Raw genomic sequence first — 144,179 nt, forward strand, 5'->3', positions numbered from 1 at the left:
AAACACTGAAAGAAGTACACCAAAAGGGTAACAGCTGGAGGGCCTCTTCTGAGGCGGACTGATAGGTGTTGGTTTTCCTTTTCAAAAAGCCAAGATTCCTGGGAATTCTCTGTGGTTCAGTAGTTAGGGCTTTCACTGCCCACGGCCTGGATTCAAGCCCTGTTTGGGAAGCTAAGATCCCACAAGCCACTAGGCACTGCCGAAAAAGAGTCAGGATTCTTTGACGGATACAGAATAAGCCACTCCGACAAGATTAGGCAGAGAAAGTATTTATTACAGCAAATAATGTAGCTGACAGAATGGACAAGGGTGCTGTAAAAACAGTCCTAGAGCAATGTCCAGATATGGCTGATTCTGTGTAAGAAATGCTAGCAACAGGATTTTTCTACAGCTGCTGGCTGTCAGGAAGTCTAGAAAGCTACTGCTAAACTGTACCCCCAGAAGCTGTACATGTCTGGTGCCACACTGCCAGTAAAAATGGGAACAATGCGGAAGCAGCTCCCACGTGTTACTCATCTCCAAGTGATCAGAGGGTTGATACATAACTGACCTAAACCATAAAAGGACAATTCTGACTGCTGGAAGGAGAACATAATGCAGGGGCAGGGGAGGAAGCAAGCAGACTGCTGGGGAGATCATCACCATATTCCAGGTGAGAGGTAAAGATTGACGGGTGAGAAGTGGTTGAACTCTGGGTGTATTTCAAGGGTGACTCCTAGATCTTGACCTGAGAATTTGGGGGCCTCGGCTGTAGCATAACTGAGATAGGAAAGATCGTAGGTAGAAATCATAATCGAGCTATGTGCTGGGGTGTCCGCAGTGCAGAAAGTCAAACTCTGATGACAGGTGTTTGCGGCAAACTTCCCTGGTGGCTCAGACAGCAAAGCGTCTGCCTACAATGCGGGAGACCTGGGTTCAATCCCTGGGTCGGGAAGATTTCCTGGAGAAGGAAATGGCAATCCACTCCAGTATTCTTGCCTGGAAAATCCCATGGACGGAGGAACCTGGTGGGCTACAGTCCATGGGGTTGCAAAGAGTCGGACACGACTGAGTGACTTCACTTTCACTTTCAAGGGTTTATTGCAAGTTGACTTTGCAGAGCTGTGTGGTCTTATGTAAGGCAGTTGTGGGCAATTGACAGTGAAGTGTGAGTTACTAATCTAATTTGATATGGTTTGCTCTGCTTGAGGAAGAAAACACTGGTACCTTGGGAGGAAGCAGTCTACATTGTTGTCAGCTGCCTCTCTCCCTAATCAATTTGATCTGTTGGTCTCCAACATTTGTACCAGCTGCTGCTGCTAAGTCACTTCAGTCGTGTCCGACTCTGTGCGACCCCATAGAGGGCAGCCCACCAGGCTCCCCTGTCCCTGGGATTCTCCAGGCAAGAACAATGGAGTGGGTTGCCATTTCCTTCTCCAAAGCATGAAAGTGAAAAGTGAAAGTGAAGTCACGCAGTCGTGTCCGACTCTTTGCGAGCCCATGGACTGCAGCCTACCAGGCTCCTCCGTCCATGGGATTTTCGAGGCAACAGTACTGGAGTGGGGTGCCATTGCCTTCTCCGATTTGTATGAGAGCAGATGTCAAATGAAGTCTTTCTCTTGAAATGTGTACCCAAGGCTCAAGCCCCTGAAGTCTGGTCGCCATCTAGGTAGTGGGGGAGGGCTTGGTATGGTCCCTTTCAAGGAGATCAAGAGCAGTCTTTGTTCTTACAGGTTCCAAATCAGAAGTGTGGGGGAAAATTCAGAACCATTAGTTTGGAGAATCCAGACATCTGAGGAAATTAGAATTCAAGATTCAGTCCAGTTTACAGGTACATACAAAGTCTCAAAGACAAAATTAACAGGATTAGAATCTAATAGAAAGATACAAACATAAATTTTCTCTATACTATCATCCCCATTTTTTATCAAAAATAATCCTAGTAAAACTAATTTGTTTTCACTAAAGTTAGCCTGATAATTTATAATGACTATATAAGATCTTTTTAAGACTGCTTTGCTGAAGCAAGGTGCTGGGTTGACTTTTCCAAGAAGCTTTATTGGCTCCATAAGTGAAAGTGAAAGTGAAAGTGAAGTCATTCAGTTGTGTCCTACTCTTTGCGACACCGTGGACTGCAGCCTACCAGGCTCCTCTGTCCATGGGATTCTCCAGGCAAGAATACTGGAGTGGGTTGCCATTTCCTTCTCCAGGGGATCTTTCCAACCCAGGGATCAAACCCAGGTCTCCCTCGTTGCAGGCAGACGCTTTAACCTCTGAGTCACTTTATTGGCTCCATAAAGCTAACCTCAATTCCTTAAAGCTGTCTGGTCATATCTGAGTTTATGCTTCTCTCTCTCGAGTATGACAATCCAGTCAAACCCTTGGTAATTAAACCACTTGGGTCATTTCAGGGGCTCTGAAAAGTTCTGGTACTGTGGTCCTTTATGTCTCAGTGCAGAAAAGAAATCAGAGGGAGGCAAAGTGATAGATAAGAAGTGATTTATTAGAGCAGAATGCTTGTGAGGTTTACAACTGCCACGCCCTGAGAACTTACCAGGCTATAGTTTTAAAATCAAAGGAAAAGTGGGGAGGGGAGGAGGCCTTTGTCTTTCTTTTTTTTTTTCTTTGTCTTTCTTGAGCAGAAGTCATGCTTTCATTAACAGCTCCTCCTCCTGATTGAGCAGAGGCGTTTTCTTTTCCGCACATGTTGAAGTTAGGTCCACAAAGTATCGTTTATCATGTGTGCAGAGAGCATGTCCCAGGGATCATTAACTTCCTGAGCTCACTGGGCAGGATGTGGGTCATGCCACCATTGAGTTATTGTTTGGGGTCACGTCTCATGCTTCCTTTGCGTGGTTTCGTTGCTAAGCAAGCCCGCTTGGTTGTGTGGTAAAGCAAGCCTGCTCTCTCGAGCCATCGTTTAACTTACAGGTAAACTTTTCTACTTATAGGCCCCTGATGGGATTAACTAATCACCTACTTTGTCCCTTTACTCTGTCCTTGTCAGTAATACAGCAAATATTTCCAACTGTGTCCTGTTAGAAAAGACCAGATGCTTAATGAACTTATGCAAATAACTTAACTCTATTGCCATGAAAAGAATACTTAAGGGTTTCCAAATTCAAGAGGGATCAGGTAGAGAGAAAAAGTAAATATTTCATCTTTGTTTACTAGGGTATACTTTACCAAAATGCTGCAAGACATAGATAGCTTGAGAGAAGTTTCCTTAACTTTGGAAAAGCATAATATAAAAGAACTGGCAAAGTTTAAAACAAAATGTCATAAAAATTATAATCGTCCTCCCAGTTTGCTCAGTCTGATGTAATTAATACTTGTTCTGCTTGAATCTAGTTTTTTCATTAGTTCTGGCAAGTTTAACCCAATTTAATTTTATGATCTTAACCTTCACAGAAGCCAGTACCTGTCAAAATGCTTTCCATGAATTTCTCTGAAGATGAAATATTTTTGCAGAAACACTTTTACAAAAGCACCTGAGTAAAACAGTAACTTTCTGTAAATGACAAAAGACTTTGAGTGCATTATAATGGAATTTGGAGGGTATTTTGTTTTTTCGGTGACACATGTTTATGATAATATCTGATCAATTCTCCCTAGATGGTTGTTCACTTGCTCTCTGTACATCCCCTGCTCTATCAGTCTCTGCTTTACCTTCACCCTACTCACAGGACTGATCTTTCCTCTTGCTGCTAGATCCTAATCAGTGCATGCCTACATACTTGCCCCAGGCCCAGACTATGATAGCTCTAAAGATTAGGAATACCTTATCCAAAGGACAAAAAGAGGTGCTCCTCTGCTGGTTTCCCTGGTAACCAAAGAGCCAACCTGAGGTCAGTTCCCTTTATAACTGGTAACTTCTCCTCCTCCCACCAATCCCTCACCATCCCATAGCAAAGACTACTGCCATGTCTTGCCTTCTGTCTGTCACACAGGGTGGAGTATTGCTCCAGGATTTTGCTTCAGACATGTAAGATCCCCCTTTAAAGAATGTCTCTGTCACTGACTCTGAAATAAGGAAGAAATCTTGTTTGCTATTTCAAGTTAATCATGAAAGTAATGTTGCTTATCAGCTTGAATTATACAAAATAGCCCGCCTCTGGGAACTTTGCCTCTCAGAAAACATCATGGCCAGGCCCAGCTGTGAATGACTGCAGGTGCAAAGAAATGAACACACTCCCTCCGGAGGCTGGTGGGAACTAGGAAATGCTCGACTTCACTCCCCCGCCTTTCAGCAGAAAGAGGTCTGAATTCTAACTCAGGCAAGATGGTCCTGTGAGACAGGAGCTCACCGTTTTCTCTCTGCTGGTTCTCCAAATAAAGTCACCATTCCTTGCACTAACAGTTCCTCTTTTGATTTTTTTGCCCTGTTCTGTGACAAGCAGTACGAGCTTGGACTAGGTAACAAATGTTGGTACAGCCAGCCAGAATCCTTGCTACTCCTTGGCTAGCCAGCCTGGCTTGGGAATTTTCTGGTAAGCTCCTAGCAGATGCCAGGACCTCCTATCCTGAGGATCTCATCTTCAAAATCCCCCAAAGCAGCACTGGCTGCCCCCACATTTGGCAGCGGGAACAGGGCAGTGGTATCTCTTTAAACTTTAGTTCCCTCATTTATTAGTTTTTTGGTCATGCCATGAGGCATGCGGGATCTTAGTTCCCCAACCAGGGAACGAGCCCATGCCCTCAGCACTGGAAGCACGGAGTCTTAACCACTGCACTGCCAGGGAAGTCCCTGGCAGGTGGAATAAGGAATCAGCATACGGGAGCGGCCACAGGCTTCATACAGAAGGGCAGGTCACTCCGGTGTTTACAGATAGAGATTTTATTTCCTCTCCATTTGGGCCTTTTTCTTCAGACTGCCTTTACTTGAGTTGGGTATCCTGTTGGAGAGTGGAAAGAGTTGCTGGACTTTTACAGCTCGGTTTGTGACCTGGTTTATCTGTTTCTTTGGATGCTAGGATTTGTGTGTGCAGTTTGTGTTTTGTCTGTCTTGAATTTCTGTCTTTGAAAACACATAAATGTTTCTATGATCTCTAAAGAAAGCCTTCTAAGGCACATTTTGGATAAGTGACCTGATTACAGCTGTGAACATGGGTGAGATGAAGATGCTATATTGTATAATAACAACGTGTGACCACAGTACTTGTTAGGATCTCTACAAGTGGTTTGGGCAGGATTATGTGAGGACCCTGTGGGATGCGTACTGATCTTCTTGCTCAGTTATTTATGTTGCTTATGGTTTCCTGTGTCATTGGTATCTGTAAAACCCAAGACCAAAGTTGAGGGTTTATTTAGGATTTTCTGTTTGACTGTGCTCCTTTAGGTCCTTTTGAGGTTTTCATTTTATTTTGTTTAGTATGCTTTCTCCATGCGTTCATGTCAGTCGCTCAGTTGTGTCCGATTCTTTGTGACCCTAGGTACTGTAGCCTGCTAGCCTCCTCTGTCCATGGGGTTTTCCCAGCAAGAATACTGGAGCGGGTTGCCATTTCCTCCTCCAGGGTATCTTCCAACCCAGGAATTGAACCCACATCTCCTGCATTGCTTGCGGATTCTTTTCACTGAGCCACCCAGAAAGCATGTTTCTTCATATACACTCAATTTAGTTCTGTGATATTTAAAATATTTATTGATGTCACATGGAGGAAAAGAACAGGAAAAAAACAAAACCAAACCTGTTCTTATCCCAGAGTGAGACATTTCCAGGAAGAAAGTCTCCAGTTGGTTCCTAAAAATCAGCTAAAACTACAAATAGAAATGGACATGCCTTTCCCATGTTGCTGCTGCTGCTGCTGCTAAGTCACTTCAGTTGTGTCCGACTCTGTGCGACCCCATAGACAGCAGCCCACCAGGCTCCTCCGTCCCTGGGATTCTCCAGGCAAGAACACTGGAGTGGCTTGCCATTTCCTTCTCCAATGCGTAAAAGTGAAAAGTGAAAAGGAAGTCGTTCAGTCATGTCCGACTCTTTGCGAACCCATAGACTGCAGTCTACCAGGCTCCTCTGTCCATGGGATTTTCCAGGCAAGAGTACTGGAGTGGGGTGCCATTGCCTTCTCCGAGATTGCCTCTAGGCTAACATAGAAACAATAAAAGCCTCTCCTGTGGCAGAAACAGGAACCTGAAGGGAAGAAGCCTGGGAGCTTCCTTAGACTTGAGACACCAATTCCCCATAGAAGCCCCACTTAAAACTTACAGAGAAAGAGCCCGTTGTCCTTCCTGATGTCTTCCATCAGGACAGCTTGACATCAGAGTCTAAAAATAACCCCAGAATTGCTTTAGAACCTCCCAAGGTGGGAACTCAACACAGAGGAAACTGCCCCACCAAGGACTGGAAAATAGACTTTACTCAAATGCTTTGAGCTGCAGGAAATTTTGGACAACCTTCTAGTGTTTGTGGATTCTTGTTCAGAATGTGTGTGTGTGCTTTATGGTTGAGTTGTGTCCTACTCTTTGTGACCCCATGGACTGTAGCCTGCCAGGCTCCTCTATCCATTCTCCAGGCAAGAATACCAGAGTGGGTTGCCATGCCCTTCTCCAGGGGATCTTCCCAACCCAGGGATCGAACCCAGAACTCCTGTATTGTGGATTCTTTACGATCTGAAGCACCCTCCTCCAGGGAAGACCAAGAATACTAGAGTGGGTAGTCTGTGCCTTCCCTAGGGGATCTTCCCGACCCAGGAATCCAACCGGGGTCTTCTTCATTGCTGGTGGATTCTTTAACAGCTGAGCTACCAGGGAAACCCTTTTTTTGGATAGTGAGAAGCATATCCCACTGGACAGAAAGTCTGAAGTCATTAAAGTCCTCTGAAGAGAAATTTGGGCTTCCCTGGTGGCTCAGAGGTTAAAACGTCTGCCTGCAATGCGGGAGACCTGGGTACCATCCAAGGGGTCACAAAGAGTCAGACATGGCTGAGCAACTTCACTTTCACTTTTCAAGAGAAATTATCCCCTGATTGGGGTTAAGGCATTGAAACTACTTTCATCCCAGAGACCACAATCAACAGGAAGAGCTATGAAACTGAATTATACATTTAAAAAGGAACATCTCTAAAACATGTCCAGACTAAAGTAACTTGGGATGAGGCCTTCCCGGTTGCCTGACTACAGATCGGTGGGTCCAGGAAGCAGGCTTCAATTAAGCCGCTTTGAAATACTATATGGTAGGCCATTTCCAGGTGTCTGCCCAAGCAAGAGAATCCATAGACACTCTAAGACAGTGGTCCCAACCTTTTTGGTACCAGGGACCAGTTTTGTGAAAGATGATTTTTCCACAGATCGGGGTGGAGGGGTAGGTTTAGGTGATGATGCAATTGATGGGGAGCTGCAGACACTCACTGGCCCAGCCCTCACCCACGCTGTGCCACCTGGTTCCTAAAAGGTGGTGGACCAGTCTATAGCCCAGGGGTTGGGGACTGCTGTTGTAGGATACCCAGCAGTTGCCTATTATATTAAACTTTGGGCATAATACTAACCTCTTCATGAGTTTGCCTCCAACAGGTCTGCCTATCTACATGAAGTAGATGGTAATTTCTCTGTAGCTGGAGTAAGAGTCAATCAATTTTTTTTGTTTATGTCTAACTAAATAGCATAGGAATTTACTACATGTATTGGGAACTGGAACTCAAGCCCCAAGTTCAACTATGAATTAGACAACTAAGTGCCAAGAGGATTCATCTGCTTCAGGTAGTTGTAGCTAAAAAGGAACAGACTAAGACTAAAGAATATTCATTACTTCCATTCAGCAGCAAGTAGACAGAAAGTTTATCGCCCCTTTCCCCACAAGATGACGGAATGGGCATTGATAGTAGGAAATTGTAATAGGGACAAATGTTTTGTATTTCAAGTTAATCACCAAAGGGCTTTTGCCTATCAGCTTAAGTTATACATAAGGGTCCATCTATGAGAACTTTGCCTCCAAGTAATGAGCATTAGGGGCTTCCCAGGTGGCGCTAGTGGTAAAGAACCCAGCTGCCAATGCAGGAGACATAAGAGACTTGAATTCAATCCCAGGGTCCGGAAGATCCCTGAAGCAGGACATGGCAACCCAGTCCAGTATTCTTGCCTGGAGAATCCCATGGACACAGTCCTTTATGGAGGGCTACAGTCCATAAGATCACAAAGAGTCAGACACAACTGAAATGACTAGCACAAATGCACGCAATGAGCATTAAGCAAAAATACCTTTGTTTACCTCACAAAACTCCCTGACCAGGCCCATCTGTCAGACAGGAAGACATGAACATATCACCTCTGGAGGCTGATAGGAACCAGGAAATGCTTGGCTTTACTCCCTCCCCTTTTTGTATAAAAGAAACTTGAATTTTAACTCAGGCAAGATGGTTCTTTGAGACACAAACACACCATCTTGGTTTTCTGGCGTTCCAGATGAAGTCACTATTCCTTGCCCCAACAACTTGTCTCCCAAGGTGGCCTGCCATATGGTATACAACAAAAAAGAAACAGTGAGCAGTATAACTTAGACTGGGTACAACTCTGGGCTCTTTCTTTGGTCTTGAGGCTGCACAAGTACAGGGCTTGCAGGCCTGTGGATTGCAGCCTAATAGACAGTAACTGAAATTAGGTCTAACAGTATTCAGTTGAGCCACTCAGTCCTGTCTGGCTCTTTGTGACCCCATGGACTGCAGCATACCAGGCTTTCTTGTCCATCATCAACTCGCAGGGCTTGCTCAAACTCATGTCCATCCAGTCGGTGATGCCATCAAACCATTTCATCCTCTGTCATCTCCTTCTCCTCCCACCTTTGATCTCTCCCAGCATCAGGGACTTTTCCAATGAGTCAACCCTTTGCATCAGGTGGTCAAAGTATTGGAGCTTCAGCATCAGTCCTTCCAATGAATATTCAGGGTTGATTGCCTTTAGGATTGACTGGTTTGGTCTTCTTGCAGTCCAAGGAACTCTCAAGAGTCTTCTCCAACACCACAGTTCAAAAACATCAATTGTTTGGCATTCAGCTTTCTTTATGGTCCAATTCTTACATCCACACATGACTACTGGAAAAACAAAAGCTTTGACTAGATGGACCTTTTTTGGCAAAGTAATATCTCTGTTTTTTAATATGCTGTCTAGGTTTGCAATAGCTTTTCTTCCAAGGAGCAAGTGTCTTAATTTCATGGGTGCAGTCACCATCTGCAGTGATTTTGGAGTCCAAGAAAATAAAGTCTGTCACTGTTTCCACTGTTTCCCCATCTGTTTGCTATGAAGTGACAGGACCAGATGCCATGATCTTCATTTTTTGAATGTTGAGTTTTAAGTCAACTTTTTCACTCTCCTCTTTCATCTTCATCAAGAGACTCTTTAGTTCTTCTTCACTTTCTGCCATAAGGGTGGGGTATCTGCATATCTGAGGTTATTGATATTTTTCCCAGAAATCTTGATTACAGCTTGAGCTTCATCCAGCCCAGAATTTCACATGATGCACTCTCAGTTCAGTTGAGTTCAGTTCAGTTGCTCAGTCTTGTCCGACTCTTTGCGACCCCATGAATCGCAGCACGCCAGCCCTCCCTGTCCATCACCACATCCATCAAGTCAGTGATGCCATGCAGCCATCTCATCCTCTGTCATCCCCTTCTCCTCCTGCCCCCAATCCCTCCCAGCATCAGAGTCTTTTCCAATGAGTCAACTCTTCGCATGAGGTGGCCAAAGTACTAGAGTTTCAGCTTTAGCATCATTCCTTCCAAAGAAATCCCAGGGCTGATCTCCTTCAGAATGGACTGGTTGGATCTCCTTGCAGTCCAAGGAACTCTCAGGAGTCTTCTCCAACACCACAGTTCAAAAGCATCAATTCTTCGGCGCTCAGCCTTCTTCACAGTCCAACTCTCACATCCATACATGACCACTGGAAAAACCATAGCCTTGATTAGACGAACCTTTGTTGGCAAAGTAATGTCTCTGCTTTTGAATATGCTATCTAGGTTGGTCATAACTTTCCTTCCAAGGAGTAAGGGTCTTTTAATTTCATGGCTGCAGTCACCATCTGCAGTGATTTTGGAGCCCCAAAAAATAAAGTCTGACACTGTTTCCACTGTTTCCCCATCTATTTCCCATGAAGTAATGGGGCCAGATGCCATGATCTTCGTTTTCTGAATGTTGAGCTTTAAGCCAACTTTTTCACTCTCCTCTTTCACTTTCATCAAGACACTTCTTAGTTCCTCCTCACTTTCTGCCATAAGGGTGGTGTCATCTGCATATCTGAAGTTATTGATATTTCTCCCGGCAATCTTGATTCCAGCTTGTGCTTCTTTCAGTTCAGTGTTTCTCATGATGTACTCTGCATCCAAGTTAAATAAGCAGGGTGATAATATACAGCCTTGATGTACTCCTTTTCCTATTTGGGAAAAGGTCTGTTGTTCCGTATCCAGTTCCAACTGTTGCTTCCTGACCTGCATACAAATTTCTCAAGAGGCAGATCAGATGGTCTGGTATTCCCATCTCTTTCAGAATTTTCCACAGTTTATTGTGATCCACACAGACAAAGGCTTTGGCATAGTCAAGAAAGCAGAAATAGATGTTTTTCTGGAACTCTCTTGCTTTTTCCATGATCCAGTGGATGTTGGCAATTTGATCTCTGGTTCCTCTGCCTTTTCTAAAACCAGCTTGAACATCAGGAAGTTCATGGTTCACATATTGCTGAAGCCTGGCTTGGAGAATTTTGAGCATTACTTTACTAGCGTGTGAGATGAGTGCAATTGTGTGGTAGTTTGAGCATTCTTTGGCATTGCCTTTCTTTGGGATTGGAATGAAAACTGCCCTTTTCCAGTCCTGTGGCCACTGCTGAGTTTTCCAAATGTGCTGGCATATTGAGTGCAGCACTTTCACAGCATCATCTTTCAGGATTTGGAATAGCTCAACTGGAATTCCATCACCTCCACTAGCTTTGTTTGTAGTGATGCTTTCTAAGGCCCACTTGACTTCACATTTCAGGATGTCTGGCTCTAGGTCAGTGATCACACCATCGTGATTATCTAGGTCGTGAGGATCTTTTTTGTACAGTTCTTCTGTGTATTCTTGCCATCTCTTCTTAATATCTTCTGCTTCTGTTAGGTCCATACCATTTCTGTCCTTTACTGAGCCCATCTTTGTGTAAAGTGTTCCTTTGGTATCTCTAATTTTCTTGAAGAGATCCCTAGTCTTTCACATTCTGTTGTTTTCCTCTACTTCTTTGCATTGTTCGCTGAAGAAGGCTTTCTTATCTCTTCTTGCTATTCTTTGGAACTCTGCGTTCAGATGCTTATATCTTTCCTTTTCTCCTTTGCTTTTCGTTTCTCTTCTTTTCACAGCTATTTGTAAGGCCTCCCCATACAGCCATTTTGCTTTTTTGCATTTCTTTTCCATGGGGATGGTCTTGATCCCTGTCTCCTGTACAACATTATGAACCTCCATCCATAGTTCATCAGGCACTCTGTCTATCAGATCTAGTCCCTCAAATCTATTTCTCACTTCCACTGTATAATCATAAGGGATTTGATTTAGGTCATACCTGAATGGTCTAGTGGTTTTCCCTACTTTCTTCAATTTAAGTCTGAATTTGGCAATAAGGAGTTCATGATCTGAGCCACAGTCAGCTCCTGGTCTTGTTTTTGCTGACTGCATAGAGCTTCTCCATCTTTGGCAGCAAAGAATATAATCAATCTGATTTCGGTGTTGACCATCTGGTGATGTCCATGTATAGAGTCTTCTCTTGTGTTTTTGGAAGAGGGTTTTTGTTATGACTAGTGTATTTTCTTGGCAAAACTCTATTAGTCTTTGCCCTGCTTCATTCCGTATTCCAAGGCTAAATTTGCCTGTTACTCCAGGTGTTTCTTGACTTCCTACTTTTGCATTGCAGTCCCCTATAATGAAAAGGACATCTTTTTTGGGTGTTAGTTCTAAAAGGTATTGTAGGTCTTCATAGAACCATTCAACTTCAGCTTCTTCAGCATTACTGGTTGGGGCATAGACTTGGAGTACTGTGATATTGTATGGTTTGCCTTGGAAACGAACAGAGATCATTCTGTCGTTTTTGAGATTGCATCCAAGTACTGCATTTCGGACTCTTTTGTTGACCATGATGGCTACTCCATTTCTTCTGAGGGATTCCTGGCTGCAGTAGTAGATATAACGGTCATCTGAGTTAAATTCACCCATTCCAGTCCATTTCAGTTCGCTGATTCCTAGAATGTTGACATTCACTCTTGCCATCTCTTGTTTGACCACTTTCAATTTGCCTTGATTCATGGACCTGACATTCCAGGTTCAAGCAGATTAAGAGGACAAAATCAAGTTTAATATGTACATATGGGGAATGCACAAAGCATAAGAAACTGCAAAGATAGAAGGCAAGGTGAGGTATATAAGTCATCTTGGACCTAGGAGAAGGAGGTAGAGGTCTAAGACTTCTAGGAGAAGTAAGATAATCCACATGAAGACAAAAAGAGTTAATGCATGATCAACAAGTGTTTGCTGGGCTATCTAGAGACAGTGGGACTCAAGAGAGGACAGTGATCAAACAGACCTTGTTATGTTCTTTCCTGTCTACCATACCTAGCTTACAATATACTGTAGTTATTTATCAAGCTCCCGGAGATGGTAAAGGACAGGGAAGCCTGGCATGCTATAGCCCTTGGGGTGGCAAAGAGTCCACAATGATTGAGTGACTGAACAGCACCAAGAGTTATCTATGGTGATAACTCCTTCCTAGAATGGGACTTCTATCTGAAAGTCTCTAGGCAATTAGAAGGACAGTCAAATGTTCTTTCTGAGTCTTTTGGGCCTTGCTTGTTTTCAGTATGAATTAATCTGCATGCCAGATATGCATCTTGGGGCAGCCTTCCTGGAACCCCATCAGTTCCCTCTAATGAAACTTCCTTAATAATTTCATATGTAAAAAACTGACCTGGTGACTGTACAGAAAAAAGTAAGTAATAAATTGGTAAAATTGCAAAGAAAGAAAAGAACATAGATTAGAATGATACTGTTGTTCAGTCACTCAGTCACGTCTGACTCTTTGCAAACCCATGGACTGCAGCACGCCAGGCTTCCCTGTCCATCGCCAACTCCCAGAGTATACTCAAACTCATGTCCATCGAGTCAGTGATGCTATCTCACCATCTCATCCTCCATCATCCCCTTCTCCTCCTGCCTTCAATCTTTCCCAGCGTCAAAGTCTTTTCTAATGAGTCAACTCTTTGCATCAGGTGGCCACAGTATTGGAGCTTCAGTATCTGTCCTTCCAATGAATATTCAGGGTTGGTTGCCTTTAGGATTGACTGGCTTGATCTCCTTGCAGTTCAAGGCATGCTCAAGAGTCTTCTCCAACACCACAGTTCAAAAGTATCAATTCTTCGGTGCTCAGTTGGACCATAAAGAAGGCTGAGTGCTGAAGATTTGATGCTTTTGAACTGTGGTGCTGAAGAAAATTCTTGAGTCTCTTGGACAGCAAGGAGATCAAACCAGTCGATCCTAAAGGAAATGAACCCTGAATATTCACATCCATACATGACTACTGGGAAAACCATAGCTTTGACTAGACGGACCTTTGTTGGCAAAATAGTGTCTCTGCTTTTAAATATGCTGTCTAGGTTGGTCATAGCTTTTCTTCCAAGGAGCAAGCATCTTTTAATTTCATGGCTACAGTCACCATCTGCAGTGATTTTGGAGCCCAAGAAAATAAAGTCTGTCACTGTTTCCATTGTCTCCCCATCTATTTTCCATGAAGTGATGGGACCGGATACCATGATCTTAGTTTTTTGAATGTTGAGTTTTAAACCAACTTTTTCACTCTCCTTTTCCACTTTCATCAAGAGGCTCTTTAGTTCTTCACTTTCTGCCATAAGGGTGGTGTCATCCACCCTGGGGTGGTGCATATCTGTGGTTATTGATATTTCTCCCAGCAATCTTGATTCCAACTTGGGCTTCATTCAGCCCAGCATTTCTCATGATATACTCTGCATATAAGTCAAATAATCAAGGTGACAGTATATAACCTTGACATACTCTTTTCCCAGTTTGGAACCAGTCCTTTGTTCCATGTCTGGGTCTGTTGCTTCTTGACCTGCATAAACATTTCTCAGCAGGCAGGTAAGGTGTTCTGGTATTCCATCTCTTTAAGAATTGTCCACAGTTTCCTGCAATCCACATAGTCAAAGGAGCTTCCAGGTAGAGCTAGTGCTAAAGAACCCACTTGCCAATGCAGGAGACATAGAGATGTGGGTTCCATTCCTGGGAAGGGAAGATCCCCTAGAGGAAGTCATGGCAACTCACTCCAATATTCTTGTCTGGAGAATTTCCATGGACAGAGGAGCCTGGCAGGCTGCAATCCATAGGGTTGCACAGAGTTGGACATGACAGTAGTGACTTAGCATGCATGCATGCACACAGTCAAAGGTGTTAGCATAGTCAGTGAAGCAGAAGTAGACGTTTTTCTGAAATTCTCTTGCTTTTTCTATGATCCAGTGGATGTTGGCAATTTGATCTCTAGTTCCTCTGCTGCTGCTGCTGCTGCTGCTGCTGCTAAGTCGCTTCAGTAGTGTCTGACTCTGTGCGACCCCATAGATGGCAGCCCGCCAGGCTCCCCCGTCCCTGGGATTCTCCAGGCAAGAACACTGGAGTGGGTTGCCATTTCCTTCTCCAATGCATGAAAGTGAAAAGTGAAAGTGAAGTCGCTCAGTCATGTCCGACTCTTCGCGACCCCATGGACTGCAGCCCCACCAGGCTCCTCCGTCCATGGGATTTTCCAGGCAAGAGTACTGGAGTAGGGTGCCATTGCCTTCTCCTCTACCTTTTCTAAATCCAGCTTATACATCTGGAAGTTCTCGGTTCATATATTGTTGAAGCTTGAAGGATTTTGAGCATGATTCTGCTAGCATGTGAAATGAGTGCAATTGTATGGTAGTTTGAACATTCTTTGCCATTGTCCTTCTTTGGGATTTGAATGAAAACTGAACTTTTCCAGTCCGGTGGCCACTGCTGAGTTTTCCAAATGTGCTGGCATATTGAGTGCAGCACTTTCACAGCATCATCTTTTAGGATTTGAAATAGCTCAGCTGGAATTCCGTCACCTCCATTAGCATTGTTCATAGTAATGCCTCCTAAGGCCCACTGGACTTCATACTTTAGGATGTCTGGCTCTAGGTGAGTGATCACACCATCGTGGTTATCTGGGTCATTTAGATCTTTTTTGTATAGTTCATCTGTGTATTCTTGCCACTCCTTCTTAATATCTTCTGCTTCTGTTAGGTCCATACCATTTCTATCCTTTATTGAGCCCATCTTTGCATGAAATGTTCCCTTGGTATCTCTGATTTTCTTGAAGAGTTCTCTAGTCTTTCCCATTCTACTATTTTCCTCTATTTCTTTGCATTGTTCACTTCAGAAGACTTTTTTATCTCTTCTTGCTATTCTTTGGAACTCTGCATTAAGATGGATGTATCTTTCCTTTTCTCCTTTGCCATTTCCTTCTCTTTTCTCAGCTATTTGTAAGGTTTCCTCAGACAACCATTTTGCCTTTTTGTATTTCTTTTTCTTGGGTATGGTTTTGGTCCCCGCCTCCTGTACAGTGTTATGAATCTCTATCCATAGTTCTTCAGGCACTCTGTCTATCAGATCTAATCCCTTGAATCTATTTTGTTGCTTCCACTGTATAATAGTAAGGGATTTGATTTAGGTCATACCTGAATGACATAGCGGTTTTCCCTACTTTCTTCTATTTAAGTCTGAATTTTGCAGTAAGGAGTTCATGATCTTAGCCACAGTCAGCTCCTAGTCTTGTTTTTGTGACTGTAGCTCAGATCATGAACTCCTTATTGCAAAATTGAAGATAAACAAACAGAAAATGAAGTTGAACAAGCAGAAAAGAACCAACTGGGCAACGTTTCTCCACATCCTGTTACATAAGTTCCCCAACCCTGGGACTGAAAGGTTTTTGCTATAAGTCACGTGCAATGCCAGGATTCATGGCCTCTGGAGGACAGGAATTCGATCCAGTGCCAGAGACAAGGATTGCTTGATTGCTCTTGATTGCTCAGAGCTTACTGTGTAATAAAGTCTTTTTAAAGTATATAGGAGACAGAGAAACCTTCTGACATAGACATCAGAAGGGGACAAAAAGAGTGCCCCCTTGCTAGTTTTTAGCAAGAAGTTACATACCTTCTAGCAAGCTGCTAATTAGAGGAAGGAAACACCTCAAAATTGAGATTTACACCAGGCCCCTCCCCCACAACATGCATTTTGAGATAGCACGGGCACAGGATGAGTCATCCCTGGCCACAAAACGACTGGCACGAATCTTGAAGAAACCAGATTCCCAAGCAAATACATAGTTCATTAATATAGCTTAAGAAAACATTTCCAAGAAAAGCACAGTGGTTAACTCAAGGTTTGAGACAAAGTTCAGTTCAGGTGGAACCAGATGTCACCATGACAATGCAGGATTAGAAGAGAAAAGAAAAAGCCGTCTGCCACTTGTAGTGAATTTGCTCCTGCCACTGGAGACCTCTGACTTCCCTACTGAAGCTATTAACACTCTCAGGACTTTGTCCAGAAAAACTGTTAAACTTCTTTTAGCACATGTAAATTAGATATTATTTGCCCTGCTGGATTCACAAAAAGCGCTATTTTTCAACAGTGATTGCACAAGGTCCTCCTTGCTGAATATCAGTGCATTTAGGGCACGTTGATTTTAGAGTACCACAAAGGCTAAGCTAGTAACTTCTGAGTGTAGTATTTTCAAGGTTTGCATAGCAGTATTGAAGTCTTTTTCTATTAGTGTGAAAAGATTTTTAAGACTGCTTTTTCCAATGTACAGTCTTTAAAGCTTGGGAATAAGATCCTCGGTGCTGAAAAGACCTTGAAATTGTGATATATGGCAGATTCTCTGTGATTTCTCAGCTAGTGTGCTTATCTGGCACAAGTTTATGAGCAAAGTAACTTTTGTTTATAATTTGGCTGGCATTTGCGGTGCGGTATTTGGTCACAGAAGGACCCTGGCATCCAAACCCACATCATCCTGAACATTTAGGTGGGAACCTTTACACATGTGGTTGTCACATTAAAAAGACAAGAGTGGTTTACAAACAAGGTTAGCATGTTGTGGTTGTTATTGTTGTCGTTCAGTCAATAAGTCATGTCTGACTTCTTGCAACCCCATGGACTGCAGCACGCTAGGCTTCCCTGTCCTTCACTATCTCTGAGCGTTGGCGAAGTTGCTCAGTCATGTCTGACTCTTTGCGACCCCATGGACTCTTCACTCCATGGAATTCTCCAGGCCAGAATATTGGAGTGGGTAGCTGTTGCCTTCTCCAGGGGATCTTCCCAACCCAGGAATCAAACCCAGGTCTCCTGCATTATAGACAGATTCTTTACCAGCTGAGCCACCAGGAAACTCTGAGTTCACTTAAACTCGTATTCATTGAGTTGATGATGCCATCCAACCATCTCATCCTCTGTTGCCCCCTTCTCCTGCTGCCCTCAATCTTTACCTGCCTTAGGGTCTTTTCCAATGAGTCAGCTCTTTACATCAGGTGGCCAAAGAATTGGAGCTTCAGCATCAACATTCTAATGAGTATTCAGGACTGATTTCCTTCAGGATTGACTGGTTTGATCTTGCAGTCCAAGGGGCTCTCAAGAGTTTTCTCCAGCACCACAGTTCAAAAGCATCAGTTCTTCAGTGCTCAGCCTTTCTTATGGTCCAACTCTCACATCCATACATGATGACTGGAAAAACCAAAGTTTTGACTATATGGACCTTTGTCAGCAATGTGACGAATGGGTTTTAATACACCATCTAGGTCTATTATAGCTTTTCTTCCAAGGAGCAAACATCTTTTAATTTCATGGCTGCAATCACCATCCACAGTGATTTTGGAGTTCAAGAAAATAAAGTCGGTCACTCTTTCCATTGTTTCCCCATCTATTTGCCCTGACGTGATGGGGCCAGATGCCATGATCTTAGTTTTTTGAATGTGTCTATGAGATCTAATTCCTTGAATCTATGCATCACCTCCACTGTATCATCATAAGGAATTGATTTAGGTCATACCTGAGTGGCCTAGCTGTTTTCCCTACTTTCTTCAGGTTAAGCCTGAATTTTACATTAAGGAGCTTATGATCTGAGCCACAGTAAGCTCCAAGTCTTGTTTCACTGACTTATATAGAGTTTCTCCTATAGAGAACCTTATATAGAGGTTCTCCATCTTTGGCTGCCAAGAATATAATCAATCTGATTCTGGTACTGACCATCTGGTGATGTCTATGTATGGAGTCCTCTCTTGTGTTGTTGGAAGTGGGCGACCATTTTAAGTGGTGCTAAGGACTGACGCTAAAGCTGAAACTCCAATGCGAAGAGTTGACTCATTGGAAGAGACTCTGATTCTGGGAGGGATTGGGGGCAGGAGGAGAAGGGGATGACAGAGGATGAGATGGCTGGATGGCATCACCGACTCGATGCACATGAGTTTGGGTGAACTCCGGGAGTTGCTGATAGACAGGGAGGCCTGGCGTGCTGCGATTCATGGGGTCTCAAAGAGTCAGACACGACTGAGCGGCTGAACTGAACTGAGCTGATAGTGTCCAAACACCTCCATTCTCCATGTGCTCCTGTCAGTCTGTGAGAGAGAAAGCGAGAAAAAAATAACTGATATAAGAGGTCGATAGTTTGGTTTTGGCAGCTATAAAGCTTATTTGTCACCTAACCAAGTAAGTTTAGATTTTTGATCCACCCAAATATAGTTTATGGTTTGGGGCAGCCTTATCATGGGGACAGCTGCAGTAGCCCAAAGTATACAAGGGTCTTTATTTTTTTTTTTTGGTTGTGCTGGGTCTTAGTTGTGACATAAGAGATCTTGTATCTTCCTTGCAGAATGCAGGATCTTCTGCGGCAGGTAGGATCTAGCTCCCATCCCAGGCCACCTGCACTGACGGTGCGGTTTTAGCCCTGGACCGGGGAAGTCCGGCAGGTGACTTTTGAGACAGCCAGGACATGTGGTGATTTGACAGACATTTGTGCCCAAAAGGGAGATGCTAGAGTCCCTTACAACTTCCTTAGGAGACTCAAAGATTACACCTGTGGAATCAAACCACACAATTTGCTTTGCGATTTTGTCCTGGTAGGTTACCCAGGAAAGAGACAGTGTCATGTTCGTTTTCAAAGCAAAAGGAAAGCTTTTCACCTGTTATCTTTATCTGGATAAGGGACAGTCCTTGGGCTTCTGGAGTTTTTCTGGGGCCCAAACGACTCACTAAAGAGAGGCAGAGTGGTGGTTTTCTTGTGGATATCGTACCCGGCCATCATCCCCCTTCTGTACTTGGCCCACTTTGTGTTCACAGTAGTAGGAACAAAGACTAGTGGAGGCTATTCTGCACTCCCTGGGCGTTGACATGATCAGTAGACTGATTAGTTTACATGGCCAGGCTTCGGTAAGTTAGCATAAGGTTTACCCCCTTATGAGAGGGTTAGTAAGAGCAAGACACAAGTTGAAAATGAGCCCACAGTGGAGACTTAGTGGACAAATAGGATAGAAAGAGAAAAGCGTTCTCCAGCTAGGCTTCCAATAAATGCTTAGTACGCATGGAGAAAGGATTCATTGATACGAAAATGGGGTTTTCTGTTGTTTTTTCTCTTTAGTGGGTGTATACAGGGAGTCTTAAAAGCAGGGATGGGAAAATAAATGAAAGTGAGGTTTCTTGATGTGTGATCTTGGGAAACTGTCCGCTTCATGATGCTGGCTACTTCTGGGACCTGGGAATTGGCCCTGGAGATCCTTAAACTGATCTGGAATATCTGTCTCCTCCAGCTGTCTTGAGAGGGATGTTCTGGGCCTGTTTTGGCATGGTTTACGTGGATCCAAGAGGGTTCTCCTTTGGGGAGCAGTGTAGGTGGTTCTTAGTACCTCATAAGGTCCTTCCCATGGAGATAACACCACGTGTTCTCTTCTAAAGAGCTTGATGTACACTTGGGCTCCTGGTTGAAAGAATGGCGAGGCTTGTCAGTTGGCAGAGGTCAAGCCCTGTGACCTGTTGGCAATATGTCTCAAGTACACTCATTTTTGAACATAGCTAATCATAACTAATCAGATTGTTCACTTAAGTTCCCATCATCTTCACTTAACCCAGAAGTGGAAGGTTTAGAGATGCCAATTGACATTGGGTATCCAGAGACCATTTCAAAAGGGTTCAATCCATGTGCCCTATTCGGAGTATTCTGGCTCTTTAAAAGGGCCATCAGCACAGATTCTGGCCATTAAAGTCCAGTTTCTGGATCTTTCCTAAAGTTTTTTCTTGTCTAGATTTTCACATTCCACTCTCCTTGACAACTGAGGATGATATGGAGCATGAAATTTTAAAGAGTACCCCAGAGTTTTTGCAAGCAAGTGGTTTATGTTTGTAAAATTAGCTCCTCGATCTGATTTAATCCATAAAGGAATGCCACAGTGAGGAATAACCTCAGTTATGAACGTCTTTACCACATGTAAGTCAAATAGGATTCAGTCCATCCCTGAAACATGCAGATGGCAGCAAAATAGTGAAAATAGCCTAAAGCTGGGGGAAACCCATAAAATTCATTTGGAGTGTCCCAAAGGAGAAGTGGCATTAGAGGATTTCCTGGGATATCCCAGGAATTTCTCAGAAGTGTGGGGAGGTTTACAAGGAGTGAACAGGGAAATAATTTGGTCAGAAATTTTATGGATGCCGAGGCAAAACCAACTTTTTTGTTCCTTATCTCTCCCCCATCTGCACATTTATCTCACTTGATGGGATATCAGTCAAAAGATTAAAGGAAAAGAGGCTACAGAAAGTCCATTTGACCTGATGTATCCATCTGGTAATTTTTTGGCACCCTTTTGTGTTCATTTGTCTTCTTCAGACTGTGGGACATTTGCTTAATGGTTGATAATATCAGTCAAGAATAAAGCAAATGGGGACACTTTACACCCTCCCAGTGTCATGCTGAGAGCTTTGTACTTTTTTCTCTAAAATAAATCCTATTCGCTTGCTACTGTGAAAAAAATAAAAGAATAAAAGCAATGAACCTATGGTTGTTGTCGGGGAAGGGTCGGGGGAAGGGATAATTAGGGAGTTTGGGATGGACATGTACACGCTACTGTATTTAAAATGGATAATCAGCAAGGTCCTACTCTATAGCACAGGGAGCTCTGCTCAATATTATGTGGCAGCCTGGATGGGAGAGGGGTTTGGGGGAGAATGGATACACGGCCAGGGCTTCCCCCATGGCTCGGTGGTAAAGCATCTGCCTGCCAACATAGGAAACTTGCAGGAGACAAGGGTTCTATCACTGGGTAATAGAAGGAAGATCCCCTGGAGGAGGAAATGGCAACCCACTCCAGTATTCTTGCCTGGAAAATTCCATGGACAGAGGAACTTGGAGGTAACAATCCATGGGGTTGTGAAGAGTCGGACACAACTGAGCGCACATACCCTATATCTGAAGTAAGGACTTCAATTGTTCCGTGTGATTTAAATGGTCAAGTCCCTTTGCTGTCCACCTGAAATTATCACAACATTAATAGTTAATCAGCTATTACTCCAATATAAAATTAAAAATTTTTTTAATAAAATTTTTTTAAATTGGGTAGAGAAGGAATAAGGGTGTCCATTTGGAGCTTGATGTTTGCTGCTACTGCTGCTAAGTCACTTCAGTCATGTCCGACTCTGTGCGACCCCATAGACGGCAGCCCACCAGGCTCCCCTGTCCCTGGGATTCTCCAGGCAAGAACACTGGAGTGGGTTGCCATTGCCTTCTTCAATGCATGAAAGTGAAAAGTGAAAGTGAAGTCGTTCAGTCATGCCCGACTCTTAGCGACCCCATGGACTGCAGCCTACCAGGCTCCTCTGTCCAAGGGATTTTCCAGGCAAAAGTACTGGAGTGGGGTGCCATCGCCTTCTCCAAGCTTGATGTTTAGCAACCCCTTTAGCCTGATCATTTTCTTAAAGATATAGCACTTCCTTGGTATGAGCTGAACCATGAACAGTAGCAGTTTTAGAAGGGAGATGATATCTTGTAATAAGGAAGCCAGCATATGGCCATTACCAGTAAGAGTATAGCTACAGAGGTTAAGAATTCATATTTCCAAATGTGCCAAGAGGATGACTTGTCCAAAAGCACATCTGAAGTCTGTGAATAGTGGCCATTTTCCCTTCTGCTGGGGTACAAGCTCCAGGAAGAGCTATGAGTTCAGCAGCCTGGGCCGATTGTTACTGTGGCTAAAGAAGAAGCCTCAGGAGTCTCAGAGGAGAAACTGTGGCATCACCAATTAGTATGTTTCCCCAGAAATCTCATTGACAGTCACCACCACAAAATAGAAGTCAGTCTGGGTTATCTAAAGGGGTGTCTGGGAGAGCAACTTATGGCTTTGAGACCATTTCTGCAGCTGCAAAGCAATCACGTGGGGGTAGAGCAGGACTCCCTATCATCAGGGAGGGGTAGGGAAGTTGCTGAATTCAAAAGTATTAGCAACCATGTGAGAGGATGAAAGATCCAGCACGTGAGTAGTCTGTCATCACGGAGAGGTGTTACATCCTGTGAACTTAGAGACTAGCTGACCCCGCCTGGGGAGCGTGGAGATGAAGTGGGGAGCCTAGCATATGCGTTCTGGCTTTGTCAATCAAGGCAGCGGCTGCAGCCACCCATGTAAGCAAGAGGGCACACTTGACTCCACAGGATCTGATTGCATGAGAAACAAGCTTTAGGATGTGTCTGAGAGACAAACATTGCCCTAGCATGCCTGCAGCAGTCCCACTATTTTCATGACAATACATTGCATTAGCTAAGAAGTTTGTTTGGGTTTTTCCATAATATCTTGCAGCAAAACCCGAATGAACTTTTGGGCCAACAGTAGATGAACAAGATTGTCAAAAGCCAGGAATTCAGAGCATGGACAAAGCTAAGGTTGAAGTTTCAAAGGAGATTATTGCCTTCAAAGAGCCAGGAAATAGGCTCTGGACTGTTATCTGGGGGGAAGAGCATACAGAGGTTTAGCAAGGGCTGCAAAAGTAGGAATCCATTGGCAGTTGTAGTAGCCAGATGCCTCTAAAAATTTACATAACTTTTTTTTTTTCATTTGGTGGTGGGGGATCAACAAAATCAACTCATTCCCATCACATTCACCACTGTGAGTGAATTCTAGGTCCAGTGATGATGTTTACCAGATATTCTAACCACAGTGTGCTGATTTGACTCCAGAAAAAATGTTTTTAAGTATTTTGCAAGACATTTAATGAAATAAGAGATATGTTTTTATTTCACCACCAGAACCTCTTTAAAAATTGAGACTATTATTTCTGGAGATTCCAGAATTTCCTTTGGAAACATCCTTCAACTCAAATGAAAGTCTGGTGTAGTCTCTTAAAAAATCCATGTTGCAATAGGTGCTCTGTCACTGAGAATCACCGAAAAGACAGGGTTAAGGCCACAAAATGAGCCACAAACCATATATGGAGAAATGGTTTTCTGCAAACTTGTGGTGAACTCATGTTTTGCTTTCCGTTTTCTCAAAGCTGAAGTCTGCTGTGCTTTGCAAAGCTGACTCACACACCCTTGGAACCTACAGTGTTTCTGGATTCCAGCCCCTGGGGCACCATGTCAGACAGTCTGAGCAGGCGAGTCACATTTGCTGTGACAGCCTGGATGCTCTCCGTGGTCTCCAGTTCTTCCGCTCCAGCAAATACTTTGCCAGATATCGAAAACGAAGATTTTATCAAAGACTGTGTTCGAATGCACAACAAGTTCCGATCATCAGTAACTCCAGCAGCCAGTGATATGCTGTACATGGTAAGAAAACTTCAGTGCTTGTGGCCGAAGTCAGTCAAAAACAAGGGATGTGGATTGCTTTGGGTGGTGAATGCTTGGTAACCCTGGGATCATTTTCTTCTGTGATGAAATTGTGCAGTAGTTTCACCACCTCTGATCAAAGCAAACCCAGTTTTGCTCTGCCTTCTCAATTCTTGTTATAAGGAAGTTCAGCTAGTATGTTTTACTTCTCTTTTAGGGCACTTCCTTTCCTCGGGTCTCAGGTGGAATTTAGTTCTCTCTCTCTCTCTCTTTTTTTTTTTTTTGGTCTGTTAATTTTTGTGAAGTTTTGTTGTTTCATTGTTCAACTTCTTTTGTTATTGCTGGCAGAGTGCTGGCTTTCTCAGGAGGGCAGCAGGGGATCCAAGGGAAAGGCTAGGATTTTCATCAGGCTTGAGTTTAAATCCTGGGTCTATGGTTTTGGCCTGGTTTTTAACCTCTTGGAGCCTGTTAGTAGAGGGGCTATTTGGGGTATGAAAATTGCAGAAAATATGTGAAACCAGCATATATTATTTTGCAACATAATTGGCCTTGAGTGAGATGTTGGTCTGTGTCACTGTCTTTGATTCTAAATTCCTTGATACCAGATTATCATGTCTCCCACGAACCCTAGTGAAAACTTAAAGACTATAATACGATCCTCCACAAGTGGGGGAACTCCGTCTCTATGGTCCTTCTCCTTTCCGGACGTGGCACCTCGCCTCCCACGCAAATTCCCGCTCTGGTTGCAGTGTTGTGTGAATTGCAGGCTTGACCCTCCTACTCTTTCCTATTTATTTCTGCAGACATGGGACCCACTACTGGCTCAGATTGCAAAAGCATGGGCAAGCCATTGTGAGTTTGCACACAACAAACGGTTGAAACCACCCTACAAGCTGCACCCAAATTTCACTTCACTGGGAGAAAATCTCTGGACTGGGTCTCTATCCATTTTTTCTGTGTCTTCAGCCATCACAGACTGGTATGACGAAGTTAAATACTATGATTTCAAGACTCGGAAATGCAACAAAGTCTGTGGCCATTACACTCAGGTACGTATCTGACCTAAATTCTCTAGAAATGGTCATCTCATGGGTGAGGGGAAAACTGGAATCTGATGTGAAGAAAATAGAGTATACTAATGTCCCCATCAGAGGAGGCGATGGCACCTCACTCCAGTACTCTTGCCTGGAAAATCCCATGGACGGAGGAGCGTGGTAGGCTGCAATCCATGGGTTCTCGAAGAGTCGGACACGACTGAGCGACTTCACTTTCACTTTTCACTTTCATGCATTGGAGAAGGAAATGGCAACCCACTCCAGTGTTCTTGCCTGGAGAATCCCAGGGACAGGGGAGCCTGGTGAGCTGCCGTCTATGGGGTCGCACAGAGTCAGACACAACTGAAGCGACTTAGCAGCAGCAAGCAGTGTCCCTACAAATATGAGAGAATAGGGATGACAGGCTGTCTTCAAAAATAAATAAATGGAACAGAGTTCAATACCAGAGGAAATGGTGCTTGAAGAGTGTATGACGTGGACAGACATTAAAGGTGAGGCCCACCAATCTGGACAGCCTTTGATTAATTCTGATAACACCCTTCTGCCCATGGTACTTTGTTCCCTTGTGAACAATCAAAGGGCCTTACGAGTGAGTAGATTTATTTCCAGGCCCAGGTGTTGCAGTGGTAAAAGAACTGCTTGCCAATGCCGGAAACACAAGAGACATGGATTCGATCCTTGGGTCGGGAAGATCCCCTGGAGGAGGAAATGGCAAACGGCTCTAGTTTTCTTGCCTCAAAAATGTCCATGGATACGGGAGCCTGATGGACTGCATACAGTCCATGGGGTTTCAGAGTCAGACACGACTGAACAACTGAGCACACACGAACAAGTCCTCTAGGAAATTTGAGGTAGCTGTTCGGGGACTATAAAATTAGGAGAAGTAAGCCTCTCAGACAGAAACATCAACAAGAACTGGCTCTTCTTTATCCTCGTAGTCTTTCAAACAGGGACTAAATATCTATGATGTAAAGAGGAAGAAAAAAACCCACAGTCCCAGCCTCAATGGAAAGACCAACATGAAAACTTGTACAGACAATCCTGCAGCTATCCTGCCCACAAATCTACAGTATAAGTCTTGATAGCTACATTCAGAGTCTCTCAATGAGATTGTTTTTTTAAAAAGTCAAGCTGTTTTTGGCTTCCTAATCCTAACTCATATTTGCAGCATGATGGAAACAAATCCCTAGGAGGCATCTTCTACAGTCTTTTTAATATACTGCCTCCGTATACTGGCCACATCTTGTTCATTTACTTTTATTTTCTGTCAGTCCTTGACAAATAACTAAAGGCAGTGAACCTATGTATGACTGATTTTAATGTAGAAAAAAACTGTTGAAATGATGAAAGTGAAAGTGGCTCAGTTGTGTCCAACTCTTTGTGACTTCATGGACTATACAGTCCCTGGAATTCTCCAGGCCAGAACACTGGAGTGGGTAGCCTTTCCCTTTCCCAGGGGATCTTCCCAAACCAGGGATCGAACCCAGGTCTCCCACATTGCAGGTGGATTCTTTACCAGTTGAGCCACAAAGGGAAGCCCAAGAATACTGGAATGGGTAGCCTATCCCTTCTCTAAAGGATCTCCCTCAGACAAGAATCAAACCATGGTCTCTTGCATTGTAGGCAGATTCTTTACCAACTGAGCTATCAGGGAAATAATGTCTGAGAGCAAAAACATTTCTAACAAGCCAGTGAAGGTGCAACAGTAGATGTTTTTGTTTTTTTATTTCCATGTTTATTTGGCTGTGCTGGTCTTAGTTGCAGCGTGCAGGATCTTCTGTCTTCACTGCAGCATGCAAGCTCTTGGTTGTGGCATGTAGGATCTAGTCCTCTGACCAGAGATCAGGACCCCAACCTCCTGCGTTGGGAGCAAGGAAACTTAGCCACTAGGCCACCAGGAAAGTCTGAAGGTGTTTTTAAAGAGCCAAATATTCATAGAAAAAGTCTCAATATATTTCAGTCGTAAAAAAGATTCTGATTGCATTGGTCTCGTTATAGGTGAAACACATTTGGCACAGTTACAGGCGATTGTTATGATGAAAGGGAAAGGGCTGATTTCAGTGAAATCTTCATCTGAAGTTTACTGTAATCAAGGAGGAGCTATCAAATCATCAGTAGCCTTGGTCTCTCTCTTGGAAATATAAATAAGATCTCCTCTAGACTGAACCATTAATTTTGGCTTATGTTAACCAATGAATTTAACCAGAAAACAAGTTTCACTGGATTCCCCCAAATCCCTAAAGGACAAGAAAACTAGATCCAGATTGCCTACAGTGTCATGTGGTGCTATTATGCATCGGGGTGTTAATCTCCAGAAATCACTGTCAGTTTGAAGGTGCTGACTCTCAATATTTAAGCTTCTCACCTATACCAAGTACTTTGTAAAGTATGGGTCACATATTTTAGTTCAGACTCCTAAGAAACAGAGCCTGACATAACAGTTTATTTGCAAGATTTTATTAGACTACAATCGCAGAGAAGTGGGAGGGAGGAGAAATGGGGAGCGTGGTGGGAAATGAGGGCCACATTTGGGAATGGCCCCCAGCCCTTGTTGTTCTCATTCAGTCATTCAGTCGTGTCTGACTCTTTGCAACCCCATGAACTGCAGCACGTCAGGCTTCCCTGTCCTTCAGTATCTCTCAGAGCTTGCTCAGACTCATGTCCACTGAGTCAGTGATGCCATCCAACCATCTCATCCTCTGTCGCCTCCTTCTCCTCCTGCCCTCAGTCTTTCCCAGCATCAGAGTCTTTTCCACTGAGTCATCTCCTAGCCCTTAGGAGTTGACTTTCTTTGGGAAAAGACCTGTGTAAGTGGATGTGTTACAGCATATGGCTAGTGCAGTTCGAAGAAGCTGACAATATGCCATGTGAGCGATGCGGACAGAGCAGCTTACTTGGCCAAAGGGAAGCATGGAGACATAGGACTTGTTCACACAGCAGGAGATATATGAGTGGTTCTGAAACTGAACAAGACTGTCAAATGAAAAAGAATGCAAAGAGAATGACAGGCAAAGTTAACAAGATAAAGAAGATGTACAATGTGCACAAATGAGCTTGGTATTTCAGAAAAATGGCAAGCAACCTAGCCTGTCAAATACATAATAATCCAAAGACTGTTAAATTGACAAGACTCCTAAAGTTTGCAGATTAAGAGACAACTTCATGTCCATCATTCTAGGAAGACAATACAGGAGGAAACTTCATTATACATCACAGAGAACTAAGATTTCAGAGATGGCCCTCCCCAGATTAACTGAACTTAATTGTAAATTTTCCTCTTGTAGCTAGGAGGGGAAAGGAGGGCTAGTATTTGGGACATAAAACAGTTCCTAAATCCACTTCTGTGTAGAAAGGTAGCAGAGCCCAAACTGAGTGATCCTAACCTGCTCTTTTAAAAAGACAACTACAGTCTTTGCCCACCTCGGATGATGGAGAGGCAGTCCAGGGCCTCCCTGGGTCTGGGAAGATGCAGCACCAGCAACTACTGTTTTAAGTGAATACATAAAATATATAACCTTTTAAGGTATGTAGCTCTCTGCATTTAAGATCTCATTCAACTCTCACTATACACTTCTAAGAGATGCTGTTATCCATAGATGGATAAACAGGCTCAGACAGATCAAGAAGTCGTTATCCCAGTACCATTTAGCTAGTAAGAGGAAGAGTCGGGAGTCAGATATGATATGCTGCAAAGATTAAAAAATATAATGTGTGTAAATCACCTAGTAAAGTACTATTGTTTAGTAGTCATTGAACAAAGTTTAGATTTGTTCCATGAGTTATTTTTCCACCAATTATATTGGAAGAAGGCTCTGACAGCTTGGTCAAAGAATTCCTGTTTTTATCCTTGCAAGAAACCTTGCTAGGGTGTTCAGGATTACTCAGCTGCCATTTTAAAATCATGCTGGAAATGACCTTGAGTGGGTATTTCTAACTTCCCACTTAGCCTCGTCTGTTAGATTTTGGTTGGTGAGCAGTGGCTTACAGAGTAAAGGCAATAGATAAAGATTCGTTATTACTTCATGAAAGTGTGTTATTTCTGGACACGTTAACACTTTAGTTCTGTCTTCACTAGAGATAAATTTGAACTGTGGAAGAATTTGGCTATATTCATATGGAACATTATTCAAATTAGATATTTTGTTGCCAACAGATTTGCTCGAAGTTTCTGAATGCTGCTAAGTCACGTCAGTCGTGTCAAACTCTGTGCGACCCCATAGATGGCAGCCCACCAGGCTCCCCCGTCCCTGGGATTCTCCAGGCAACAATACGGGAGTGGGTTGCCATTTCCTTCTCCAGTGCATGAAAGTGAAAAGTGAAAGTGAAGTCACTCAGTCGAGTCCGACTCTTCACGACCCCATGGACTGTAGCCTACCAGGCTTCTCCATCCGTGGGATTTCCCAGGCAAGAGTACTGGAGTGGGGTGCCACTGCCTTCTCCTAAGTTTCTGCATAGTTAGATTTAAATAGCTGGGAAGGCAGCAGCTCAGGTTTGATAGTTCTAACAGTGTCCACTAGAAGGCACTATTGATCTCATTTCTGGTTTTATTCCCCCCACCCCACCCCTGACACACACACCTTTAAATTTTAATTTTTACACCCTTGAAGAACTGATGGAAAGTATGATGTCTCGGTTTGTGTGGCAGATTTTATATATGTTGTATATTATTGATAATAAGTCAGATGAACTGAGACTTGAAAGGAGAAGGTAAAAGGGAATTGTCAAGATGAGACATGCCTGCTCTCACTTGGCTGAGTTCCCCAGAGGCAATGTTTTTGTTAAGTGTAAATTCCTAATTCTGCTAAAAAGGAACACACTCCGGAAGCATCTTGCTTAGGGCATGGACCGTCTTTGTACTTCGTGGTCAAGTAGAATTAGGTTCCACCCTTCATCTATAAAAATCGGGGCAATGCCTATTTATTGATTTGTTATGTGATTAAATGTGCTGAACACTATCGTGGCGCTAGGGAAATTCTCCATGTGTAGCTCTTATTTTTTAATTTTTGTTTAACATATTAAAAGAAATGAAAACATGCAACCAGAATCTGCCTGATAAAAAAATTTTCAAAAGTTTTAAAGCAAAAGAAAATTAGTCAAAAGAGAATAAAACATGAACATTTGCTGAGAGCTTGCTATGTTTCAGAAGCTGTTTCAAGTGCTTTCTTCTAAGCCCATTTAAATTGTCACAATAAGCCTATTGAGCACCTTTGTTATCCTATTTAATAGACAAGGAAGCTGAGATCTAGGTCACACACTGAGTGGCTGAGCTGGAATATGAACTTGGTCTTTGTAGTCCTAGAGCCTACAAAGTTGCACCCCAAACCTGGATGCCCATGAAGCTATTAAAAAGAGACTAACATGAATGGATAAATAAACCTGATATATCCTGCAGTATTATTCAGCAATGAAAAGGACAGTGACTCTTCATGAATTGAATAACATAATGGATTTCAAATGCTTGTACTTAGTGAAAAAAGTCAGACTGAAAAGTCTACATTTAAACTGATTCCATTTATATAATATTCTGCAAAAAAGCAAAACTACAGAAAACAGATTAGTGATTGCCTGGGAGTAGGGATAAGAACTGACCACAAAGGCACACAAGGGAGCTTTGGGGGAAATGTTCTAGATCTTGAATGTGGTAGCAGATGCACAACTGCACGCTTTTGTCAAAATTCATAGAACTATGCACCTAAAAAGATGTCTTTTATGTTAACTACAACCTGACTTAGAGACCAACAGGCTTCCCAGGTGGCATTAGTGGTAAAGAACCCACCTGCCAATAATAACAAGACAAAAAAAATAGCATATAGCATTAAAGGTGTGTGGGGGAGGAATACAAAGATTAAGACTACTCAAGATACAGCACTATCAAGAGGTGTTCGAAGACAAAAGGATAAAAATATAAAACGTGAGACTCAGGTGATAGTTCATACAACATTGCCAGTTACCGTGAAATAAGAATTCCCCTGAGGAACTTGTTAAAATAAGCTTTTTAAAAAAACTTTATTTTTATTGGAGTACTGTTGCTGTTCAGTTGCTCAGTCCTGTCTGACTCTTTGCAACCCCATTGACTGCAGCATGCCGGGCTTCCCTGTCCTTCACTATCTATCTCCAGGAGTTTGCTCAGACTCATGCCCATTAAATCAGTGATGCCATCCAACCATCTTATCCTCTGTCGTTCCCTTCTCCTCCTGCCTTCACTCTTTCCCAGCATCAGGGTCTTTTCTAATGAGTCAGCTCTTCACATCAGGTGGCCAAAGTATTGGAGATTCAGCTTCAGCATCAGTCCTTCCAATGAATATTCAGGACTGATTCCTTTAGGATTGACTGATTTGATCTCCTTGAAGTCCAAGGGACTCTCAAGAGTCTTCTCCAACACCACAGTTCAAAAGCATCAATTGTTTGGTTCTCAGCCTTCTTTGTGGTCTAGCTCTCACATCCTACATCCATACATGACCACTGGAAAAACCATATCTTTGACTATATGGATCTTTATCAGCAAAGCGATGTCTCTGGTTTATAATAGCTTTTCTTCCAAGAAGCAAGCATCTTTTAATTTCATGGCTGCAGTCACCACCTGCAGTGATTTTGGAGCCCAAGAAAATCAAGTCACTGTTTTCATTATTTCCCCATCTATTTGCCATGAAGTGGTGAGACTGGATGTCATGATCTCAGTTTTCAGAATGTTGAGTTCTAAGCCAGCTTTTTCAGTCTCCTCTTTCACCTTCATCAAGAGGCTCTTTAGTTCCATTGCCATTAGGGTGGTGTCATCTGCATATCTGAGGTTGTTATGATATTTCTCCCTGCAATCTTGATTCCAGTTTGTGCTCCATCCAGCCCAACATTTCCCATGAACTGCTCTATGTAAAAGTTAAATAAGTAGGGTGACAATATTCAGCCTTGACATACTCCTTTCCCAATTTGGAACCAGTCCATTGTTCCATGTTCAGTTCTAACTGTTGCTTCTTGACCTGCATACAGGTTTCTCAGGAGGCAGGTAAGGTGATCTGGTATTCCTGTCTCTTTAAGAATTTCCCACAGTTTGTTGTGATCCACACAGTCAAAGGCTTTAGTGTAGTCAATGAAGCAGAAGTAGATGTTTTTCTGGAATTCCTTTGCTTTTTCTATGATCCAGCAGCTGTTGGCAATTTAATCTCTAGTTCCTCTGCTTTGTCTAAATCCATCTTGAACATGTGGAAGTTTTTGGTTCACATATTGTTGAAGCCTAGCTTGAAGGGTTTTAAGCATGATCTTGCTAGCATGTGAAATGAGTGCAATTTTGCTGTAGTTTGAGCATTCTTTGGCATTGCCCTTCTTTGGGATTGGAATGAAAACTGACCTTTTCCAGTCCTGTGGCCACTGCTGAGTTTTCAAAATTTGCTGGCATGTTGAGTGCAGCACTTTCACAGCATCATTAGAGTATAGCTGATTAAAAATGTTATGATAGTTTCAGGTGACAGCAAAGGGACTCAGCCAGACATAAATATGTATCCATTCTTCCCCAAACTCCCCTCCCAATAACAAGTTTTTTAGGCTGAATAATATTCCAGATTGTGTGTATATATACACCACGTTTTCCTTAAGGAAATGCTGTCATTTGCAACAACATGGACAGATCTAGAGGGTATTGTGCTAAGTAAAATAAGTCAGAGAGAGAGAAACACCATATGATCTCACTCATGTGTGGGATCTAAAAAAATAAGACTTAGAAAACAGATCGGCAGTTGCCAAAGGGGGCAGGTAGGTGAAATGGGTGAACAGGGACAAAACTTGCAGTTATAAATAAGTCCTGGGGATGTAATGCGTAGCATGGTGGCTACACTTAACAATCCTGTATTGTGTATTTGAAAGTTGCTAAAAGAATGTGAGAAACACAGTCACCAGCCCAAAACCAAGGGATGGACTCGGAGACACAAAGCACAGCAAAAGCAAAACTTCTACTGAATGTCTTGCAAGAGCCGGTGTCTGGTGGCAGGCACACCAGGGACGGTTGCAGCGAGCACTTCTACTCCCTGGAGCACGAATGCCTCCCCGGTTCCCCATTGGCTGAGTACAATGGGGTTACAATCTTCCCAGACTTCACTGCTTCTCATAGGGTATTCTTTCTTCTCCCTTCCCATCCTAAGTTCACAGTTCTCAACTAGGACTTTAGTTTGTCCCTTCCCAAGCATCCTGTTAGCTTGGAGACTCTCCAGTTGTAAGCTGTTAGGCAAGACTAGCTTGCTAGTAATTTTTCAAGACAAAATTAGCTAGCTCTGAGTGGAAAACCATTTGTTAATAATTTTCCACCCAAGGCCAGCTACTTTGTTCCGAAAATGAACCACTTCAAGTTCCATTTCTTATGGAGACTATATCTTAAAAGTTCTCATCACAAGAAAAGAAGTTGTAACCATGTGTAGTAATAGGTATTAACCAGACACTGTGGTGACCATTTTGCAATATATACAAATACTGAATCATTATGTTGTACATGGGAAATTAATATAATTTTATGTCAGTTACAGCTCAATTTTTAAAAAAATCAGATTTCAAGGACAATTCCAGAGATTCTCATGTAGTAGAACTGAGATGGGCCCAGAAATCTGCATTTTAAACAAAGCACTCAAAGAGAAGTCAATTTGAGATGCAGTGATAGAAATGAAGAAATTTTAAAAGTAAACACAAAAATAATTGAGAAATTAAAGTACAAGAATCAAACCTGAAAGTGAATGGCTAGGTGCTCTCAGGAAGAGAGAGAGGCGTAATTCACTTGGTTACCTGGAGTTCCCTGCAAGGGATTTTAGGGTGAGAGGTGGGAAGGGGAACACCCCACTTGGATCTGGGAGCAGTGAAGGGGTCATCTTTCACCAAAGGAGAGCACTGCTCCTCTGGGAGACCAGTACCTGCCTCCCTAGCTCCTCCCTAGTCGTCACACAAAGAGAAGGCGGAATGCAAAGTGCCCCCCACAGGCCTTCCACCACCTCCTACTCCGCCAATAGGGGCTTCCCTTGTGGCTCAGCTGGTAAAGAATCTGCCTGCAATGCGGGAGACCTGGGTTCGATCCCTGGGTTGGGAAGATCCCCTGGAAAAGGGAAAGGCTACCCACTCCAGTATTCTGGCCTGGAGAATTCCATGAACTGTATAGTCCATTGGGTCGCAAAGAGTTGGACACGACTGAGTGACTTTCACTTCACTTCACTCCATCAATAAGCGTTGGAAACACTCAGTCTCCATTCCAATTCTCTACCCTCATGCTATACTCTCTCCCCAGAGAGCTGTTCTTAACTGACTGTTTTCCTTTTCTTTTTTTTTTTTTTTAAAGTAAATTTGGCTTTTTCCTGGGTCAAACCGGCACACAGGCCTTGGTTCTGTGAGTCTTTCCCACCTCAGGGTTGGTTCCCCAGGGATGCCCTCTGCTGGGAGACTTCTCCTTGCTCCCAGGCCAGCTCACTTCCGCATCAGCCTCACTCACGCAGAACAGGGTCCCTGCTACAAACTCCGGAAGCACCCTCTGTTTCCTCTTCACAGACCTCAAAACCTGTGTGCAATGGTTTCTGGACTGCTGCTCTCCACATTTAGTGAAGGCACACACTGGTTCCAAGGCTTCGCCTTTCTAAACCCCCTATTTGGCAAAACTAGTCCCAGAATTTGGAGAAGGAAATGCCAACCCACTCTGGTACTCTTGACTGGAAAATCCCAAGGACCGAGAAGCCTGGTAGCCACAGTCTATGGGCTCGAAAAGAGTTGGACACGACTGAGCGACTTCACTTTTACTCTCAGTCACAGAATTTATATATATACATATATATATATATATTATAGAGAGAGAGTTGGTGTTTTATATATATGTATGTAACCAAGAAGGGTTAATTTGAAATGTGCACTGGATCTGCTTCTGTGACTCTGACCCTTTTTTGCTATTATAAACATACATCATGGCCCAACTCAGGGAGATAACCTGAGCTGCCCACCTGTGAAGGACTGTAAGGAAGGGAAACAACACATTCCCCTGCCGGAGGCCTGGCATTCCAGGGGACATTTGCAAGGATCGAACAGTCTTTTTACTTTGTTTCCGCACCTCCCCTCTATCTCTGATTTATAAAAGAACCTGGCAACCAGGCTCTGACAAGATAGTTATTTTGAGATGCTCCCCTGCCATCTTCTGGGTCAGCCAGCTCCCAGTTAAAGTCTCTTCATTGCCTCGACCCCTCAGATTCATTGGCCTGTCATGTGGCAGCAGAGCAAGCTTGGATGAGGTAAAATTTAGCTGAGCCAGCCAGGAGCCTCGCTGCTCGTAGCTAGCCGGCCCTGATCAGGGAATATTGGGGCAAGACCCAGCAGCTGCTGAGACCATTTGTCCTGAGGTTCTTTCCTTCAAGAGTCCCTGAAGTGGCACCGGCTACCTCCAACACTTGGCCATTGAGGCAAGGAACCCACAGATTTCTATAGAGTCCATGGACTCAATTTGTCTACCCAAATCCATAGCTGGTTCAGCTGGTTCGCTTGCTTTGTGTGCCCTTTTGTGTTATGAACGGACAAGCTCAGTTTTGGAGGGTAAGTTGCTCCAGTGTGCGCACCAGGAACATTTTTTCCCCCTCAATGTGGGCTCTTCCTTTACAGGACAAGCTGCTATGGTTGGGGTACCCTGTTGGAGAGGGTGAGTATTGTTGGACTCTACCCTGATCTGGTTCATTTAGAGAACTAGTTATTGTGGGGCAAGACCACCCTGGTTGGAATTAGCCCATTTGTTTTGTAGGGTACATTTATGTATCTGATTTGGGAATCAGTTCAGTTGGAACCGGTTCATTGGGGAGCTAGTTCTTGTGAAGGTGGGCAGCCTAGCTGGAATTAGTTCGTTTGTTTTGTAAGGTAAACCTATTTACCTAATTGGGGAAATCGGGTCATCTGTGCAATGATGCTGAAATTTGTGCTATTTTTCTTGGAATTCATCTGCGTCTTTTGTGTTTTGGTGTTATAAAGTTTATAAAAATGGGAAATATTTCATCTGTCCCAAAGGAAAGATTTTTAAATATTAAATATGTTAAGATCAGGACAATGGCCCCTGAATGGCTCACAATTAAGCAATCTGGTGGTCAGAAGCACTTTACAAAGGAGAGGAACACCCATATTGAATAGGCCCAGGGGCTGTCTTGGACTTGAGGCATCCAATACTAACTTCTTCTACAGGAGCCCCAGGTAACTTTGATAGTGGGGGACAAGTTGATTGACTCTCTAAAAGAAATTACTCTCTTTTGTAAGTTAAACACGCAAATTACCTTTTCCCCAGAACCGCGTGATATCAAGGTTCTACCACGGCCTTTTTGACCAATCTGGGGTACGTTGCCTCCAATTTGGGGTGTTCTCCCTGTGAAGGGAAACTGCATTTATAAGGCGCTTTGGGGAAGGTCACTGGTCTAATGGGACTGTGAGGTCATGTTAATATGACTTTCCAGCTTATTCTGGTTACTTTGGTAATGTGCAAACATCTGGTAATACGAGTTTCCTCCAAGGCTTCCTTTATGGTTTTCTCATTTCTTTCTCCTCAAGCCCACTATGAACAGCTGAGTGGCTGTGGGAACAACTGAGGAACTGTGGCCAGGCTTATTCTCTAGCTGTTGTTTAGTCGCTCGGTTGTGTCCGACTCTTTGTGACCCCATGGACTGTAGCACTCCAGGCTTCCCTGTCCTTCACCATCTGCTGTAACTTGGTGAAACACATGTCCATTGAATTGGTGATTCCATCTTGTCCTCTGTTGTCTCCTTATCCTCCTGCCTTCAATCTTTGCCCGCATAAGGATTTTTCCAGAGTCTGCTTTTCACATCAAGTGGCCAAGTACTGGAGCTATAGCTTCAGCATCATTTATGTTTTGGTGTTATAAAGTTTATAAAAATGGGACATATTTCATTTCAATTGCCCTGCTTCATTGGAAGATCTTTGGGGTCCATATTAGATATGTTAAGATCAGAAGAACAATGGCCCCTGAAAGGCTCACAATTAAGCAATCTTCCCCAAAGATCCTTCCAATGAATATTCAGGGCTGATTTCCTTTAGGATTGACTGGTTTAATCTCCTTGTAGTCCAGGGGACTCTCAAGAGTCTTCTCCAGTGCCACAGTTGATCACACCATCATGGTTATATGGGTCATTGAGATCTTTATGGTATAGTTCTTCTGTGTATTCTTGCCAGCTCTTCTTAATATCTTCTGCTTCTGTTAGGTCCATACCATTTCTGTCCTTTATTGTGCCCATCTTTGCATGACATGTTCCCTTGGTATCTCTAATTTTCTTGAATAAATCTCTCGCCTTTCCCATTCTATCATTTTCTTCTCTCTCTTTGTGTTGTTCACTTACAAAGGTTTATTTATCTCTCCTTGTATTCTTTGGAACTCTGCATTCAGATGGATATTTCCTTCCCTTTCTCCTTTGCATTTCACGTCTCTTCTTTACTCAGCTATTTGTAAGGCCTCCTCAGACAATCATTTTGCCTTTCTTTTTTCTTGGGGATGGTTTTAATCACTGCTTCCTGTACAGTGTTACAAACCTCTGTCCATAGTTCTTCAGGCACTCTGTCTATCAGATCTAACCCCTGATTCTATCTGTCACTTCTGCTGTATAATTATAAAGGATGATTTGGGTCATACTTGAATGTCCTAGTTATTTTCCCTTTCTTCAGTTGAAGTCTGAATTTTCAAAAAGGAGATATGATCTGAGCTACAGTCAGCTTCCAGTCTTGTTTTTACTGACTGTATAGAGCTTCTCCATCTTTGGCTGCAAAGAATATAATCAATCTGATTTCAGTGTTGACCAGCTGGTGATGTCTATGTGTATAGTCATGTCTTACATTGTTGGAAGAACATGTTTGCTATGACCAGTGTGTTCTCTTGGCAAAACTCTGTTAGCCTTTGCCCTGCTTCATCTTGTACTCCAAGGCCAAACTTGCCTGTTACTCCAGGTATCTCTTGATTTCCTACTTTTGCATTCCAGTCCCCTAGGATGAAAAGGACATTCTTTTTTGGTGCTAGTTCTAGAAGTTCTTGTAGGTTTTCTTAGAACCATTCAACTTTAGCTTCTTTGGCATTAGTGGTTGGGGCATAGACTTGGATTACTCTGATGGTGAATGCTTTGCCTTGGAAATGAACTGAGATCATTCTGTTGTTTTTGAGATTGCACCCAAATACTGCATTTCAGACTCTTTTTTTGATTTTGAGAGCTAACCCATTTCTTCTAAGGGATTCTTGCCCACAGTAGTAGATATAATGGTCATCTGAATTAAATTTGCCCGTTTGCATCCATTTTAGTTCACTGATTGCTAAAATGTTGATGTTCACTCTCACCATCTCCTGTTTGACCACTTCCAATTTACCTTGATTCATGGACCTGACATTCCAGGTTTCTATGCAATATTGTTCTTTGCAGCATCTGACTTTACTTGCATCGCCAGTCACAACCACAGCTGGGCATTGTTTTCACTTTGGCTCCATCTCTTCATTCTTTCTTGCGTTATTTCTGTACTCTTCTCCAGGAGCATATTTAGCACCTCCCAGCCTGGGGAGTTCATCTTTCAGTGTTACATCTTTTTGCCTTTTCATACTGTTCATGGGGTTCTCCAGGCAAGAATTCTGAAATGGTTTGCCATTGCATTATCTAGTTGACTGCATTTTGTCAGAACTCTCCACCGTGACCTGTCCGTCTTGGGTGGCCCTACATGGCATGGCTCATAGTTTCATTGAGTTAGACAAGGCTGTGGTCCGTGTGATCAGTTTGGTTAGTTTTCTGTGATTGTGGTTTTCATTCTATCTGCCCTCTGATGGATAAGGATAAGAGGCTTGTACTTTTCCTCTTGAGGATACTGGCTGTGGGGAAAACTGGGTCTTGCTCTGGTGAGTAAGGTCATGCTCAGTAAATCTTTAATCCAACTTTTGTGCTGATGGGTGTGGCTGTGTTCCCTCCCTGAATTTGGCCTGAGGTGAAAGTATGGTAGGGGTAATGGTGACCTCCTCCAAAAGGGCTTATGCCAGCATGCCATGCCTTCCAGGACTGCTGCGGTTAATGTCCCTGACCCTGAGACTAGGTCAACCCCTGACCCCGCTGGAGACTCCTGGGCACTCACAGGCAGGTCTGACGCAGTCTCTTGTGGGGTCCCTGCTCCTTTCTCCCGGGTCCTGCTGCACAAGGTCTTGTTTGTGCCCTCCAAGAGTCTCTGTTTCCCCAGTCCTGTGGAAGTTCTGGAATCAAATCCCACTGGCCTTCAAAGTCAGATTTCCTGGAGATTCTCAGTCCCTTTGCCAGATCCCCTGGTTGGGAAGTCTGCTGTGGGCCCTAGAACTTTGCAATGCTATGAGAACTTCTTTGGTGCAATTGTTCTCCAGTTTGTGGGTTGGTTGCCTGCTCAGCAGCTCTATAGTGGGGCCAATGGCAACCTCTTCCCAGAGAACTTAAGCTGCGCGCTGTGCCTCCGAAGATTGCTGCTGCCAGAGCCCCCGTCCCTGAAGGCAGGCTACCACAGGAGACGCAGGGCAGCAGCGCTTGCTCTCTGGCGTGTTCCAAAGTCCCACAGCCCCCTGTGCTATCTCGGCAGGAGAGAGCCCTCCTTGCCTCTCCTCCCTGGCTGCTTGGATCACAGGGTGGACCCCTCAGTCTGTCTTCCCTCTGTCTTCTGTTCCCTTTGCCTGTTTCCCCCTCGGTCCAGATTGATTTGCTGGAGCCCAGGTGTTGCCTCTGAGCCTTCCAGAGGGGCCTTCTCCCTCAGGCTAGAGGGAAGGGTGAAGCTTTCCAACATGGGTAGATAGATGTGTCAGTCCTGCTTGGGGAGGCCACCCAATTCTTTGGGGAAAGGATGGAAAAACAAAACTGTCTTTGGTTTACAAATGTAATCTTAACAGACCAGAAAGGTGATTCCAAAAATCCTTTCACCACCCCCAAACCTTCCCTGTTCATCTCACGAAGGAAGTGTTATTCACTCAGTCGTGTCTGACTCTTTGCAACCCCATGGACTGTGGCCTGCCAGGCTCCCCTGCCCATGGGGTTTTCCAGGCAAAAACACTGGAGTGGGTTGCCATGCCCTTCTCCAGGGGATCTTCCTGACCCAGGGATGAAACTCTGCAGGCAGATTCTTTACCAACTGAGCTACCATAGAAGCTTCATCTTATGAAGTTTGTAAATGTTAAACAAAGGGGAAACAAAATAACCCTAGAAAGAATTTGCCTGTATCTTTGAGAGGCAAATGTCCTCACAGGTCTTCTCAGAAACCTTTATTTCTGCTGTCTTTTTAATGGAAATTTTAGAAAGGGTAAAATAATTTAGAAGCTGGCTTGTCCAAGGTAATTAAAAGTTGCTTTTCCTACAGATATTAATATTTAGCCATCTATCCAAGTGAGCCTGACTTGGTTCCTCTGTGAGAACCCCAAATTTAATCCAACCTTGTTATAAACTAATGGGCTTTATATTACTGTACCTGACTCAGGATTGAAATAAGAACTGAGGCCTCACTGTATGTACATGTCTGTATGTGTCTTTTTTTTTTTTTTTAATCACATTGCCGCAGTTAATATGAGTTTCAGGTTCACGTGAACTGGGACATATTTAATATTAAATTTGTACCTAGTATTAATGTTTAAGTTTGCTTATCTAATAATAATAGTATAGAGATGTCTTGAGTCATCAACATGTTAAATACAATGTTAAGTATACTTTCATTGTGCCTAGGTTTAACAGAAATAAAATATTATATTTGTTAGAGATTTATCAGCCAAAATATACCTCAGTGTGGAAAAAACTTTAAGAAAACTAAGATACGTGTTTTCAGTAGGAGTGAAGAATAAAAAAAAAAAAACATATTGAAGACCTATGCATGATCAGGATTTCATAAGAGTAGATTGAATTTGGTTGGGTGAATGAGTCTTGGTGAATGAATCTTGTTTGGGAGTAAGCTAAGACTTGGATTTGACTTTTGTTTCTGTTCAGGGAAAACCTTTCTTGGAATGCCATTTTGATGACAGATTATATGACCTTTTTGCCTTCAAGTAATGTGTATTCACTTTTGAGGTCTCTGGTTATTTTGGTTGTTTTTGTTGTTCGGTTGTTATGTCCTGTCCGACTTTTGTGAACCCACGAACGGCAGCATGCCAGGCTTCCCTGTCCTTCACTATCTCCCAGAGCTTGCTAAAACTCATGTCCATTAAATCAGTGATGCCATCCAACTATCTCATCCTCTGTCATCCCCTTCATCTGCCCTTAATCTTCCCCAGCATCAGGGTCTTTTCCAATGAGTCGGCTCTTTACATCAGGTGGCCAAAGTATTGGAGCTTCAGCTTCAACATCAGTCCTTCCAATGAACACCCAGGACTGATCTCCTTTAGGATGTACTGGTTGGATCTCCTTGCAGTCCAAGTGACTCTCAAGAGTCTTATCCAGCATGACATTTTGAAAGCATCATTTCTTCAGTGCTCAGCCTTCTTTATGGTCCAACTCCCACATCCATACATGACTGTTGGAAAAATCATAGCTTTCACTATATGGGTTTTTGTTGGCAAAGTGATGTCTCTTCTTTTTAATATGCAGTTTAGGTTTGTCACAGCTTTTCCTCCAAGAAGAAAGCGTCTTTTAATTGTGCGGCTACAGTCTCCATCTGCAGTGATTTTGGAGCCCAAGAAAATGAAATTCATCAAGTTTCCACTTTTTCCCCTTCTGTTTGCCATGAAGTGATGGGACTGGATGCCTTGATTTTAGTTTTTTGAATGTTGAGTTTAAAGCCAACTTTTTCACTCTCCTCTTTCACTTTCATCAAGAGGCTCTTTAGTTCTTCTTCACTTTCTGTCATAAGGGTGGTGTCATCTGCATATCTGAGGTTGTTGATGTTTCTCTTGCAATCTTGATTCCAGCTTGTGCTTCTTCCAGCCCAGCGTTCCTCATGATGTACTCTGCGTATAAGTTAAATGAGCAGGGTGACAGTACACAGCCTCAACATACTCCTTTCCCAGGTTTGAACCAGTCCATTGTTCCATGTGTGGCTCTAACCTCTGCTTCTTGACTGCATGCAGGTTTCTCAGGAGGCAAATAAGGTGGTCTGATATTCCCATTTCTTTAATAATTTTCCACAGTTTGTTGTGATGCACACAGTCAAAGGCTTTAACATAGTCAATGAAGCAGAAGTAGATGTGTTTTCTGGAATCGCCTTGCTTTTTCTATGATTCAGCGAATGTTGGCGATTTGATCTCTGGTTCCTCTGCCTTTTCTAAATTCAGCTTGTACATCTGGATCTTCTTGGTTCATGTGTTATTGAAGCCTGGTTAAGAAATAAGTATTATCCAAGCCCCATTGTCAATTGATCAAATATTTAACCATGACTTTTAAGTCTTATGTCATTAAGATACTTCTGTACTCTGATGATGTACAGAAAGGGCTTCCTTATCAAGGAGATTCACAGGAAGGCTATAGAAATAATTCTAGCAGTTCCACATCAAAACGATGACTATTTATTTGAGGATTCCAGCCCATACCGATTGAAACAAGGAGCTGTCCTGCCCCTGGTGCCCCTAGACCAGGTATCCTGAGGTTTTTGCTCCATGACAGGCAGGGTTGACACTGTACTCAAGCTTGAAGCAATTACAGAAGATAGATCTTCACCCGTATGTTTCCCATAAAAATATGGGGATAAAATCTGAGGGGGGAAATGACACAGAAGGAAAGGGCACAGGGAACAGTCTTTGAAAGAATCACATAACCCAAGGACATTATATAGTCTACATATAAGCAAATAGGTCCAGGATGGTGGACTTAGTCAGTTCCCACTAGACCTTGAACCTCAATATACACTCTTACTCTTTGTAACACAACAAGCCAAGTGATACAAGTGGGTGGAGGCCCAATTGAATGTAAAGAAACATAGAAATATATGTTTCAGGATCTCTCTAGATATCCACAACTTAAAAATAAGTGATGAAAGGGTTTTTTACATGGTCAGTCAGGATTGACTAAGGTTTAAAACAAGTTTGAGTAAATGAAACTATAAGCTAATATAAAATATAAGTTGGCCTCTCTTAAAAGAGACAAATTTTCTGACAATGCTAAACTGCCTTTTGATAACCGAGTTTAAGCTTATTTAATCTGTATTTGCCTTCAAAATATTTTATTGTTGCTTTGGTTCAGTTTCACAGTGACCCATGGTCCAGTTGTATTTTAACATGTTACTTGGTGCTCCTTTGACAAGGCTTCCCAAATCAAATTATAATAAAGTTCCTTTGAACTCCAGCTAACTTTGGGGTGCTTCAAAGGGGTCTCTGAGGGATCCAAAGGGAGATATTAAACTAATCAGGTTCATATAGTATCTTAAACTAGAAGGGAAGTGTTGTCCAATGAATAATAAACTCTAAATTATATTATATGGTAATTGGTACAGATATTCTAGAGATTATATGGAATTCCTCAGAATTTTATATGTCCTGATAGAATATTATGAGTCATAATTGTAGTTATGAAGGTGTTCTATGTCACAGCAGTAACTGGGTTTAAACTTAACCTTCTTTAAGTCTTTTGTTACTATACACAGTTATGGTTTTGCTGATGCCTTTGTAAAAATACCTCCTCTTCAAAAAAATTTACGAAAAGGACTTTCAGATAAATACAAGTTTCTGACTTTCAGACAATAATACTGAACTGAATAAAAAATAAATAAATTGAAGAATTCTAATGAGAAACCTAATGACTTCATAAAGCTGTTAACAAAAGGGATTAGTTATATAGAACTGAGTAAACTGGTAATCAGGCTGTAATTTTTGTGGTCTCTATCTCAAAGGATTACTGGTTTAAATCTGTTGTAAAAAAAAAAAAAAAAAAAAAAACTTCTCCTTCAATTAATCAAGACTTGCAATAAATAGTTTGGTAGATTATGCCTTTGGGAACATTTACTTTTTCTCTCTACCTGGTTGATCCTGCCAGTAACATATGCTTGTCTCAAAGATTAAACTGTGCCTATGTGTGCATGGCCAGTACAATGAAACTGCAGACAGCTCACTAAATCAGTTATGGTGGTTATTATAACTAGTTATACTAATCATTGGAGAAGGCAATGGCACCCCCACTCCAGTACTTTGGCCTGGAGAATCCCATGGATGGAGGAGCCTGGTGGGCTGCAGTCCATGGGTCACTAAGAGTCGGACGCAACTGAGCGACTTCACTTTCACTTTTCACTTTCATGCATTGGAGAAGGAAATGGCAACCCATTCCAGTGTTCTTGCCTGGAGAATCCCAGGGACGGGGGAACCTGGTGGGCTGCCGTCTATGGGGTCGTGCAGAGTCGGACACGACTGAAGCGACTTAGCAGCAGCAGCATACTAATCATTGGTTAAATCTGCTCTTTGTTTTCCAATCCTGCTTTGTGTCTCTGTGCTGCCCTATGTTGTCTGCGTTATATCCTGTCTAATCTGTAAGATTGTTGTGTCTTACAGTAACCAGTGTGTAAAGCAGGCCTCCAACAAAACTTCTATGACTAAGCACTTTTGAGGAAATAATAGTAATAGCATGATACTAGATATGGAAAGAAGCAACAAGAGAAAATATCTCTTGGATTATAGTTAGACACAATCCAGAGAATTTTAATTATTGATGAGCCCTGGTTCAAAACTTAACACCTGGAGCGACATATCAAGAATATTTTGACTGAACTGGGATGAGCCGCCCAATGCCATGGGACAGAAGTTGATCACGAAATGTTTCCCAGATAATGGTCATTCATGACCAAGAGGGGAAGACCTGAGAGACGGAGTCAGCAATTGCAGCCCTTTCAGGGGAGCCAGGGAGCCCTGGGAAAAGGGAATGCCTGCCTCCTGGCAGTCCTTAGACGGCTGCCACTCCAACTACTCCCTGTGGTGAACCCCGAGGAAACACTAAGAAAGCAGAATGACAGGCCCCAGGTAGCTAAGATGTACAAAATAGGATTTAATGAGCCCTGACTCTTGCACCTTCCCGTGCATAGCAAAGCACTAAATTTCCTAACTTGAGATGCCCTCTTACGTTTGAAGTTCAGTATTTCTAAGTATACAGGCATAAAGTAGGCACTTTTCCGAGAGGAACAGAGGAAGACGGGTCTTAATCATTTAAAAACCCCAGCACCAGAGGGGGCCGTTTTGCTTGTCGGACGGGGGGACTCCCAGGAAGATCCATCTGACAAGCAGAATGGCCCCCTTGCTCGCATGGGACTGTGGGCTGAACACTGAAAGGAGGCAGTTGTAACCCAGAAGGCGAATTTTATGTTTACACTGGGTCTGCTTCTGTGGCTTTCACCCTGTTTTAGTTGTTATAAACACACATCCTGGCCTGCCTCAGGGAGATCGCCTAAGCCACCAACCAGTGAAGGACTGTTGTTGCTCAGTCCTGTCTGACTCTTCGTGACCCCTTGACTGCTGGACTATAAGGAAGGGAAACTAGCACACTGCCCTGCCCGAGGCTCGCCATCCAAGGGGACGTTTGCAAGAACTGAATAGTCTTTTCACTTTGTTTCCTCACCTCCTCCATATCTCTGATCCATAAAAGAACCTGGCAACCAGGCCCTGACAACAGAGCTCTTTTGAGGCGCTAGCCTGCCATCTGCTCTCAGCTGGCTCCCCCATTAAAGTTTCTTCCTTGCTGCAACCCCTCATCTCTCGGATGCATTGGCCTGTTTTGTGGCAAGCAGAGTGAGCTAGGACTGGTAACCTATATATGTAAAAACAATTCCAAATGCAATTTGGTATCACTGGGAAAAGGAGTGCATTAAATTGCTAGCACTAGCAATCTAGTAATCCACTTGCTAGATATTTTAAATACTTCAGATACTTTCTTCTTTAGGTTTCTATTACAGCAAACAGTGTCAGGATAAGCTGTATACTTTTGTGGCTGAATGCAAAATGAAAATGTGGATGCCCTTTCTCAAAAATCAGGAGGAAAGTGCCACTAAAAATGCATTGATGTGTGACAGCACCGAATTAAGCCAAGCACAGGGCCCTTCTGATGATGGGGTCCAGTGGGACAGCACGGTCCTGCTCCTGGCGGCTGGCCCTGTTCTTGGTCTCCCTCCTAGGCCACTGCTTTTCTTTCTTTCTTTCTTTCTTTTTTTCTCGCATGCTCTCACTTACATGTATACCCCTGGTCATCTGACGGGCATCTCAGGAGCAACAGGAGCTGAACACAACCCCTTGTCCCTGTTCCTACCTACCTCCTTCTTCACTAATTTTCCTCCTCTTGGTAAATGTTGTTTAGACCCAAACATTAACCTGATTTTTGTCCTCCCCTCTTACCCCACTCTCAACACAAAAGCAAATTCTCCAGCTTTACATAGAAGATGAAGCATGTGTGGTATGTTGTGCTAAGCAAACATCAGTTGTGTCCAACTCTTTGCAGCCCTGTGGACTGCCAGGCTTCCCTGTCTATGGGGATTTTCCAGGCGAGAATACTGGAATGGGTTGCCTGCCCTGCCCTCATCCAGATCTTTCCAACCCAGGGATCTCCTTGCATTGGCAGTAGGTCCTTTACCACTAGCGCCACCTGGCGAACCTGGTTAATTCCAGGAACCCTCACTACCGGCAGCCAAGTGGGAGTCACCATCTGCTCTCTCCAGGGCCAGTGAAGCAGCCTCCCAAACCCCCCTGCTCTTTTCGCCCTTGTTCTTCTCAGTCCCTTTGGTATGTGACAGCCAGCGGGCCTTCCTGAGACTTGGTAAAGGGCTGTCCCTCCCTCCACTGCAAGACTTCCCAGGCGCTGCCCCTGTCTCTGACCTCGCAGCCTGCCGCTCGCCCCAGCCTTAGTCCTGCCGCCCTTGCATGCCAGCAGACTCGGTCCCAGGGCCTCTGCCCCAGGGCTCCCGCTGCACCGTCTGCTCCTCCTCCAGCCTTTAGTTCTCCTGTGCTGCCTCTTCCCCACTCAGGCCTCAGCTCAAAGGCCTCCTCCACACTCCAGAGACAGCGTCCCTGCAGGGGAAGCCCCTTCCTCCGCAGCAGTCACACTCTATCCTGTTATCCTGCTTAATTTCCTCATTGCACTAGCTATCAGAATGCCTTACTGTTTATATGTTTATTTCACACACGCATACATGCACACACACACGCACGATTTGTTTCCAACCAAATTCTGACTGCATAACACTTCCCTGGTAGGAAGTGCTTTATCTCACTAGAGTTACTGTACCTCACCATGTTTAGGAAGGCCTAATCATACTTCCGTGTCCATTTTATTGTCTCTCTTCTTCATATCAGTCCGTGTTTTCTTTCAGGTTGTCTGGGCAGATAGTTACAAAGTTGGCTGTGCAGTACACTTTTGTCCTCAAGTTTCTGGCTTCGGAGCTCTTCTCAATGGAGCACATTTTATATGCAACTACGGACCACCGTAAGTGCTGAAATTTATTACTTTGTGGAAAAAAGAACTATTTTAGAGGTATTTATCCTCATTAAATAGATGCAGAAGATAGATTTGGGTAATATAATAAAGCGAAAAGAGAAAAGGAATGTTAGCCTTAATTCCTCTGTCCAATTTTCTCTGTATGTTTGCTTGTGGTGTGTGTATACACACCTTTATAAACACTACTTCAGTGCACACACACAGAGACACGTATGTATAAGGGTAGCGAGACTAACATGTTTTCAGGGACATAGATTAATTGGATATGGTAATAATATACAAGAGGGGAAGATATTCTCTAATGTTCTACTATATTAATTTATTATAAATTTCTCAAAACAAACAAACAAAAAACCCACTCTGAATGGAACTCCCCAATCTGTATAACTTATTCACTTACTTTTGACAGTTTCATTTTTGAAAGACATAATTTTTCTCCTTTTGAAAAATGGGAAGACATATGACATCTCCCCCAACTTCCTTTAAATGTATATATACGTTCTTTTGCATCATATACAAACTTAGAAAACAGAGACCATAAAGGAAATACATGCTTTTCTAGTTTTTACTTACAATTATGTATGCACATTTTCCATGGCATTAAAGTTTTTTAATGGATTACAGTAATTAAAAACAATGAGGTAATAATTGTATAAAGCTTACTGTGTGCTAAGCGCTGTTTTAAGCGCTTCACCTATATTAAAGGTATTTAATCTTCGTACAGAGTCTGTGATATAGGTCCTACTCAGCCCTGTTTTGTAGACAAGACAGCTGAGGCCCTGACAGTGACTGGCCTACAGTTAGTGAATGTCAGAGCTGGACTGTGACTTGGGAGCTCTGGCTCCAGAGTCTTTTCTTGTTAGGAACAGCTCACTTTATTGAAGAGCTGAGATTGTTCCCTGTGTTTTCTTTTACTTGTTTATTTTTATTGAAGTCTAGTTGATTTACATTATTGTGTTAGTTTTAGGTGTATAGCACATTCAGTTCTATGTATATGCATATTTTCTTTTTCAAATTCTTTTCTCTTATAGAGATATATAAATAATACTGAGTATAGTCCATGTGCTGTACAATAGGTCTTAGTTGATTATCTATTTTATATGTATTATTATATGCATTATATCCATGTAATATCTATTTTATATTTTATATGTAGTAGTCTCTATGTGTCAGTCCCAAACTCTTAATTTATCCCTCCTCCATCCCTTTCCCTTTGGTGGCTATAAGTTTATTTTCTATATCTTTGGGTCTATTTCTGTTTTGTGTAAATAAGTACCATTCTTTCTATTCTACATGTAAGTGATATCACATGACATTTGTCTTTGTCTGGCTTACTTTGCTTAGTGTGATAATCTCCAGGTCCATCCCTGTTGCTGCAAATAGCATTATTTCATTCTTTTTTTATGACTGAGTAATAATCTAGAGGTTGTTTCCATGTCTTGGTTATTGTAGATAGTAATGCTATGAACATTAGGGTGCATGCGTCTTTTTGAATTAGAATTTTCTTGGGTTATATGCCCTGGAGTGGGATTGCAGGATCAAATGGCAACTCTACTTCTAGTTTTCCAAACAAATCTCCATACTGTTCTCCATAGTGGCTGTACCAACTCACATTCTCCTCAACAGTGTAAGAGGGTTACTTTTTCCCTACAACCTCTCCAATCCTTATTATTGGTAGACATTTTATGATGGCCATTCTGATTGGTGTGAAGCGACAATTTCTCAGATACAAATGTGTTGAGCATTTGCATGTGATATTGAGTATCTTTTCATGTGCCATTTGGCCATCTGTATGTCTTCTTTGGAGAAATGTTTATTTAGATCTTCTGCCCATTTTTTAATTGGGTTGTTTGTTTTGGTTTGTTTGTTTGTTTTTATACTGAGTTGTATGAACTGTTTCTTTATTTTTGAAATTAATCCCTTGTCAGATCCATCATTTGCAATTATTTTCTCCTATTCCATAGGTTGTATTTCTGTTTATGATTTGCTATGCAGACGTTTTTGGGTATCTCCTGAGGAGGTACGGGTCAGCAGTGGACTGCTGCAGGGCAGGGGCTCTGGGTGCAGCAGACCTGGGTATGGCATAAGCCCTCTTGGAGGAGGTCACCATTAACCCACCATAGAGCCGCCAGAACTTACACAGGACTGGGAAACAGACTCTGGGAGGGCAGAAGCAGAACCTTGTGCACACCAGGACCCATGAGAAAGGAGCAGTGACCCCACAAGAGACTGACCCAGACTTGCCCGTGAGTGTCCACGAGTCTCTGGCAGAGGAGTGGGTTGGCAGTGGCCTGCTGCAGGGTTGGGGCACTGAGTGTAGCAGTGCCTGCATGGGACCTTCTGAAGGAGGTCACCATTATCTTCATTATCTCCATCATAGTTTGGCCTCAGGTCAAATAACAAGGAGGGAACACAGCCCCACCCTTCAATAGAAAGTTGGATTAAAGATTTACTGAGTGTGCCCTACCCATCAGAACAAGACCCAGTTTCCCCCTCAGTCAGTCTCTCCCATCTGGGAGCTTCCATGAGCCTCTTATCCTCTCCATCAGAGGGCAGATAGACTGAAAACCACAATCACAGAAAACTAACCAATCTGATCACATGGACCACAGCCTTGTCTAACTCAATGAAACTATGAGCCATGCCATGTAAGGCCACCCAAGATGGACAGGTCATGATGGAGGGTTCTGACAAAACATGGTCCAATGGAGAAGGGAATGGCAAACCACTTCAGTATTCTTGCATTGAGAACCCCCTGAACAGTATGAAAAGGCAAAAAGATAGGACACTGAAAGATGAACTCCTGAGGTCAGTAGGTATCCAATATGCAACTGGAGATCTCTGGAGCACTAACTCCAGAAAGAATGAAGAGACAGAGCCAAAGCAAAAACACCCAGTTGTGGATGTGATTGGTGATGAAAATAAGTCCGATGCTGTAAAGAGCAATATTAAATACAAACATGGAGTGTTAGGTCCATGTGTCACGCGAGTATATGTTCCTCGGTTCTTTGTCTCGTCACAACAAAGATTTGGAGCGGCGGACATTAAAGCCCTCGGCGTGTCACAGCTCTCAGGTCTTGGACAAACCATGCTATAGCTCTTAGGCAAATCAGTGTTACAGCTGCATTTTATTTAGAAGATAGCAGGAGAATCCATCCTCAAAGCGTGAGGGCATGCCAACCCAAAGACTCAAAGAGAAGAGAGTGGAGGAGCGCAGGGGGCAGGAGTGGGGAGAGAGAGAGAGGGAGAGAGGGAGAGAGAGAGAAAGAGCACACGCACGCGGGAGAGAAAGAGAGAGAGAGCACTTTGGCTCCTCCTTTTATATGTTTTTTCCTCCACCTGGACCTGCCCTATGCAAATTGGGCTTAGCCAGGAGTGCTGTTTGTTCTGCCTGAAGTCTTCACTCTGGTCCTCTGACCTTCCTTTGACCTTCCTTGTCTTTTAGCCACCGCCATTTTGGACTCCTTTTCCCTATTCTACCTACCTAACACATGAATCACGGCATATTAGAAGTGGTCAAACAAGAGATGGCAGGAGTGAACATCGACATTTTAGGAATCAGAGAAATAAAATAGACTAGAATGGCTGAATTTAACTCAGATGACCATAATATCTACTACTGTGGGACAGAATCCCTTAGAATAAATGGAGTAGCCATCATAGTCAACAAGAGTCCAAAATGCAGTAGTTGGATGCAATCTCAAAAACGACAGAATGATCTCTTTTCATTTCCAAGGCAAATCATTCAACATCATGGTAATCCAAGTCTATGCCCTGACCAATAAAGATGAAGAAGCTGAAGTTGAATGGTTCTTTGAAGACCTACAAGATCTTCTAGAGATAACACCCAAATAAGATGTCCTTTTCATTATAGGGGACTAGAATGCAAAAGTAGGAAGTTAAGAAACACCTGGAGCAATGGGAAAGTTTGGCCTTGGAGCACAGAATGAAGCAGGGCAAAGGCTATCAGAGTTTTGCCAAGAGAATACACTGGTCACAGCAAACACCCTCTTCTGACAACATAAGAGAAGACTCTACACATGGACATCACCAGATGGTCAACACCGAAATCAGATTGATTATATTCTTTGCAGCCAAAGATGGAGAAGCTCTATGCAGTCAGCAAAAACAAGACCAGGAGCTGACTGTGGCTCAGATCATGAACTCCTTATTGCAAATTCAGACTTAAATTGAAGACAGTAGAGAAAACCACTAGACCATTCAGGTATGACCTAAATTAAATCCCTTACGACTAAACAGTGGAAGTGACAAATAGATTCAAGGGATTAGATATCTGATAGACAGAATTCCTGAAGAGCTATGGATGAAGGTTCATAACGTTGTACAGGAGGCAGTGATCAAAACCATCCCCAAGAAAAAGAAATGCAAAAAGGCAAAATGGTTATTATACTGCATTTGCCATTTTGTCTGAGGAAGCCTTATAACCAGCTATGAAAACAAGAAAGCAAAAGGAAAAGGAGAAAAAGAAAGAATGCCCATTTGAATGCAGCATTCCAAAGGATAACAAGGAGAGATAAGAAAGCCTTCCTCAGTAATCAGTGCAAAGAAATAGAGGAAAACAATAGAATGGGAAAGACTAGAGATCTCTTCAAGAAAATTAGGGATACCAAGGGAATATTTCATGCAAAGATGGGCACAATAAAGATAGAAATGGCATGGACCTAACAGAAGAAGAAGATATTAAGAAGAGGTGGCAAGAATACACAGAAGAACTATACAAAAAAGATCTTCACGACCCAGATAATCATGATGGTGTGATCACTCACCTAGAGCCAGACATCCTGGAATGCAAAGTCAAGTGGGCCTTAGAAAGCATCACTATGAACAAAGCTAGGGAATTCTAGCTGAGCTATTTCAAATCCAAAAAGATGATGCTGTGAAAGTGCTCCACTCAATATGCTAGCAAATTTGGAAAACTCAGCAGTGGCCACAGGACTAGAAAAGGTCAGTTTTCATTCCTATCCCAAAGAAAGGTAATGCCAAAGAATGCTCAAACTACCACACAATTGCACTCCTCTCACACACTAGTAAAGTAATGCTCAAAATTCTCCAAGCTAGGCTTCAACAGTACATGAACCGTGAACTTCCAAATGTTCAAGCTGGTTTTAGAAAAGGCAGAGGAACCAGAGATCAAATTACCAACATCCATTGGATCATCAAAAAAGCAAGAGAGTTCCAGAAAAATATCTACTTCTGCTTATAGACTATGCCAAAGCCTTTGACTGTGTGGATCACTAAAAACTGTGGAAAATTCTTAAAGAGATAGGAATACCAGACCACCTGACCTGCCGCCTGAGAAATCTGTATGCAGGTCAAGAAGCAACAGTTAGAACTGGACATGGAACAACAGACTGGTTCCAAATCAGGAAAGGAGTATGTCAAGGCTGTACATTGTCACCGTGCTTATTTAACTCATATGCAGAGTACATCATGAGAAATGCCAAGGACAATAAAGCACAAGCTGGAATCAAGATTGCCAGGAGAAATGTCAATAACCTCAAATATGCAGATGACACCACCCTTATGGCAGAAAGCAAAGAAGAACTAAAGAGCCTCTTGATGAAAGTGAAAGAGAAATAAAAGCAAAAATAAACAAATGGGACCTAATTAAAATTAAAAGCTTCTGCACAACAAAGGAAACTATAAGCAAGGTGAAAAGGCAGCCTTCAGAATGGGAGAAAATAATAGCAAAGGAAGCAACTGACAAACAACTAATCTCAAAAATATACAAGGAACTCCTGTAGCTCAATTCCAGAAAAATAAATGACCCAATCAAAAAGTGGGCCAAAGAACTAAACAGATATTTCTCCAAAGAAGACATACAGATGGCTAACAAACATATGAAAAGATGCTCAACATCACTCATGATCAGAGAAATGCAAATCAAAACCACAATGAGGTACCATTTCACGCCAATCAGAATGGCTGCTATCCAAAAGTCTACAAGCAATAAATGCTGGAGAGGGTGTGGAGAAAAGGGAACCCTCTTACACTGTTGGTGGGAATGCAAACTAGTACAGCCACTATGGAGAACAGTGTGGAGATTCCTTACAAAACTGGAAATAGAACCGTCATATGACCCAGCAATCCCACTGCTGGGCATACACACCGAAGAAACCAGAATTGAAAGAGACACGTGTACCCCAATGTTCATCGCAGCACTGTTTATAATAGCCAGGACATGGAAGCAACCTAGATGTCCATCAGCAGATGAATGGATAAGAAAGCAGTGGTACATATACACAATGGAGTATTACTCAGCCATTAAAAAGAATACATTTGAATCAGTTCTAATGAAGTAGATTAAACTGGAGCCTATTATACAGAGTGAAGTAAGCCAGAAGGAAAAACACCAATACAGTATACTAACGCATATATATGGAATTTAGAAAGATAGTAACGATAAGCCTGTATGTGAGACAGCAAAAGAGACACAGATGTACAGAACAGTCTTTGGACTCTGTGTGAGAGGGCGAGGGTGGGATGATTTGGGAGAATGGCATTGAAACATGTATAATATCATATGTGAAACGAATCACCAGACCAGATTCGATGCATGATACAGGATGCTCGGCGCTGGTGCACTGGGATGACCCAGAGGGATGGTACGGGGAGGGAGGTGGGAGGGGGGTTCAGGATGGGGAACACGTGTACACCTGTGGCGGATTCATGTTGATGTATGGCAAAACCAATACAATACTGTAAAGTAATTAGCCTTCAATTTAAATAAATAAGTTTATATTTTAAAAAAAGAAAAAGTGAAAGAGGAAAGTGAAAATGTGGCTTAAAGCTCAACATTCAGAAAACTAAGATCATGGCATCTGGTCCCATCACTTCATGGCACATAGATGGGGAAACAGTTGAAACAGTGTCAGACTTTATTTTGGGGGGCTCCAAAATCACTGTAGATGGTGATTGCAGCCATGAAATTAAAAGACGCTTGCTCCTTGGAAGAAAAGGACCAACCTAGATAGCTTATTAAAAAGCAAAGACATTACTTTGCCCACAAAGGTCTGTCTAGTCAAAGCTATGGTTTTTCCAGTAGTCATGTACAGATGTGGGAGTTGGACTACAAAGAAAGCTGAGCGCCGAAGAATTGATGCTATGGTGTTGGAGAAGACTTTTGAGGCAGCAAGGAGATCCAACCAGTCCATCCTAAAGGAAATTAGTCCTGAATATTTATTGGATGGACTGATACTGAAGCTGAAACTTCAATACTTTGGCCACCTGATGTGAAGAACTGACTTTACTGGAAAAGACCCTGATGCTGAGAGAGATCGAAGGACGGAGGAGAAGGGGATGACAGAGGATGAGATGGTTGGATGGCATCACCAACTCAATGGAGATGAGTTTGAGTAAACTCCAGGAGTTGGTGATAGACAGGGAGGCCTGGTGTGCTGTGGTTCTTGGGGTCGCAAAGAGTCAGACACGACTGAGCAACTGAACTGAACTGAACTGATGCAGAAATTTTTAAGTAGTTCCCACTTGTTTATTTCATTTCCTTTACTCTAGGAGACCGATCCAAAAACATCTTGCTGCAATTTATGTCAGATTGTTCTGCTATGTTTTCCTCTAGGAATTTTATAGTATCCCATCCTATATTTAGGGCATCTCTGTATTTTCTTTTCATGGATGATGCACAGTCTTATAAAAATCTTTGGTCATATCTGTTTCCTTCAGTTCCTAGAATGATACTACTAGGTAAAAGTGTGATCACTTTATGTTCTGTAAAATTACATATTGCCAAATATCCTCTACCGTTATTACATCAATTTATACTTCCTCATCAGTACTGGATATAATTTTTCAGGATTTTCTAATTGCTAGAAAATTATATTGCATGTTTTCTTTTGTATTTTTGCTCCTAGTGATTTTCATTTCTCACCTGATTGCCTACTTAGATTTCTTCTTTTGTGAATCATATGCTCTGCCCATATTTCTACTAGAATAATTTTGATTTAAAGTTTTTAACTTTGTCATAATATGACAATTTGTGATTTTTTGTCCTTGAATTTTGTTTGGATTTTACCAATCTTCAGGCCCCAGAAGACTTGTTATAGAAACCTCTCTCTCTGTCCCTGAAGTCAGAAAATGTATTGACTACTCTGAGCATGAGTGGAAGTGAGGTGACCAAAATGGGTCTTGTTCAGAAAATAACAGATTTCACTTAAAGTCTTAGAGACAGAAAATGAGGGAAACCCAGGAAAAACTAGCCAAGCCATGAGTCAGACAGCAGTAACCTTTCATGACATTTGTATATCTTAGTGTTTAGGATGTAGGCTCCTAAGACCACCCAACTTACTTCATTTACTGTGTGACTTTGAATAAGTCACAGATATCTCTCTGAATCTATTTCCTAAGTAAAAGATCAATATAAGCACCTACTGCTTAAGAGTAGCTCTGAAAATTATACAAGAAAATTATGTAAATGCAATGACAGGCCATGGTGATTGTTTGAGAAGTATTCATAATTATTACCATTATAATTGTTGTTGTTCAGTTGTTCAGTTGTGTCCAACTCTTTGAGTGCCATGGACTGCAGCATGCCAGGCTTCCCTGTCCTTCACTATCTCCCAGAGTTTGCTCATGTCCATTGAGTCAATGACGTCATCCAACCATCTCATCCTCCGTTGTCCGCTTCTCCTCTTGCCTGCAATCTTTCCCAGCATCAGGGTCTTTTCTGATGAGTTGGCTCTTTGCATCAGGTGGCCAAAGTATTGAAGCTTCAGCTTTAGCATTGGTGCTTCTGATGAATAATCAGGGTTGATTTCCTTCAGCATTGACTGGTTTGATCTCCTTGCAGTCCAAGGGACTCTCAAGAGTTCTCCAACACCACAGTTTGAAAACATCAATTCTTCAATGCTCAGTTTTCTTTATGGTCCAACTCGCACATCCATACGTGATAACTGGAAAAACTATAGCTATGACTATATGGACCTTTGTCGGCAATGTGATGTCTCTGCTTTTTAATATAATGTCTAGGTTTGTCATAGCTTTTCTCCAGGGAGCAAGCATCTTTTAATTTTGTGGCTGCGGTTACTGTCTGCAGTGATTTTGAAGCCCAGAAAATAAAGTCTGTCACTGTTTTCATTTTTTCCCAATCCATTTGTCATGAAGTGATGGGATCCGATGCCATGATCTTAGTTTTTTGAATGTTGAGCTTTAAGCCAGCTTTTCACTCTCCTCTTTTACCTTCATCAAGATGCTCTTTAGTTCCTCTTTGCTTTCTGCCATTAGAGTGATGTCATCTGCATATCTGAGTTTATTGATATTTCTCCCAGCAATCTTGATTCCAGCATGAGCTTCATCCAGCCCATGTACAGCATTTCACATGATGTACACAGTCTTTAAGTTAAATAAGCAGGGTGACAATATTCAGCCTTGACATACTCCTTTCCCAATTTTGAACCAGTCCATTGTTCTGTGTCCGGTTCTAACTGTTGCTTCTTGACCTGCATATAGGTTTCTCAGGAGGCAGGTAAGGTGGTCTGGTATTACCATCTCTTGAAGAATTTTCCACAGTTTTTAGTGATCCACACAGTCAAAGGCTAATTTAGCATAGTCAATGAAGCATAAGTAGATGTTTTTCTGGGATTGCTTTGTTTTTCTATGATCCAAAAGATGTTGGCAACTTGTTCTCTGATTCCTCTGCCTTTTCTAAATCCAGCTTGAACATCTGGAAGTTCTCAGTTCATGTACTGCTGAAGCCTAGATTGAAGGATTTTGAGCATTACCTTCTAGCATGTGAAAGTGCAATTGTGCTATAGTTTGAGCATTCTTTGGCATTGCCCTTCTTTGGGATTGAAATGAAAACTGACCTTTTCCAGTCCTGTGGCCACTGCTGAGTTTTCCAAATTTGCTGGCAAGTTGAGTGCAGCACTTTCACAGCATCACCTTTTAGGATTTGAAATAACTCAGCTAGAATTCCATCACCTCCACTAGCCTTGTTCATAGTGATGCTTTCTAAGGCCCACTTGACTTCACACTCTTGGATGTCTGGCTCTAGGTGACACCATCATGGTAATTTGATCATTAAGACCATTTTTGCACAGTTCTTCTGTGTATTCTTACCATCACCTCTTCTTAATATCTTCTGCTTCTGGTAGGTTCATACCATTTCTGCCCTTTATTGTGCCCATCCTTGCATGAAATGTTCCCTTGGTATCTCTAATTTTCTTAAAGAGATCTCTAGTCTTTCCCATTCTGTTGTTTTCCTCTATTTCTTTATATTGATCACTTAGAATGGCTTTCTTATCTCTCTCTGTTATTCTTTGCAACTCTGCATTCAGATGGGTATATCTTTCCTTTCCTTAGTTGCCTTTCACTTCTCTTCTTTTTGCAGCTATTTTTAAGGTCTCCTTAGACAACTATTTTGCCTTTTTGCATTTATCCCATGGATGGAGGAACCTAGTAGGCTGCAGTCCTACCAGAGTCGGACATGACTGAGTGACTTCACTTTCACTTTTCACTTTCATGCATTGGAGAAGGAAATGGCAACCCACTCCAGTATTCTTGCCTGGAGAATCCCAGGGATGGCAGAGCCTGGTGGGCTGCCATCTATGCGGTCACACAGAGTCAGACACGACTGAAGCGACTTAGCAGCAGCAGCAGCAGGGATGGTTTTGATCAGTGCCTCCTATACAATGTTATGAACCTCCATCCATAGCTCTTCAGGTGCTCTGTTTATCAGATCAAATCCCTTGAATCTATTTGTCACTTCTACTGTATAATCATAAGGAATTTGACTTAGGTCATACCTGAATGGTCTAGTGGTTTTCCCTACTTTCTTCGAGTCTGAATTTGGCAATAAGAAGTTCATGATCTGAGCCACAGTCAGCTCCCAGTTTTGTTTTTGCTGACTGTATAGAGCTTCTCCATCTTCAGGTACAAAGAATATAATCAATCTGATTTCGGTTTTGACCATCTGGTGATGTCCATGTATACAGTCTTCTCTTGTATTGTTGAAAGAGGGTGTTTGCTATGACCAGTGCATTCTCTTAGCAAAACTCTGTTGGTCTTGTTACTCCAGGTATTTCTTGACTGAGAAGGACATATTTTTTTGATGTTAGTTCTAGAATGTCTTGTAGGTCTTCATAGCATCGTTCAACTTCAGCTTCTTTGACACTAGTGATTGGGGCATAGAGTTGTATTACTGGGATTTTGAATGACTTGTCTAGGAAACAGAGATCATTCTGTCATTTTGAGATTGCACCCAAGTACTGCATTTCAGATTCTTTTGTTGAATATGAGGGCTAATCCATTTCTTCTAAGGAATTCTTGCCCACAATAATAGATATAATGGTCATCTGAATCAAATTCATCCATTTCTGTCCTTTTTAGCTCACTGATTCCTAAAATGTCAATGTTCACTCTTGCCATCTCCTGTTTGACTACTTCCAATTCACCTCGATTCATGGACCTGACATTCCAGGTTCCTATGCAGTATTGCTCTTTACAGCATCAGACTTTACTTCCATCACCAGTCACATCCACAACTGGGCATTGTTTCTGCTTTCGCTCAGCCTTTCATTCCTTCTGGAGCTATTTCTCCCACTCTTCTCCAGTAGCCTATGGGCACACAACCCGGGGAGTTCATTTTTCAGCGTCATATCTCTTTTGCCTTTTCATACTGTTCATGAGGTTCTCAGGGCAAGAATACTGAAGATGTTTGCCATTCCCTTCCCCAGTGAACCACATTTTGTTGGAACTCTCCACTATGACACATCCATCTTGGGTTGCTCTACACAGCATGACTTGCAGTTTCATTAAGTTACACAAAGTTGTGATCCATGTGATCATTTTGTCTAGTTTTCTGTGATTGTGGTTTTCATTCTGTCTGCCCTCTGATGGATGAAGATAAGAGGCTTCTGGAAGCTTCCTGATGGGAGGAACTGGCTGTGGGGAAAACTGGGTCTTGCTCTGGTGAGCAAGGCCAGGCTCAGTAAGTCTTTAACCCAATTTTCATGCTGATAGTTGGGGCGTGTTCCCTCCCTGTATTTGAGCTGAGTCAAAAGTATGGTAGGGGTAAGGGTGACCTCCTCCAAAAGGTCATGCCCTCTTGCTGCGCCTCCCAGAACTGTTGCTGTCAGTGCCCCTGACCCCAAGGCAGGCCACGGTCAACCCATGCCTCCACCGGAGACTCTCAAACACTCACAGGCAAGAATGGCTCAGTCATTTGTGGGGTCCCTCCTCCTTTTTCCTGAGTCCTGGTGTGCACAGGTTTTGGTTTTGCCCTCCAGGAGTCTTGCTTTCCCTAGTCTTGTGGAAGCTCCATAATCAAATCCTGCTGACCTTCAAAGTCAGATCCCTGGAAGATTCTCGGTCCCTTTGTAGGATCCCCAGATTGAGAAGTCTGTTTTGGGGCCTAGAATTTTCACAACACAGTGAGAACTTCTTTGTCATAATTGTTCTCCATTTTGTGGGTCATCTGCCTGACAGCTTAAGGGGGACTAACGGCGACCTCCTTTGAGAGGATTCATGCCACACACCGCACCTCCCAGGATTGCTGCTGCCAGAGCCCCTGTCCCTATGGCAGGCCACTGCTGACCTGTGCCTCCTCAGGAAACACTCCAAGGCAGGTCTGCTGCTCGTTTCCCTGGGTCCTGGTATGCACAAGGTTTTGTTGGTGCCCCCCGACCCCCCACCAAGCACCTCTGGTGGGAATGAGATTTGATTTTAAATGTAATTGTGCTCCCCCCCCGCCCACCGTCTGGTTGTGGCTTTTTCTTTGCCCTTTAATGTGGTGTATATTTTGGGGTGGGTTCCAACGTTCTCCTGTTGATGATTCTTTGGCAACTAGTTGTGATTCTGGTGTTCTCGCAAGAGAAGAGAAGGCACACGTCCTTCTACTCTGCCATTAGTATCATCCTGCTGAAGCAGCTTCTTTGTCTTTGGGTGTGGGATAATTTTTTTCGTGGGTTCCAGGTCCTCTTGTCAATGGTTGTTCAGCTAGTTGCAATTTTGTTGTTTTCGCAGGAGGTGAGATGAGTGCACGTCCTTAATAATAAGGTACAAAAGTGAGTTCTCTTGGTTTCAACTCCCTTTTCTTGATTTCAGAGATATAAACAATACTAAGTTGTAAAACTTGTAAGCCAATTCATATTTGGGCTTCCCTGGTGGCTCAGATGGTGAAGAATTTGCCTGCAGTGTGGAAGACCTGGGTTCACTCCCTGCGTTGGGAAGATACCCTGGAGGAGAGCATGACAACCCATGCCAGTATCTCCATGGGTAGAGGAGCCTGGTGGGATACAGTCCACGTGGTTGCTAAGAGTTGGACACGACTAAGCACAGCACATTACATAATGTTTCTATGAACACTGAGTAACATTCATTTATTCATACAAATAAAAGCATATGTTCATTCAATTATTCAAAAAATATGTGTTCACTCAACTTCATAGGACAACAAGCCAGACAGTCCCTGCCCCTTTGGAGTTTATTGTCTGTGGCATTCAGACAATAAAAGTACAGAGAAAATAACTGCATGATGACAGGAGCCATGCTGGAAATAGAAATAATGCTGTAATTCACTATGAGTAGGCAGGGCCCTTGTTTGAGATAAAATGCTCAGGGAAGGGCTTTCTGCGACATATTTAAGCTTAGGCATGAAGAGTGAGAAGGAACCAGACATGTGAAGAATCTCAGAAACAGTTAGATATTCAGTTGTGAAAACAAAAGACCAGCTCCTGTGGAAAGGATGACAGAACAGACAGAAGACCAGGGTGCTTGGACCGTGAATGAGATGAAGCTGGGGGAGGAGGGAGCGCAGATCACCCAGGGCCTTGTAGACCACTGCAGCTTCACTTTACCCACCTCACAAGCTGAAGCCATCCAGGTATTTTAAGCAGAAGGTGACAAGACTTGCCTTAAATTTGGAGTTCACTGGGCATGCCTGTGGGGAAAGGATTGGAAGGGGAGTGGAGGGGAGCCCATGGACCAGTGAAGAGGGTCCTCGTGTCCATCTGAGCCTGTTTTTCCTTCTCTACACAAGAATTTCCATGTAATTCTGAAAAGCGAGTCCCTCCCCAGTGTTTCTGAAATTCCCTCAGAATGGGCTCTGGGCAGTTAGTTCTCCAGTCCTGCGGCACTCAGCTCTGGACTCCTGCCCTTGGCCCATGTTGACTCCTCCCCTCCCGGTCACCTCGAATCTCCCTGATCTGCAGCATCCTGACACAGACTCTTCTTCATCAAGTGGGCCCCACCTCCACGCAGATGGCTGAAGAGACAATTATACCACAGAAGGGGAAACAACTGCTTCCATAAGCAGACGGTACAGGAGCCAGTGTACTTTGGCCATCACTGCCTTGGGGACTGTTACTCATCTCTAAGCTTTTCTTTATAAAGACCTTTCTTTCCTCTTCACCAGAGTCCCAGGGCCCCAACCCTCAGGCAACCAGGGGAACACTGAAACCTCCTACTTCTCCATTGGGCAGAATACTTAGGCTCCCTTGTCTCTTTGTATAAAATTTTACTTTATTGAAGTATAGTTGATTTACAGTGTTGTATTAGTTTCCGGTATACAGCAGTGATTCCGTTGTTCAGCCACTAAATCATGTCTGACTCTTGCAGCCCCATGGTCTGCAGCCTGCTATGTTCTTCTGTCTATGGGGTTTTCCAGGCAAAAAATACTGGAGTGGGTTGCCATTTCCTTCTCCCAGGAATCTTCCTGACCCAGGGATTGAACCTACATCTCCCACACTGGCAGTGCACTTATACATATAGAACAGTTTGATTTGCTAATCCCAAACTCCTAATCCACCCCTCCCCGACCTTATCCTTTGGCAGCCACAAGTTTGTTCTCTATATTTGTTTCTGTTTTATAGATAAATTCGTGTCATATTTTAGATTTCACATTTACGTGATAGCATATGGTATTTGTCTTTCTTACTTCACCTAGTGTAATTATGAGGTCTATCCGTCTTGCTGCCAATAGCATTATTTCATTCTTTTCTATGGTCAGTTATATCCCATATATATACACATTGGGCTTATATTGGGCTTCCCTCATAGCTTAGTTGGTAATTCACCTAGTGTAATTATGAGGTCTATCCGTCTTGCTGCCAATAGCATTATTTCATTCTTTTCTATGGTCAGTTATATCCCATATATATACACATTGGGCTTATATTGGGCTTCCCTCATAGCTTAGTTGGTAAAGAATCTTTTCTATGGTCAGTTATATCCCATATATATACACATTGGGCTTATATTGGGCTTCCCTCATAGCTTAGTTGGTAAAGAATCCCTCCTGCAGTGCAGGAGACCTGGGTTCAATTCCTGTGTTGGGAAGATCCCCTGGAGAAGGAAATGGCAACCCACTCATTTTCTTGCCTGGAGAATCCCATGGATAGAGGAGCCTGGCGGGCTACAGTCCATGGGGTCACAGAGTCGGACATGACTTAAGGACTAAACCACCACCATATTCCATATATATTCCCTTTACTTCACACCCTCTCCAGCATTTATTTGTAGACACTTTAACGATGGCCATTCTGACCAGTGTGAGGTGGTACTTCACTACAGTTTTTATTTACATCTGTCTAGTAATTAGTGTTGGAGAAGGCAATGGCACCCCACTCCAGCACTCTTGCCTGGAAAATCCCATGGATGGAGGAGCCTGGTGGGCTGCAGTCCATGGGGTCGCTGAGGGTCGGACACGACTGAGCAACTTCACTTTCACTTTTCACTTTCATGCATTGGAGAAGGAAACGGCAACCCACTCCAGTGTTCTTGCCTGGAGAATCCCAGGGACGGGGGAGCCTGGTGGGCTGCCATCTATAGGGTCGCACAGAGTTGGGCACGACTGTAGCGACTTAGCATCAGCAGCAGTAATTAGTGATGTTGAGCATCTTTTCATGTGCCTGTCGGCCATTTGCATGTCTTCTTTGGGTTAATGTCTATTTAGATCTTCTATCCATTTTTTGATTGGTTTATTTGTTATTGAGCTATATGTGCTATTTGTATATTTTGGAAATTAAGCCTTGTGGGTCACACCATTTGCACATATTTTCTCCCAGTTCATAGGTTGTCTTTTCATTTTATCTGTGGTTTCCCTTTGCTGTGCAAAAGCTTGTAAGTTTGATTAGGTTCTGTTTATTTTTGCTTTTATTTCTATTGCATAGAGTCTGTAGGTCTCTTAGTCTTAATCATTGCCTTCTAGACAAAATCCAGGTCTTTGCAGAGCATGTTTTTCCCAAGGTGAATTTTGCCATTTCACTGCAAGTCACAACTGCCTTACTTTTAGCTTGTTTTTGAAGTAGCAATTTTTTCCTCTTAATAGTACAGAATGCACACTTAAACAAAGTATGACGTAGTATAAGTGATTGCATTAAAAACATTCTAGAACTTAACTCAAAGAGTGCTGTGCTTTTTAACAATGAAAGATAGCCCAAGGACTAATGTCTAATTTGGATATCTTCCATAGTTGTTATCAGAACCTCTACTATATTCCTTAGACTATTTTCCACAGTGTAGAGTAAGCATGGGGCTAAATTTAATTTCTGAAACAACCTAAATTAACTTGGAGTCAAAGAATTTGAACATGTATTTTTAGTTGGAATTGAGGTGTTAGTAAAAAGTAATGTCTCTAAAGGGGGGAGTTCTTATTTTCTTTGAAAATAAATGTATAGCATTAGAGGATAGGAGTCCATGAATTTGAATTAGAAAAAAGTCACATCTTTTTCACTAACTTCTATAGAAAATAATATTTTTTGTGAATTAACATTCCAGTCATATCAGCAATACTTATGATTGGACAGTACTACCTGTGTCTTTATAAATGTCAGATATGCTCATATCACATTCTAGTTGTAGTTCTCTCAAAATATAGTTTGTATTCATCTCTAAAATTACTGTTAATTATTAGACTCCCTGCTGTGCTGTGCAGGGAGTTGCGTCAGTAGTGTCTGACTCCTTGCGACCCCATGGATTATAGCCCACCAGGCTACTCTGTCCATGGGATTCTCCAGGAAAGAATACTGGAGTGGGTTACCATTTCCTTCTCCAGGGGATCTTCCTGGCCCAGGGATCAAACCCCCATCTCCTGCCTCCTGCCCTGGCAGCGGGTTCTTTTCCACTAGAGCAACCTGGGATGCCAGACTCCTTGCTAGCTCTCATCTAATACACAGAGAAGTATGTTTGTATATCACAAGTATTTTTAACATGTTAATAATCATTTCAATTTAATTGGCTTACTTTGTAATCCTATGAATTTTATTTTAGCTATTTTAAAACTGTTTTGAGAAAGAACCTATAGGCTCCACCAGGCTGCCAAAGGGTCCATGACATGAAAAAGTCAAGAACTCCTTTCCAAAAGCAGAGTTCCAAAAAAAGCTTAGTGCAATGGCAAGTTCATTGAAATAAATGTACAGCCTCTCATCATTACTACTCCAAAGTTATTTATGGAGATGTAAATTGTTTGGATATTATTTCACTTTCTAAGCTGATCTTGGTCAGTTACTTAACAGAGTGTTAAGCCTCTAGCTATGGGGATTAAAAAAATTAGTGTCTTCCCCATTGGGTTATTGTGAAGATTGATTCATTCAAGGACACTTAGAACAGTGCCTAGTACATGAGTATTCGGTAATTATTATGTTACCCGTGTCACATCCTTTATGTGAAAACAAACTGCACTTTAGGAACTCCCTCATAGCTCTTGTGATTTTCTTTTGGAAGACCCTCACCCCAGCCAAATGGCTCCTATCCAATAATAACCATGGAGGTTTGCTGGACTAAGAACAAAAATGTGGGTCATGAGAGCTTTTCTAAGATGGACAGTTTTATGGATGGCAGTGATCACACAGGCCAGACATTAACTAGAGGGAACATTTCTTTAAAATCAAACCTAGGTCTCATTGATTCTGATATCTGTACATTGTGGTTTTTGGTAACTTAATCTTTGAGCTGTAGTTTCCTTACCTGTAAAACAGAAATAAAAATAACTTTCTCCCAGAGTTGTCTCAGGAATTAACTGAGATGATTAAGACAAAGGTTCCTAAACACAGGCACTTAGAGTGAGTTTGGCAAATATTAGCAGGTTTCCACTTCTGCTTCCCTCTCTCCACTTCTCTCATTAATCTTCTGAATTTGTGGACTTCAATCCTAGGATTTAGCCAAAAAGAAGACAGCACTCAGTCGTGTTTGACTCTTGTGATCTCATAAACCATAGCCCACCAGGCTCCTCTATCCATGGGATTCTCCAGGCAAGAATACTGGAGTGGGTTGCCATTTCCTTCTCCAGGGGATCTTCCCAACCCAGGAATTGAACCCATGTCTCCCACATTGCAGGCAGATGCTTTACCAACATAGCTATGTGGAAAGTTCAGTGTTTAGCCAAGGACCATGATAAATTGCAATTGGTTGGTGGGGGGAGGGGGGAGGGGGTAGAAAAACTTCCTAATGGATACTTTTCTTCTTCACAGAGGCAATTACCCAACCTGGCCATATAAAAAAGGATCCACATGCAGTGCCTGCCCCAGGAATGACAAATGTTTGGACAATCTTTGCAGTGAGTAAAAGGAACAATCTACCAATAATACAATGTGTTCAAAACTCTTGTAACTTTCTAGAGATCAGTCCTGAATATTCATTGAATGACTGATGCTGAAGCTCAAACTCCAAAACTTTGGCCACCTGATGTGAAGAACTTATTCATTTGAAAAGACCCTGATGCTGGGAAAGATTCAAGGTGGGAGAAGGAGACGACAGAGGATGAAATGGTTGGATGGTATCATCTACTCAATGGATATGAGTTTGAGTCAACTTCGGGAGTTGGTGATGGACAGGGAAGCCCGGTGTGCTGCAGTCCATGGGGTCGCAGAGTCGGACAAGACTGAGCAACTGAACTGAAGAATGAAAACATTTGTTTTATCCTAATAGCTCTTTTCAGGAAAAGGGGCATCAGGTAGCAATCAAAGCAATGACTTACTGTCCTAGGAATGAATATATGTTCAAGAGAAATTTAAAGAAGCAAATATCCTTTATAGTTAGCACTAATCAGAACAACAAATGACTGATTATGGGAAATTGTAGACCCAAGATTTGCTAATTTCAGCAATATAAAAATAGTAACAAAGTTAACCAAAAGAATTCTGAATTGTGTTCAGGTAGAATTTTACCTGTCCAAAGCATTCAAGACTTAAATGTTCATCTATAGAACTGAATGAAATAAAGGCTGCAGTGTAGCACTTTTCACTAGTTCAGTTCAGTTCAGTTCAGTCAGTCATGTCCGACTTTTTGCGACCCCATGAATCGCAGCACGCCAGGCCTCCCTGTCCATCACCAACTCCCGGAGTTCACCCAGACTCACGTCCATCGAGTCAGTGATGCCATCCAGCCATCTCATCCTCTGGCGTCCCCTTCTCCTCCTGCCCCCAATCCCTCCCAGCATCAGAGTCTTTTCCAATGAGTCAACTCTTCGCATGAGGTGGCCAAAGTACTGGAGTTTCAGCTTTAGCATCATTCCTTCCAAAGAACACCCAAGACTGATCTCCTTTAGAATGGACTGGTTGGATCTCCTTGCAGTCCATGGGACTCTCAAGAGTCTTCTCCAACACCACAGTTCAAAAGCATCAATTCTTCGGTGCTCAGCTTTCCTCACAGTCCAACTCTCACATCCATACATGACCACTGGAAAAACCACAGCCTTGACTAGACAGACATTTGTTGGCAAAGTAATGTCTCTGCTTTTGAATATGCTATCTAGGTTGGTCATAACTTTCCTTCCAAGGAGTAAGCGTCTTTTAATTTCATGGCTGCAATCACCATCTGCAGTGATTTTGGAGCCCAGAAAAATAAAAGTCTGACACTGTTTCCACTGTTTCCCCATCTATTTCCCATGAAGTGATGGGACCGGATGCCATGATCTTCGTTTTCTGAATGTTGAGCTTTAAGCCAACTTTTTCACTCTCCTCTTTCACTTTCATCAAGAGGTTTTTTAGTTCCTCTTCACTTTCTGCCATAAGGGCGGTGTCATCTGCATATCTGAGGTTATTGATATTTCTCCTGGCAATCTTGATTCCAGCTTTCACTAGTAAGATGGCATTTAATGAGGAACAGTGTAGAAGGTCAATGAAGATAACTTTCCAAGGATGCTTTACATCACTTTAAAGTATTAATACACAGTTGGCCAAGAGTCCATTTATGTTCTCTGTTCCAGACACATTCCTTTCCATCTTAGTTTTTTTTCACTTTTTGAACCGGTGTGAAACGAAACATCAATCAAGCTATTACAGTTGTGCAAATTCTCTACTACTTTTGTGCTTTTATCTGTAACCAACTGAACCTCTCAGGGCTGCAGGACTGGCGTGGGGTGGTCGAAGCAGAAGGAGGCTGGAATGGACTGAGTTTAACAGCATACATTTTTGTTTGGCCAAAGTGTTCTATTGCTTACATGTCTTCAAAGTCCCTCCTAGGTCTAAAACTATAAAATTCTTTTCAACTGTTTGTTCCCTTCTTCCTGATTTGTATACATTAAATTCTCATTTTCACTCCAGCCATATAGCAATACTTGACCACCTTTCTGAGCCAGTTATTTCTCTGCAGTTCAACCATTTTTTCTGAGAATCTGGAACAAGTGCCTGGCACACACTTTACAAATATTACCTACTATCCCCAAGTTCATCCTCCCTCTAATCTCAAATCTTGTTTGCTTTGGTATTCTGGTAGCATCTTTATGCCCAGTTTTAGATGTTTTTATGCTCAAACAATCCTCACAATGCTTCTTCAGAATCAGTGATGAGAACAGACAATTAAATTATGTTGAGTAATTTTACTGTTGCTCCTGGTTAACTGTCTTTCCCACTAGACTGAATTCCAAACAGACAGAAGTTATGCCTACCTAATTCACCTTTGTAACCAACCCAGGTGCCTAGTCTGGCTGACCAATTACCACTAATTTGACTGCATTTTTTAAAAAATCATATTTTGAAAGGCGTGCTGTGATTGGGTTGCAAAGAGTCAGACACGACTGAGTGATATTTTTAAAAATCTAGACAATTAGTAACAACAGCACCAGAACAATAACAAGGAGAAAACTTGTGGACTTTTAGCTTTTGATCTTGGAGATCTAGCTTGAAATGGTCTCTAATCTTGTGGGATAAAATTCAGAAATTTAAGATTGCACTCCAACAATAATGAAAAACCCCTGGACTCTTAAGAAAGACAAAAGAAAACACAAGCTAACTTGCAGAGGGGTAAGGGTTGGAGGATAAAGGCTTTTATCTATCAGATTCCATCTCTGACAAATTATAGCAAACACTGGAGGAAAAAAAAAAACCTCTGTGGTCTTCCAGATAACTATTCCATAAATACCAACGGAGGCCAAATTAGGATGGTTTTGCAAAATGCACTGGGAATACCAATGGTACACAAGCTGATCTGAGCTAGTGCTCGTTGTGGACGGCATCTGTTTCACTATTCAAAAGCTGGAGGTTTAACATTTAAAAAATATATATATATATGTAAGAAAAAATATAACTAGCACATCACACCTTGATTTCATGGAAGTAAGTGCCAAGAAAAGTTAAAGCAGCTGAAGCTTCGATGGCAGGTCACCACAGACAATGCCCAGTCACAGGTATGACGGCCAGAGATGCTCACAAGCAGGCCGAGGATCAGCTCCTTTATGGATTCCACCACAGGGGTCCTGGATCAGCTCCTTTATGGATTCCACCACAGGGGTCCAGGATCGGCTCCTTTATGGATTCCACCACAGGGGTCCAGGATCGGCTCCTTTATGGATTCCACCACAGGGGTCCAGGATCGGCTCCTTTATGGATTCCACTACAGGGGTCCTGGATCGGCTCCTTTATGGATTCCACCACAGGAGTCCAGGATAGGCTCCTTTATGGATTCCACCACAGGAGTCCAGCAGCAGCTGGCCTGGAACCAGTGTAGAAAAGGTGTTTAACCATTTATAAAAAGTATAAGAAGGCTATGGCAGATGTGGATTTTTTTCCTCATAACTACTTGGAATGTCAAGTGGTTATGACCTTTGATAGCCAAATGCCCTATTAATAAGTTAATGACAGACTAGAACAGATCAGAGGACACTCTTTACTACTGACTGATTATAGGATGATTCTTCTCAGGGAGAAACTTATTTTCAGGAAAATATTTTAACAAACTGACCACACTGATTACTACTAATACTTATTTTTAATTGCAATGTCTTATTTTTATTACTTTTATCTTATGTAAAATGACTTTCCATTTACAGTAGTGGTATATAAAAAGTTTTATATAAACAAGATGATTTTAAAATATCAAGTTATTACCATAAGTACAAAAAAATCTTGAATAATTAACCTTTGAAAATCACTGCAGTAAAGCCAAAGCAACAGTCATTGGTTATAATTAAGAGACTTGGCTCTTAAAAAGAAAAGCCTCACCAGTACCTATTCTTTTAATTTTTGTTTTCTTTCTTCTGATTTTACAGCTAACCCACAACGAGACAAAGTGACACGTATGTATATAAACCTTGAATTGTTTAAGATCTATGTGAGCTGTGTTACTGCATTATGGGTAACAACATTAACGAGAGTATTTCATGTCTGTTTCACAGGTTACTACTCTACTGTGTTTCCAGACTGGCCGATATTTCCACGTGACAGATACACATCTCTTTTTCTCATAATTATTCCACCAATCCTAATACTGAGTGTTATAATTATCATTTGGGCCAAGGGCAAATACCCTCATTTATTTACTTTGAAATAATACAATCCAGGGAGGAAAAAAATCCTCATTCAAACACGGTGTTTTGTTTTTGTTTTAGTAACAACTGAGTGTATTTCTGATTTGCAGCAAACCCCTACTCAAAAGAAGAAATGGTTCATCTTCCTAGCATTATAGGAAGACTCATCTTTACATTCCACTTTTTAAGAAGCAGCACTGTTTCCAAGCTGCCACAGCTGTGACTTGCAGTGAGTAAGCTCTATCGCCGTACGCCTCAGCTTCTGAATATGTAAAGTGAGAGAGCTAGATTTAGGTGAGTCTGAGAAACTGCACCGGCCCTCACGAGTAAAAACACTCTGATATAACCTGGTGCATGCTGCTCCAACTCTACGTATCTGGTTTTCCACTTTCTCTTGGAATTTGATATGGTTTACTACTTCCTCAGACTCAGACTGGAATAGTAATTAGGGAATTAATTTAAAAGGCCTCGCTCTTTTGGATTATGAATTAATTTTGGAACAAAATGTAAATGAGATTACATTAGAGCACTTCCTCAAAACCAAATGCTGGGACATGATTATATTTAAAGTCTAAACTACCTTAAAAATTACCCCTAAAATCATGCTTAGGTAAAACCTGCCTGGAATAGATTAGATACAATGCATATAAACACATATATACCACTCTCTAGTATAAAATTTTTCAAAAAACATATGGATGATACAATAATTTATAAAGAAAAGTTGTTTATATTAACACTGTAATTAAGCACAAACTCAGAAAAAAGTGATCAGGATAAGGCAACTAATGTTGCCAACTACAGTATTTCAAAATCCTTTACAAAAGGAGATAGCTTAATAAATTTTAGTTCAGAGTTTGTGTTACTTTTTCTTCTTTTTCTTTTCATCTGCTTCCATTTTAAGCTTAACTTCTTCAGCTGTAAGAGCTCCCAGTTTCTTATTCTTTGCTTTCTTAACCTTTTCCTTGAGGGCAGCCACATCAATTTTAGTTTCAGTAGAAGCTAAATAAATTAAAAAAAACAATACATGTAATTCCTTAGATTTTACCAAATAAAACAAAGATTACATAAATATGAATAATTTTAGAGTACTATTGTAATTGAAAGGTCATGTTATAAAATACAAAATACCTGCTAAAAGGAAAGTTAGAAATTTTTTCAAACTAGGAGAAAACAAAGTACTTAAACAGACTAGTAAGAATATACATGAAAATGACATTATACTTTAACTACCTGAACGAATTATTGGATTCAACTATGTTGAAATTACATTTTTCAACATAAAATGTTGAAATTTTAAATTGTTTGAAATTATTATTTTTATTTGTTTCCATATTCTGGAACTTTACAGTACTCTTTAAAAAACTTAGTTTTCCAAATATTAGTTCAATTAATGATTAGTATTATTTCATTTAACAAGATTTTGGTAATAAAGACAATAATCTGAGAGTATCTGGAGGTCCTAACAGAACCAAACCATGTAGCTAACACCAGAAGTCTGAACAAAATAGAGGAAAGCAGCAGCAAAAAATGGCAAATTTTCTTATCATTTAAAGAACAGTATTCAGGACATAAAGAACCACAAGATAAAATGTCATCATACAAACACCCTAGCAACTTGAGAGCAGACTTCAAGTCTCCACTACAATGGAACAGCTACACTTTATCCAGTATTAAACTGAGGTTAAACTACTATCTGAACACCTTGAGAGTACAAAACTGACCGACGAAAAATTATGATGCTTATGATATTTTTAACTTTTATATAACCAATGATCTAAGAAGTAGAATACAGTATTTTTTAAGTTATTAACACTGATATATATTAAGAAAATAGTAACATTACACCCGGCTTAGACCAATAGGTGATGTACAATACTGGAACTTTATAATACTGGCGACCTCCCTCCCCTCATTATGCCACTGACCACTTCGGAGAGTTACTTTACAGAAGAGTACAAGGGTTACTAGTGGAAAAGAAAATGTAAAAGAGAAGGTAGGTCAAAACAAGGCCAGGAATAATGTTTTCTCTGAGTGTCTTTTTAATAGCCTCTGAGTAAGAAAGATATTCCTGCTATTCTGCTGGTGTTTTAGCCCAAGGTCATGAGAAATGCATGTTAACAATACAAGCATCAAGTTCTAAGTCACAGATTATACAAGTAAAGAAAGTATAAATTTGGTAAGCTCTTTAAGGGGCATGACAGCAGACCTCAGGGATCTTCCCGCTCTATTTCTATAGAGGACTCACTGCTCTGGTTTCTATCTTTCAAAACAAAGAGTCCTTCCTTAGCACAGCAGAGATCAGGAAGCGACTGTCAATCTAGGATACTCTCAAATAGGCACTGAAAGTGAAAGTGAAGTCGCTCAGTTGTGTCCGACTCTTTGCGACCCTGTGGACTGTAGCCTACCAGGCTCCTCTCTCCATGGGAATCCCCAGGCAAGAATACTGGAGTGGGTTGCCATTTCCTTCTCCAAGGGATCTTTCTGACAAGCTGGTACTAAATTATGGGTTATCTCAGTCACCTCATCCCAAGGACTTGTGAGTAATGAAACGCTGAGAGAACTGATGAAAGATGTGGTTATTTCTTAACATGAACTCAGAGATTCAACAAATTCACTATGGGTTTACTTTTCCTCTAACAGACTTCAACATCATAACAAGACTTAGAAAACAGCATTACCTTCCTTAGGTTTCTTTAGGTGAACTGGTTTTTCTTTAGGTGGAATAAAAGCTTTGTTTCTTTCCTCTTGTCTCTTACTAAGAGCTTCTGCTTGTTTAGCCTACATGATTAACAAAGTTTTCAGTTAAGTAAGAATCCAAAGTATCCACGCACTTTGCAGTTAATGTTGCAAGCTAGACACAGTCTTACCTTTATTGCTTCCATTTTCTGTCTCTTCTTTTGACTTGCCTTCAAAAAGTATTCACCACTAGCCAATTCTTTATCAATCTGTTGAAATGAGTATTTACAATTACTTCAGAAATCATGTAGATGGGAAGTCAATTCCTAAGAAATTCACAATGACCCTGAGGTAAAGACAGTAGGGTCAAAACTCTTATGTAAGGTAGTGGCCTAAAAAGAAGGAAATGCACTCTAAGCTGACAAGAATATACATACACAAAAGCTCGCAGGTAGGAAAGTAGGTGATGTGTACATGGAATACTCAACAGACTGCTTTAGGGGAGGTGGAAGGTCAATGACTCAGGAAAGTGAGGTAAGACACTTGGAAAGAGTTTGGGACATGAAGAAACATGAATAAGGGAGGCGGGATGTGATTTAGAAATAACTGAAGCTTCCTGAGAAGAGTGAAGAGAGCAAAGTAACACTTTATAAAAGGAACAGAAAAAAGGAGATAAAACCCTGTTTGTTTTTTTTTTAAGTTTCATTTTGTTCATCATACAAAATGAAAAGCAAGAATTATCAGGATGTAGCGACTTCACTTTCCCTTTTCACTTTCATGCATTGGAGAAGGAAATGGCAACCCACTCCAGTGTTCTTGCCTGGAGAATCCCAGGGACGGGGGAGCCTGGTGGGCTGCCGTCTATGGGGTCGCACAGAGTTGGACACGACTGAAGCGACTTAGCAGCAGCAGCAGCGACTAAATACTAATTAGAGCAAGTAACAACTCATTCATTAAATAGTTAACATACAACTGATCTATCTAAGGCAACGCTCTAAACTATTACTACACTCTCTACAGTGACTAACTCTGCCACTTATTTGCTATGTTCAGTTGCTCAGTCGCGTCTGACTCTTTGCGACCCCATGGACTGCAGCACGCCACTCTTCCCTGTCCATCGCCAATTCCCGAAGCATGCTCAAACTCATATCCATCGAGTCAGTGATACCATCCCACCATCTCATCCTCTGTCGTCCCCTTCTCCTCCTGCCTTCAGTCTCTCCCAGACAATTCTCAAATTCTCATAGACAATTCTTTGAGACAGGTATGATCATCATCCTCATTTTATGTCCGAAGAAACTGGGGGCACAGATGTGTTAAATTATGCTAATTAACATAACCCCAGACACGCAGATGACACCACGCTTACGGCAGAAAGCGAAGAGGAACTGAAGAGCCTCTTGATGAAAGTGAGAGAGAAGTGAAAAATCTGGCTTAAAACTCAACATTCATAAAACTAAGATCATGGCATCCAGTCCCATAACTTCATGGCACATAGATGGGGAAACAGTGACAGACTTGATTTTCTTGGGCTCCAAAATCACTGCAGATGGTGACTGCAGCCATGAAATTAAAAGACGCTTACTCCTTGGGGAAAAAAGCTATGGCAAACCTAGACAGCATGTTAAAAAGCAGAACCATTACTTTGTCAACAAAGGTCTGTCTAGACAAAGCTATGGTTTTTCCAGTAGTCATGCACGGATGTGAGAGGTGGACCATAAAGAAAGCTGAGTGCCAAAGAATTGATGCTTTTGAACTGTGGTGTTGGAGAAGACTCTTGAGAGTCCCTTGGACTGCTAGGAGATCCAACCAGTGCATCCTAAAGGAGATTAGTCTTGAATATTCACTGGAAGGACTGATGCGAAAACTGAAGCTCCAATCCTTTGGCCACCTGATGCAAAGCACTGACTCATTGGAAAAGACCCTGATGCTGAGAGAGACTGAAGGCAGGAGGAGAAGGGGACGACAGAGGATGAGATGGTGGGATGGTATCACTGACTCGATGGATATGAGTTTGAGCATGCTTCGGGAATTGGTGATGGACAGGGAAGAGTGGCGTGCTGCAGTCCATGGGGTCGCAAAGAGTCAGACGTGACTGAGCAACTGAACATAGCAAATAAGTGGCAGAGTTAAGTCAATCGAGACACTGCTGATTTAAGAAGCTTACAGTCAGAGAAGAGGAAGACAAGACAAATAGTGAGTACAGGACAGGGCTACATGGAACACACCAGGTGTTACAGAAGCGTGCTTTAGTACCTGGGTCACTCACTACTTTCCCCCAACTAACACTTTCTTTCTGGCTTCACTTTATTTTCCAATGTAGAGCTCCAGATCCAACACTTACACATTTTTTTTTTTTTTACAATGATGATCATCATCCCTTTTTTACCTCTGACCTTTCATCAAACCTTCCCTGAAAAACTGCAAACACAGGGCTGTGGGGAAGACAAGATAGTATAAAGAAAAAAAAGGGTTAAAGGAAAAACTTCAACATACACCCAAGGGAGGGAATAATGAAGAAAGATCCTCCAGCAGACAGGTGAAGAAAGAACTCAAAGAACAAGCAAAGAATGGACTGATGCAGATGGGGAAAAAAATTGTGAGCTAAGAGCAAGCTGAAAGAGTTTTTGCCTGGTAATCTCAAATATTTGAGGGGAAAAAAAGCAACGTCATCTACGGGGAGTGGAAGAGTGGCGAAAGAATTAAGAGGACACAAAGCAGCCAGAGAATACTGCTGAAGACCATCTGAGGCTGGACACGGGAGTTTTTAAGGGATATAATCCAAAGATCTGACTTTCTTCAGCTATGTTTAGTAGCCACACTGTGGGAAAAGAAGTCAAGTTTTAGGACTGATGCAAATTTCAGGGCTGTTCTGTCAGACAAGTGTGACAGAAAAAGGGAGTATGAAAGGAAACAGCGACAGGCAAGAGAGAAAAGAAATTATGCCAGAAGACAGTAGACAGAATGAGAGGCATTCACATCTTAAAAAAAAAAAGGCAGATATTAGAAGTTAAGATTTCAAATCCAGAGCAAAAATATATAGTACATGTCACACGAATGAGGCCAAAGCAGAACTGAAAGCACTGTGGGCTGCGTCACTGACACTTTTTAACCGTGGAACATTCACAGTGGCTACAGGTACAGACACACAACCAACATCACCCACTTTGATGTCACTTTACTCTCACAACATGAAGCTTCCACTCCCCACCTCCATATAGTTAGTTCAAAATAAGTGTATTTACACTTACCTTCGGATTCTTGCATCTCTACACACCCAAACACCCACAGAAATCCCACCTAAGATACCCTCAAAGTTTCTGACAAAATAGATTAAAACGGTTTCCCTCTCATGTAACAAAATTCCACATTTAATACTGACCTGACTTTCTGGCTGTGGTGGTGGGAATGGTGTATACTCTTTCTTAACAGTTTTCTTCTTTGGTTCCTTGCGTTTATTCACATTTTTGTGCTTGAACTGTGGCAAAAACCTTTCCCAACTTTGTGATCTTAACTCAGAGTCCTTCGCCAGCTCTCGTTTAATCATTAAGGTCTTGGGTCATGGTAATATACGAACAAAGTAAACACTTTTAATTTTAGAAGTGACATGTTTCTCACCCTAAGACATTATAAACAATGTTCCTATAAATAATAAAATTAAAAGGAACAACTCTTAGCCGCTTCAGTAGATTAAATCAATTCTGTAAAGAAAAAGCATATAATCTCAAATATGCATAACTAACCAAGCATCAGAAAACCGTTAGAAATTTAGACTAAGAAACAGAATCATTAAAATAGAGATGAAAATAAGACTAAGTTTTTCATTAAAACCCTTGAAATTCAACTTCATTATACAGAGAGAGTGCTTAATTGTGAAGTTTCCTACAAGCAGGAAGCTTTCAGTAGCACATGAAATATCATTATCATAGAGAAATAAAAAACTAAAGTTTCTCATGATCAATGAAACCAGTGTTTTCACACTTCCCCCAACTCCACCTGAATTTTATCGACACTGAAACATCACAGGATGCAAAGTAGGCATCAGATGCAAGACATGCTCTCTTTAATGTCCCAATGAAACCCAAAATCATTTTTTCACCCTAATCTAAGAGTGACTTTTCAAATTCATCAAATTCAAGGACTGTTTAACAAATATCCATCATAAAACATCATATACCATGGTTATGTCTCCAAGAACAATTACTGAATGTTATGCATACAGGGATATACTCTCTCAATGGGCCTATAATTTGAGTGTTAAATTCCAAAACAAGTTTTAATGCAATCTGAATTATTCCAGACTTACAGAAAATGGCAGAATTCTAAAAGATCACACTTATAAATACAGTCTGTGGGCTCATCAGACTAAGAAAACTGAACTGGTACCCTCTACAACAAATTCCATGAAGCGTATTTTATTTGTATCAGAACTGAATCACTACATTACAGAGCCCACTTCAACAGCTTTCTTTCACACTAACTCCTCAGAGACCTAAGCTTTCAAGGAAGGAACTATAGGACTGGGATAGTGTTGAGTGGGCTGAACTCTACCCAAATAGTTCTGCCTTATCTGTTTTGTATATTAGACTTTCATAAAAGATTTATTTTTAAGAAAAGTTTCTATAGCTAAAAACAATTCGATAACCACTGTTTTACTAATGAACAGTGAACACTCACTTTAATATTGTAAATTGGATGAATATTCTTCATAGTGTCCAGGACTACTTTTCGAACCTGAAATTTGCAAAGAAAAATGAATCAGTTATTTATAATGAAGACTTCAGTGAACTAGGTAGAAGAGGATTAACAGATTGCAAAATAACCTATGAACCAGGCAATGGCTACCAAATTGAATATAGTAGTCCCTTCAACTGTTCTGAGTGGCTTCTGGATCTTTCATAACAGTTAACTTCACTTGGATACAATGAAGTCTCTCAATTTTACTGCTAAAAAGTGATACACAGAATTAACACAGCAGTCTGGAGCTATGTAATTTAGGGGAAAGAGAGATGGATTTAGAGTTAGAAAATATGTGAGCAAATGCTGGGACTTCATAGGGGAAAGTCACTTAATTTTCCTCCTGACTTCAGCTTTTGAATTCTGTAATACATTTGAAATAAAACCACCTTAAGGATCTGTTGTAAGAATTAAATAATAGACTCTACAAAACTATGAAATACTCAAAACACCTAAGTTGTTATTGTGCCATAACAACTTATGAGATATTGAGTTACCTCATAAGATTGAGTTATCTCATGATAACTTATGAGAAAGAAGTCCAAAAGACGTATTATTAAAGGCCCTGAAAAGGAAGTAAGAGCTCACAGCCAGATACACACAACAAAAGCCTCAAAAGGAGCTTACAGAAACAGTATGTGCTCTGTAGATTTTCTAATAACATGTGACAAACTAATATTCATGAAACATTAACATATTAAAACTCAAAGAAAATACATCTTAAAGGAAGTTTTCTGACCCTGACCTCTACTGGCTGTATCTGTTACTGCAAAGAACAAGATCTGCTCAATTCTCCAATCATTTAAACCCATGTGTTTTCTAATGTTTGCTACAGACTGAGATCTTAAAATACCCACTTAAAACCTGTAGTAGGGGAAGTAATGATGAACAGACCTTCTAATTCAGAAATGAATCTCTCTGTAGTTACCAAAAGTTGGCCATGATATGTTAAGGTTCAGGAATGGCTATTCCCTCAAATTACATGAAGAATTTACTAATGAAAATCAAACAAAGCACAATTTTTTAAAATTATGAAAAAATATATTATGCAATGAACTATTATAGTATACCCATATTCTTTCATTTATTCTCTGCTAAAACTAATTTAAGAGCGTAAACCTCACCTCCTTCAAGCCACTAAAAGGTCCAATGGCTGAAACCGTGTTTCCCTGAACCATAATGTAACAGTTTGTCAAGAGTTCCAACGCCTATATCAAAAGAGCACAAAGTTGAATTTCAGTACACTGAAAAACTAACAATAGAGGAAGACATACTTTTTCACTAATAAAAAGTACCTTCAAAGTAGATCCTTTGGGACCAATAAGCCGTTGTCTTCTTTTTACAAATCTCTCTTTATTTCTTACTAAAGAACCTATTTTAATGATGTCACATGCAACATCATCCTGAAGAATTCGTATTGCCTTTTGGGAAAATAAAGAAAATAGCTCATCAACATTCTTTACAAGTACAAATGTTTTCCAAGCCAAGAAATTTAAGCACAAAAATGAAAACGTTTTAGGGGGGAGGGTGGTGGCGGCAATGATATATGTTGTCTCTAATGTTGATGCAAATAAAGCAAAGTCTAAATTTAATTCTAAATTTACCTGTTCAAATGAAACACTCCTTGCTAACAGTTTGATTAGGTCTCTGGCCCTAATGATGATATATGGATCAAATGTCTTCTTGGTAGTACAGACAGTCATGCTGCCCTCAATCAGGTCCAGGGTTGCATTAATATGCTACAAAAAGAGCGAACAGCAGTTATCTGAAAATGAATTCAATTTTAGATGATTACAGAGCCTATCCTAGCCTAACTATTAATTTCTGTGCCATTAAGATATCTCAAAATCGTTTAACTCTCTCCTTGAAGAAGCTGGAAAGTTAATGTAAATAAGGAATACTTGATTACGTTTACATTTCAAAGAGTATAAGAGACTCAGGTAATTAAAAACATTTATAGTTGGCTTTAGGATAATTTACACTTTTTGGAATAAATATTACCTCCAGTCTAAAAAATCACATCAATCAAAATGAGGTCATATTTAAGACTTAAGGTAAAAATGTAAAGCTTATAATTTCCCTACCCTGGCTAGATGTTGCTCTAATCTAAAATCTTCTCCCTAGAGTGAAAATAGACTTTCCCTTTCAAACTCTCCCCTGGTAGCTCAGCGGTGAAACATCTGCCCATCAATACAGGAGATGCAAGAGATGCAGGTTCCATCTCTGGGGTGGGAAGATCCCCAGGAGAAGGAAATGGCAACTCACTCCAGTATTCTTGCCTGGGAAATCTCATGGACAGAGAAGCCTGGAGGACTACAGTCCATGGACACAATGGAGCGACTAAACAACAACAACATTAGCTAAATACAAAGTAAAAACAAACTGTCATAGGTTTAAAAATAAAAGCAATAACTAGAGAATCTGTGCGTTAACTTTCAAAAGAACCAGACTTCAACAAAGCAAATAAAAATGCTATTTTCTAACTGTGAGCATGACCTCAAGAATATTTCAATACAGTGAATGATGAACAATTAAACATAAGGTTAGGTGTCTATCAGTTTAAACACACACACAGAAACAAATTGGGTCTAATCCCAGATGTGGACAGCTGTAAAATACGGCCTGGTGTGCTAACCACGCTCATGCCTAGTGGGCACAAATGACTCCAGAGCAGTCCCACAGCTGAGAAAGAGATTTTCTATCACAACCTAGTGTGTACACAAACACAGAGACAAACCAAAAGCTTCAGAAAATGATACTTATCCTTACCACATGTGATATGTTTTTTTCCTAAGGCTCACTATGGCCATTAAATTCACTTCCTGATTCTCTAAGGGGGTCTCAATCCAGTTTGAAAAATAAAATCAAATGCACTGCTCTAGGAGCATGGCAGGAGCAACAAACAGGAAAGTTGGTCACATCCATCATCTTTCATTTACAATAAGATGTTAAACAATGCCAGGAGCATGCCTCAGCTCAAAACGGTACAGGTTGATGGCAACCATCACAGCAGAGACTACACATTCTGAAATCTGGAGTTTCCAAACGAGTTTCAGACACCCCTACAAATTTAAATCCCCTAAAAATGTAAAAGCATGTCAATTTTTCCGAGTAATCTGTTATTCACAAAACTAAGAACAAATGAACAGTAAGGATAATGTTTACCTAGTCTGTTTAAAATACCAAATGAATCAAATTAAACAGCTATGCTAGCACCTTTACATAGAAATCCATCATCACACATTCACTTACTCAGAAGATATAAGCAATAGCAATATCAGAGAAATACATAAAACATGCATACATGTTCATTCAAGGCTTTCTGTACCAATGGCCAGCACTCTTTCAAGTAAGCCTCTCTGTATTTCGGAAACAAAGTTGCAAAACTGCTCTCCTCCAGAAGTCCTCTGGGATTGTCCTCTTTGGAGAAAGCTGGCTCCTTCCAACCATCCGGAACAGTGAGGAGTTCAGATTCATCTACGGAGGAGGAAAAATCTACACATCAGATTTAACTTCTTTTGAAGATTTTTGAACACTTGTACGCATACGTGCACAAGTGTCCCAATACTCTCATGCATTTCCTTCTTCCCTGCTTTTTATATTATTCAACAGTCCAAGAACATGCCTCTGTCATTATCAACATACTGTATTAGAATTATCTGCAGTGTGTGTTCCAGTCGCGTCACAGACAAAGCTCCTTGAGGGCAGGGACTCTGCTCCTTGGGTCCTCAGTTACTGGCATACACCTGGCATACAGTGGGTTCTCACAAACTTCTACCGCACTACACTGTTTTAGAGTTGAGGATCCAAATACTATTTGGTTTACACTACTATTTTAAATAAAGTAACATTTCAGACTCAACTCAAGTGGAGCCTATGTGTATATATGTTTGTATGTGTGTATACATAAAGTTTTCAAAAACTGATTCCAGTGTATACTTTCAGTTAATATTCACTACTGTAGGGTTTTAGGCTTTCCTAACAGCTTTCATGTGACTTCCTTCTGTATACTCTCATCAAAACTATGAAAGGAAGAACTGGTATTATTATTTCCACTTTAGAAAAGATACTCCATTCAAAGCGTTCAAGTGACTCGTGTAGGGAATATGAAGCTGCCTCAGTCTAGGTCTCCTCTCATTAAAGCAAAATGCCTCCTAAGGCCATAAATTGTCTCCTATATCACTTATTAAAACTCCTGGTCCTGGATTTACCTCTTAAATCTAACGGCTATATCTTAACTCACTGTTAAACAAAGGTCTGATCCATGGGCCTGCAGCACAGGCATAAATTGGGAGTCTGTCAGAAATGCAATTCTTGCGTTCCATCCAGACCTATTAAATGTGAACCTCTGAGATGAAGCCCAGCAATCTGTCTTAATGGTGTCATGAGGAGACTCTTGTGCATACTGAAGTTTAAGAAGCAGGTCTTTACGGTCCATCGTAGCCATCCCAGTCAGATATATTTGCTTTCTGTTTCTTTTACTCACACCCACTTTGTTATTTAGGGCTCAAGTCACAGAGAATTAGTCTTCATTTACCATTTACTCCTCAATATCCTAAAAAAAACCCCTCAAATTCTGCAATACTGACTACTTAAAATGCATATCTGGGCTTCCCTCCTAGCTCAGTTGGTAAAGAATATGGCTGCAATCTTGATCCCTGGCGTCAGGAAGATGCCCTGGAGAAGGAAATGGCAACCCACTCCAGTATTCTTGCCTGGAGAATCCCATGGACAGAGGAGCCTGGCAGGCTACAGTCCGTGGGGTCGGAAGAGTTGGACATGACTTAGTGACTAAATCACCACAAAAACCCATCTGACCAAGATTCTACCAAACAACTCGTTGGTTGTGAATTTAAAAAAAAGAAAAAAACCTGGCTAAAGAGATAGTTTAGTTTCACAATAAAAGAACAACAAATAAATCCCAAACATGTGTAAAGACGTATAATCTCATTAGCAATCAGGATAGTTTGAATTAAAACCACAATACGATTTCATACTTAACAAAACAACAAATTTAAAATTCAGATAACAGCCAGTGTTAGCGCTCCTACTACTTCTGGAAGTATAAAGTGCCACAGCTTCTTTGGAAAATATTATTATTTGCACATGCTCTACCCTACACTACAAAGATTCCAATCCCATGTAATGTACATAAACAAAGAAACTCCAGAATACATTAACCAGGAGAAATGTATGAAGATGTTTATAATAACAAACAATGGGGACAGTCCAAAAGTCCAGCAACATTAAAATGAAAATTTACATTACGGTGTATTCATACAAGGGAACATCATACAGTAGCGAAAAGAATAAATTACAGCTACAACTATTGCCCTAACTGAATAACAACAAAGTTTAGTCTAAGAAGCAAGACAGAAAAAAATACCTACAATCCTTTTTCATTCATGTAAAATTCAAAATCGGACAAAATTGAAACATTTTGGGCATAGGTGGTAAGGATTATGAAGAAAGGAAACAATACTCAACATGATTCAGAATGGTTACTTTAAGTCCCTAAAGTAAAAGAATGATCTGAGAGGTGCACGTAGCGGGTTTTGGAGATATGGTTGGTAATGCTCTATTCTTCTTAATGCTCTGACGAGCTGCTTTTCACCTGTTGGTGTTATTCTTTAAGCTGTATATGCACCGGCCTCTGCCATACCCTTAATTAAACCAACAAAACACTTTTAATCTCTAATGCCTATAGAATCGAAATTTGAGGTTTTTAATACTTCCAGTAAGTCTGGCTGAGCAGGCCCCCAGCTATTTCTCTGTCTACCACACTGAAGATAATGGATAAAACAAGAGCGCGAGCGCAAAGCAAGAGAGCAATTTAAAAAGAACGCAGTTGCAAGAGTAGGCGCTGGGCTGGCTGATAACTTCAGCAACTTGACAAATAGGAATAACAACAAACGCTCCAAAATTTTTTCAATGGCTGACAAATTGACGCTAAGGGCACGCCGGTTACCTCCTTCTATCACTACAGCTGTCTTAGTCCTTCATTATCACTACCAGTCGTTCACTCAGATGCATAACCACCACTTTCTCCCACCTCATTCCTCATTCTGCCAACAATTTCCAAACACCGCCGCGAGTTTAAAGTCCTGAAGCGCCCTCCTCAATTTCTTAATCCTCATATTTTTACAGAACACGCATTCAGCAACATCTCTACTTTGGAAAGCAATAAATTAGGAACACGTGGCTGGCACCATACAGGCCGGTCAGTCCTCAAGTCTGGTCAACAACCCTCCAGATCGGCAATTACAGGTACACAAACTCACAGAACAAGCCCAAGGCGGCGTTACACGTGCCTAGCCAGCGAAAGCAAAAAAAAAAAAAAAAAACACCAACTCAAAATCCACAAACTCCAGGCTTCGGTTTTTAGACAACCTCACCTCGGTTCTCCGACGTCGGCTTCGGGCTACGAAGCTCACTTTTCCCCGACGCTGTAGTCGGCCCATTCTGCTTAGAGGACGCCATCTTCAAGCTGCTTCCGGTCCTACCGGAAGCGAAACCTCCGTAAATCCTCCCGGCTGTAATCCGCGTACTCAAATTGAGTTCCACCGAACTCAGAGGAGGAGCTCTGCGCAGTTTCTGCGCGTGCGCAAGCTAGAGCCCGCGTATTTGCATAAACTTTTGCTCTACTCCCGCGTAGCGAAAGGAGAGTTGGAGACTGCTTTGACCTGGCGCGGGTAACTACGGAGTTCTATTGCGTGTTGGGAATTAGTAGTTTAGCACTGGCAGCAAGTCGGAGAAGGTTTTTATCCTTCGTTTTCTCATGCACTCAGGGTCTAACGCGAAAAGCAAGACTCGAAGCTTTAACTCGAGTGCAACTTGAATCTCAGTGCTATCACTCCTTCACTCATTCGAATGAAATATTTATATGACTGTCCAATATGTGCTAGGCGTTGGGAGGTGGTACAGATATGAGAATATATGAGCCTTGACAGCAAGGAGCGACAGTAATAGATACCATTTATTGTGAGACTATTTTGTCGGAGGGTATTTATTTAACATTTCTAATCCTTGAAACAAAGACGAAGTTAAAGCAAAGCTCTTTAAGATTGATTTTTTTTTTTTTTTTTTGGACAGTATTAATAAGTTTTCAAAGTCATTGTTTCTGATGATTACTGTCTAGGGTCCTGGCATTTCTAAGCAGAGATATAGTAATTAAGCGACAATTCTGAAGTTTTTCACCTAGCCTGTTCAGTCTGACAAGTCCAACTCTTTGTGACCCCATGGACTGTAGCCCGGCAGGCTTCTCTGTGCAAGGGATTTTCTAGGCAAGAATACTGGAATGGGTTACCCGTTTCCTTCTCCAAGAGATCTTCTGGAACCACGGATCCAATGGCAGGGGCTGGGGGCGTGGGGGTTGACGGGGCGGGGGTGGGGGGGCGGTGGGGAGGGGAGGACTCCTGCATTAGTAGGCGGATTCTCTACTGCTGAGAGGCTGGGAAAATGACTTAACTCCTACCTACCCCAACAGTATACATGGCTGATGTCACGATGTCCTTACTATGACTACACTGTGAGGAACCTAAAAGTTCTTACACACGACAAAGATGATACTTTGTTGGTTAAATTGTCTTATTGCTATACATTTTTAAATTTTTCTGCAGCACAGATAGAGAAAGCATTTGACAGGTTGGATTTCTCACATTAAGGAAATGGGGAACATTTATTGGACGTCCGGCCTCCTGTATCTTCTATAAAAGATACTCGTTTATAAGGTTCAGGTATAAATCAATTACTTGGGGACAGAAGATCAAAAGACACATGATTATGTAAAGATTTCTGCTTTAATTTTGTGTGTCTTCTAAATGACAGGCACTGATCTTTAAACAAGCCCCTGTGTCCTGTCTTCCAAAGTAAACTGGCTCACGAGTTAATGATTGGGAAATGTGAAGATGTCAAAAGGAAGAAAAGCTGTTGGGCTAGAAAACTGATTACAGCTTAGACTATAATCCTGCCACGTATGGACTCACCATGGCTCACTGGTCCCTGAAAGATACAAAGGCCTGATCCACATTCCTAAGTTGTTTTTACAGGAAGCAGACCCCCTCTAAATGAAAATTGCTGACCGTAAGAACATAGACCCTACACGGGTTGAAACAAGGAGGTTGATGATGCTTAAACTTTACCTCAATGCCAGCCAGTCCCAGAATTGTCCAGGAGCTGGTCACGCCCTGCTCCGTAAACACTGTGAAAGTGCTCCCTGCCCCCTCCAGGGTGGCTCACACAATATTGAGGGCATCAACCCCCTGTGGCCCCCTTTGTCTGGCAAAGCAATAAAAGCTACTCTTCTACTTCACCCAAACTCTCTGTGCTTTTCTGTTTGGAACCAATGAACAGAGGCCAAGTTTCAGCAACAATTTCATATGTTATTAACAATTTATTGAAAAATAAAAGACAATCCCTAAAATAGAACAAATAACAGATGAAAGTTACAAAGTGAGAAGCTTTCGAAGAAGCTCCATGAAGCAGGGTTTTGAGAGCCTTACTTGAAGGAACTCAAATCAGTAATAAGTGAAGAGCTAGACTTCACGTCCGGGCAGTCTGAACTTTAATAGCTCCAGAAAGGCTACCATACCCAAAGGGTTAGTTGTTGCAAATGTGTTGGCAGGAGAGCTGGGTCTTCAGCCTCAGAGTCTTTGGACTTGGACGGCAGCATCAACCGTTCCAGCCTGCTGGCCCACCCTGCCCCAAAGCCCACATTTTGGACCTTCCAAGCCTCCATAATCACCTAAGTAATTATATATTCTGTGTCTCTGGAGAACCCTCATACAGCAGTTTACAGTAGAGCAAATCTGAACGGCTGATATATCACACTCAACCTTACTGCTGTCTGAAAAGCACAGAGACATAACAATGAAATCACACCCTTCACGTTGGTTAAAAATACATGTGTAATATTTTTAAATGATAATCTCTTTAAGAAAAGGGCACTCTCATATATTGTTTTGATGGAAATGTAAACTGTTACACTCTTTTTGCAAAGCAGTCTATCAATATGAAATATACACGTTCTTTCACTCCTGGGAAACTGTCAACTAGAAATAAGGCACCATTCTATTAAGATGCAAGTACAGTTGTGCTGACAACTGCTCTGTATAGAACTAGTTCCATGAAAGGTACCTTGGAGCCACACTGACTAGTTTGCCAGACTGACTAGTTCACCATCTACTGGCTATACAGCCTTAGGAAAGTTTCTTAATTTACTGTTCAGTTTCCTGTAATGGAGAGAATAATCTTAATTTAGTGACTTTATACATATAAAGTGCTTGCAGAAAAGTGCTTTGTCTGTGGAACACAACAGGTGTTAGCTGTTATTTTTTATAGTAACAAATTCATCTTGACTATCAATTAGGGATATAGTTAAATAAGTTGGTGTTGTCTTTATAACTGAGCTATTATGCAACCATTCATAAGAATTAATTAAATCTATATGGAGAGATTACCTAGAGGCTTTGAGGGATAAATGCCAGATACAGAAAGATGGGATAATTATATATATGGAATAATTATTATAATAATTATATATACATGCATGTAATTATCCCACTTTTATGAAGCAAACCATTCATTCATTTAATAAATATTGAGTATCTATAATGCTGCAGACACTGTTTTAAATACTAGGTTCTGTTCTATGTTCTGCACATAATAATAATTATGTGTGTGGGTATGTGATTATACAATGAGAAAAGATTTGGAAGGATATACATTAAACTTTCAAGGCTGGCTACTTTAGGGATGAAGGTGATTAGAAAAGAAAAACGAAGTAGGCAAAAAGGCTTTAAAAAATAGATGTCCATGATAAGACAGCAGGCATATGAATCTATTTATATAAAACTGTCTGTATGTGTGTATGCTCCTGTGTGTCCATAAGAAAGTCTATGGAAACCCAGTCACCAAAATGTTGACTGTTGCCTCTTCATAGACATTTCAAAGGATGGCAACTTAAGTAACAATACAGTTGTAAATTAGTCATGAATGTATATCATTTAACTTGCTTAGAAATCTGGATATAAATATGTACTCAGATCTGCAGTGTGATTTCCAGAAATCGCACAAATCGCCCTAAAAGAGGAAGGAAGAATGCTCTCTCCAGAGTTTCTTGGCACTAGCAGGGGGGAAAGTCCTGCAGGCAGGCCTGCTTGGTCGAGATTTCTCCCCTCCTTGGCCTGTTAAGCAACTTAGACCCACATGCAGCCATCTCCCTATAGATGATGACTTTGCCAGCTCTCACCCTGCTCATTTATTTTCCCATGAAAAGCAAGTTGGCCTCAACTCTCCTTTGGAATTAAAGGCCTTAATTCCCACAAAATTAACCCAGAAGGTGGTGGGCAGAGAAGTCAGGGTGTGGCTTAACAATATCACGGCTGTGCTTATTTTAAAAAGAAAAAGGTGAGCAAATAAGTGTGTTATTTTCCATTTAACATTCTACACTCATTTATCAGAGATAAAAAACAGTTCTTTTCCACAGTAATCTTTTGTGGCTTTTTTCACTAATTTTTTAAAAAATAAGCAATCGGGGAGGGTTTCCCACATACAAAGGGTTGGCATATTTTATTTTCTAACACAGATAAACTGTTTTCTATTTCTGTGAACCTCATAGACAGGTTTAAAATCTGAAATCAACATTTATCTATCAACATGAATGACAGTAATAATAACCGTGACTATAAAAATAAGGCCTCTTCTAACTCCAAATGATTGCATATTAAAAAGGGATCTCATGATAACAGTTAAAAAAAAAAATAAAGAAGCCCAGCTGTAAACTAATCATGTTATTACCCTATCTTTTACAAAGTGATGTCAATAAAAATAAGGTATTCTGGATGAAAGCCTAGGAAACCTGGGATCCATGACTGTGCGTGCGTGCTCAGTCCTGACTGACCCTTTGTGACCCCATGGACTGTGGCCCACCAGGCTCGTCTGTCCATGAAATTTTCCAGGTAAGAATACTGGAGTGTGTTGCCATTTTCCACTCCAGGGGATCTTCCCAACTCAGGCACTGAACGCCTGTGTCGGCAGGCACATTCTTTACTGTTGCACCACCTGGGAATCCAGAAGAGGGACCAATTTTGAGAAACATATTCGGCCAGTCCTGGAACGCTTCCTGCAGTGCAGCAGGATGGCTCACGTGTCAGGCTGCAGGGAAACACCTTTGCAGGATTTCCACCTCTTCCTGCAAGGCCATGCTTAGCAAACTCTCTGGGTAAGGAGTTGTGGTTTACTGCTGGGGCTGCTAACAAGTTTGGATCCTGAGTAGCATTTACTCAACCTCTGATTCTTCGATTGTGAAATAAAGGAATTGAGTTAGATTACTATTTCTTTTTCGGCTGCATCGCACAGCCCCTACAGCCCGCAGGATCTTGGTTCCCTGACCAGAGATTGAACCCCGCCGCCTACAGTGGTAGCTCAGAGTCTTAACCACCAAGGAAGCCCAGATTACTGTTTCTTAAACCTTAGCCAATTTCAGAATCACATGGAGGGGTGTGTGCATGCTCAGTCGCTCAGCTGTGTTCTATTCTTTGTGACCCCGTGGAGTGTAGCCCGCCAGGCTCCTCTGTCCATGGGATTTTTTAGGCAAGTATAGTGGAGTGGGTTGCCATTTCCTTCTCCAGGGGATCTTCCCGACCCAGGGACTGAACCTGTGTCTTCTGCATCTCCTGCATTGGCAGGTGGGTTCCTTACCACTGAGCCACCTGAGAAGCCCATGTACAGTAGATAATTGGGGTCTAAAGACACTCATTACCACTAGAATATTAGTCACTCCAAACCCCAGGCCCACAAGACATCAATATTTCACTGGGAATCTAATCTAGACTGTCCCACTGTTTCCAGGGCAATCTTCCCTCTTTCTCTTCCTGATTGTTCTTGTTGATAAGCAATAGCTTTTGATTTAATTTTCAGTTATAATATTCTCTCTAAAGGAAAGCTGGAGCACATTTCACAATATGAGGTTCCACCGTAGCAACAGAAGGCTTTTTAATGCATGCATGAATATTCAAGATCTGCTCAGTGGCGTGTGAATGTATTGGTACTACTAAGAATTATTATTTTATGCAGATAGAACAAGCAGACTACAGTCTTTTATTTGTTTACATGACACTTGGGGGGATATTTGAACTTTTCCAGGGAGCAATTTCTAGCCATTTTTTAAATCTATAAGTCTCTTCCATCCTTCAGATAGTGGTAACCGCAGATGGCCCACAATGAAATGAACTTTCAGATGAAGTATTTTAAACATCAGATGGATTTTTATTTAAACAAGTCATTTCATGGTGTTAATAAGATGGTGACATTGCTTCTCCAGTCTAATTGAAAAGTCTAGCTACCTGACACACTTCGAGTCATGGAAACTCAGGCTTCAACACTATACTTTGCCTTTAATCATCTAGTAGAGATCTACCCTCTTGTTTTACCAGTCCCTTTACTAATGTGATGAAATCTACATATCTTTTCCCCAGAAAAGTGCATGTATTTGTGTACACGTAACTTTTTAGCTACAATTTGATGGGATGTTCACATGCCTGTCACACTCTACACAGAACCCCAGGGAGATCAAGTTATTAGGTTAAGGACCCTTGCTTTAAAGCAGCATGGAAGGAGTGTCTCAGAAGCCTGGATTTGGGGACTTCGTTGGTGGTCTGGTGGTTAAAAGTCCACCTTTCAACTCGGGTTGCAAGTTTGAGACATAGTCATGGAACTGAGATCCCCCATACCGTGGGGCAGCTAAGCCCATGTGCTGCAACTGCTGAGCCTTTGCACTCGGAAACCCACACACCACAACTAAAGAGAAGCCTGCACACCACAGCGAAGGTCCTGAGTGCTGCAACTAAGACCCAATGCAGCCAAAGAAAGAAGAAGCCGGGATCCAATCTCATGAGCTCTCCAGTTCCCTACTCTTAAAAGCTCCCTAGGAGGGGCATGGGGTTGGAGGGGCCCTTTTACCTTAAATAGGCAATGCCTTCCAGAGTTATAGTTTTAGGACACTTTAGTACACTTGTATATAGGTATAAGGTATACTTCACAACATTCCTTTGACTGCAGGTCATAGGGACTCAAAGTAACAAATGAAAAAAGGATTTATTGCCCTACCTACCTGGAAACTAGATCTAGGACCTCAACAATGCCATGGAGACATTCATGCTTTTCTCAGTCATGATCTGGAAATGTCTGTCTCTCTTGTACTCCTACCCGCCCCTTCCCCCAAGCCACCGGCCTTATCTTCAGCACCCCCACAGATACACATGGGGAGGAACTGAAACCTCCAGCTATCAGCCTCCTAAGAGAGATTGGAAGCACATCTTCTCTGTTCGATTCAGTTCAGTCGCTCAGTCGTGTGCAACTCTTTGTGACCCCGTGGACTACAGCACACCAGGCTTCCCTGTCCATCACCAAATCCTGGAGCTTACTCAAACTCATGTCCATCGAGTCAATGATGCCATCCAACCATCTCATCCTTTGTCGTGCCCTTCTCTTTCCACCTTCAATCTTTTCCAGCATCAGGGTCTTTTCCAATGAGTTAGTTCTTTGCATCAGGTGGCCAAAGTATTGGAGTTTCAGCTTCAGCATCAGTCCTTCCAATGAGTATTCAGGACTGATTCCCTTTAGGATGGACTGGTTGGATCTCCTTGCAGCCACAGGGCGCTCAGCTTTCTTTATAGTCCAACTCTTACATCCATACATGACTACTGGAAAAATCATAGCTTTGACTAGATGGACCTTTGTTGGTAAAGTAATGTCTCTGCTTTTTAATATGCCACCTAGGTTGGTCGTAGCTTTTCTTTCAAGGAGCAAGCATCTTTTCATTTCATGGCTGCAGTCACCATCTGCAGTGATTTTGGAGCCAAAAAAATTAAAGTCTCTGTTTTCCATTGTTTCCCCATCTATTTGCCATGAAGTGATGGGACCAGATGTCTTGATTTTAGTTTTCTGAATGTTGAGTTTTAAGCCAAGTTTTTCACTCTCCTAGTGTGGGCAAACTCTCCAGTGAGCACCATTCTGGTTGACAAATTGGATTGCAACCTCCTAAGAGACGCTGAGCCACAGGCACCCAGCTAAGCTGCTCACAAATTCCTGATCCCCAAAGAAACTGTATGTTTGTTGTTTCCAATGGCTAATTTGGGGGGTGGTATTTTTTTTTTGCATTATACAACTAGAACAATATTGCAGCAAGTCTAAGCATTCATCAAAACACGTTTTGATGGACAGTGAGCATGAAACTTTCTCCCAGGAGGAATGGTTTTCTTTGATTCTTGCCACTAGAGGGCAAAATAGTCACAAATGATGGCTTCAGGAAAGAACTGAAAGATTTCTCTTTCCAGGGAGCCACCTAAGTCAGACATGCAAAAAACCTTAGCGATCATCTGGTTCAGTTCTGTTGGGTCACAGAGGAGGATTCTAATGGCTAGAGATTAATTGAATGGTCCAAGGTTACACAGACTCAGCTGCATATAACATGCAGACCAGGTAACTGTTCATCAATTCTGTTGTTTTAAAAAATCACTACGTATTTAATAGAGAAAGGTTTTTTAAAAATCTTCTCTATTTAAACTAACCTATTAATCCCCTAAGACCAAAAAAAGTATGATTCAGTATCTATTATGAGCCATCTACCATACATTATGTGCTGCTGCTGCTGCTGCTAAGTTGCTTCAGTCATGTCCGACTCTGTGCAACCCCATAGACGGCAGCCCATCAGGCTCCACCGTCCCTGGGATTCTCCAGGCAAGAACAGTGGAGCGGGTTGCCATTTCCTTCTCCAATGCATGAAAGTGAAAAGGGAAAGTGAAGTTGCTCAGTCGTGTCCGACTCTACCAGGCTCCTCCATCCATGGGACTTTCCAGGCAAGAGTACTGGAGTGGGGTGCCATTGCCTTCTCCAACATTATGTGCTACAATGTAAGCTTTTCATTTAATCTGCACAACAAACCTTTAAAACTTACACTTATCAGTACATGAGGAGCAGTACTTTTCAAGGACATATAGCTAGGAAGAAGAAAAAAAAATCTGAATCTGATACAATTTGAATCTGATAAAATTATTACAATAATTTTGGCAGGAGGTAAGGGGACAACACTTTGTATCAGAAGTTTGTTGCTTCTGGAAATGTCTTAGTATGTTAAGATAACTTAGTGAAGTGAGTAAAAGTTGCTCAGTCTTGTCCGACTCTTTGCAACCCATGGACTATATAGTCCATGGAATTCTCTAGGCCAGAGTACTGGAGTGGGTAGCCTTTCCCTTCTCTAGAGGATCTTCCCAACCCAGGGATCAAAGCTAGGTCTCTCGCTTTGCAGGCAGATTCTTTACCAGCTGAGCCACAGGGAAAGCATTAAAGAGAAAAGAATAATTTTGATGATGTTCCATTATTTCCCAGAGGACACACACACACTCTCATTCTCCTCTCTCTCCTCCCTTGCATCTTCCCTTCTTTCTACCTGACCAGCTTTGTGAGCTTGGTAACCTTCCAGGGCTTCATTTTGTTGCACCTCTTTCATTTCCAAAATGAGAGTACACCTACCTCCTTCAAATTCTCAACAGGGATGCTGTGATGATTCATGAGGAAGTCTTTACAAATCTCAATTGATTTTGCAGAAGATGGTTGTTTAGTAAAGATGAAGAATCATTATAATGGTAATTAGTCATATTTTAAGGCAGATGGAGAGGTGTCTGGCAGCAGTGACTTGGAGCTGTCGCCACACCAAAGCAATGAAGTGATGTTAACGTGTAGTTGCATCAAGTAAGAAGCAGTGTGTGACCAGCTCACACACTGCCTTGGTCATCATCCCTAAAGGGCACATTCTGATGCACAGTCACGACAGTCACAAGGCAGCCAGGCCACCCTGGAAGAACCACCTGAGTGCTCTGATAGAATCTGGTCTCCAGGGAGAGCTGCCATCGAGGGCTTCATGCCTTATTGATGCACGCCATTCCTCACACCAAGAGACTGAGCCTATTTCTCCTCCCCTTGAATCTGGACCGGCCCTGTGACTGACTTAGACCAGTCGCTGCTGCTGCTGCTGCTGCTGCTGCTGCTAAGTCGCTTCAGTCGTGTCTGACTCTGTGCAACCCCATAGACGGCAGCCCACAAGGCTCCCCCGTCCCTGGGATTCTCCAGGCAAGAACACTGGAGTGGGTTGCCATTTCCTTCTCCAATGCATGAAAGTGAAAAGGGAAAGTGAAGTCGCTCAGTCATGTCCGACTCCTAGCGACCCCATGGACTGTAGCCTACGAGGCTCCTCCGTCCATGGGATTTGCCAGGCAAGAGTACTGGAGTAGGGTGCCATCGCCTTCTCCGTTGCTCTGGCTATGACTCTACTAATACCAGGTCAAGGCTTCAGGAGGGTGGGAGCTTTTGCTTCCTCTCTCTTGAAAGAGAGCTGCAGTGTGGGGAGTCCAGCTGCCTTGGGACCATGTCACTAGGAGGAAGCCTGAGCTGGCCAAGTGGAGAGACAGAGATAGGGAGGCGCCAGTCAGCTCTCAGATGTTCCAAGCATCACAGCTGATTCTGTAGATGTGAGGAGTAAAGAAGCAACCTTAACATTTCAGCTCTAGTAGACAACGTGAAACGAAAGAACTGTCCACCCCAGAAATAGGAGAATTAATACACATTTGGTATTGAGGAGTCATCATGTTCTCAGGATGTTTGTTATCCAGCAATAGATATTTGAAATACCTTTTACCACTTAAAATAGGGTCATATACCTTTTGACCCTCTCTCTTTGCCAAAGGAAAGAGAATAGTCCTTCAGAGAAATGAAATGAGAAAAAAAGTTACAGTTTGATAAAATGGGGTGCGCTAATTTCTTTTTAGAGGATACAGTTTTTAGCCTCATAAAAGTTCTGATAAAATAGAGCATTCCTTCCTCCCTTCACACTCAATGTATCTTTGTTGAATAAATGTATTGTCTGTAGTGTATCTCGTACAATTCTGGGAGTGGAGTACTTAGTGCTAAATGAGACACATACAGTGCTAACACCCTAACTAGTGAAGAGAAACAATCGTTACAAAAGATTATTGCAGCCAACGATAATGCAATTGAGAAAGGGTAAAGTGATAGCATCATCATAATCTTTCCAAGGGTTTCTTCCTCATGTATCTGTAATAGAGAGAGAGGGAAAGAAAGCAAGCAAGTGTTCCCCCCGAGTTTCTAATACAGTTTAATTGTCTGCACACTAATCAGCAGTTTCTTGGTATACAATTCAGGATCTTCCCAGTTTAGACTTCACATCTGTAGCTTTGCTAACACTGAAGCAGATCTGGTAAGGAATTTTTTTTTTTTTTTTTTTGCTAGCTTATCACTTTGGGGAAGGTGAAGGTGGGATGTGCCAGTCCTGAAGGAATAGGTGCTTCAAGGCCCGCGGCCTGGGGCCCCAGCTGGTCTCTTAACACAGTCTCTGAGTCACGGTCACTTCTGCACTCAAGGAAAATAAGTCTGAATTAGGAAAGAAACGAGCTAGATATTTGAGAGTCCTGAATTTCTGGGAGGCTTAACTTACTGATTTTCTTCTGAAGGAAGGGCATTTTTCATTAGAGAATTCAAGTGAAGAAACAATTCTTCTTTTACACACGATGTGGCTCCCTGTGCTATCCTGTGAATCTGTTGCTAGGCACTTCCTTATTCTTTTAAAGGGCCTCCCAGGAGGCTCTAGTGGTAAAGAACATGCCTGCCAACGCGGAGATGTAAGAGATGCTGGTTCGATTCCTGGGTTGGGAAGATCCCCTGGAGAAGGAAATGGCAACCCACTCCAGTATTCCTGCCTGAAGAATCCCATGGGCAGAGGAGCCTGGTGGGCTACAGTCCATAGGGTCACAAAGAGTCAGACAGGACTGAAGCAAATCAGCACACAGCACATATTCTTTTAAAAGTAGCAGTGACTTCTTTGAAAACAGTGACTCTGCCTTACTTTCTTTGCTCCTTCAGTCTTTCACATACTATTCCTCTCATAGTACATGCTTAACAGATATTTGTTGAATGAACAGATACTGGAAAAAGAGACCAAGGTCTGCATTTGAATCCTACCTTCTCATCCTACTAGCAGGGTGACTTTGGACAAGGTATTTAATTTCTCTACATTTCCATTCTCTCAATTGTAAAGTAGGAAAAATAACACTTTACATAATTGGTTGTAATAAAAATTACATACATATGTAATTACATATGCAATTAACACAGAGGTTACATGTGGTTGAAGTTAATTAAATGTAGTTCCTCCCCAAAGAGGTTATTTGGCTTTAGGTAAAATCTGGGAAAAGTAGACATCACTGCTATGATCCGAATGTTTCTGTCCCTGCCTCCCTCCCCATTTATATGTTGAATCCTCACCCCCATGTTAATGGTATTAGAGGTGAGGCCTTTGTGAGGTGATTAGGTGGATGGGATGGGAGTTAGTGCCCTTCAAAAAGATGCCAGAGAAAGCTCCTCTGCCACCTCCTGCCATGCGAAGACAAAGCAAAAAAAGCTGGAGAATTCCATGGACTATACAGTCTGTACAGTGCATGGGGCCGCAAAGAGTCGGACATGACTGAGCGGCTTTCGTTTCACTTCACTTCACTTCATGAACCAGAAAGCTAGCTCTGAGCAGTCACTAAATCTGCAAGAGCCCTGATCGTGGGCTCCCCAGCCTCCACCACTGTGAGGAACCGATGGCTGTTGCCAGAGGCCACCCCATCTATGGTGTGATGCTATGGCAATCTGAATGGGCCAGAACAATCACTATTGTAGAATTCAATTTGAGTGCCGTTTTTATTTAAATGGTGGCTTTTCAAATCCTGCTTTCAAATAAGGTGACTTCATTTGGCCACTGTGAGCTGGCAACATCTAGCATTATTATACTGTTTTGAGTCACTGTTTTGGAAATGATAATACTGTATTTTAAGTGGATGATATAGCGATCAAAGTTTGCCAAGACAGAAGTCAGAAAAACTGAGAAAAAAAAGCTGCAAGCTTGACTCCTTTTATAAACTATAGTCTCATACCTGGAGAAGGCAATGGCACCCCACTCCAGTACTCTTGCCTGGAAAATCCCATGGACGGAGGAGCCTGGTAGGCTGCAGTCCATGGGATCGCGAAGAGTCAGACACGACTGAGCGACTTCACTTTCACTTTTCACTTTCATGCATAGGAGAAGGCGATGGCAACCCACTCCAGTGTTCTTGCCTGCAGAATCCCAGGGACGGGGGAGCCTGGTGGGCTGCTGTCTATGGGGTCGCACAGAGTCGGACACACTGAAGTGATTTAGCAGCAGCAGCAGTCTAATACCAGATGAGCTAATCCTCAAATGTCTGTTTATGGGAAATGCATTGTAAAGTCCCATGATGTTAATAGGAGAGGTGCTACATCTTTGCCAAAAAGAGACCTGGGCAGATAGTTTGAGAAAAAAAATTTTTTTCCTTCAAAGAAAGCTATTACCTATAAAGAAAAAAGCAACACAGATAATTTTTGTCATTTTTTGATGTTTATCACCTATTTGTGGAATAGGTGGATAAAAACTATTGATACAAAATTTTTAAAAATTCAAATGAGGGGTTTATTATAATTTTTAGAGAATCAGCTTGATTTGGTAAGATGAAAACAGTTGAGACCCACCAGTATTTTAAAATGAATGATAATGAGAAAAAATTATGAGTGGGATAATCAGTTTAACATTAAGAGCTATTTGGTTTAGACTGTAACTTAGCAGGAAACAAAGCAATGATATTCAATTTACAGTGTGTAAGAGGATTCAAATCTTTTCTCTAACCACTAGAGAGAGACTTATCTGTGCTTAAGAATTAACTGAAATAAGCCAATTCTGACTTTTCAAAATCTGTATGATTGCTAATTTCATGGTACTTCATCCTACATGAACATAAGAGTTGGTAAATAAATTTAGAGAGAACAAGTGATTTGTCTTCCTAGTAACACATTCTTACCTTGCATAACAAATAGCTGAAAGATTTCCAACTACTCGCGTGCCTTGCTGACTTGGCAATCTGCAATCAGAGCACAGACTCTGGCCCTCGGCGTTCTAGACATCATCTCTGTTTAGGAGGAAGTTAGAGCAATTACCTCTGTAACTTTAAAAACACTTTGCCATCTCCCAGAAGCAATCAGTTGGAAACATAAGATAAACAACAGACCCCAACAATATGGCAAAAATAAAATATGGTGTTTTTATCACTGGGCTCCAACTGGATACAGCATACAAGCTAGGAGATTCTGTGATCTGGTTGTATATTCCATATCACACCAGCCAGACCAGTGAAGGTTCTTTAGGATTTACTGTGACATGTCTGTTTTTTTTATAATCTCTAACTCTCGACTTAAAGGTATATATTTGGTTTAATTTCTACCCAGAATTTCTAGGTCTATACCATTGTCAGGTAAGCCCTATTTTCTCTGTGAAAGGAACATTTTCCTGAAGATCTATTTTCCTTCAAAAACCAGGGAGTTATAAATACCCCTCAGTCCTGGGAAAGTGGATGATGAGGAGGGTTAGGAACAGAATAGGTAGGAGAATCTTCCCTAGTCTAACTTCGTGTTGACTCTTCACCCAATTTATGACCTGAATGATTCTGGCCTTGAAAATACTGGTAGTCAGGGGGAAAAAAAGATTACAACCTCTGTCCGGTGTAGATCGTCTAGTCTTCCATTTTCTCATTCCATAAAAATACATCGTGTCCCAAAGTTGTATCGGATCTTAGAAAAATACTGCATTGAATAAGATGGACATAGATCACACCTAATGAGAGTTTACGGTGTAGTGAAAAGTGTTAGTCACTTAATCGTGTCCAACTCTTTGGGACCCCATGGACTGTAGCCCACCAGGATCCTCTGTCCATGGGATTGTCCAGGCAAGAATACTGGAGTGTGTTGCCATTCCCTTCTCCAAGGGAATCTTCCTAACCCAGGGATCAAACCCAGGGTCTCCTGCATTGCACGCAGATTCTTTACCATCTGAGCCACTAGGGAAGGCTGCAGTGTAGAAATGAAAGAAACTAGACAGATGTTTGCAGGTCAGTGTTACCTGTGGGAAGTTCGAGTGCTGTGGTAATATACTATGGGGGTGTTCCTACTTTTTCCAAGTGGTAGAAGAGTAAAGGACACCAGTGACCCTCATCTGGGTTTTGCAGTGCAAATAATTTCATGGGATTCTATTTCCTCAGGTGAACATAAGAGGGCATGGGCTAAATGAATTCTAAAGGTTGCTTCCAGGGATAAGGTGCGAGAATTCTATTCAAATCTCTTCAGTCTCAGTGGTATGTTCATATTCATTTCTCTGAAAGGATAACTTGAGAAATTCTTGGGAACTGAGTATAAACAACAGTTATGTCTTTGGTCATCACTAGGGTGGCCACAATGAAGCTCCAAGGGCCCTCTGGTACCCAATATGGCCTTACTGTCTGTTTCCCACAGGCCCCTTTTCTGCGTGTGTATACCAAGCCAGGTGGGGATACTATACTCTGCTGGTTCATAGTGAGCTGTTACATGCCCCAAAGGTGCCACCTCAAAAGGCTGTGCCCTATCATTTTCTCCCTGAAGTAACCAAGTGGATTGCCAAGAAGGTAATTACCAAATTATCTTCTTAGGCCTTTCATTACCAAAATAAGTGATGAGTCACACAAACAGACATAGAAACCATCCCTAGCTTTTCCATAGTTTCCAAGGTAAATATGCAAATGACTTCCATAGTCAATGTCATTGCAAGGCTCTTCCAATATCTTTTCCAACCCTTCCCTCTTGTTTTACCCACTATTGAGACTAAGAAACAAATGTGTTCAACTCCCAACCTTTCTCTCAGCTAAGAGTAGCTATGTAGCTCAGTAAGGGCTTATGAAATGTAGATGGAAGCCCCTGGGGACTAGGAGGGCTTTTTATTGCTTTGTTTTCCCTATTCTTCCTGCTTGAAACAAGCCTGTGATGGCTGAAAGTACAGCAGCTATCATGATACTATGAGAATGGAAGTCATCACTAAGGTTGATGGAGTAGAAAGAGATAGAAATTTAGTTCTCTGAAGACATTTTACAGATACCACCTCAGCCTTGGACCATCTACAGTAAAACTGATATTTTAACTGTTTATTGGGTTTTTGTTTCTCACAGATGAATATCATCCTAACTTATAATGCTTACTAAAATGCTGATTATATCCAGAAGGGTCACGTATAGAAATGTCAGAGTGGCCTGGTTAGCAGGAGCCTGAAATTGATCAGAACGTGCCTGCCTGTGTTTGAATGGTGTAAAATCATCTAGGTTCTTTCATAGTGCTTTGTCTTTTAAGTACGAGATTTTTATCAATAAACATTGGAATATCTGAATTGGATGGAAACAAAGCTACTAGTTCCAACCTATCTCAACAAGAAGATAAAATTCCTTCCAATTTTGAGAAGTCCAGAGTGACCACTCTGAATGGTCATGCTGTGCCCCATTTGAAAGAAGAGTCTGAGCCTGAAAATATTGTTTTTAAAAAATGCAAGACTGCCACAAGCTGCATCTTATGGGACATGCTGAACACAAGTTTCCACTCTGGAGAAGACATTTCACAAGTATTTAAACATCTGAGGATATGAGCAGTTCCTTGTGTCCTATTAAACAAAAAGGGTTTTGAAAATATCTTCACCCTAGGCTCTTGAGTCAGACTGCTGCTGCTGCTGCTGCTGCTAAGTCGCTTTAGTCGTGTCCGACTCTGTGCGACCCCATAGACGGCAGCCCACCAGGCTACCCCCTCCCTGGGATTCTCCAGGCAAGAACACTGGAGTGGGTTGCCATTTCCTTCTCCAATGCACGAAAGTGAAAAGTGAAAGTGAAGTCACTCAGTCGTGTCCGACTCTTAGCGACCCCATGGACTGCAGCCTACCAGGCTCCTCCATCCATGGGATTTTCCAGGTAAGAGAACTGGAATAGGGTGCCATTGCCTTCTCCTGAGTCAGACTACCTGTGTCAAATCCTTGTTTAAATTCTCATCAGTGATGTGATTTTGGATAAGTAGTGGAACTTTAGTAATGCCCAGTTTCCTTATTTGTGTAGAGGAGTAATAACAGCAGTTACCTCCTAAGACTTGTACACGCTGTACAGTGAACTAAATGCTTGTGTTCCTCCAAAATTCATATGTTGAAATTCCATTCCCAAACACGATGGTATTAGGAGATGGGTCTCTGGAAGATGTGAAGCCTATATGGGTAGGATTGTTATTGTTGCTTAGTTGGTAAGTCATGTACAACTCTTTTGTGACCCCCACGGACTGCAGCCCGCTAGGCTTCCTTGTTCATAGGATTTCCCAGGCAAGAATACTGGAATGGGTTGGCCATTTCCTTTTCCAGGGGATCTTTCTGACCCAGGATCAAACTCACCCATGTCTCCTGCATTGGCAGGCATATTCTTTACCACTGAGTCACGTGGGAAGCCCATGGGTAGGATTAGCATCTTCATAAAAGGGACCCCAGAGAGGTTTATTAACCTCTTTCCATCAAGTGAGGATTCAAGAAGACAGCCATCTGCAGCCTGGATCCTCACCAGAACCCCACTTCTGTTGGCATCCCATTCTTGGTCTTCCAAGCTTCCAGAACGACAATAAATAAATCCCTGTTGTTTATAAACCACCCAGTCTACTGTACTTTGTTGTAACAGCATAAACTGGCAAAGAGACATTGGATAGAGGTTAGTGTCCAAGTATTATATATTATTATAATTGTCAGGATAGAGGCTAACTTTGCAGGCTTGTCTGTTTCATTTTAGATTGCTATACAATTTCTTTTCATGTGTTTAAGGTATATCAGTCTTTATGGGTATGTGGTCATCGGTAATATTTTTTCATAGATGAAATATAAGCCCTCTACACTTGTTGAAGTTATTGGAACTCTTTGGAGCCAAGAAATATTTCGTCCAGTGTCAAACATGATGTTTGGCACATTGTAGGCTTGTAACAAACATTTGTTAAATAATCAAGTAGGATTGCTAGGAAAGAAGGTAAGAGGAATAGACAATTTTTATCGTATTACATTTCTGAAGGGCCAAATACAAGAGCTGTCATTAAAGCATCAAGCCCCCAGTGTCTTTGTGGACTAACTTCTGAGTTCCCAGAACTTGTTTTCAGCTATAGTATTGTTAGCATCATGAGAACATCTCAAATTGTCTGGTATCTCTTTATTTATTTATTAGTGTTGTTTGGTTTGTTCAAGAGAGATAGCAGTGATATGGGAATTAACTTTAAGCCACTGAATTATTCATTAAAATCTATTATTCTCAGGTGGGGGAAAACAGAACAAGAAACAAATTTCATCAGCTCTCAATAAGCTATTTTTGGGTTGCTACTGACACGACACATAGAACCTAGGCATCTTGTTAACTATAGATTAATACTTTAGACAACAGTAATATAAACAGAAACTCTTAAAAATAAAAAACCAAAAATCATAAAAACATTATTTGATGAGCCACAGGCCTTCTATGGAATGTTTAGGTGACAGTTGTCTGGTATTCATTGTTTATGAACACAATCTATAATTATGGATGAAAATATAAACTGATAAGAGAAGTGAGCTCAACCATTGACCCTGATTACCATAGGCATGCTGGGCTCAGCCAGAAATTCTTGCAAAGAGACAATAAGATGATGATTTCAGATTCTGTTTACTAGAGAGCTGGAAGACTAAAGAAATGCCTGAAGATACTGAATTGTAATTTTCTGAGCTTCAGGTTAGATAAAACGCTGACGTCTGGGGCTTCCCTGGTGGCTCAGTGGTAAAGAATCTGCCTGCCAATGTAGGAGACATGGGTTCAATGTCTGATCCAGGAGGACCCCACATGTGTGGAGCAACGAAACCCTGCGTCACAACCATTGAGCCTGTGCTCTCGAGCCCGGGAGCCATGAATACTGAGCCCCATGCTGCTACTGAAGCCTGTGCGCCCTAGAGCCCGTGCTCCGCAAAAAAAGAAGACACGGCAGTGAGAAGCCCATACACTGCAGCTAGAGAGTAGCCCCTGCTCTCCAGAACTTGAGAAAAGTTCAAGCAGCAAAAAAGACCCAGCACAGTTCAATCACTCAGTCCCCTTCTCCTCCTGCCCCCAATCCCTCCCAGCATCAGAGTCTTTTCCAATGAGTCAACTCTTTGCATGAGGTTGATGTCTGCCAATTTGTTGACACAGGACATATTCTTAGGTACTCTATACATTCTTCAGTTCAGTTGTTTAGTCGCTCAGTTGTGTCCAACTCTTTGCCACCCCATGGATTGCAGTATACCAGGCTTCCCTGTCTACCATCAACTCCCAGAGTTTATTCAAACTCATGTTTATTGAGTCAGTGATGCCATCAAACCATCTCATCCTTTGTCATCCCCTTCTTCTCCTGCCTTCAATCTTTCCCAACATCAGGGTCTTTTCCAATGAGTCAGTTCTTTGAATCAGGTTACCAAAGTATTGGAGTTTCAGCTTCAGCTGTTATCAGTCCTTCCAATTCAGGACTGATTTTCTTTAGGATGGACTGGTTGGACCTTCTTGCAGTCCAAGGGACTCTCAAGAGTCTTCCAACACCATAGTTCAAAAGCATCAATTCTTCGGTGCTCAGCTTTCTTTATAGTCCAACTCTCATATCCATACATGACTACTGGAAAAACCATAGCTTTGACTAGATGGACCTTTGTTAGCAAAGTAATGTCTCTGCTTTTTAATTTGCTGTCTAGCTATACATTCTTAATTACATTAATTTTGTTTGGTTACAAGTTTTAAAATAACCTCAAAGAGTCACAGCCTGCACTAGATAGTTAATTTCTCTTTCCTATAAAGGAATTCAGAGTGAAACAGTCCTAGATTGGAGTAGACATCCTTGATAAACATTTTATCTCCAAGGCTAGGAAGAAACTCATGCACTTTACACAGAATTCTGACAGATTTGGGAGATCCCATGTGATGGCTTTTGTATGTTTTGATTAAGATAAACTCTAAGTATGGCTTTTAGCTAATTCCAAAGTTCACATTCACCCTTAAAATAACAAAATTTTGTCACAATTTAAAATATCTTTTAAAAGTAATACAGAAATGTTAAAGTGAAAGTGTTCGTCTTTCAGTCATGTCCGAATTTTTTCATCCCCATGGATGTAGCCTGTCAACCTCTGTCCATGGAATTCTCCAGGTAAGAATGCTGGAATGGGTAGCTATTCCCTTCTCCAGGGGATCTTCCTGACCCAGGGATTAAACCCAGGGTCTCCTGCATTGCACACAGATTCTTCATCTGAAAATCTAAGCCATCAGGAAGCCCTTAAATAACAAAACTGTCACAATTTAGAATATTTTTTAAAAGTAATAGAGAATGCTACATCAATTTAAGGAAGGTGTAACAGAGATATTAATATAAAACAAAAGCAATTTCAAAAATATTTTCAGTGTGTGTGTTCCAGGATCACTAAATTGGAATAGACAAAGGCATTTTGAATATGTAATCCTATAATTTCTTTTATTGTAGGCATTCAACAGATATATTTTTCCTTAAACATCGTAGGTCCACAGAGAGCAAGTCACCTGCACACTTTAAGATGTAGTTCTGGCCCTAAGTGAATTCGCTCAGTCGTGTCCGACTCTTTGTGACCCCATGGACTGTAGCCTACTGGGCTCCTCCATCCATGGGATTTTCCAGGCATGAATACTGGAGTGGGTTGCCATTTCCTTCTCCAGGGGAACTTCCCAACCTAGGGATTGAACCCAGGTCTCCCGCATTGTAGGCAGATGCTTTACCATCTGAGCCACAAGGGAAGCCCAGTTCTGGCCCTAAAGGGGCCGCAAATCATAAACACAGAATCCGAAGACGTATGCTATGTTCCAAGTGTCAAGGGTTATCCCAGGAGTAAACACAGATTGCGGGGGTAGTGGGAGTACCAGGGAATCCAGAGGGGCTTGTGGCTTTCCTTGCCAGGAGCTGGAGAGAAACAAAGGCTGCAGAGGAGGGGAACTGGCAGAGCTTGAGAGTCTTGTGCCAAATGGTGGAGAACCTTGCAGCCATAATTTTAATTTAGGCAGATCTGGTCTTTAATTGGCTTAGCCAGCAGTACCTCAGGCAGCTCAGTCACCCTCATAGAAACAATTCCTAAATCTGGTTTGTGGGAAGTGAATAGGAAAAGCTCATTAGTGTTTAGTAGCCAAACACCTCTTCAGCAAGCGTGCAAGGCTAGAACATCACTGCCAAACAAGAGGCAGCAGGGTGTGACAGACAGAGACAAAAATATTGAAACAGCCCTGTTCTTCATGCCCTCTTCTGCAGCCTCATCTAAAAGAGAAATTAGACTCGGCCATCCACAACTTCTTGCTTTATGCTGGATTTTCTAATGTTATTAAGTTATGCCTATGCCCTTTGACATGTTCAGTAATTCAATTTATTAGGAGACTAGATTTATCTACCTCCAATTTTCAATTCCATTCTGACCATCTTCTGTACACTTATTATCTTCAGAGAGAGCATCACACAGGGATACAGATGTGCCCCCAGACTGAAAACATGGTTTGTCCACTCTTCTACCAATCAAAGCTGGTTACTCAGGGTCATTGTAACACTTGGGTAATGTATGTAATGGGCTTCCCAAGTGGCGCTAGTGGTAAAGAACCTGCCCGCAGTGCAGGAGACAAAAGAGACGGGTTTGATCCCTGGTTGGGGAGATCCCCTGGAGGAGGGTATGACAACCCACTCCAGTATTCATGCCTAGAGAATCCCATGGACAGAGGAGTCCATAGGGTCGCCCAGATTAAGGCATAAGACTTTTATAAGAATAATATTGCCATTGTTTCTTAAAAAATCCAATACAAGGACTTCCCTGTGGTCCAGTGATTAAGAATCCAGTTGCCAATGCGTGGGACTTGGGTTCAATCCCTGGTCCTGGAAGATCCCACATGCCTCAGGGTAACTAAACTCATACTAAACTCATGTGTCGCAACTACAAAGCCCATGCTCTGCAACAAGAAAAGCGCTGGGAGGAGAAACCCATGCACCACAGCTAGAGAAAGCCTATACACAGCAACAAAGACCCACTGCAGCCAAATAAATAAATCTTTTTAAAAGGGGAAAAAAAAATACAATGTTAATAGAAGTATCACACACTGTTTTTAAATATCCTCTGATTAATCAAATATATGCCCACATGTGCCTACATATTTTTCATTTAGAAGTCAAGCCTTGATTAGATTTTGTTGAATTATGAGATGTTTTAGGTACACAGAAAAATTACAGAAAAAATGAAATTGTTACCTAGTACCCGCTACCTAGAATAACACTTTGTCATTTTGGTTTTCAGATTGCTTAATCCTTCGTGCCCAATGATTATCACTGTCCTAAGGTTGGCAAGTGTCTTTTCCATGCACATCTTTACACTTTTACAATATACAAATGGACTTCCCTGGTAGCTAAGATGGTAGAGTCTGCTTGCTATGCAGGACACCCAGCTTTGATCCCTGATTCGGGAAGAGCCCCTGGAGAAGGAAACAGCAACCCATTCCAGTAAATATACTCGTAACACCATGCAGTATTGTTTTGTGCAATTTTAATGAATATAAGTATTATACTGAACATATTTTACAACATGCTTTTTTCTCAATATACATCCTCATCAACATTTTACCTGTCAGATAGTCACCACATAGTATTACATTGTACTGCAAACAACTTCTTCCAATATGTAGCTTTTCTTTTCACTTTTTTGTGGCATCCTTTGATAAATAGACATTTAAAATTTTAATATAATCTAATTTGTAACACTCTCCCTTTATGATTTGCAATATTTGTGTCTTATTTAAAGATTTTCTCTCCATGATTATAAAATATCTCATTTTTTCCCCTCCTATAGCATCAGGGTTTCAGGGTTTTATTTTTACATTTTTGTCTTAATTCAGCTTGAATTAATTTTTCTGTGTAGTATAAAGTGGGAATCAAATTGTATTATTTCCAAATGGAAAACCATTTGTCCCAAGACTGTTGATTAAACTCAACTGTCCTTTTCTGTGGCTTTGCAATGCTTCCTGTGTCATAGATCAAGTTTCCATATACGGGCTTTCTAGTCTGTTTCACTGCTTTGTGTAGCTATCTCTATACTAATGGTGTGCTTGTTAAAAAAGTATAAATAACAATATGTAGTAATGGGATTCTCTGCAGCGTAATCCTTTAAAAAAAAATTTTGCCTGGGCTATTCTTGTCTCTTTTTTGGTTAACTGAATGTTTAGAATCAGTTGTCTAGTTACACACACACATTGAGATTTTATTGTGATTGAAGTGAATTTAAAATTAATGGATAGAACTGACATCTTTATATATTGAACTTTTTAATCTATTTGCATTTTATCATCTTCCCATTTACTTGTCTCCTTTAAGATCTTTCCATAATATCTCATACACTTCTGCATATTTTAAGAGGTATTCCAAAGTACCAGCAATTGTGTTCTTATTTTAAATGATATCTTTTAAAATCACATTTCCTATATTGTAGATCATTAAGAATATAACTTTGCTGCTGCTGCTAAGTCACTTCAGTCGTGTCCAATTCTGTGTGACCCCAGAGACGGAATCCCCGTCTCTAGGATTCTCCAGACAAGAACACTGGAGTGGGTTGCCATTTCCTTCTCCAATGCATCAAAGTGAAAAATGAAAGGGAAATCGCTCAGTCATGTCCGACTCTTCGCGACCCCATGGACTGCAGCCTACCAGGCTCCTCCGTCCATGGGATTTGCCAGGCACTTTAATATATTACTAATGTATGTAGCAAGCATGCAGGACACTCATATATTCTATTTGTAGATTCTTGTGGGATTTTTACATAATCAATAAGAAAATCTCTGTATAGGTGTAGTTTTGTTTCTTTCTTCCCAATTTAACCTTCTATTTCTCACCATGCCTGAGTGGACACTCAATATAATGTTGAATAGAGGTATCACACACTGTTTTAAAATATACTCCAATTATCCAAATATAACACACACACACGTACATACATATTTAAAGTTATAACTTATTTAGATCTAATTATGTGTTTACTATTTCTTTGCTCCCTGCTGCCACATCCACACTGCAGATTCAGTTCCTTTCTCGCCAAAACGTATCTTTGAGTAATTCAGTGTGGGCGTGTGAGTGCTGAATGCTACCTCTTAGCCTTCTTTGGAAATGTCTTTATTCTGTTCTCACGCTTTGAGAAATTCCCTGGGGTATAGAATTCCAGGTTTACATACTTTAGCATTTTTATGGATATTTTCAGTCTTTCTGCCTTTATTGTTGCTGAGAGCATTATGGCTATCAGTGTAAAACTTGTTTCGCTGTAGGTAATCTATGCTTTTTCTCTGATTGTTTTTAAAATTTTTTCTTTGTCTTTGGAAATTTGTAGTTTCATTGCAATGTATCTATATGGGAATTTTTTTTCCTTTATTCTACTTAAGGCCTGTGTGTTTTCAGTCTGTAAACTCATATTTTCATTAATATTGACCTCTTCATCTATTTTCTCCTTAAATATGATTTCTTCCCCACTGCTCCTTTTCTCTTTCTTGAATTCCTATTAAGCGTTTTCTGGTTGTCATTCTGTTATCCATTTCTCTTAACTACTCTTTGATACTTGGCATCTCTATTTTAAGCCATTTCCTTAGAAATGTCTTCCAATTTACTATTTCCTTTTTTAGTTGTATTATTTTTATAAGTTTCATTTAGTTCTTTTTCATATTTGTCTCCTCTCTTTGCTTTTGGTTTCTAGGCTTTCTTTTATCTCTTAAATATCAATACATTAATTTATTTTACAGTCTTTTTAGATTGCTCTAATAGTTCAAATTCTTATGAAGTGTTAATCCTCTTAGTGTTTGTATCTACTAACTTTCCCTCATTACAAATGTCACTCGCATAGTTAGTAATTTTTTCCTACTGGGATTCATCTTCATTTGGGAATTTCTGTCTCTTCCGGGAGTCGTAAGTATTCTGTGGTTTTGAACTGTTGGTACAAGCAGTTTTCTATGTGTTTCTACTGGTTACCCCAAAGTGTTCTTTGGTCCAGAATCACATCATTATTATTTTTCAACCTAAAGGATCCTACACAAGGTAGTAATATATATATTTGGATTCCATTTCTGTGTCTGACACAGGCTTTTCAGTTTTCCAATAGAGCTTTTTTTCCCACTCAGTTCAGTTCAGTTCAGTCGCTCAGTCATGTCCGACTCTCTGCAACCCCATGAATTGCAGCACGCCAGGCCTCCCTGTCCATCACCAACTCCCAGAGTTCACTCAGACTCACGTCCATCGAGTCAGCGATGCCATCCAGCCATCTCATCCTCTGTCGTCCCCTTCTCCTCTTGCCCCCAATCCCTCAGCATCAGAGTCTTTTCCAATGAGTCAACTCTTCGCATGAGGTGGCCAAAGTACTGGAGTTTCAGCTTCAGCATCATTCCTTCCAAAGAAATCCCAGGGCTGATCTCCTTCAGAATGGACTGGTTGGATCTCCTTGCAGTCCAAGGGACTCTCAAGAGTCTTCTCCAACACCACAGTTCAAAAGCATCAATTCTTCGGTGCTCAGCCTTCTTCACAGTCCAACTCTCACATCCATACATGACCACAGGAAAAACCATAGCCTTGACTAGACGGACCTTTGTTTCCCACTCAGCTTTAGGCCAAAACAAACTTTTCTGTCACCTGTTTAGCATCCTTTCCGATGTTCATGTACATGTCAAGGCATTTCAGTCACAGTATTGCAGTTCACAGCAAAGGACTAAACTTACTGTTTGTCTTAATGAAACATGATCCGTCCTAACTGCCGATTAGGATCCTCTGAGGCGTCCTATCACAAGGCTGTCACATTAGCTGTAAGTTTTCTCTTCCGATGACTTAGAATTTCCCTGTCAATTAAAAAATATCAGCGATTTATTCCTGTACGTGCACAGGTGCATCCTTAGGCTGTATTTCACTTTGTTTAGCAGCTCCATCTATTTTTAACAAGAGAGGTTTCCATACTAGGTCAGTTTGCATGACTGACAGAAATTTTTAAAGATAGAGAAACTTAAGTTACCAAGAACATTCAGTATTGCGAAAATTTTTGTATTTCTTCCAAAGGGTAGGACAACTTGTATACACAGTCTCAACCATGTACTTTGTGACTGTCCAGACCAATAGACTCACCTCTAAATCCTGGTCCTCAGCTAAAAGAAAAAAGCTCAAATAGTCTTTATAGTGTGTTAGAAAGATCATTTATATTATAATAACACAGTTTTGTCATACATTATAATAGCTGTTCATCTTCAGAAGATGTTTGAAACAAGAGTCTAAGGTCACTGGAAGTGAAATAAGTAAACCGATAAGGAGTGCTTCCAACATGTCATTATTTTGGGGAGAATAAATGGTTTTGGTTAAATATCATTTTTAAGTAAGAAACAGACAAGATCTTCTACTGCTCTCACTAACAAAGTATCTATCTCATTAAAACAAAAGTAATGAACGCTTTTTTTAAAAAAAAATCTGATTTCCACAATGATTTTGTGGAAGACTTCATCAGAATTGAAGGCTGATGAGTGAGGGATTAGTACCATTTAGTACTAATTCAGTACCATTTAGCCTAGAGTATGAAGTGGGGGATGGTAGAAAAGAAAGGCTGGGACATGGAGAATAACCTCGAATTCCATGTGAAAAACTTCACATTTTATCCTGGAGGTGGTGGAAAGCCATTGAAAAATTTTAGTGAGGGTAGTGATGTGGTTGAATTTCATTTTGGGTAGATGATAAATGTGAGAAGTCAGATTTAAGAATAAGGAGTCCAGTTAAGAGGCTATTGTAACATTTTAGGCAGGAATGTTCTCAGCCCAGGTAAAGGGCTATAGCAGTGAAGATAAAGGTGGAGAGAACAGAATTGATAAATATTTAAGAAGCAGAACTATCAGAACTTGGAGACTGATTAGATATAATCAAGAATGTGAGGGGAAAAAAGAATTCTCAAGCAACCCACAGACTTTTGGCTACGGGGATGTAATGGGTAGTGGTGTGATTAATCGATATTAGAAAATAGAAAAAGAAGCAGATGTGGGGAAAGTAATGACCATTAAGTACTTAGTAGACTCACGAGCTATACCCTTAGTGCATAGGGAGAAGGCAGGGCTAGACAATATGTGTTTTGCATCATTAATACATTAACCATTAATACGTTAAAACAACAAAGAAACTAAGTGTATCTGAAAGGAGCATGCAGAGTAGAAATGACCTGGGAGCTAGACCCTGGAAAACATCAGTATTTGAGATCAAATGGATGATGAGATGAAAGGAAACTGTCAAGGGTATGGAAAGAAAGTCATAGAGGCCAAAAACACAGAATTTCAGACTATGTGTATGTGGGGATACCCGTACCTTTAATGCAAGTCCCATTTAGGTACTTCTAACATACATCTCGGAGAAGGCAATGGCACCCCACTCCAGTACTCTTGCCTGGAAAATCCCAGGCATGAGGAGCCTGGTGGGCTGCAGTCCATGGGGTCGCTAAGAGTCGGACATGACTGAGCAACTTCCCTTTCACTTTTCACTTTCACGCATTGGAGAAGGAAATGGCAACCCACTCCAGTGTTCTTGCCTGGAGAATCCCAGGGATGGGGGAGCCTGATGGGCTGCCGTCTATGGGGTCGCACAGAGTCAGATGCGACTGAAGCGACTTAGCAGCAGCAGCAACATACATCTATTCACTATCCTCACTCTTTTTTTTTTTTTCTAAGAACTCCTGATGGACAGCAGGGACTCTTTGTCTGGAAATGCAAATATTAAAAGTGAACAACTAAAACCGTGAAATTCTTGGGAATTAGAAAAGAATGAGAGTTTCATTCTGCAACTCACTTTCTTATCACCCAGCAGGAAACTACCATTATTATTCATAGTTATTGTTAACAGAATTAAAAAGCTGCGCTTGAAGGGAAAGACATCCCTTTATCTCTACAGTAAGTAAGTAAACATTCCTGCTATTACACAAATTGAAAACCAGTGGGCAAATTTTAATTAAAAATATTTATAGCAAGTAGAAGGGCTTCTCAGACAACTCAGTGGGTAAAGAATCCACCTGCAACGCAGGAGACGTAAGAGACGGGGGTTCCATCCCCCGGTGGGGAAAATCCTCGGAGGAGGAAATGGCAACTCATTCCAATATTCTTACCTGGAGAATCCCATGGACAGAAGAGCCTGGTGGGATACAGTCCATAGGAGTTGTAAAGGGTTGGACACGATTGCATACCAAGCGGAAAACCAGCTGCTAGTTCCTCTTATCACTCATAAAGAGTGTTTTATAGCTGGCCATAATTCTCTTACTTCAATCAGCTTAACCAATAATAACTATTAATTAGGCAAAGGACAGTTTATTATCACCCATGCAGTGGTAAAGAACCCCTTAACTGAATAGTTTGCAAAAGAACAACACTTTGAGGAATCGTTGTCTTAAGGATTTTTGTTTCTTTGAAAGTAAAAGTCTCTCAGTGTTGTCTGATTCTTTGTGACCCCATGGAAATTCCCCTTACAGTCCATGGAATTCTCCAGGCCAGAATACTGGAATCGGTAGCCTTTCCCTTCTCCAGGAGATCTTCCCAACCCAGGGATTGAGCCCAGGTCTCCCGCATTGCAGGTAGATTCTTTACCAGCTGAGCCACCAGGGAAGCTTTAAATAGGTAAAAAGTTCCTTTGACTTCAAAAATGTCCCCGGTTGTCCTAAGGCTCAGATATTTCTACAGATTTCCTCATCGATTCATTTAAAACAGTAAGAAATCTTAAACCACATTAAACAAAAGCATAGCAGGAAAGGGGATCGGGAGGAGATGAAGTATGTATGAAGTGAAGTGTTAGTTGCTCAGTTCTGTCCGACTCTTGCGATTCCATGGACTGTAGCCCACCAGGCTCCTCTATCCACGGAATTCTCCAGGCAAGAATACTGGAGTGGGATGCCATTCCCTTCTCCAGGGGATCTTCCCGACCCAGGGATCAAACCTGGGTCTCCTGCATTGCAGGCAGTTTATTTACCATCTGAGTCACCAGGGAAGAATGTATACAAGAATGAATTTGATGCAATATTTGTGGTGTTTCTTAGGACCACATTCCTAGAGATATTAGCAATCTTGTTCACGAATGCAAAACACCACTGAGTCAAGGCCTAATCACAGCTTTTTGCTTATTCACTTATTTGTTTTGTTTGTGAAGTTGCCAGGGTTTCTCTGCCTTGTAAGACATTCTATTCTAGTTCGTGGAAAACAGAAAAGACAGACAAGAATTCAATGAAATGAACAGAAATTGCTTAAACCAATGATACACATTACGAAAAGGAATTTAGCAGATCTAAGACATCAAAGAGAGGAAACTGATGACTCAGTAGCAGGGACCTATATTGGCCCTGCTGCTCAGAGCTTGCTGGGTGAGGGCACCACACCCTGGTATTTGCACAGATCTGGTTAGTATGACTTAATAATGGGAAGAAAAAGTGTCTGTTTCAAGAAAAATACACATAAAAAACAGATCCTAACAGAGCTCATGGTCCTGCTGTCAGGGGAGACAAGAAGAAAAAGCTGAATTGAAACTCTGTTCTCATAAACAGATCAAAGGTACCCATAAGTGGGACACACAGGTGATTTTCAATGTGTTGAGAGGATTCCTGTGATATACTAGTTCTGAAAATATGTCCAGCTTCCACTTATTAGAAACCATTATTTATGGAATTCAACGAGATACAAGAGGTCAACTTAATCCCTTGTTGTATTTTCCAAACGTCTCACAAATTAAACTTCTTTTCTTCCTTGAAGCACTGAATTCTAAAAAGAACATCACCCAAAATGAATAAGTCATTTTTTTTCTGACTTACATGTTCCTTTTAGTTAAAACAGAAAACAATGAAGGATATTTTAAGATAGCTTTGTTTCCCTGCATATTTAAGTATGATGTTTCTTATGTATGAGCAACCTCCTTTTAAACTAAAGGAGGTATACTCTGAGGATGTGGAGGAGAATGAAAGGGGTCAAGCCAGAAACAGGGGACTGAGAACTGAGCCCTCTGAGCCAGAAGCACAGACTTCTTACAGATGCTTTTTGGCTTTTTTACAAAGACCCCGCTCAAGCTTTGAGGTGGTCAGTTGCAAAATATCCGATTAAATTTGTAGCCAAGAGTCTTTCTTTTTGCCAGTTTTTATTTTAAGGGAGGGGAAAGAGACTTGCTTCATTTTCTATTTACCAGGAAAATGAAGGACTCTAGATGACTTTAAAGGATTCTTCCTATTCTCTGATTTTCTTCTAAAACATTGAGCACTTCCACTTGACTGCCTGTTCTAAATTTACATGGCAGGCACAGAAATAACCAATCAGTCACTAAGCCAAATTTGTTTCTAAATGGGCTAGAAACTTCATTTTAAAATAGATGAAAATTGGAAGGAAATAGTGAAGTCAATGCAATTTATAAGGAAGGGCTTCTGATTTTTTTTTAAAGATGAAAGTGGAAAAACAAAATTAAGCAGAATGAGACAGAGGGAGAACTTGTAACAATGGGATGCAATGGATTACCATGGGGTGTGACAATGGAATAATGAAAGTTATTTCATTTATATGCTAAGAGTAACTGACTTGTTTGAAGCAATCTGACTATTTTTGGTGTCAAGCAAAAAATACAAATTTGGGAGAGCTTTGAGAGGGCAACTTAACAAGCAGAATTCTTGTTAAGAATTCATTTTTTCTATTACATTTCGCTGGCCCTCCCCATTGAGACTATCTACCAGCTGCTGTGTAATCCTCATGTTGATAAAAGAACATGCTCATGATTTGCTGATCCAATCAGGACAGAACGATAAAAGTCTGTAGGTACAAGTGGTTATCCCTGCTCTAATTCCATAAACACCAGGGGGACTATCAATTAAAGATGCCCTCTCAATCTGCTATGAAAAAAATGTATGTGCTGGAAGTCAGTTGAATTTTGATTATATCGAATGCCCTGTTTCTTACACTCCTTCACAAACTGATTTTCAATCTTGGATAAACCTTTATAAATGTGACACACATCTCGATTCATGAAGCAAGCTGCGTAAGCAAACCATGGTATATGTAGCGATGAGGGATATGACTGAGTCATAACGCTATACATCTCCTGTTAGCACATTAGTGTTACACGACATTAAAGATCTGTTTTGTTTTGTTTTTTTCCCTGTCCCTTTATATGTTTATTTTCTTTTAAACTAACTTGGACCTGTGTGACTTGTGTCTACTTGGCTGTGTCACATTCACTCTTTAACTCCATTGTTTCAGAAAATGTAAGCCATACTTTAAAAAGAGTACCATAGTACTTTAAGGATTGTTTTAAAGGTTTGGTAGAGAGAAAGAGGAGGGACAAAGTATTCAGTTAGAAAAAAAATTGCAAATAATCCCTGCTTTTCTTTGTTACTTCTGACTTTTCCTTCTGGCTGTCTTCAGATTGTGGGTGAAAAGACTGGCTACAAGGGGAAAAAAACCCAGTAGTGTAAATTAAACAGTACCTGTGGGGCCTGAAAAGTAGGTCAGCTAACAGAAAGTCAACCGAATAGCTATAACATTACAAATTGATTTATTAGTCTTGGTCTTAGATCTGTTTTTCATGTAATTTATTCTTCCTGAACCTTATATAAGCAGAGAGTATCTTTCACTAGTGGGAAAAATATCTTGATTGATGTTCTTTCATGAAGTATTTAGTGATTTTTATGTTATTTTAATCTATTTAATAACCAGAAGTTCATTGTTTTATATTAAATAAAAACTAAATATTTCTGGAATATTGAATTCCCAAACTGCAATTTTCCTCTCAAATCTATAAAAAGGGAAAGGAAAGAAAAAGGTAGTTAGGGAGGAAAAAACAAGCTGAATGTCACTACAGATCTCATCATTTACTAAGTTCACGCTGTTTGCCGGGCACAGTGCTAAGCTCTGGGTGACGAGGAGCGAGTTACAGAAAATCGAACTATCAAGAAGTTGACTCTCCAGGTGATGAGATAAATATTTCCACATTGATAGGCCGAAACACCAAGGCACTAATGAGAGGTGTTGTGAATAAGGACTTTAGGAATTGAAAGGTTGGGGAAATCAAGAGTTAATCTTGGTGGTATGAGAAGATCACCAAGAAGTATTGAAAAAAGAATGAATGACGGTGACGGAAAGATGATCATCATCTTCCTCTATGCAAAAGTGGAAAGGATGACATTTTGGGTGAAGAAAAGTTAAAATCAAGAGCAGGGCTGACAGGTAACTAATGAGAGCTGTGTATAGCTCAGGGGGACTCTCCTCAATGCTCTGTGGTGACCTATTAAATTCAAACAAAGAGGGGATACATACATACATACAGTTGATCCCCTTTGCTGTACAGGAGAAACTACCCACACTGTTAAGCAATTATACACCAATAAAATCAATTTTTTAAAAAAGAATATGGCTGAATCAAAAAGTTATAAGGATCAGGCTTGGCTGGAGTGGAGCACTTGGGCTAGACCCTCAGAGTAGGTAAGAAAAGAGAGTGAAGAGGGATTTTGGAAGACTCTGAAGGTTAGGTAAAGAAAGGGAACCAGGAGAATAGAGTCTGAAACTTGTTTTTCTAGCTGGTGGGCAGTTGCTAAGGCGAAAAAAGTCTTCTGGAGACATTAGATTATTAAACTGGGAGACACGTTGTTTTATTCAGACAAAATTAAGTGAGTTACTCCAAAGAAATTTGGTCTTCTGATTTTCCTCCCTTGCATATATTGAGACTCTTTTAATACTCAGTTGACCTAAATGTATTTAATCAATAAACATTAATTAGATTCCACAGTAAATTAACATGTGTTGAAGAATCTACTATATGTCAGGATCCTTCATATAGTCCTCCCAACACCCTGGGGCATGTTAGCAGTACACACCCATGTTGTGCTGGCTTTACAGATGCTTAACTGATTGCTGACCCAAGGTCTCAAACACTTAAGGGATGAGCAGTGCTTGGCCCCAAGTCTTCCAAATGAAAATCTCATTCTCCTTCCTCTATTACACTCCATTTCTAGCCTGTGCCAGGCACTGAGCTGGGTAATTTTTCATTTTAAAAAACAAAGCAGCGTCGATGCAGTTACATATTAATATTTTCATTTAGAAACTTCTCTGTGTACATGGAGACAAATAGTAGTAACTGCAGGATTTTTAGTAATTCCTCCAAATCAAGAATAGGTAAAATTTCAGATACTTAAAAAAATAACCAGAAGAAGTCAAAAGGTTTGATAAATTCACATCCATTGAAAAGTTTATTAAGTGTTTTATAGACATTATGTTTTCACGAAAAATGGGAATTCTGTTGTTTGGCACATTTTTTCACTTCATAAAAGAATTCTACTAGGGTATGCAGTACCCTAGTACTGACTCCTTTTTTTTTTCCTGACTCATTCCTAAGAGTTGGAGTCTACAAAGCATAAAAATGTTATCAGAATTACTTTTATATACACTCAGATAAAATTAATCCAATTTTTCCAAATGTAGAAGGAATATGTAAAATTATGGTAAGTATTTAGTGATTGGCTCCAGGAAAAACAATTACAGTATTTGCCTGTTTTTATAGGGTAATGGCCTAAAGCAGCCACTAGAGGGCTCTCTGTTTTCAAACCACTAGAGGGACGTCGTTGAACACAAGCTGGGAAGGGTGCACTGATAGGCACCCTTGTTCAGAGCGTTTACTACACAGATGAGATAGACGTCAATAACCTCAGGAGTACAGTAACAGTAAAATTCAGTGAAACAATTATGAAGTATTGAATTTTGAGTATCAAGTTGAAACTTTGAGTATCCAACTTTTACATGTAATTTACTTAATCATATGTTCCTTTTCATCTGGTGGCTCAGATGGTGAAGTATCGGCCTGCAATGTAGGAGACCCAAGTTCGATCCCTGGGTCAGGAATATCCCCTGGAGACCCACTCCAGTATTCTTGCCTGGAGAATTCACAGAGGAGCCTGACAGGCCACAGTCCATGGGGTTGCAAAGAGTGAGACACGACTGAGCAACTGCCACTTTCCTTCTCATCTATTTTTTAATTATTCAGTTCAGTTCAGTTCAGTCGCTCAGTCGTGTCCAACTCTTTGCGACCCCATGAATCGCAGCATGCCAGGCCTCCCTGTCCATCACCAGCTCCGGGAGTTCACTCAGACTCACGTCCATCAAGTCAGTGATTCCATCCAGCCATCTCGTCCTCTGTCGTCCCCTTCTCCTCCTGCCCCCAATCCCTCCCAGCATCAGAGTCTTTTCCAATGAGTCAGCTCTTCACATGAGGTGGCCAAAGTACTGGAGTTTCAGCTTTAGCATCAGTCCTTCCATATTGGCACTATTTAAAAATCAGATCTTAAAATCCCTAAAGATTTAACAGTTGACTCTTGCAAGCCAGTACAAGCTGGCTTCAACACACCACTGGGAGACCAGGAAAAAGAAAACAGGCATCAAAACACCCAAGAATATTTAGATAAAGACAAAAATTCCATGACTCTATGTGAGTCATGTGTATGGTGGGTCAACGAGACATCCATTAGTACTTACTGGGAACTTACTAAACAGCAGGCAGCTCTTTATGTATCATTTCTTCTTTATTCTTCACAACCATCTTATAAAGTTGTGTTTCTATCATTACTTTTTGACAGATGGGAAACAGGCATGGAGAAGGTTTTGACTCAAATGCCCCTGCTCTTAAAAATGTATATAGCACCCTGATGCCCCAGTGAAAGATCTCACACCCTTCAAAGGTTTTCAACCAGGCTTTCAACCCTGAAAGCCACTCAGACCTCCGACTTAAAAGGGCAGTGGATTTGCTCCTCCATCAGGAAAGTCTCAATAAGCAAACATTAGGTGCAGCCTTCCCTGGTGGCTAAGTCAGTAAAGAATCCACATGCAATGCAGAGACCCGGGTTCGATCCCCAGGTCAGGAAGAGCCCCTGGAGGAAGGCATGGCAACCCACTCCAGTATTCTTGCCTGGAAAATCCCATGGACACAGGAGCCTGGTGAACTATAGTCCATAGGGTCCCAAAAAGTTGGACACGACTTAGTGGCTAAACCAATTACACCATGTGCAGGAAGCTGATTACCAAGCTGGAACAAAGTTCACTCTGATCCTCTTCCACCTAAATTCTAGGGGTGCACACACCGCTCATATCACTACATTGTTTACTTTCTGCATGCTTCTATTCACCTGAGATTTTCTTTCTTTTTAAGTTTTTGCCCAGGCCCAGCAGCATGTGGGATCCTAGTTCCCCAATCAGGAATAGAACCCAAGCCCCTTGCATTGGAAGCCTGGAGTCTTAACCACTGGATCCCCAGGGAATCCCCATGTGGGATTTTCAATTTCCAAAGAACTAAATACATTTTAGTAAACTAGATGCTTTTATTTTTTTCCATTTCCTAGATTTCCAACCATTATTCTGGGAACAGAGGGCTTAGTTCTTGTCTTCCTGTCAGGGTGATTAATTAGATTTAATTTCATGCTGTCTTCTCTGCCATCCTGTCCTGGCCCCTGGTGACTAATAACTCGTCTACAAAGTCCAAACAAATGGTCACAGTATCTACTTTTTATTTTTGGAAGTTTTCCCCAGCCAAAACGCATAGAACCTCTTCACAGGCAGCAGTTTAGAAATTCCTGGCCAGGATTCCTGCTCTTAACAGCCGCCCTTGATATGGCTAGATGGCTCGTTGACTGATACCCTAGGTGGCATCACGCCAGCTCAAGAGTTGTCAGGCTATTTGAATCAAGAAGCAGCACAGGGAGGTGATAAATATAGATGGGCAGCCTGCAAAACAGCTCCGCGAGGCGCCATATCTTCTTCAGGAAGTCCCTCTGTGCCAGTGCTAAAGCATTAACACCCCATGTCTTTTTCTACACTTGACGTCTGTGGACACTTAGAGTGTGTGACAAAAGGAGGAAGGAGAGTGGAAAGGGAGACAAGAGAGTCTGTAGGTAAAGCAAGCAAATCTGAGATGGGTGAACGGCATCAGAGGACCAGGAGCTGCCCCCACCGCCCGCCCCGCCTGGCTTTTTCAGTGTGAGGTGTGAGCGCTAACAAGAGGCGGCTTTTTAAAGGGGGGAGCTTAGCACGCCTGAAGGAAGGGGTCAGGAAGGAGCAGGTCACACCTCTGTTCTAGCCATGGCACCAGCCCCTCCCCCCACCCCGACTCACCCAGAAGGGCCCTTGAGTCTGACACACCACCTGGCCCCCAGGGGAAGCCTTAGGACAGGAAATAGCCCAGCCCGTGAGTTAAATCCTGTTATGAGCCCAGATCACTGGCCTCTCGAGGGGGCGAGGAAAGACGGCTGTTCAGACAATTCCAGACATTCAGACGAGCTTGACATAGCTTTAATAAATTCATCAGGGAGATGAAGATGTCTAGCAGCCTAAATATGTGTGTGAGTTTGGGAGAACTTGGGATTCGAGATCTGTGGGACTGAAACTCTGCCCTATAGATTATTTAAGGCTCAAGAAGGTTAACAACTGGTCCAGTATTATTTTACAGATAATCCTCAATTTCCTCATCTGAAAACTGAGAATAACATTAAAATACACCCTGCCACACTGCTATGAGGCTCAAATGAGATGACTTATGCAAAGCACTTTTTGAATGGCAAAGTCCATATGAATATACCACTGGGTTAAGTTTTGGGAGCAGTTGTAAATGAGTTACAACACTAATCTCCATTATCAGTTGTTTTTAGAAATCATATAAAACACACTTTGGGTCGTGACTCTAGTATTAGTACTATAATTGTTTCTAAATTGGTAGCATTTTAAAAGCCAACTGGGGACCCTATATCTTCAGACTAACAAGGAAGTCACTGTACTTTCTAAAAAGTCACTCACTGAGTTACCTTCAGAACCTATATACAACTCAAAAAGTCAGTCTCAACAATGACTGCTCATTTATGACCCCATATAGTGTCAGACTTTATTTTGGGGGGCTCCAAAATCACTGCAGATGGTGACTGCAGCCATAAAATTAAAAGACACTTACTCCTTGGAAGGAAAGTTATGACCAACCTAGATAGCATATTCAAAAGCAGAGACAGTACTTTGCCAACAAAAATCTGTCTAGTCAAGGCTATGGTTTTTCCTGTGGTCATGTATGGATGTGAGAGTTGGATTGTGAAGAAGGCTGAGCACCGAAGAATTGATGCTTTTGAACTGTGGTGTTGGAGAAGACTCTTGAGAGTCCCTTGGACTGCAAGGACATCCAACCAGTCCATTCTAAAGGAGATCAGTCCTGGGTGTTCTTTGGAAGGACTGATGCTAAAGCTGAAACTCCAGTACTTTGGCCACCTCATGCGAAGAGTGGACTCATTGGAAAAGACTCTGATGCTGGGAGGGATTAGGGTAGGAGGAGAAGGGGACGACAGAGGATGAGATGGCTGGATGGCATCACCGACTCAATGGACGTGAGTTTGACTGAACTCCGGGAATTGGTGATGGACAGGGAGGCCTGGCGTGTTGCAGTTCATGGGGTCGCAAAGAGTCGGACACGACTGAGCGACTGAACTGAACTGAACTGATAGTGTTTGCTCTATTTACCTAATATGCTTAGGCTCAGATATGAAATCAGGTTCATCCTAAGGAAGATATTTACATTATGCTTCATAGAAACAATGTCATATAACTTTAGAATTTGAAACTTCTTGGTTTTTTAGGTTAGGCGGGGTCCATGCTTATAGACTTTCCTTGTTTATAAAGACATTGAGGGCCAGGGAGATGGAGTTCTGATACAAAATCTGGTTCTATCTTATTCTAGGGAGAAATTTTCCCCTATTCTCCGCACTGCCCCCCGCCCCCGATTCTTTAGGTTTGTTCTCACTGAAGTCCTCTAATCATTGAGTCAGTGACATAGTTGCAAAAAATAATTTGAACAATAGTAGCACTATTGGAATATATTATAAACACCATCCCTCAGAGTAGCCATATCGAATTACTAACATTTCACAAGTGTGTACTGATATATTCACTGAAAAATCAGTCTGTTGGATTTTTAAAATCTATTTAATGTATTAATGTATTTATTTAGACTTGTTTAATTTAAACATAGATTTATTTAATCTATGAATTATCTACTTCTAAATCTCTCGTTTTTACTCAGAAGGTTTAAGGGTCTCAAAATATTCATTGATGTTTAGGCAACTCAGTATCAAATCATGGGAAAACACAATAAATCCCAATTGGTTTTTTAGAAAACAAAAACAACACAGTGGTTTTTTTAAAAATGCAGCTGTATGTATATGGAATTCTGAGTGTGAGATTATTTTCAAAATTTGAACTTATTTTCCAACGTTGAAAATTCACTCTAGATTGAGAATTTCCATTTCTTCTTGACATGTCAACATGAATTCCTACCAACTCAGTGTTGCCTCCTCAGGGAAGCCCTCATTCTCTCCTCCAGCCACCATAAATGTATTCTTTCTGTGTGTTCTGACAGCATTTCCAGTTTGCGGCTGTTTTAACATCGGCGTGTCGCCCTCATTGTTCTGTGTCAAACTCCAGTTTACTGGGAGCTTATAAAGAGCAGACATCCTTATCCGTTCCTCTCTCCCAACACCTAGCCTGATGCCTGGTACATAGTAAAGTGTAGAGTTCAATAAATTTTTGATGAATTAATGAATACAAAAAATTTAAACTAAAAGGCAGTGTAAATAAACAAAAAGAGTTTACACTCTGTTAACATGGAAGTAGCCTGGTCAAACGCTTGTCTATTTACTGCCGTCTCCTTATGTCTCAGGAGAGGATCAGGCTGTCTGATTCTGAGTATTCTGAAGAGCATGCAGTCATAGACACTGGAGGACCCAGGCTGCGGACACTGCCAGGAGAATTACGGGAATTATTTTTAGTACTTCTGTTTAGCTGAATGCATTCCTTTGCAGGGAATTTAAAGTGCTTCATTCAGCTGTCCTTTAATTGTCACAGTCCTGCGAGCTGGGGAGGCACAGAATTATCACCTCATTTCATGAATGAGGAGGCTGGAGAAGCTTGACTCATTCAAGGCCACTCAGATGGCTTTTGGGAGGGAGATCAGAAAATGTTTCCTTATTCTTGATGTTTCGGTTGTGTGGCAGTGCCATTAGCTTCAGCAGGGGAGTAGCCGAGGCTCGGTTGCCCCTGAGGAACTCCAGCATTCACTTGGACGCTGACCTAGGCTGTGAGCAATTCAAAGCTGCCCCAGTCAGGAATATACTGTGTAGGGTTTGTTTTCCCTGACATGCAGGACCTGGAGGTGTTTCTGTAAGTTCCTTTTTCAGAACCAGCTATGGAATCTGTAGGGACTGCCACAAAATAAAAATGGGCTCCTTGCTCAGAAATTTCTAAGAATTTCAAGAATCCTGTAGAGCCTTTAGCCCTTCTGAGGCTGCACACTCATGAAAATTGCCATATCTGAATCTGGGATTGACATGTACACAAGACTGTATTCAGAATGGATAACCAAGATGTCCCTGGTGGCGCAGTGGGTAAGAATCTGCCTGCCAATGTAGGGCACATGGGTTCAACCCTGGTTTGGGAAGATTCCACACGCCACGAAGCAACTAAGCCTGTGTGCCACAGCCCCGGAGCCAGCGCTCTGGGCCTCGTGAGCCGCAGCCCCGGAGCCTAAGTGTTGCAGCTACCGAAACCATGTGCCTAGAGCCTGTGCTCTGCAAGAGAAGCCGCCACAGTGAGAAGCCCGCACTGCAATGGAGAGGCACCCCCACTCACCGCAACTGCGGAAAACCTGTGCAGCAGCAAAGACCGAGCAGGCACCTAAAAAAATGGATAAAATGGATAGCAAACAAGGACCTACTCTATAGCACAGGGAATTCTGCACAATGTTATGTGGCAACCTGGATGGGAGATGAACCTAGGAGAGAAGGGATACCTGTATATCTGTGGTTGAATCTCTCTGCCGTCCACCTGAAATTATCACAGTATTGTTAATCGGCTATACACCAATATAAAATCAGGTTTAAAAAAATTACCCTATCTTTGCTCTTCTTTGCTCAGTTTAGTTCAGTCGCTCAGTCATGTCCAGCTGTTTGCGAACTCCATGGACTGCAGCATGCCAGGGCTCCCTGTCCATCACCAACTCCCAGAGCTTGCTCAAACTCATGTCCATTGAGTTGATGATATCATCTAACCATTTCACCCTCTGTCGTCCCCTTCTCCTGCCTGCAATCTTTCCCAGCAGCAGAGTTTCTTCCAATGAGTCAGTTCTTCGCATCAGGTGGTTCCTATTTTCTTCCAAATCCTCTTAAAGTTTTTACCTTTATGCTGCTCCTAACATCTCCTATCTTCTCTACCTGTTTTCAGTAAGACCCAATTCAGAGTGCCCTCTATGTCTACATGGGGGTGAAATCTGTAAAATAAAACTCTGCTGAGGCCATTACCTTGTCTAAAATCTTCCAACAATTTCTTGCCATCTCCTGGGATAAACTTAACTTCCTGGCTTCCCTTTCAGATTTCTATCGCTGCATGAGGATCCACCCCAAAACCCAGTGCTTTAAAATAACAGCCACACACTTTCTCATAACACTGGGTCTCCCGGTGGCATCTGCAAGGCTCACTCACGTGTTCTGTGTTTGTCGGGTGGCAGATCAGCTAAGAATTGGCAGGCCCCAGACGACGGTTGCCTGGGGATGCCAGCCAGCGTGCCTCCCTTCTCCTCTTCACAGGCTCTACAGTGCGACGAGGTTGGCTGGGAAATGCTCTAGAGGCAGCTGGATTCCAAGAGAGTCAAAGTCAAAGATGGAAATGCTTCCTGGGGCCTCAGTTCATCACACAGTCAGCCATTCTACACCCTATGGATCAACATAAGTCACTAGAGCAGCCCAGATTTGAGAGGTTGGTGAAAGAGTTTTCTCCTCCTGGTAGAACAGCAGCAGCAGCAGCCTAGAGGGGTATGAGGAATTTGTGGACAGACAGTAAACCCCCTACACACGAAACTTGAGTTGTGAACTTTCAAAGATGCAAATGTGACCCTGGATGCCAACTATTGTATTGTATGACTGTGCCTTTCCAGGCACGGTACTATAAGATTAAGAATGCTGTCTTTGTTTTTAATGTGCACATTACTTGTGTGAAACCTATTATATTATAAAGTCTTTGTAGTACAGTACTGTATAGCCGATCGTGTAACTTGGGTACCCAGGCTAACTTTGTTGGCGTTATGAATAAATTGGACTTAAAAATGTGCCCTCCGACTTGCTCATATGTAGAAGACTTGCTGTATTTTGCAACTGACCATACCTTGCCATGTATCCTCCCTGACCTACACTTGCTGACCTCTCCTTCCTTGTCTCCATTACTCTCCCGAAACGATGCTCTAGACTTGGTCACATAATAGTGATGATAACCAGTACACAGATACAGTCTTTGAGTACTCTGTCTCAAGCACCGTAGCCAAAGTTCTGCATATGTCATTGTGTGTTTCATCCTCCAGATTCCCTATCATGGAGGTATTTTTATTCCCATTTTAGGGTCAATGAAATTGAGACACTCAGGAGCTTAACAGGTCTCACAAGGAAGAACCTGAATTGGGATTCAAACTTAGATATACTTGATTCCAACATCCATCAAGTTTTTACTCTGCCACACAATCACACCAAAATGCTGGCCTTCTTTGTTGTGTACTCACATGCCTGTGTGACCCTCATAGGCCTTTCCCTTAGGCAGAAAAAGCCTCTCTCACTCTCTCTCCTCTTCCTTTTCCTTCCGTCTCCCTCTCCACTCACCATGGAAAAGCACACACACGACACTTCACAACAGTTCTCATTTCCCCAGGCCAAGTTATATGACCCACTTCAGGATCCTATAAAACCCGTTTGCTTACTTTTCCCTTCTTCTTGACCATTTGCTCCTTATCTTATCTAATTTGCATCTCCCTGACCTAGTATAGTCCTCAGCTTATGACCACTGGTTGATAAGTGATTGTTGAATGGAATTTTCAAAAGCATGCTAACTTTACACACTATTATATTTAAAATAAATAAACTGTTATATAAGGACCTACTGAATAGCACAGGGAACTATAGTCAACATCTTGTGATATCCTATAATGGAAACAAATCTGAATAAATACTTATCTGTCTATCTGAATTGTTCAGCTGTACACCTGAAACGAACCCAACATTGTAAACCAACTATACTTCATTTTTTCAAAATGCACAGCAAGCAGACTAGAAGGAAATGTAATTAAACTAGAGTTAATATATGAAGGGGGATTGCAGGATTAAGTCATTTTATTTTCTATGTCTACTTTATTTTTCAAATTTTCTATGATGAACATGTATTGCTTTTACAATGGCTAAAATAAATTTGATAAAGAGAAGAAAACATGCTAACTCTGTCAATTAAGATGATATTCAGACATATTCATAATTTCCACTGAAAAAAGCAATCAAATGAGTCAAAGGGTCAAAGCAGTTGTTCATGTAGTTTCAGGAAACCTTTTGCAAGTGCCAGTCTCACCAGGCCGTTTGTGCATCCAGTTATTGACTTATTCAGGTTCTTGTGACAGGACATTGTGTACTTTGACAAGACATGCATGCATTTAGTTACTTATTAAGAAAATTACCAGATGCAAAAATTAACCAGTCTTACGTTTAAATGTCACTCGACTCCATTATCTACTCTACAGGTTAGCTGGCTTGGCACCTTTCTTGATTACCTTCACCGTCAAGGCTGTGAATCCTATATACTTACTTCCTCAGTCTCTCCTGCAGATATGGGTAGTCATGTGACACAGTTCTGTTCAACGACACAAAATCTGAAGTATGCTAGTACAGTTTTTGTGAAAAGTTTCTTATTTAAATAAATCTTAGACACAGCTGGCTTCATACCTGTCTCCCTTCTTGCTGCTGTGAGTAGAGACATAATGGCAGGAGCTCCAGCAACCGTCCTGAAACCATGAGACATGAGCATCATGCTAAGCATGGGAGAGCATGAAGAGAGAGAGAGCCTAAATCCTCCATGATATGTTTGAGCTACTGCATAAGCCTCCAGGCAATCTATATCCAGCCTCTTGCAAAGTACAAAAGAAAACACTATTTGTCTAAACCATTTTTGGTCAACTTTTCTTACTTGTAGCCAAATGTGTCCTTGTATAATACAAATAGAGTTTGACAATACAATGTGGAAATGGCCTAAAAGGAGAAGGGCTAATTATAGTTAAAGAACAATAACAACATTACTGCAACATCAAGTCTTAGAGGGCAGGGATGTTTGTTCATTTTCATTTTAGTCACTGTGGTATCTCCAAACTTTAGAATAGTAACTGGCATGTAGTAGGTATTCAATCAGTGTTTGCTGACTGAACTGTAGCATTTATGTTTGGGGAGTTGCCCCTTAAATTCTGGGCCCTTCCTTCACTTCTGCAAGATGCATTTTCAGCTGCATGTCTTAATGATTCTCTGAAACCTGACTCAACCACGAAAAGTGTCCTGAAGCAAAAGTTTCAAGTGACCTCAGAAGGAGTCAAAGAAATGAGTCAGAGGAACCCTCTAAATTTGGTGAAATCTTACATTCACTGTATTATAATATCACAAAGGTCAAAGGATACTGGAAAGGGGACCTGAACTCTCAGCTCTAAAGAGCCATGTCACATGTCTCACCTGGGCTCACCTGCTGCCTGACTGTGTCTGCTTGAATCGCTCATTCCATCTTTCAAACAGGATGGGATCAAATAAGAGGGCTAACCCCAAGCACAAAAATGTGGTCATAAAATTTGCAATTCATTGCCTCCAATCTACCTGTTATCATCAGGGAGATGTTGGAGGTTTGTGAGGCAGAAAAGTATTAGTTGTTGAGTTTTTGGCTTTTATGCATCTGTTCAAAGGTATTTTTCCATCTTTCACATCCAATAGTCCCCAAAGGACCAAAGAGATAAAATGACATTTGGGTGAATTTCCTTCTTAAATAATTAAACATGACTCATCATTCCTCCAGCCATGTGCAAGAGATATTTTAAAGGGAAATTCTTCCTCCTATCGATCTGCTCTAACAAGAACATCATTTTGACTTTCAGCACTCAGTTTATCTGTGAGAAAATACCTGTGGCATGTACAGTTAATCATAAGCTGTCACTGTGAGGATAACAATGCTGATGTAATCAGCTGATTTAAAAATAACCAGGCATGAAATTTGGAGAAGGCAATGGCACCCCACTCCAGTACTCCTGCCTGGAAAATCCCATGGATGGAGAAGCCTGGAAAGCTGCAGTCCATGGGGTCGCTGAGGGTTGAACACGACTGAGCAACTTCACTTTCACTTTTCACTTTCATGCATTGGAGAAGGAAATGGCAACGCACTCCAGTGTTTTTGCCTGGAGAATCCCAGGGACGGGGGAGCCTGGTGGGCTGCTATCTATGGGGTCGCACAGAGTCAGACACGACTCAAGTGACTTAGCAGTAGCAGTAGCAGGCATGAAATTCACTCTATCAATAATTAAGTTGTCACCCTCTGGAAAAATATTATCAGAATCATTACTATTACTATTTTTCCTGTTTAAAGATTTCTAGGATTTCCCTGATGGTCCAGTGGTTAAGAATCCGCCTGTCAACGCATAAGGCTCAGTCCCTGGTCTGCGAAGATTCCACATGCCTCGGGGCAGCTAAGCGCATGCACCACATCTCCTGAGCTTGAGCTCTGGGGCCTGGGAGCTGCAACTTAAGCCCATGTGCAGCAACGACTGAAGCCCGTGCGCCCTAGAGACCGTGCTCCCCAACAAGAAAAGCCCCCAGAGTGAGAAGCCCCGCATCACAACTGGTGAGGAGCCCCCACTCACCACAACTAGAGAAAGCCCGCACACAGCAACGGAGACCCTTACAGCCGAAAACAAATTAAAAGATTTCTAACGAAAGATTTACTGTGATTCTTTAAAACTGTACTTTGTTACTCTTCTTAACTCCCGTTAGTCTACTGAAAGCGATACCAGATACGCGACTTCAAGTGGATTTCAGTGTTTAGGAGTCCTGCCTGTCATGTCCAAGGAAAGAAATCATTCTCTGGAGAACAGTCTAAACTAGTCCAACAATTTGCCTGAGGAAAGCCTGAAGAAATAGGCTACTTTCACTTTGTTTTTAAAAATAGAAACACATGAGGCTGAATGAGTTCAATGTCCCTGAACATGTCACATCTTGGCCAAAAGACATGAAGTCCTAAGTTTTTTCACAAGAATTAATTCCATCAGGCATATCTTACTTTGTTGCTCTGGGCTTTACTGTGTTTCACAGATACAATATTTTGTTACAAATTGAAGATTTGTGTCAACCCTGTATCAAGTAAGTCCTTTTTCCAGGGCATTTGCTCACTCTGTGTCACGTTTTTTAAAATATTATCATTGAGACTATTTTTAAAGAACAGTTTAGGGTTGACAGAAAAATTAGGGGGAAGGTACAAATTTTTCATATATTCACTGCTCTATGTCAGAGTTTGATAATTCTCAAAATAGTTCAACCCCTTTACCTCACTGAAGGCTCAGATAATGGCTTACATTTTTTTAGCAATAAAGTATTTTTAACAAAAGTGTATATACTTTTTTTAAACATAATACTATTGCATACTCAATACACTATAGTATAGTGCAAAACATAACTTTTGCAAGCACTAGAAAACCAGAAAATTCATGTGACTCACTTTATTGCATTATCCACTTTATTGCAATGGTCTGGAACCCAACCCACAATATCTCTGAGGTATGCCTGTTTGGGGAAGAATTTTTAGTTCTCCATTTCCTTCTCTCTTTGGAGCTCAGGAACTCTCATAAGTACAACAGCATGCGTTGACCTTTTTCCGAATAGTGCCAGACCGTTAGTTTTGAGAACCAGATCTGGAAGATGTTTGCCTCACTGAGTCCTTTCTTTTGTCTTCCATCTGGGATTCTCACCACCTTGCACACCAGGCAGATACCTGACTTTGGAGAATTCACACTGGATTTGCTTCTGCAGAGAAGTAATTGGATTCCTATGTTGACTTTTAAACCCTGTTCTAACCTCAACCATCATCCTTGTCTAGCCCAAGGGATGTCTGAGCTTTGTTTATGAAGGAAAAAATGAGGGAGTCAACTGACAGGTCAGGGTCAGGAGGTCATGAGCCACTGGGATCAGGTGGTGGCAGCCTGAGCATTTTTCATAGGACACTGAGCAAGAATGAAGACTCAAGGGCATCTTTCAGCAAGTGCAGAGCTGAGGACTAAATCCAGGGCTTGGCCACTCAGAAGCCTCAGGGGCTATCGTTGTCTTGCAGAAAACGTTCCCAGCTGGGCAACTGGCCTGGTTTATGGAAGGATGAAGCTGTTTATGGCAGAGAAGTGCTGAAGATTATTTTATACCCTTGAAAAGGGCATTAGACATAATCTACGAGGCAATGAAAAGTATGACTATTTCAGAGATTATCTCCCAAGCTTGGCATCACAAGAGTGCCCCCTTTTACAAGCCTGTGGCTTCTGCTCCTGTGGATGTGGAGGTTGGAACACTATTCTGGGAACTGCCGGCAGCAACAGTCAGCTTGGTTACGTTCATGCTCTTGAGTGTATGGAAGCAGTCATACAATTTGGCTTCTTGCTGCGAAATGACACCTGATCTGGAACTGTCCCCTAAGGAGGTGTCGAACATAAAAATCCAATGGAGAGGAAGAAGTATGAGTCCAGCTGAGTACACACACCAAACTGGAACTGGCAAAAGAGAACTCGTTAATGACCTCTAAATAGTGTCCCTCATGCTCTGCCGGGAAACTGACTTAGAGCTTGGTTAGGGGATAAAGAGCTCTCTAGAGGTATGTCAACAACAACAACAAAAATAATGAAAGATATATAAAAGAATATGTGCGTGTATGCTAAGTCACTTCAGTCCGTATAAAAGAATACCTAATGTTTATTTAGTATTTGTAAAGAGCCAGGCCCTGGGTTAAGTATTTTTCAAGCATCATCTGATAAATAGGTTCACGATTAAATCCTTGGAGGAAGACACAGTTATGAACCCCATTTTATAGTGGAGGAAACTGAGATTTTAAAAAGCCAACTCGCCAATAAATGGCTCACCCAGTTCTGTCTGATTCTAGTGCCCCCAAACCTGAACCTGTTAGACTGTGTTGGATATTCACTTATAATTTCAAAGTCAGTCATTATATTGAAAGAAAAATAATGTGGAAAATGCAGATAATCATTGAATTCCAAAGGGCAGTAGTTTATAAACACAAATCCTGAGCTATCACATTAGTCATCCAGGAAGACTTCAGTTGCACATATATTCAAAGAAATGTAAATGTTTGTTCCACACAGCAACTCATTTCAGAATAAATTGCAAGTTTGTCAACATGATAGTCAAGTACTGATTTTTATAAATGCAGGCATTGTGCTCGCTCCATTGTTTTGCACTTTACCAGATGCTCAGCGGACCTGTGCTGGGGCACAAGCCCCCTTCTCCCGTCTATTCAGATGTTTGGCTGAGCTGGTACAGATAAAGACACACTTTCTGTCAGAACTTTTCTTACTAAGAGTTATTTTAATTCATGTGAGTAAACGGGTCAAAAATGTCTCCCAGGGAAAGTCCAGGGTGGTTTGGTGGAAGGCAGTTTGCAAATGGTAGATCTTAGCTCAGTTCAGTTGCTCAGCTGTGTCCGACTCTTTGCGACCCCGCGGACTGCAGCACACCAGGCTTCCCTGTCCCTCACCAACTCCCAGAGCTTGCTCAAACTCATGTCCATCGAGTTGGTGATGCCACCCAACCATCTCATCCTCTGTCATCCCCTTCTCCTCCTGCCCTCAGTCTTTCCCAGCATCAGGGTTTTTTCCAGGGAGTCAGTTCTTCGCATCAGGTGACTGAAGTATTGGAGCTTCAGCTTCAGCATCAGTCTCTCCAAATCCTAAAGTGTTGATATTTCTTCTCCCCACTAGAGGGCAGTGCTTGAAAGGATTACAGTCCTTACCTCTGAAGTTAGTACAACGGACTGGAACAAACCCTAGTATTGTTACTTCCCCTAACCCACGCAGAGAGCACAGAAAGATTTTATTTCTTTGAAGGAAAAAGGAGAAAGAAATATGTTTGCTCTAACATGACGCAGAAATCAATGATGATGCTGTCTTAACTTGCTGAGCTTGGAGAAAGAGAAACGCTAGTAAAATTTAATACTCTGAATCATCAAAGGAAAATGGAAGAAAACATCTTTATAAATGTAAGTGAAATCCTTTTATGATAAACTCTTAAAGACAGACTATTGCGACCAAATGCTCAGAAAGATAATCTCTGTTGCTTTGGTTTGATTATCATTAGAATTTACTGGAGTGAACAACTTATTTCAATAAGCATCTTTTCTCTTTTGTCAGTATAATGGTCACACAGGGTGTATGGTGCAAAATACAAGCTAAAAAAATACGTAATATTATGTAATGGTTAAGCTTTGCCCTTTGAAAAAAGGAGGAGTGTTGAAAGGGCAGAGTTGGTATTGAAGATGGATTTAAAAGCTGTAGAAATTTGCTGAGAACACCTTGGGTTACCTGCTTGAATCTTCCAGAGTGTCACTAATTAGAAAGGCTGCCAAAGTGAAGCATTGTTTCCTTAAACCATAATTAAAGCCCACGGTTCTTGGGTCTTGACCTCTGCTTTAGCAAGGATGACTGGGACCCTGAGGGATTCACTGAGAATTCTTACTTTTCAAAACAGTCTAGTGGGGATGGGGGGCAGGAGGAATACCCTGAGAGACTAAATCAGCAGTTTATCAAGGGGTTCCCAGTCCAAACCTTCTCATGTTTTTTCTGGTCAGCCCAGGTGATTCACTATCAGGAAGCAGATACTGAGTGCTTACGGAGTCACAGATTGAGCAACTTTGTGGAGAGCCTGGAGCAGTGCTGGGTCCTGTAGGAGGTTCCAGATTTTAAATCTTTTTCCTGCCCTGAAGGATAAATGAATATACTCACCTTCATTGTGAAAATGGAAAGAGTTCAGATGTGAGGGTGGGGCTGGAGGGCACTTCTTAATTCACCGAATTCAATAAAGCAGAAGCCCTCCCCTCTACGAGCTGCCAACCTAATGGAGAAGGCACCCTGACACCCGGTTAACCTTCTGCTTCCCTAGCTGCTGTGTGGCCCTATCTGAAGAGTTTTTATTCAGAGAACACTATGTGTTCATTCTCATTGTTTGCCCTTGACTTAAAGGGAACAGTCCTGAAGACACCCCAAGGAAGATGGTTAACAAGAATCATCAGAGTCTGGAAGATGATTCTGATTCACCCTCCAGAGCTGTGTAGACTCTGATGGGCCTGCCCAAGGCAATAACTACTCTCTGCAACACCAACAGTTTTCCTCTTTGTAGAATGAAATTACAGAAACACCCACGTCACAGGATTCAGCATGTGGATGGACAGGAAATAAGGGTAGAAGCCACTCTGATGAGCCTCACAGAGGTCTTTCTGTTCGGGACACATTGCGATCTTAGAGACTTCACTCATTTCAAAGCAATAGGCTTTATTCAGCCTTCATTTTGGGTGTGCAAACATTTAGCCCCAGATAAATGGAGACCCTATTATCCACATTTCAAAGGGTTTTTAACTTTAAAAGCCTTAAAGCAGATTTTTTTTCTGGAAATAGGCTTTTTTTTTTTTTTTCCTTTTGAAATGAACTAGCTGCAATTGTAGAATGCTGGACCTGGAAGAGATTTCAGAGATCTTTTACATACACACACACTCCCGATTTACAGAAAAGGAAGGAAAAATCAGGCTGGTTTCCCTAAGTCAAGAGCAAATTTTTGGAAGGGCTGGAACCATGCTTTCTGATTCTCAGTCCTGAGGTTGGTCAGCTGAGAGCAACAAACACAAGATTTGAATCAGATACAAAGAGAAACTGACTTTAGGGCCATCACATCGTTCAGAGAGATCTGTTTGTTCATGATTTCTACATTGTATAACTAACTATTCAGAGATACAGCTACAAGAAATATTGAAGTATCAATATAAAGAGGAACGAAAAACCACGTGCATAATTATTCTGTGCAGTCACCAGCCCATCAGATATTTTCAGTCTTATCAAAATCAACATGGCAATAAAATGTCTCCTTGTCCTTCCAACTTCCTTATTAAAAGGCATTAAATTTGTTTTTCTCACACATAGAAAGATAAGGTTGTTAATTGCAGGAACTGCTTATCAGCAAAAATGTAAAATAGCAGGAGAGTCATTTGATGGTTTAGCTAAGAAGAAAAAGGAATGGAGGAAGAAAAGAATACAGAATACAGAAAGGCTCAAGGAATGAACATGAAATCAATATTCATAATGAATTTAATATCTGTAAATGGAAATATTTCCTAGAAAGTATTCTTTGTATTTTGTAAAAAGGAGATAATGCAAAATATAGAAGTATATATTCTATAGTATATATTCTATTCAAAATATAGAAGTATGAACATATGGAAAACACCAATTAAAATTAAAGGAATAAACTGAGATAGCAAAGGACAGAGGAGCCTGGCATGCTGCAGTCCATGGGGTCACAAAGAGCTGGACATGACTTAGCAACTGAATAACAACAACTCTTGCTAGGACTATTACAAATGAAAAATACCACCCCAACTTCAGGACGGTCCTGGCAAGGTTGTGCGTGACTGGAGTGAACACAAGGTATGAGGGAAAAGGGGTCTCAGAGTCTACTCCAAGCCTGAGTCTCATAAATCCGGTCAATAACTGGAGTTTGGAGATGTCTTGGGTTGTGAGAAGTTTATTTCACAGTGGTTAAAATAAAAAAGCTGCACTAGAAAGTGGGAGATTTATCTTCTCACAGAAAGAGACAAATGAGTCCAATTCTATCCACTTTCACCTGCGTTAGAGCGCTGATGCTGAATGTGCAGTCAGCCCTTGGCTCTTGTGTTTTCTTCCCTGTCAATCAGAACGCTTGCAAAATGGATTTTCAGTATTAAGGTTTACTCCATAACCTCAGTCTTAAAAAGACCGCATCAAGCTTGTGGCATTTCACTTCTATGAATTTACATGTCACAGTCCCAGGTTTTTGCTTCCTCCGTAAAATAAGTTAGTGTAAGTCACTGGTATGGATACAAAGACTTTCAGATTAATTCATCTAAAACATACACACGCATCTAATTAATTAATCGTCACTCCTAATTTAGAGGAACAGGTACGACGTTTGGGTATGTGGGGCCATTATTCTTTTACTGGGCTTTCCCGGTGGCTCAGGTGGTAAAGAATCCATCTGGAATGCAGGAGACTGCTAGCAATGCAGCAGACCTGGGTTTGATTCCTTTATAATTTAATTCTTTTACTTTTTTAAGCAGGAAGCAATATTTTAAATATAATTGGGTGTTGGTGAAGGGTTTAAATTCACAAAACCTTATGGCTGGAAGCAGCATTTTTTTAGGTAGAACTGCACTGTTATATGTACACCACCTGTCTAACTCTCCACTTACCAATCGGGAGTAGTTTTCCAAAACTCTTTCAGCTGTAGAATCCTTTAAAAACTCATGTCTAAAAATGTAACATTAAAAAAAAAGACACTTTGGCTGTGACCGGGGAGAAACCCACATGGGGGCTGTCTGTACACCACCTGTTTGTCTAATTCTCTACTTACCAATCTGGAGTAGTTTCCCAAAACTTTTTCAGCTGTAGAATCTTTTAAGAAATCGTATCTGAAAATGTAACATGAAACAAAGACACTCTGGCCGTGACTGGGGAGAAACCTACTCGGGGCGGGTTCTGTCCCACTGTTTAGACAGAGGATGGTGGCGGCTGAAGGAATGTGTGACCCTGTGGCAGCTGCTTCCGGCAGTCTCAAGGGGAGGTGCTTGCAAGCCAGCCTGTGTGGCCGTCATCAAATAGGCTGCATCAGCCTTTGCCAAACCAGAGATCATTAATAATTCATTGTCATTGATTAATAAAATACATACTCCTCCTTTTTAATATGTACTGACCGGAAACACCGTAGCAAAATTAGCAGATACTCTAAATTATGAATCCTGTGTGTTAACCTCCAAATCATAGCTCATGCATAAAAAAGGACATCTTCTGAGTCCATGATGAGTAGAGAAGTTCAGGAAAAATCTATTGTTAGCTACTTATAAAGAAAGTATCTCGGTTTCTGTTCTATAGTGTGATGGGAGGGGATGGAGTACTCTTGCTTTATTTGCTTGCGTTTTTATTTCAATATAAAGAGCCATATTTTGATGGGTGAATATTCGTATAGTTGGCCCAGCGGTGTTGAATCGTGTATTTGAGCCAGTGTTGGCCAGGGACTGTGAGCTCTCAGAGGATGAGACCCACAGCTGCTAGACATCAATTCTTAGCCAACTGCTGTGTGTTTCAGGCACCTAGGGATGAGATGGCCCCGGAGCCAGATCGCTTTCTATTACTTCCTGTTCTTCCTTGTTCTGCCTCTGGTCCCCATTCAGACTTTGTAATAAATGCAAACCGTAAACCTCCTTAAAAAAAAACTGCATCTGCAGAACTTGCCTCTTGAGCATCTGTCATGCAGGATTGAAAACTCCAGAAAATGCAGACGATATTTGGGTTTTAGCTAAACTAATTTTAAGAGACTTGAAAGGCATAGGGGCCCCACTAGTTGAACTTCACTGACACAGTGTTGCTTTTTAAAAAAATATTGAACCCTAGAACTAGTTCATCAGATCCTTCGAGTAAGCTCAGCTGATCAGACTGCAGTTCCAATGACAGCATATTGTACTAAGTGCTGGAAACAGATGAGATAGTGGGTAGACAAATTAAGATTCTCTATGAGAATGGAGGAGCCAGGGTGAGTCTTTGTAAACACAGGCTCGACCCTCCTCGGAAGCCCTTGAAGATTGCGTTTGATTCCTGGGTGCCTTCTAGATCAGAAAAATAAAACATCTATTCTTTAATTGCTATTTCAAGGTAAGGAGTCTTTGTGCTTTCAAAAAAAAAATCCCTTCTAATTCTCAGAAGAGAAGTTCTTTGAAATGTATATGTCTCTCAGTAAATTTGGATTGGTGCATCAGTCTCAGGCAATCTAGTAGTAATTTTCAGCTGTTGGACAATCAAATCAACCCTAAATGAATGAATCTTTTCACGTATCTGTATTGGAAAGAAAGGGGTAAAAGAGGGGAGAGGGGTCAGAGGCTATGGAAATTGAGTATCACTTATTGTCAGATTCAAAAGTCCTTACAGCTTTAAATGAGCATTTTGCTTGGATCAATTGGCGGTCCATTCACTCATTCGCCAGTTTATTCCATAAGTGTTTATTAGGTGCCTGGGATATCCCGGGCACCGTGCCAGGTTTGGGTTACAACAAAGAGCATCTTCTTTCCTTAAGGGGGTTTATGTTAGTGCTATAGACACAGGAATAAACAATGAGGACCAGTAATGGATTGACTGAAGACGCACAAGCTTGTAAGGGACCACAGAGAAGGGAGACCAGGACCAAACCAAGTCTTGCACGTGAGGGTGGCATTGAGGTGAGCTGGGCTGGAGAAGGTGGGTGTTAGTGAGTGGCGGGCAGGGATAATCAGGCCCTAGAGTTTGAAGAGCCTTGTGTACCAAATGAATTTATCTGACCTTCCTCTGCCTTTGTGTCTCTTGGGACTTTGATATCTTGGTATGGCCCATATCCCAAAACCACAGGATAAACAAGAAATGTCTTCCTGGAGCATTAGTTCTGCTTAATGGTGAGCACTTTAAAGTATATGTTACTAAAGGAGTAGAAGGCATGATCTACACACATGTGTAAGATGAATCAGGAGATGCTGAAGATATTTTGTGCTTGTGATGGGGAACCTGAGGCTGTACCTGCAGCCCCACTCTCCTCCCATTAGGGGACATTTATAGAAAAGTTTGCAAAGCACGTTGTCATGGGAACTACTTAAGTTTAAGCCAACCAATGACAGGAGCCAAGCTGCAATTTGGAAAGACCCGCGGCTGCAAGGTAGATAATGATTCAGAGAAGGGTGATGGTGAAAGCAAGAAAAGCAGCTAGGAGGCTCTTACAGGCCCTAGTCTGAAACATCACTCTGACTCTGACTAGGGGAGTAGCAACAGGGATGAAAAAAAGTGATTTGCAAGATCATTTCTTGAGTGGCTCTCATGTTCCGGGCATTATTCCAGGCAGGGAAGAACACAGAAAAGATAGATCCCTGCCTTCTTGAGCTTATAAGCTAGTGGAAGAGACAAAAAAAAGCGGTAAATGAGAAATTAAGTTCGTTGTATAAATTAGTGATGAATTTTGTGAAGGAAATGAAAGTGGGAAATGTGATGTTGTCTTGGGGAGCGAACAGAGTGGTCGGGAAAGGACTGGGAGAGTGAGTGGGGAATGAAGGCAAAGGTGATGCTTGGATGACAGTGTCCTCCACTGAGACCGTGAACATAAGGAGAAAGGGAAGTTTAAGAGGAGATGATGTCGAGCGCAGTGTGGGAGATCCATGAGAATATGCCCAGAAGAGAACAAAGAAGACAGGAGTATCCGCCTCTGCCACACTGCACTGCAAACACACACATGCTCAGAGGCATACGTGCATGTGACACGTGAACACACATCCCATGGGATCAGTCCACACAGAGGTGGGGACGTGCCGAACCTGAGGATCAAAACAGCAACAGTGTGAAAATGAGGCCCCAGAGGCCTCCTGAGGGTTCCGATCAAAGATCGATGCTTCTTTATTCATTAAGGATCACCGTCGTGGAGGCAGGAGTGGTGTGCTCCCTCCTGTGCAGCAGAGACAGTCAATGGTTTTTTTTTTTTTGACAGCTTTAATTTTTCAGCACTTTATTATTTTTTTTTTTATTTGATTATGGTTTTATTCAGCACATGTGCTAAGCTGCTCTGGTTGGTAAGCAAAAACGTTAAGTGCCTGCCTGGGTTGCTCCACAGACTGCCTGAGATCTCCTTGCGGGTGTGCTCAAGACAGCTCTTCCTCACTGTCCACCTGAACTTCAAAAAGGCACCGGTGGGCCCCCCGGGAGACTGCAGGCTCTAATGAGGCCCCTGCCAGTGGCTCAGGAAGCCACGGAAATAATGAGGGAGCCTGCTGCTCTTCCCTGCAAGTTCCCTAGAGCCCCAATTACAGAATTTAAAACCCCAAATTCCAAGGCTGTGTTGACATTAAAAGGAAACCTCATTTTTTCCCTGCCCAGACAATGTGAGACAATATAACCCCAATCTGAAAAAGAAGCAAGGCCAAGGAGCTTTTTTCTGGGAAGAAGTGGAAGAACAGTACGTAAATCACTTTTTTTTTTTTTTTTTAAATCCTCTGCAGCCTTCCACTGCAGCTGAATGTCTTTCTTCAATAGCTATTGCTTTATAATGTGAGCATTTACATTGACATTTAAATTGCCCATTTGGCTGGAGACAGTTTTCTGTGAGGCAGATTAAACTAGGAAAGCGTCCACTGGTTTATACTGAAATCCTTTATAATTATAAAAGTCACAGATCTCATTGGTTCCAACATCAACATTAACAAACACCCCACCTTCAAGAAAGAAAAAGACATGCCCACATGAAAGGGCACTTTGATTACATGGAACTTTCCGACGTGCAGCTTTAAATACATCTTTTCACAGGTTATCCTATTACGGTAGAGGAAAATGAATGATATTTTCCCCATCATGGGGTTAGAGACTAAGAGTGAGCTTATAAACCAGAGGGTGCTGGCCAAAGCCTAGAATACAGGCGTTTTGGGAGGCTGTTGCTTGTGGTGATCTGGTAAAGGGTTACTCAGGGAATAGAACTGTAGAGGCTAGGTCTTGAAAAAGAGACCAGGGTATGAGATAGCACACACTTATCCAAAAACCATATTTCAGAGCTGAACGTGGGCATGTAACTGTCCTTGTTTTTCTGCGTTTTCTTCTCACATGCTCTGAGTCTCAAAAGATTCCTGGCACGCGACCATGTTCGGAGGCTGTTTCTGTACTCATACAGTCTGTGATGCCAAAGACACGAAAACACCCCTGATTTTCTAAGTCTAGACACGAGGGGATATCCAGTGACCAAATACACGCGCCCATTTGTTGTTTTTTTCCAGGAGAAAAATCAGCTGGGTTCCATGAATACACTTCTTTAATCAACTTTCCAAACCAAAGAACTGTGTGTATTTGGCAGCCATATTTTAAAGAATAGGCTGAAACCCAATCAGGTGAATTATTGAGGATTCCTGTGTGTTAGCATCATCTTTTCTGGCACTTTAGTTTTAAAAGAACTCCACAATATGACATTTTTGGTTTAAAGAGATGATGGAATTGAAATTAAGAAAAATCATGTCACTTAACACTGGCAGGAAGAATATTTCAACTTGAGGTTCTTTAAAGACTCTTTTGTTCTTACTAGGTTCTCCATCTCCTCAGAGAAAACCATAAAAGAAGATAAATTAGTTAAAAGAAGACCTACAGGAAGAGGGTGGTGTTCTGTGTTGGGAGGCCTGACCGCCGTCAGGAGCAGAAAGGAACCCACCCATGGGCTGGCTGTGGCCTCAGTGAGTTCTGAGCTGCTAGGGCCCTGGCTTCAATCTTGCAAGTTCAAAATTTAATCTGATCTTCATTCCCAAACTGATCCAGCTAGAGTATATTTTTCTCCCTCTCTCAAACATCACAAAAGTATATTTAAAATCACGACAATCTTTAAATTTATAGAATGAGAACTGTAACACCCAAGTGAAATGAACAATCACATTATCCTTCCTGCACATTCTCTTCCCAGAGATAAGCTTTATGAGATGCCAAATTATGACTGGAACCAGCCAGCTTTTGTAGAGTATTCGAAAATCTACCACATCAGAGTCTGAGAGCCATGCACACAGCTGGGGATCGATTCCTTGGGCCAGCTAATCAATTGGTCTTCATTATGGATCAACATCTCAGTCAGCCTTAAATATTCAGATTTAACTTTCCAATGTGTGTCTCTCCGTGCTCTCTTTTTCCCAAGACCTCTATGGCTCACTAATTTCTTTCTGATTTATTAAATTAGCACAATTAATTAGGCTATTGACAATCCTTGAGGCCAGGGATCCATTTTTATTTTTATTTCATTTTTAGGTCTCTTGAGATAGGTTTGTGTTTAGCCATTCAACAGACAAAGAGAAGCCATTAATTTTATTCAAATCTAGCTGCCTACCCCTATCTTTGGAGAAAAGAACCTTTTGAGAGTTTCAGCTGTATCTGGGACCAAAGGAAGTCCAGTTTTCACCAGGTTGACATAGTAAATCGTATAATAAGATAACAATGATTCTACACACAAAAGGTATTGCTCATTTGGCACAACTGTCCTTTAACCTGATGCCTCATTAGGAGATTTCAAGCAGCTCATTTGCAGCATAAAACCATCATTTTGGAGAAAATTTCTTCATGAGTAATTATACAAAAATTAAATAAACATGCTGCCACCAAGTAAATCCGTTAAATTGTACTCTCACTATATCAGGGCCTCGATTCCATTGTCATCTGTCTGTAAATACTAGGGAAGAATTGGCCATCACTTTCAGAAGATAATGACTGGCAGTTTTCCAGATGTAATTACTCAAAGACAGAACAGCATTGTGTGGACCGCAAATGCTGACACAAAGGCTATAGTCTGTGTCTGAGGTAAAGTAAGGGCATGGAAGAGGAAATACTACTTTTATGCCCATTACAAATATCAGGAAAAGATTGGGAAGAGACAGTGCCGTAGAGTTAATGAAGGTGACATTCCCACATGTAACTACAATCCCAGTTACAGAGAGAAACATCCTTCGGCTGCAAACATCATCAGAACCTATCAAATTTCAGTCAGGTTTATGCTATAAATATTGGAGAGGAAAGACCAGTGAGACATAATTACTTAGAGCAGATCAGTACTTTTCCAGAGATGAGACAAGGATGTCATGGAACCAAATATGGCAGTTTTTCAGTTCAGAAGAAATGGAAGCAGGACAGATTTAGCGTGAATGAATGGGGTGGCGACTCGGAGAGCTGGACTCACAGGTGGAGGAGGCCCTGGGTGTTGCAATCCAAGGAGCAGGAAGGAGCCCCTCCCCCAGAACGCTCTGCCCCTGCCTTGCTGCCAGGGAAATTCCCCCTGGAGTCTCTTCATACAGTGCTGGTTCTATTCACATTCCAAATGCCATTGAGAACGAAAGAACAGCAAGTGTCTGCCAGTTATTTACTTTTTAGTGGGAAATAATTTCACAACATTTATTGCACAAACGTTTATTTATATACCAGGCCCTCTAATAGATGTGAGGGATGCATGGTGGAAATAATATAAGTAATACAGCCAGGATTCCTTGTCCAGTGGATCTTAGATTCTAGCCTAGAGGATGACCATTGACCAAATAGCCCCCAAATGAGTACTTAATTGCAGCTGGAGATAAGAGCTATGCAGGAAAGAAAGCTGAGCCCTGAAGTGCATATGACCTCATCTAAGCTGGGGTTTTGGGGGAGTTCCCTGAGGAAGTGTGATCACTGGGCTGACTACTGAAGGCTGGACAGAAGACAATCAGATGAAGAAAAGAGTAGAAAATAATTCTGGGCAAAACAACAGTATGTTCAATGCCCATAAATGGAATATCATTCAGCTATAAAAATGGATAAAGTGCTGATACATGCCAAAGTGAATGAACCTTGAAAACATTATGCTGAGTAAGAGAAGTCAGACACAAAGGCCATATATTGTATGATTCTATTTATATGAAATGTTCCCAATAAGCAGATTCACAAACAGAAATCAGATTAGTGGCAGGCCGGGTCTGGGAGTAGGAAAGAATGAAGAATGTCTCTTTAATAGGCCTGGAGTCTCCTTTGGGGGTGATGGGATTGTTCTGGAACTTGACAGTGATGATGGTCATGCAATATTGTGAATCCACTAAAATGTCTCTGACTTATCTACTTTGAAATGGCTAAAATGATGAACTGAAGCTGGTGGTGGTTTAGTCGCTAAGTCATGTCCGACTCTTATAGCCCATGGACTGTAGCCCACCAGGCTCCTCTCTGTCCATGGGATTCTCCAGGCAAGAATACTGGAGTGGGTTGCCATTTCCTTCTCCAGTATAACAGCATATATAGCATATATTTATGATGTTAAAAAATGACAATGTTGGGAATTTTTACTGGATTGTTGTTGGTATTGTTTAGTTGCTAAGTAGTGTTCAACTTTTTTGTGACCCCCATGGACTGTAGCCTGCCAGACTCCTCTGTCCATGGGATTTTCCAGGCAAGAATACTGGAGTGGGTTGCCATTCCTTCTCTGGTGAACTGTAAGTTATGTGTATTTTACCACAATTAAAAAAAAAAAAAGAACTGTATGTTCAAAGGCTCGCCCCTGCAGGAATGAGCATAATCCCTTCCTGGCACTGAAAGATGAATGGTTGGCAGGAGTGAAAGCAAGGCCAGAGGGACAGGGGGCTGGAGAGTCAGGCTGGGGCCGGAGCATGCAGGGCATGGAGACCGTGTTAGACTTTGGCCTTTATCTTAGGGGGAATGGCGCTTAAAGTGAGGAAGGGCATTGTCAGACAGACAGACATTTTAGAAGATAATCATATATCCAATCAAGAGTGAGTTTCCACAGCTTGAAAGTAAGATGTGATCGAAGTCAGGACAGAGGAAGGGTACTCTACACAGGTCAAAGGGTGCCTCCTCCCCAGTTTCTATAGCATGGATTCCACCTGCTCCTGCTACATAGACCTGTAGAGAAGTTTCAGATTATAACAGCTAAGGACATTTTAGAGCAAGGTAAAGCAGAAAGTGATGCTGAGTGTAATTACTGGGTCTTCAGTGTCAATGCTCTTAATACGGGAAGCAGAAGAGTAGACCAGCAGACATCTCATGGGGTTCTAAGATGAACAGCCTAGTTGGCGTTCAGTGTGGGCGTGTGTGCTCAGTTGCTTCAGTCAGGTCTGACTCTTTGTGAAACTACAGAACTGGAGCCTGCCACGTTCCTCTGTCCATGGGATTTCCCAAGCAAGAATGCTGGAGTGGGTCACCACGCCCTCCTCCAGGGAATCTTGCCCACCCAGGGATGGAACCAGGGTCTCCTGCGTCTTCTGCATCACAGGCAGATTCCTCACTGCCAAGCCACCAGGGAAGCCTGGTGCTCAGTAGAGGGAGAGGTTTATAGGGCTTCAGGATGAGGCAATGAAGAGGAGACCTCAGAGAGGTCGGGATCGTCAGCGACGGCGGTAATATGATTTCGGTTTTCTAGAGTTACTTAGGTCTCTTGAAGATGGGCCAGAACGTCTGCACTCCAGATCATTTGTGGAATGCTGTAGTCTGGCCAGATAATGAGCACTCTTAGCATCAACCATGGTATTGATTGTGATGGGAATGGTACTGATTGTGGCTAGGTCTCAGTATCAGAAAGGTTCTCTAAGAGTCAATCTGCTAACTGATTTTGAAATGGTAGGGTAGCTAAAAGGGCAAATACAACATTGTGAACATGTTTCACTCATTTGTTCCTTCTGTTCCTTTCTCATTCAGCAGGGTTTTTGTTTCTTTGTTTAGTATTGCCTATGGCAGGGTGCTATGCTAGGCATAGATTTATAAGACTAATAAATAAGTTAGGTCATCTTATATGAAAACTAAGAAAATCTTTTCTTTTTTTTTTTTTTTTAGTTCTACCAGTTTATTGCTACCAACCCATCACCACCCTCCACCCTCATGCACACATGCTCAGTCATGTAACCCCGTGGACTGCAGCCCGCCAGGCTCCTCTGTCCATGGACTTTTCCAGGCAAGAGTACTGGAGTGGGTTACCATTTCCTTCTCCAGGGTGAAATTATCAATAAAATGTCACAGATAAGCTACATAAAAGAAGCTTTCCATTTAGATCAGAGGCCAGAGCCGAGGCCCCTTGTTTGCTTTCTTGTTTTCTATGTTACTGAGCCCATCTTTGCATAAAATGTTCCCTTGGTATCTCTAATCTTCTTGGAGATCTCATTCTATTGTTCTTTCCCATTCTGTTGTTTTCCTCTATTTCTTTGCACTGATCACTGAGGAAGGCTTTCTTATCG

General features: G+C 41.6%; 2 protein-coding genes and 2 long non-coding RNA genes across 12 annotated transcripts in view; 2 read left to right on the forward strand and 2 right to left on the reverse strand.

Annotated features, from left to right (window-relative positions):
• The first annotated feature begins 524 nt into the window (after positions 1–524).
• On the forward strand, positions 525–69,948 carry LOC147371265 (glioma pathogenesis-related protein 1-like). 9 transcript variants are annotated; one of them, XR_015163383.1, is made up of 9 exons: positions 525–652; positions 23,500–23,773; positions 24,577–24,822; positions 47,053–47,165; positions 59,637–59,776; positions 60,174–60,206; positions 65,618–65,703; positions 69,634–69,660; positions 69,760–69,948. XR_015163383.1 is itself a non-coding variant. In XM_086398741.1 (8 exons), the coding sequence occupies exons 3-8, from the start codon at positions 23,582–23,584 to the stop codon at positions 69,912–69,914; spliced, it is 819 nt and encodes a 272-aa protein (XP_086254867.1). In that variant the 5' UTR covers positions 565–652; positions 1,713–1,810; positions 23,500–23,581; the 3' UTR covers positions 69,915–69,948. The 9 variants fall into 9 exon arrangements, 6 of the variants coding, with proteins under 6 accessions (XP_086254866.1, XP_086254862.1, XP_086254868.1 ...); XR_015163384.1 differs by lacking the exon at positions 59,637–59,776; XM_086398741.1 differs by lacking the exons at positions 59,637–59,776; positions 60,174–60,206 and adding an exon at positions 1,713–1,810 and having other exon boundaries at positions 565–652.
• Positions 60,498–68,825, reverse strand: LOC147371266 (uncharacterized). The gene is made up of 3 exons (XR_015163386.1): positions 68,687–68,825; positions 65,115–65,297; positions 60,498–61,089 (listed from the first exon to the last, which is right to left on the reverse strand). It is a non-coding gene; the product is annotated as an uncharacterized LOC147371266 (long non-coding RNA).
• Positions 69,335–83,796, reverse strand: KRR1 (KRR1 small subunit processome component). Its single transcript, XM_086398735.1, has 10 exons — positions 83,703–83,796; positions 80,612–80,784; positions 78,912–79,046; positions 78,603–78,728; positions 78,432–78,515; positions 77,248–77,304; positions 75,953–76,123; positions 72,762–72,839; positions 72,573–72,672; positions 69,335–70,893 (listed from the first exon to the last, which is right to left on the reverse strand). Exons 1-10 carry the CDS (start codon positions 83,785–83,787, stop codon positions 70,754–70,756), a joined length of 1,149 nt encoding a protein of 382 aa, XP_086254861.1. The 5' UTR covers positions 83,788–83,796; the 3' UTR covers positions 69,335–70,753.
• A 47,444-nt stretch (positions 83,797–131,240) lies between these two features.
• LOC147371268 (uncharacterized) overlaps positions 131,241–144,179 on the forward strand; it is an 18,708-nt gene continuing 5,769 nt past the window's right edge. The window contains exon 1 of the long non-coding RNA XR_015163387.1: positions 131,241–131,417. This is a non-coding gene — a long non-coding RNA (uncharacterized LOC147371268). The remainder of the gene's footprint in view (positions 131,418–144,179) is intronic.

Source organism: Bos grunniens, chromosome 5 (genome assembly GCF_055505025.1).
Source record: "Bos grunniens cultivar Pamir isolate PY7600 chromosome 5, Bosgru_T2T1.0, whole genome shotgun sequence".
NCBI classification, from domain to species: Eukaryota; Metazoa; Chordata; class Mammalia; order Artiodactyla; family Bovidae; genus Bos; species Bos grunniens.

Excerpts from the sequence above, each read along its gene's own strand:
- LOC147371265 (XM_086398736.1), top strand. The coding sequence starts at position 23,582 with ATGTCAGACAGTCTGAGCAGGCGAGTCACATTTGCTGTGACAGCCTGG. Across the intron at positions 24,823-47,052 it reads TCTGTGGCCATTACACTCAG|GTTGTCTGGGCAGATAGTTA; the intron begins GTACGTATCTGA and ends GTTTTCTTTCAG. Across the intron at positions 47,166-65,617 it reads ATATGCAACTACGGACCACC|AGGCAATTACCCAACCTGGC; the intron begins GTAAGTGCTGAA and ends TCTTCTTCACAG.
- KRR1 (XM_086398735.1), bottom strand. The coding sequence starts at position 83,787 with ATGGCGTCCTCTAAGCAGAATGGGCCGACTACAGCGTCGGGGAAAAGT. Across the intron at positions 80,785-83,702 it reads GCCGACGTCGGAGAACCGAG|ATGAATCTGAACTCCTCACT; the intron begins GTGAGGTTGTCT and ends CCTCCTCCGTAG. Across the intron at positions 72,840-75,952 it reads CACCACAGCCAGAAAGTCAG|ATTGATAAAGAATTGGCTAG; the intron begins GTCAGTATTAAA and ends TCATTTCAACAG.